General features: G+C 37.1%; 5 protein-coding genes, 3 long non-coding RNA genes and 2 pseudogenes across 9 annotated transcripts; 7 read left to right on the top strand and 3 right to left on the bottom strand.

Annotated features, from left to right (window-relative positions):
- Window positions 1-15,283: 15,283 nt before the first annotated feature.
- On the top strand, window positions 15,284-26,850 carry LOC147485647 (DExH-box ATP-dependent RNA helicase DExH3-like). Its single transcript, XM_086575114.1, is given in 21 exon segments — window positions 15,284-15,561; window positions 15,728-15,882; window positions 15,964-16,051; window positions 16,130-16,366; window positions 17,013-17,108; window positions 18,201-18,389; window positions 18,507-18,666; window positions 18,760-18,799; window positions 18,801-18,821; window positions 18,823-18,886; window positions 19,144-19,314; window positions 19,807-20,079; window positions 20,818-21,012; window positions 21,501-21,704; window positions 22,407-22,476; window positions 22,605-22,753; window positions 23,116-23,424; window positions 23,515-23,574; window positions 24,659-24,811; window positions 24,900-25,010; window positions 25,706-26,850. Coding segments are annotated over 21 exon segments (3,378 nt in total). The 5' UTR covers window positions 15,284-15,339; the 3' UTR covers window positions 26,117-26,850.
- Window positions 26,851-28,059: 1,209 nt separating this feature from the next.
- On the bottom strand, window positions 28,060-29,844 carry LOC147485648 (protein VAPYRIN pseudogene; annotated as a pseudogene). The gene has a single exon (XR_015203226.1). The product of XR_015203226.1 is annotated as a protein VAPYRIN pseudogene (transcript).
- Window positions 29,845-29,889: 45 nt separating this feature from the next.
- On the top strand, window positions 29,890-31,284 carry LOC147485649 (uncharacterized). Its single transcript, XR_015203227.1, has 2 exons — window positions 29,890-30,853; window positions 30,983-31,284. It is a non-coding gene; the product is annotated as an uncharacterized LOC147485649 (long non-coding RNA).
- FIP2 (potassium channel tetramerization domain-containing protein / pentapeptide repeat-containing protein) lies at window positions 31,191-37,169 on the bottom strand. The gene is made up of 11 exons (XM_086575115.1): window positions 37,011-37,169; window positions 36,832-36,941; window positions 36,629-36,763; window positions 35,770-35,934; window positions 35,137-35,220; window positions 34,268-34,314; window positions 33,733-33,806; window positions 32,714-32,772; window positions 32,562-32,621; window positions 32,106-32,186; window positions 31,191-31,447 (listed from the first exon to the last, which is right to left on the bottom strand). The coding sequence occupies exons 1-11, from the start codon at window positions 37,057-37,059 to the stop codon at window positions 31,394-31,396; spliced, it is 918 nt and encodes a 305-aa protein (XP_086431241.1). The 5' UTR covers window positions 37,060-37,169; the 3' UTR covers window positions 31,191-31,393.
- A 7,714-nt stretch (window positions 37,170-44,883) lies between these two features.
- On the top strand, window positions 44,884-48,967 carry LOC147485651 (uncharacterized). Its single transcript, XR_015201660.1, has 2 exons — window positions 44,884-44,940; window positions 47,475-48,967. It is a non-coding gene; the product is annotated as an uncharacterized LOC147485651 (long non-coding RNA).
- Window positions 48,968-61,890: 12,923 nt separating this feature from the next.
- Window positions 61,891-62,798, top strand: LOC147485652 (17.8 kDa class I heat shock protein-like). The gene has a single exon (XM_086573142.1). The coding sequence runs from the start codon at window positions 62,143-62,145 to the stop codon at window positions 62,611-62,613; it is 471 nt and encodes a 156-aa protein (XP_086429268.1). The 5' UTR covers window positions 61,891-62,142; the 3' UTR covers window positions 62,614-62,798.
- A 35,007-nt stretch (window positions 62,799-97,805) lies between these two features.
- Window positions 97,806-99,414, bottom strand: LOC147485653 (uncharacterized; annotated as a pseudogene).
- Window positions 99,415-109,015: 9,601 nt separating this feature from the next.
- LOC147485654 (uncharacterized) lies at window positions 109,016-109,795 on the top strand. The gene is made up of 2 exons (XM_086573571.1): window positions 109,016-109,168; window positions 109,268-109,795. The coding sequence occupies exons 1-2, from the start codon at window positions 109,016-109,018 to the stop codon at window positions 109,793-109,795; spliced, it is 681 nt and encodes a 226-aa protein (XP_086429697.1).
- Window positions 109,796-121,722: 11,927 nt separating this feature from the next.
- LOC147485655 (uncharacterized) lies at window positions 121,723-123,296 on the top strand. Its single transcript, XR_015201005.1, has 2 exons — window positions 121,723-122,224; window positions 123,055-123,296. It is a non-coding gene; the product is annotated as an uncharacterized LOC147485655 (long non-coding RNA).
- Window positions 123,297-130,654: 7,358 nt separating this feature from the next.
- Window positions 130,655-131,562, top strand: LOC147485656 (17.8 kDa class I heat shock protein-like). Its single transcript, XM_086573276.1, has one exon. It carries the CDS (start codon window positions 130,907-130,909, stop codon window positions 131,375-131,377), a length of 471 nt encoding a protein of 156 aa, XP_086429402.1. The 5' UTR covers window positions 130,655-130,906; the 3' UTR covers window positions 131,378-131,562.
- The last annotated feature ends 12,617 nt before the right edge of the window (window positions 131,563-144,179 follow it).

Here is a 144,179-nt window from a genome sequence, read left to right on the forward strand (position 1 = left end):
AGGAATAAGGTGTAAACATAAACACGCCTTATTACATGCTTGTGCGCAACAAGTCTGACCAGTAATAATGTGATCATCAACAAGAGTTTGTTCACATGGCTGGAGCCTATCCTGTGTACCAAATGCCCAACTACTCAATTTTGATTACAGAAACCGTAACTGATATATGTATACTATAAAGACATACTTATTTCAGAACAAATAAGTGGATGGTTATATAATGTACCTCTGAGAAGTGTGGTGGACGTAAGCCTGAGCTTGTCATGGAAAATCGGCGGGAAAGGGGCTTTGGCATTTTGGGCGGTGCTTTTATATTTTACCGGTCAAATGTTTAAAAATATGCCATCCGATTTCTAAACAATTACTGAAATTACCCCCTCTTTAGGCGAGTGTTTGGGTTATATATTATGGGAGGGGTTATGGGACATATCTTATGTTAAGAACTAAACAAACTCAAAATCATTAGGGCATTTATAAGTTTTGGATTAGACTAATTTTTTGTAGATATAATTTCTTAACTATTCTAAACATTGTCACAAATAATTAAAAAATCAAAAAATTCTAAACTTGCCAAATATAGTATCCAAAATGGTGAAAATGAACTGTCTACAATTAGCCAAATTTTATAAATTGTTAACTATATTTGGCAAGTTTATACTTTTTATTTGTGACAATATTTAGAATAGTTAGGAGATCATATCTAAAAAAAAAATTAGCATAATCCAAAACTTATAAATGCCTTAACGATTTTGAGTTTGTTTACGTGTTAAGATAAGATATCACTAGAACCCCTCCCATATATTATACATACTCTGTTATTAGAAAGTCATTGTGATTTGTGGTTGATGGGGTTTCCATGGTAGATTTTCAGCAATCACAGCGATATGCGCTTGAATTGATGTTAAAGACTTCAAAGATAACATCACCAATTTATCAACCAACAACATCCCAACATCATCTCCTTTGACTCAGTGAGCGTTGAAAGTTCCTCCCCCTTATGTATAAAATAGTTTTTCACCCAAAAAAATATTCATTGGTCCAAAAAACATGTTTTATGATAAATAACAAAAATTTGTTTTTCAAGTTAAAAAATATTTTTTCTTCTCACTTTCTCATCCAGCTCTAAAGGCATATTGATTGTCCATATTGATAGTCCATTAGTAAAAAAAAACTGAGATATGCTAAGTATTTTTCTAAAAATATATTTTTTATAAAAATTGTTTAAGATATTTAAAAATTGTTTTTAGAATAAATATTTTTTTATAAAAATACTTTTTGAGAACAACGATTTCACTTGCATTTTATGAAGATGGATCAAACATTCCTCGATTTGGGGGACTCCTTCATCGAATGTGGTCACTTGTCGATGTTGGGCCAACAACACCAGTTTATCCACCAACAACATCTTAGGATCACTTCTTCTGACCCAGTGAGCCTTGAAAGTTTCTCTGCTCTTCTCGATTAGATTCTGAATTTCTTCCAAAGCCTTTCCTAAAGTCTTATCAGTAGTATCTCATTTCCCTTTTTGGATGAAACGCTCAATGCTGGTATTGCTGTCGTTCAAGCCTGTGAAGTCAACGAAACCCAAATCTATGAGAAATTTCCACAGGCCCTCTATTGCCAAAGTTTCTGATAAATTTCCCAAGATCACGTTTTAGTATATTATAGAATGGAGCTTAAAATTTGATTAGCTATGAAGGGAGTACAAGGATGGACACCCAAAATAAACCAACGGCCAGGATTTTAGAAAAATGAAAAATGGACGGGTCGGATGCCAAAAGTAATAAGATCCCAAAATCACAAAATTTTCATTGGGAAAAAAAGGGAACTGGTTTTTTTTTGTGCACAAGTATATGTTGCAAGTTTGCAACTCTTTAAAAGGAGTTGTTTGCTAATAACATCGACGATCCAAGGATATAATCTTATCTTATCTTGTTAAAAGGAGTTGTTTGTTAATAACATCCACAAGTAACATGTTGCAAGATTGGGCTGCTCAGGTTTTTAGCATCTGGATAAAATCTTATCTTATCGTACGGGCCTATTGAAATGAAATACTAGGGGCCAACCATGATAACCAGAGATTTGGTAAACACAATATTAATGTGTGAACACTAATACCTAATCTAACAAACACGTGATTAAATCAATATTTTACTCTACTATCAAGTAATATATGTAGATCTAGTAAAAGTTTGAATTCACTCTTAAACTATCAATTACTATATAATTCAACTAATTAAATCAAGAGGAACAAGGTGAGAGTAATAATATGTTGAGAGATGAATTATACTATGATTACGACATTGGTTAAAACTTAAACTAATTTATCTAAACAATAAAATATGTGAATCAAATAGAGAAAGTTGGAGAGAGCTTAAAATCCACTTTTCGATTCATTACTATGCTAGCATAAATTTGTTGAGAAAACCCTAGTCTTTATATTTTCACATAAGGTGCAAACATAAAACCTAGACCTTTAATGGTCTCGAATCACTAATGGTATCTCTAATCATAACTAATTAGAATGAGAGAAAGTTTGTTTTTCATTCTCATGACAAAACTCACCATTATCTAGTTTAGATCAAACTCTCCTTATTTATAAGTCAAGAAAAACCTAAACTTGAAGTTCTAACCAACAATTATATACTAACAAATCAAGTTCTCTTAAAGCTTCATTCAAACTCCTTCTAATGGGAGTTTAGTTTTGATTCATTGGGCTATCATGAATAAAAGAATAATAACAATTCATAGTGTAAAGAAGAAATTAAATTGAATAATAATAACTTGAAAATATTTTAATGGAGGTTGGAGGCTACAATAAGAAAACCTAAATTATATTAAACTAATGGGGGGAGAGTTATTGTTTTGCCCAAAACCTTTTTACAAAGCAAAGGTTTATGTTATAATTCCGTGCATGGGCTTGAGACCTATGTTTTGGGACACTAAATCAATTCCAAAACCTAAATACTTAAGTCTACAAGGAGTATCACTGCTGAAATTTACTGCAATACCCTTTTGTCCATTTTTAATGCTCTGATTAGATCGAGGCTTAGGCCATTAGAAAGCTCTTTTTGAGCCGGTCGTTTTGACATAAAATAGTCCCAATTATGAAGTCTGAGTCAAGATATGACATGTTGAAGTTTTGTTAACTTTCTATTATTTTTCTGCCCGAGTTGACTTTGGCTTTCCAATTTTGACTAGGCTTTAAAATATTTTTTCTCCTTTAAAATTAGGCTTTAACTATAGAACTTCTCTAGCAATCAATTTGACTAATTTCTCTTGTAAAAGTGATATATTTATTCACATATATTTGGCTCAAAGACCTAAAATACACAAAAGCAAGTAAACAATAATAAATTCCTATTATTATAAACATAATTGGCATAAATGAAATACTATTAATGGTTTTAAACTATAGTTTTGGGCGCTTATCAAGCCACGTGTTTGATTTCTAGAGACCCATTCTCATTGACCCTAACTAGTGCCCCCAAACAGCTACGTGCTTTGTCTTCATTTAACCTGCTTGCAGATGCTGCAATAGATAAGACTACTTGGCGGACCAAACCACGTGAAAGACTGTTGACCTCGTGATGTCCCCACTCTCGAGCCCAATGTCAATGCCACGCGGTCACATGTTATTTTAATTTTAATACAATAAGTTGAGCCAATCTATTCATTCAAACGAATTATGCGTTGAGAATTGAGATTTTGACATGCAAGTAAGTAATTAAACATAAATTGGTGTTCAATGCATATATGTCTCTCTCTCTCTGCTTAGTCATTTCAATTTTTACTACCGTTTATACCCTTAAGTTGAAAGAATGTAAAACACACTCAGAAAGGGCATTTGTGTAAATTCAAGTCGAAACCAAATACACGCAATATATGAATTGTACAACTGTATTAATTACTCATAAATTATGTCTTTGATTACCATAAATACACATAGTTCTTTCTCTTTATCCCTCTCAATCTCCACTCTACGTCTCTCCCACTTTCTTTTTCTAACAGTAAAATATAACACAATTTTCAAAACAATTTTTCGTTCAAATTCAAAATTTTCAAAATACTAAAATGTGAAATGAAATGAATAGAAGATGGTTTTCCTAGGGTCATGTTTTAGTATATTTATAAGACGGAGGTTAAAATTTGATTGGTTTATAATTGGTACCTCGGATTGCCAACCTGGCTCATGACAATGGCCTTACAGACTCGCTAATTGCTTGCTTCGGAACATGTTAACCCACAATTAACAAAAATACCCTTTGAGATGTGATCCAACTGAGTTCATTCGCTTTCTCAGGGAAAAAATGTGTTTTTTTACGTTTATGTGATAGCGTTGAATTGTTTCCTCAAACAATAATATTTGGTCTTTGTAGTACTAAGTAGTAAATAGTAATAAGGGTTAGTTAACTAGTATACACTCCCACTAGAGGAGCCAATTAGGATTTCACCCCCACTAGTTGGGAAATTAGAGTCTCCCACCAAGTACACACACAAAAAAAAGTCACATTGAATTGACCGTGCATTTTTTTTTTCAATTTATTTAGGGGGGACCCTAATTTCCCCATTGGGGGATAAACAAATACTTTTTCTCAGTTATATTTCATTACTAGCCATTTGGCCCGGCCTATGGCCGGGCTTGCTACATAGATAGCTAATGACTCAAAAGTCTAAAGTCCACTTGAATAAATAATATATGTATATTGATAGCTAATGATTCATTGCATACTTTGTTTGAAGGGTTTATGTTTTTCTAATTTTTTTTGAAGGGTTTTGGCTTCTAGGTTTACAAACTCCCTTTCAGTAGGGAGTAGTCTATATACAATAGAGTACGTATTAAGTACTGATAGTTTTAGGCTTCTAGTTTGAAGACGCAAAAGGAAAAATTGTTGGACATCGCTTATACATGGCAAAAACATGATCCTTGAGCACCAACTTGGTCTCACTCAGTTTCCTAGCACATAGCATAAACAATGTGTAAAAAATAAAATTTCCAAGAATAGTATTGATAGTTCAAAATTTTGTAGGAGTACGTTTAATGTTGTGTAGTAGAAAAAGAGACATTAAAGTGATATTCTAATCCCAACCCGATATGTTAATCTATAGTTGATACCAAAGAAAGTGAATAATACTTAAGTAAATTTTGATTCCAAATTAGATGTAAATTGGAGATTAGGATTTTGTTGGTCGGGCCTACTACATCGATAGCTAACAATTCAATAGTCCAAAGTCTACTTGAATATCTAATATATATACATTCTTAGCTACTAAGTCAAAAACCAATAATCAAAAGAAATTGAGCATTTGTATCCCTAAATGCATTTCTCTAAGATCAGTAAGAACTTAAATGTTGTATCCAACAATCAAGTACGGTTATGTTCAATTTATACAGGCGCCTTATTAAGCACCAACTCTAGGACTCCTCATTGATCCTCACCACCACCCCCTCTCGAGGAGAGAGACACTTCCAACTTCTTCAATTGGTAACCCAATCGTTTGTCAGATTAGTGTCTCCAAAATGCATCCTTGAGAGAAATTAATTAAATACTATTGTCTACAATCCAAAATACTTTCAACTAATTTTAAAACTCAATAAAAGCATAGAAGTTCATTTTGTTAAGAATTAAGAAGAAGATTAAGGTCTTTGATTATTGATAGATCCCAAGTAGCTCATATATAATAATACAACCCTAAACTGTGTTAAGGTAATCGATTATAAAAAACATTCCATGGTACTATTGACGCTCCATGATCAACTTCGAAGATATGCCATATAAGCTCTTGTAAGGATAATGCCTACAAACTATACTTATAAAATGTATGAATGGGTTTAGATTTTAGACACATACATCATGATCAATATACACTCTATACTTATAAAACGTATGAACGGGTTTAGATTTTAGACACATACATCAATATACACTTTCTTTCAGCAGCATTGACTTTCTCAACTTCTTGTTTTACTTGTTGAATCAAAGCTTCTGCTTATGTGGTCCTTGTTTCGGCTTCTATAGCTTTCTCAAGTTCTTCTTTCAGGAATTTCACCTCGGTGTTCAGCTCTTTCATCAATTCAGTGCTCTCATTGGACTTTAACTCAACATTGGAATCAAGTAAGGCCTTCAAACGACACAACTCCACAGAAAGCAATTCCACTTTCTCAACATGATTTTCTGCAATCTTGGTCGCATCATCAACATGGTTTAGTGCTTGATTTCTTAACTAATTAGGTGTATCAAATTGAAGTTGTAAAGCATGAAGAAAAAAATCAGTGAAACATACATCTTCATGTGAATCAAAAGATCCCCTTTGTGTGTCTCAAATCTTACATAAAGCTACAGACAAGCAAATTTGCAGTTGCACACACAATTAGTAATCCTAAGTTTTGTGACAGTAACTTTTAATTAAATGGTGCAATACATACCTACTTGCCATATCCTCTATAAAATTTGTAGAACGCACATCTCCTGTATCACAATGTACTTTGGTTGATGTGGATTATGTAAAACTCCTCACAGAAAACATGCAGTCGTTGGTTTCCTTCCCTCCCTATTGCTGCGTTACCCTAATAAACGACTAAAGATCAGCACCATTGTATACTTCAAACCTTGGGAAAGAAAAAAACATTGATCTGTCGCAGTCACAACTTCACGAACAAAGGCATTGAAGCTCTAGTTAGGGATGAAAACATCATGAATACGTTGACCAAAAAAAAAGTCCATAGATCTACATGTTCTTCAATTCTTATACACTATCATGACTCAATGGATGATTGCAACCAAATATATTAGTTGAAAAGAAAAACAACGAAAAAAACTAATATATGTTATAGTATCTAACTGCAAACTTTGGTTGTCACTTCAATAATTGACAATCATACAATCAAAATTCTTTAAAATAGGAAGCCAATCATACAATCAAACTTTTTACATCCAAAAGTTCAGCCTCATTGTACAGCACACACACACAAAATTCACACAATGTCACGATAAGATCATTGGTAAAAAGACACTTGCAATTCCGGCCAATTCACTCACAATTTCGCCAAGAACAAAGTTTCTGCCTAACATGTTTCAGACCTATATACAATGAACAACTTGATTTTGGCTATGCAATGAACTGATTTGCTAGCCAGCATAATTGAATTTTGCATAATATCATTATGCCAATCCTAATCAATTCTCATTGTAAAACACATGATAGTTTTTCTAAGCTTGGCAGATGTTGGAAATTGTAAGAGAACAAAAACTAAAATAATAAAGTTTACCAATGAAACAACAATGCGTCAAACTCAACAGCAAAATTCTTCACTCTCTTTCATGTTTCTATTGAATCAATTAGAGAACTATAAAATACAAATCTCTCTCACACATGTATTTAAAATGAATTTAGGTGTTAAACATGCTAAGCAAAGGCTCTTAATTAGTACTAAATAAAAAAATTGATGGTTATATATATACTTATTGAAGTGAATAAGACTGGAACTTACCTTGCATCGAAGTTTTTGAAGGTCTAAAGGGAGATCCTTGTGTTGGGGATTATACCAATACTAATCGATTCCCCCACTACACAGATAACTTGTATTTGAACACAATTCAACTCTGGACAAAATCTAAATATCAACTACAGCCTATACTAACATGCCCAACTCGCTAAACAACTATCAACAACAAATAATAATGCAAAGCAGTAAAGGCAAACCACAACACAAAGATTTACCGTGGTTCGGCCAATGATGCCTACTTCCACAAAAGCCAGTTCTTTATAAAGTGGGAAGGAAGATTACAATCTCTCCTTTCGGTCTCTCACCTTACTAGATCACTCTTATCTCTTTCTGAGGGGTTGTATCTCGTAAAGGTTATCTCAATCTTGATAGCTTTCAAGATTGGGTTTCTTCTCTTTGTTTTAGTCGGATTCCAATCCTTCCCGACTTGGTTGGTTAGGTTTTCCAAAACCTTGATTTTTGGTTTTATCTCCAAAACCAAATTTCGCGGGTTCTTGTAAGCGAAGCCCACAAAATTAGACACGGCGCTGGTGCCCTTTGGCGCTGCCAATTCGCCCAAACACCGGAGCTATGATGGTCGCACCCAAACACTAGAGCTATGAGCTGGCTGGGTTTCCATCTCGGCGGTCGCGCTTTGAACTGGACTGATTCAAAAAGGCAGCGCAGCGCTCGACATCTCGACACACCGAATCGGCTCCGTTTCTCTCGGCTCTGTTTCTCTCCTCATGTGAGGGATAACACCAACAATCTCCCCTCGAGCGGTGGGGAATACCTCCATGCAATTTCCAAATCAGCGGAGGAGTATGCTACCATTCGGCGGTATACGACAAATATCAAACTTACCTTTCGGTAAGACTTTGGTCATCATATCCGACCCGTTCTTGTCGGTATGGATCTTCTCGATACACAAATGCTTGTCTTCGGTACTTCTCTAATCCAATGATAACGCATGTATGTGCTTGGATCTAGAATGAAAACTTCGGATTCTTGCTCAAGTGGATGGCGCCTCGATCCGTACATAGAACTACAAACTGTTTTACGCTTTAGCCCTAGTTAGATCAAAAAGAACCTCTTCATCCATAACATCTCTTTGCAACTTTCGGTGGCTGCAATATACCTACTTCTATGGTGGAGAGGGCAACACACTTTTGCAACTTAGATTGCCAAGAAACTGCTCCCCGCAAAAGTAACCAAATAACCGGAGGTGGACTTCATCGAAGTCAACATCACCGCCATATGCGCATCGGTGTAACCTTCAAGTAAGGGCTTACTTCCACCAAAGCACAAACACGATTTGGAAGTGCCTTTGAGATATCTCAATATCCACTTAACACCTTCCCAATGCTCGACCGATTTGGATGAAATCGACTTACAACACCAACGGCGAAAAGCAATATCCGATCTAGTACACACCATGGCATACATCAAACCGCCCCCATGCGGATGCATAAGGAATCTTTTCCATCGACTCGCTCATGCTCACCCTTAGGACATATCTCTTTGGTCATACGGGCTGGCCACCAAGCGGACAACCGGATCGCTTCGGCTTGATCCATGTTGAATCTCTTCAACACCTTCTCAATGTAGCTTTCTTGAAAGCCACAACTTCCCACTCTTTCATCACGAGTGATCGCATCCCAAGTATCTGCTTTGCTTGACCCAAATCCTTCATCTCAAAGGACTTACTCAAGTCTTTCTTTAGCTTGGATATCTTGTTGATGTTTGGGCCAACTATCAACATATCATCCACATACAATAATAGCACTATGAAATCCCCATCCGGAAATCTCACGAACAAGCGCGACAATGATCGGAAGCGGACTTCTTGTATCCTTGCTTAGCCATAAAGGAGTCAAACTTTATGTACCACTGTCTCGGTGCTTGCTTCAACCCATACAAGCTCTTTATCAGCTTGCATACTAGGTGCTCCTTGCCTTGCCTTTGACCTCAAACCCCTCTGGCTGGTTGCCTTTGACCTCAAACCCCTCTGGCTGGTCCATGTAGACATCTTCTTCAAGGTCTCCATGAAGAAAAGTTGTCTTAACATCTAGCTGCTCAACCTCTAGGTTCATACTTGCGGCCATACCCAATACCACCCGGATAGAAGTCATCTTCACTCTGGGGAGAAAATCTTATCAAAGTCAATCCCTTTCCTTTGACCGAATCCCTTCACAACAAGGCGAGCTTTATGCCTTGGGTGAGGATTGTTCTCCTCATGCTTGACTTTGTATATCCACTTATTCTTGAGAACTTTTCTCTCCTGTGGGTTTCTCAACTAACTTCATAAGTGTGATTCTTATGCAAAGAATCCATCTCGTCATGCATGGCCTTCAACCACTTTTCTTTGTCGTACCTTCAAGTGTCTCTTGATAGTACATAGGTTCTCCACCATCCGATGGTACGCGTGCATTATATGGTGGATACCAGTTGAAGCTAGTCTCCCCTGTCGGACCTCCTTGCCCCATCTGGCGGTGCCTCGGGAGGATGCACTTCGCTGCTTGCTCACGGTGGTGGTTCATGCATCTCATCTGCATCTTCTATACCAATAGGTTCTATCCCATCATGAGCAATAGGATTCTCATCATGAGCTTCAAACTCATGGTTCTCTGCATTCTCAATGCCTTACGCACGTTCCACGGTAGGAACTTACGGTTACGAATCAACAAGATCATTGGTGAAAGCCTGTAGGCTTCTCACCTCCCTCAAAGTCTGCTATGGTTTGGTCTTCTAAGAACCAACATCTCGACTTCGGATTACCTTCTTGTTAATCGGATCATAGAGTTTGTAACCAAACTTTTCATCTCCATAACCCGGAAAAATGCCTTTGCTTGGCTTTGTCATCAAGCTTGGATCTCTCATCCTTCCGGAATATGCACAAATGCCCTACACCCAAATACCCCAAGTATCCATAATCAACATCTCTGCGACCATACTCTCCGGATAATCACTATTCGGAGGCTTTGCAGGCGACAAGTTGATCACATTACGGCGCAGATGCGCATTGCTTCTACCCGGTAGCTTCTAGGTAGCTTAGAGTGAGATAGCATGCATCTCATCCCTCTATAATGGTGCGGTTCATTCTCTCGCTATTCCATTCATTTGCGGTGTCTTGGGAGCGGTGCGCTCATGGCGAATCCCATGACTCGGCAATACTCTTCAAATGGCCCAATGTACTCACCCCCATTATCGGCGAATACACTTCAACAACTTCCCGGTCTCTTTCCACCATCTTTGTGGAATCTCTCAAAAACACGCCAAGTACTTCATCCTTGGTCTTCGGACTATAGGCCCATATCTTTCTTGATGCATCATTAATGAATGTCAAGAAGTACGAAGCTCCCTGGTGGGACTTTACTCTCATAGGACCACATAAGTTTGTGTGCACTAGTTCAAGGACAGTGTCCTTTCTGTGAGACGGGAATCTTTGGAAAGACACCCTGTGTTGCTTTCCTACCAAACAATGAGTACATGTATTTAAATGTGTACCTTTAATGTCCGCACGACCTTTTGCTTAGCAAGAACTTCCATCCCTTTTATGCCCATGTGACCGCGGTCTCTTACCCATAGTTCACATGAAGCTTCTTCTACGCGCGCGATTCGCTTCGCTTTACACAAACTAGCCGTGTTTTGTAAAGAGAGCAAGTTTTCTTTCCTCGGCGCTTCAATGGAACCTCTCGCTTTCGGTTCCATACCCCGTTACCAAAGCGAGTTTACAAAGCCATCGTCATCTAATTTCCGGCCGAAATTAGGCTTAACCATATGTCGGGGACATGTCTTACATCCTTCGAGTGTCAAGGTGTAGCCGACATTGGTTTCTATATGAACATCTCCAATGCCTATAATCTTGAGGCGCCCCGTTATTTACCCATCCTCACTTCACCATATTCACCCACGGTTTGTAGGTAGTGAAGAATCCCGCGTGCGATGTGGCGTGATAGGATGCTCTGTATCTATCACCCACTCTATATCGACATGAGGTACTAAGACAAAGACACACCACAATCGACACAATTCCCGCTGGGCCGTGCGACTAGTGCGGTAGTATCTCTGCTTTGTGTTTCCGTTCCTCGCACCATGTCTTCATGTACCACGGTTATTCTTCTCATCCCTCTTGATTTTTCGCAGACTCATATCCGAAGTGGCCTTTGGTGGCAAAATAGTAACATTGCCTCTGCGCCTTAGGAGTTCTAGCTTCACCCCTAGATTTACTTATGTCATCACCTCTAGAGCGAGATGGTTTTCTGTTTTCGACCTCTCCCCGTTTCTCGAGTGAGAAGAGCTGCTTCTTGCACTCCTTCTAGTCTCCTCATTCAACAAAGGCGTGGTAGCCATCTCCATGGTAACAATTCCATCCTTGGCTCGCTCCGTGTAGAGAAAGCGCTAATGTCTCCCAACTTTCGGGTAGAGAGCCTAATAGAAACAAAGCCTCCGACCGTCTCCCAAATTGATCTTCATCAAATGCATCGATTGATGATATTACGTACTTCATTAAGATGCTCGGACATTGAAGAACCTTCTTGGTGCCTTCGTATGCGCAAACTTCTTAACGACTAGCACTTTGTTTCCACCCGACTTTCTCTCATATGGTCTTCGAGGTTTCTTCCGCGGTGAAGGTTGTAGTCTCTTTAGGACACATGGTGAAAGACACTATCATCAATCCATTTGTCGAATGCATCAATCGGCTTTTTACGTCAAGCTTTTTTTTCCACTCGGCCTCATCGGTCTTTTCGGTTTTACTCCCTCATTCTCAATAGGAAGTGCCAAGTCCTTGCGGTATAGCAAGTCTTCCATCTTGGCTTTTCGGATGGTGTAGTTCTTCCTATTGGACTCATCATGCGGTGTTCGCGAAATGGTCCATCTCTACAAGTTATTTAACCTCAAATCTTCTCTCGGGAATTTTGTCAAACACCTTCCGACTAAGATTCGGATAACACCCTAGGTTATTCTAACCAAGGCTCGATACCACTTGTTGGGGATTATACCAATACCAATCGATTCCCCACTACACGGATAACTTGTATTTGAACACAATTCAACTCGGGACAAAATCTAAATATCAACTACGACTTTATACTAACATGCCCAACTCATTAAACAACTATCAACAACAAATAATAATGCAAAGCAATAAAGGCAAAACCACAATACAAAGATTTACCGTGGTTCGCCAATGATGCCTACTTCCACAAGAGCGGTTCTTTATAAAGTGGGAAGGAAGATTACAATCTCTCCTTTTCGGTCTCTCACCTTACTAGATCACTCTTATCTCTTTCTGAGGGTTGTATCTCTCGTAAAGGTTATCTCTCAATCTTGATAGCTTTCAAGATTGGGTTTCTTTCTCTTTGTTTTAGTCTGGATTCCAATCCTTCTGACTTGGTTGGTTAGGTTTTCCAAAACCTTAATTTTTGGTTTTTATCTCCAAAAACCAAATTTCGTGGTTCTTGTAATGGAAGCCCCGGAATTAGACTGAGGCGGTAGTCGCTTCCTTTGGCGCTGGGTGGCCAAACATCGGAGCTATGAGCTATGGCGAGTCGCCCATCCGAGCTGGTCGCACTCTGAACTTTGGACTGATTCAAAGGCACGCGGCAGAGTGCGCTACTTACTCGAAGCGGTAGGCCTCGACATCTCAACGCCCGAATCGACTCCGTTTCTCTCCAGCTCTGTTTCTCTCCTCATGTGAGGGATAACACCAACACCTTGGAGAGCCTAGAGTCCAGACCACGTAATAGCAAGAACCAACTTTGTAAAAAATAATAATAATAATAATAATAATAATAATCAATTATGAGCCAATGATGAATGACCATTATGGAATCTGGTGTCAACAACTTCATTATTAATGAGAACATGCAAACTAATCAGACACACTTGTAGGCAAACTTATCAAACACACCTGTAGAAAAATAACAACAATGACTAAATTGAATGGCCTCAATTTTAATATATACAATTAGGAAGCAATGCTTAACCAAATACCAACATAAGCAGAATAATAGTATGTGCAAGCAATTGATTTTGTGTATTTGGTCCACAAAGAAAGCCTAGTCATTCATTTTAGATCAAATTCTATTAGCAATGAAAACAATGAACAAACTTATTTGGTTCAATTAATTCATGTGTCTGACAACTCTTGCCTACATGTTTCAGAACCATACAAACTACATAGAATCATTCCACAGATAAATAATCACTAAATTGAGAAATTAGATAATTGGAGATTAAACGTAATGGAACAGGAGTACAAAGACTTGGAGAGTACAAACCTGGAATAAAGTCATCGCGGTCGAACCCTGCTTTCATGCATCACACCTTTGCTTACTTTTGTTGCTCCTAAAGAAGAAAATTAGCAATCAATGATACCTTTACTGTCATTCTATCACCCTAACTTTATATAATAGGCAAATGGAAAATACCGTCCAAAAGAAATAAAAAAAAAAAAAAAAAAAAACAGAAGAGTTACCAAAACAGCAGAGAAACCCCCTTTTTTTGTTTGTCTTGTGTCTACTAACATTGTCTACAACAAATCCTTTGTTAATTGGATCTAAATGGATTTGAACCATCAAACTCTCAATTAAGAGCGCTATAACCATTTTGAGCTTATGAATCCATTTGTGAAAACACAATGAAGTACAATATGAAATAAGAATTTGAGTACAAAATCCACCACCACTAATGAAGAGCTTTGAATTTAAAGCTAAATTTTAACAAAAACGGATAATTTGATTGAAGCTATTGCAAGACAGAAAGTCCAACATTTGCACTAAAAAAGAATGGATTGGATAATATTTCAACCTGTCATTCACAATGTATATGAAATGACTTCATCTGACTTGCATATGCCTAGAAATAATCTTACTAATCAACGGATATTAAACTACAACGTGAAATAAAATTAACATATATTAAACTATAAAATCAAATGATATTATAGATTCAAAATTAAAGGGCGTCAAGATTCAAGAGATGTTTGCTCTTAATAAGCACATCTACAAATTTAAAATAGAAATACCTCGGTCAACTCCCAATTAAAATATAGTTCAGTAAAATTGTATAAGTTCAAATATATTACAAAGAGACACACCTCGAAGCCGTCCATTTGTAATAAGTGCTAATTATATTTGAGTGAATAGATTGCTGGAAATCAGGCATGTTGAAGTATTTCTCTACATAATTCTTAATACATGTATACCAAAATAAACACGTCTTAGGAACAGTAGAGGAAATTACCACACCTACATATAAAAAAATTGAAGTTAATAGTTTAACAATATAAATTCCAATCAAATAATATACTTCAAAATGGAAAACTTATTTGACCGAGCAGAAAATTCAAATTATTGCCTATGCATACTTTTGAGGGTAAAAATAATGTGCACAATTTCACTCCATTCTTTTTGGTCCAGGAGATCAAAACAAATCACATTGGTTTAGTTTGGTACTGGAAGCAAACTTGGAGTATGCGTCATCTTTAAAGTAAAAATGGCCATGTGACCTCATAACCAATGCGATTCTAAAGCCTCAACAATTCTTTTTTACCTCACTTAGTATCTTCCTCAAGCTTCAAGTCTAAGCTTCAAGTGCACATGAACCTGCCAAACCTATACAATAGTTAATCACTTGCTCACTTAAATCAGTAATGAAAATATAAGATATAATCACTTGCCAAATGTATACAATAATTATAATAAAATTAAGCAAAATGTCAATTTCGAACGATATTTTGAATATGCCAATTTATAAAAACTCGGTAAATATGCTGGCGGCATGATGCTAAAAAAAAACTTGGTTAGGGTTTTAAAGGTGTGAGCCATGACTGTGAAACTTTTGAGACAATGTATTATTCCGGATTAACACTTGTTCTCAAATTCAAAAAATCATTTTCAAACCTCTCAAATCTCACTCTCATTTCACCTTCTTTACTTCGTACTTCAAAATTTCATACCGGAAATATCAGAACAAGGAGTACATCAATTTTTAGTAGAAGAAGCTTTTGTGGATACGCTGTTGAGCAGTTTTCTGATGATGAGTATGAATGTGATTTCGATAACCAAAAGGTTTGTTCTTTTTGACTATGTACTTATATTGTAATACCTGAATTTTATTGGCATTTAGTATAATTAGTTAAATTTGAGCTATGAGAACTTTAGTGTTGTGTTACAATGTGAGAATGTGAGTTTAGTGTAGGCGTTTCTGATACTAGAATTATGATTTTGGTGTCAGGGGTCATCCTCCGTGGCCAACATTGATGAATGGAAATGGAAACTTAGTTTGCTATCACGTAGCGAACAAGACCAAGAGATAATTAGTAGAGATAAAAGAGATAGAAGGGATTATGAGCAGATTTCTAATCTTGCGAAAAGGATGGGACTTTACAGGTTAGGGAAACGATTCGTGACACTTTTTCTTATTTGGTAGTGTTTTTGAACTTGAGTTCTGATGCGCTGTTTATGTTTAAGTGAGCTTTATGGAAAAGTTGTGGTTGCAAGCAAGGTCCCTCTTCCTAACTACAGACCCGATCTTGATGATAAGCGGCCTCAAAGAGAGGTAATAACTTTTTGTATCTTTCTCCCTCTCTCCCTGTAGCTGTAAGGTTGATTAAATTACAAAGCTCCATTTGTACAGGTGGTTCTCCCTCTTAGCTTGCAAAGGAGAGTTGAAGGTCTCGTTCAGGAGCACCTTGATAGAATGCAATTAACTTCTGGAAAAATCAATGACAATTCAGGTGATTCTAGGGTTGTTGATCAGATTGAAGATTTAAACCCAGACGAGAATCCAGACTCATTTCTTGACAGGTCAGTCATGGAAAAGGTTCTTCAACGTCAAAGTTCTCGAATGCGCAATTTCCAGAGATCATGGCAGGTAATAATTACTTTCTCTGTTGCTGATGCAATACGCTGTGCAATTATTGTTGAAATCAATCCCACATTGAGAGTCTAAAGCCTAGCCAATCAATGTATAAATCATGGGGCCACTTCACTCATCACCAATTGGTTTTGAGTTGGATGCCCATCTTTAATTATTATGACTACAATTTGGTCGTTTGCAAACATTTGATCATAGTAACACTTCTATCTGCCCACACGCTATTTGTTGGGGGAGTTTATATTGAAAGAAATTGTATACTTTGATGATTGATCCTTCTGTGGGGATCTCTTGTAAATGTCATAATGTGATCATTTGTCTTTACAAACAAATGTTCAGAGTGCAGGTTTGATGATATACGAGCTATTTGTATATTGTTGTGAGAAAGTTTCACATCAGTTTAACATTCTTTATTCTTCCTCTATAAATGGTCCTGCTTTTCTGATGAATGGAAAAAAGGGTTGGGCACTTAAAAGAATACATATTGTTGGTTCTCACACATAATGTCATTAGGTTGCATGGATTTTCTTGTAGTTTGGTGTGGAGAGCACTTAAAAGAATACATATTGAAATTAGTTAGGGTTTTTCATCTGGGTTATTGATTTTATATAGCGCTAAATTTGATCATTTTTTTAATTCCCAGGAATCGCCCGAGGGAAATAGGATGCTGGACTTTAGGAAATCACTTCCTGCATACTCAGAGAAGGATATGCTACTCTCAGCTATTGCTCGAAATCAGGTTTTACTTTTGTGCTGATATCCTTCCTAGAAGATTTCAGTCGAGTATGATGAGTACTGTTTGGTTGATAATTCCAAGTTGTGTACATGGCGTAGTCACGTGCATAAATGATTTAGATTGTTTTTCTAGTGGTGCTGGAGCATATGCTCTTAAAATATTAAAGGCTAGAGTACTCCATATTATCAAGGGGTACAGGTAATTAGACACAGAAGCCCCTCTTGAGTTAGGGATTTTCCCTTTTGTTGTGTTTTTTTGTTTCGTTTTCTGGAGATTCTTCCTTCATTTTGTACTGTGCTTACGAAAATAAGTTGGGAAAGAACAAAATACATCAACAATAAACAACCACCTCATACTTCGACTTTTTTTTTCTCCTTGTAATGACTGATTGTGACATTATTGGATTAAGAGTTTGACTGGGATTTGTCACTTGAGCTGTAGCTTTTAAGAAAGTTACTTTCTGGCTTGAGCTCATATATGGTTCCTTCTGTATGGTTCCAACTTCCAACTTATGATAAACTTGGTTCCAGTTTATGTATGTATATAAGACAGTCTTTTTCATAGTAAGCTTCAGTTTAGAAAGCTGTGCCTGTAATATTGTTAAATCTTGTAAATGCAAATATGATCCTGGAACTATTTATAAAACAACATTTTGGCTTGTAAATGTAAAAACTATTTTGTTATAAATTTTTATTGCTATTATCTTTTGTGTTAATGTATTTGTAACAAAACCGTTTTGGTAATTTGCAAAGGTAAAATTTTGTCCATCTCACATCCCCCACAGCTCCGGGAACATGTCACAAATTTTTTTGTGTGTTGGTATTGCATTAATAACTTAATAAAAAAAAAAGGAGTAAAGCTCAGATTTAACCTTTAAGTATTCTGCAAATTGGATAAGCATCGACAGATTCTGTCATCTGTCTACCATTTGTATTTTCACATATGCTCATGGAAGTGGAAGCTATTGATATTTCCAAATTCAGTTAGGTAAAAATTTGGACGTATTTCCAACAGACTGTTTTTGCACGCGTTATATCCAGTTTGTGAATTTTATATTGGTGTTACTAATTGTTACTTTTTTTTTTATAATGACAGGTCATTGTGATCTCTGGAGAGACTGGATGTGGCAAAACCACTCAGCTTCCTCAGTATGTATTAGAGTCTGAGATAGAATCTGGTCGTGGAGCATTTTGTAGCATCATCTGTACACAGCCTCGACGAATATCTGCTATGGCTGTTGCAGAAAGAGTTTCTTCAGAAAGAGGAGAGCCTCTTGGTGATTCTGTAAGCTCTCTCTCTCTCTCTAACTTTTCTGATTTTTATAGTACTGCTTTTACTGTAAAGATTTCATTTGAGAATCTCTTTCTTCTTGCTTCCATACATCATTAGCTTCTGTGTTAGGTTGGTTACAAAGTTCGATTAGAGGGAATGAAAGGAAAAAACACCCATCTGCTTTTTTGTACCAGCGGTATTTTGCTAAGAAGGCTGTTGAGTGATCGCAATCTGAATGGGGTAACCCATGTTTTTGTTGATGAAATTCATGAAAGAGGGATGAATGAAGGTCTGTTCCTCATGATTTGATTTCATTTGGAAGTATTTCATTCCAGATATTCACATATTTTTGCCAATATTTTGGTTAAACTTTGTTGTGCAGATTTTTTATTGATTGTGCTGAAGGATCTTCTTCCACGTGTTTGATTTGAGATTGATTTTAATGAGCCACTCTGAATGCGGAGTTGTTTTCTAACTATTTCGGAGGAGCACCAACAATTCACATTCCGGTAAGCCAAATGTAGCTGGACGGATGTGATTATTTTTGGTGGAAAGTGATATGTGTTAGTATAATGCTTGTTTTGCGAATTTGCGACTTAAAAGTTACATCGTTTATTGTGTAATGTCAGTGTCTGAATTTAAGTTTGTATATTTATTATTATTATTATTATTATTATTATTATTATCATTAGTAGTAGTAGTAGTAGTATAGCTGTTATAGTGTTATTGTTATTGTTATTATTATTATTGCACTTCCTTTTTTCAGGGATTTACGTACCCTGTAAGATCACACTTTCTGGAAGATGTTCTGGAAATGACGGGATACAAATTGACTTCATTTAATCAGATTGATGATTATGGCCAAGAGAAGTTGTGGAAAACACAGAAGCAGCTCATGCCACGGAAAAGGAAAAATCAGATCACCACACTCGTTGAGGTAATTGGCTAATGCACTTACATATATCTAGATTTGATCAGTATATCTTTTTAAGGAAAAAAGTAGTAATACTTGTATGTTAAATGATCTTTTCATCTTTTGAGATCATCCACACAAGACACTAGATCTTACTAAACTATTTCAGGCTTAATGATCAACAATTGTTTATCAGTGCTATCCAAAAGCATGAACTACAGTATAGGTGTAAAACAAAGAAGAATACTTCATATAGGTCTAATCATAGCATCCCTGGTCAATGCATGCAAGCTACCATAGATCAGACCATATGTTAGTAGCTTCACTAAATGGTATATCCTAATCATTAAATAGTCCCCGAAGCCCAAGATCTCAAGAAACAGAGCTACTGCTTACACAAAGATCATCAAGTGTAATATTTGTTCTCTTCAAGTGTAATATTTGATATGCTACTTGCATTTACAGTAGTTCAAAGAACATAGATAAAGCCTTATTCATCTTGTTAATCTGCATCAGGATGCTCTCAATAAGTCAAACTTTGAGAACTATAGCTCCCGGGCACGTGATTCTTTGTCATGTTGGACACCTGACAGCATAGGATTCAATCTAATTGAGGCGGTTTTATGCCATATATGTCGAAAAGAGCGACAAGGTGCTGTACTGGTCTTCATGACAGGTTGGGATGACATCAGTAGTTTGAGGGATCAAATTAAGGCTCATCCCCTCTTAGGAGACCCCAACAGGGTTCTGCTACTTACCTGCCATGGCTCAATGGCCACATCTGAACAGGTAACACCAACTCCTTTAATCAATTTTCCTTTACTAGTTAAACTTTATCTTAATATTTGTTATCACAAAATTGTATCTTTGTTTTGTGTGTGTGTCGCGCGTGTGTGTGTGATAGATACATAACTAGTTTTTTGCGAGTTGGGAATCAGCTTGCTTTTCTTTTTGTCATTGTTTTCTTTTCTCTGTTTATTGCCTCAAGCCTGCAATTCTTCGTATCAAAGTTCACATCTACGAGCAGTCACATTGGTGTCTCTGCAACATTCTGGAGCTGAACTGGATTTGTTTGGATGCCACACAGGAATATGGAAATCCATTGGTCCAATCATCTGGAAGCAGATTGAGGACCAGCTATTAGCCTAACATTGATTATGTTGAGACCAGATTGTAGACCGCCTTAAATTACTTTTTTAGACTTGATTAATTATAAGTCACTTCCTGATTGCTACCCTTTTTATGCCACTGCACTCATATTTCAACACTCAATATAAAAAAGCTCTAATGCACTGGGCTAACTACCTATTTCATATCCTTTATCATCTTCTTCGTCCCTTATAGAGCTGCTTTTCTTTAATTAATTTACTCTGTGTTACATACTCGCTACTACACTGGCGTAAGTGGTTAAATATTGATTACCAGTCAGTTGTGATTTTCATTGCTGACTGTATGGCTATATGTTAATTTAGTTTGGAATGCACATTAAAATCCAGTGTTCTTACTTTGAAATGGTTATTTATGCAGAAACTCATATTTGAGAGGGCACCTCCAAATATCCGTAAAATAGTTCTTGCTACAAATATGGCAGAGGCTAGCATTACAATCAATGATGTAGTTTTTGTAGTTGATTGTGGAAAAGCAAAAGAGACCACATATGACGCTCTGAACAACACACCATGTTTGCTACCTTCATGGATATCACAAGCTTCTGCTCGACAAGTAAGTGAGATCATTTCATATTTAGACTTTACTTCCAATTGACCAATTCTAGGCTAGTACTAGTCTAATGCATGTGTTTTCGATAGAGGCATTGTTGGAATCAGCTTTCCACTTATTGGCTGTTGTTAGATGTCAGATGGAGGCACATCACTCAGATCATGTGATTTATCTAAGAAGGCATATAATTTATTTCTTCCTCTTCACTTTGTTGATAGATAGGTGTGGGTGTTTTTTTTTTGTGGGTGGGGGGTGGGTTTGGGTGCAGGGGTATTTGTTTACAAAAAAAATATTTTTCCGTTATCCATTATAGGTTAAATTATAGTTAATAAGATAGTTGTATTGGATGAATTAGTTCCAAAGTGGCTATCTTAGTATGGTGCCCCTTTGTCTTTTACTGTACAGATGGACTTGGTTTTTATGCACACCAAGCTATACCTTTACATGTTTTGTAATTTCTTTTTCCCAATAATGGTTTACTTGGGTTGCAGAGAAGGGGAAGAGCTGGTCGTGTTCAACCTGGAGAGTGCTATCACTTATACCCTAGATGTGTGTATGAGGCTTTTGCTGAATATCAACTACCTGAGCTGTTGAGAACGCCATTGAACTCTCTTTGTCTGCAAATTAAGAGTTTGCAGCTTGGAACTATTGGAGAGTTTTTGTCAGCCGCTTTGCAGCCACCAGAATCACTTGCTGTATGTCTGTCTATCTTCATTTTCATTATCTACTATGACTTGCATGTCTGCTTCCTGCAGTAGAGGATTTGGAATAACACTTCACCTTCCTCTCCCCCCCACCCCAATCCCTCAAGGCATCTGTAGGAAAGAGTGATATTATGGGATTAGTTGTCGCAATTCTAGATTTAAAAAGAGAAGAAGACTGAGAAATTTATCTTACCTTTATGTGTTTTAATATTCACGTCATGATTTCTGAGATTACTGAAGGAGTTCAAAATGCTACTGTGCTCTACAAGCATACATTAATATTGTGACTACTGGGTAAATATCCAACCTTGTTCTCTTAGTTCTCTTTGGAATTTAGTTAACTACAACCAGGAAGATTGGTTTGATTGCTTAAGGATAGAAATGTACCGTTTACATTACTTTTTGTTCATTGAAAGAATGATGACATCACCATGATCTTATAAATTTTCTTTTAATCATATTTTACAACTATAGTACAATACTAATTTCGTGTGGGAACAAGATATTGGCACGAAATCATTTCATCTTGCTTAAACACTGTTTGTGGGTGTAGAAGAGTACTATATAGCTTTCTACTTTTCATATGCTCTTTATTCTTAATGACATATCGGTGATGGAATTTTGTAAGGAGTTCCCCTTCTTGTATTCTTCTCTCTCTCCTTTCCAGAATAATTTATATTTATTTGATCACAGGTCCAAAATGCAGTTGATTTTTTGAAGTTGATTGGAGCTTTGGATGAGAAGGAGAACTTAACAAATCTTGGTTAGTTTTACGATTTTGTTGGACGCCCTTATCCCCATGCATTTTCGTAGAACTTATTATACATATATTTTACCACTTTTCTGTCTCATTCTTGAGTCTTGACCTTTTCTCCTTTTCTCATATTTCAGGAGAATTTCTTTCCATGCTTCCTGTGGATCCCAAGCTAGGCAAAATGCTTGTCATGGGTGCAATCTTTCGATGTTTTGACCCTATTTTGACCATAGTATCAGGACTGAGTGTTAGGGATCCCTTTCTGCTACCTCAAGACAAAAAAGATGTAAGTCCAAAACATTTACTTTTAGTTAGCACAGCAAGAGTTAAGGGTTTGTAATTCATGAAAATGATGCCCCCAACTTAGAGACTTTATAATGAAAAATCAGCTCAGTTTAGTATTTCTAGCGGATTCAAACTCTCCTAACTCGTCACCGAACAAAGGGAACCTTATGAGTGCTCCTGCTTTTAAAGCGTGTTATAACTTGTGTAATGTAATGTAGTTGTGTTTCCGAATTTCAGTGAAATACGTCTGGAAAAATGCATACCACCTGTACATACATTATCTGCATTACGTGTTAGCTTAACATCAGATATATCTATCAAGACAAATTGGTTAAAATTATTGATTTCAGTTCTCTTGTTTAGCTCGCAGGGACAGCAAAGTCGAGATTCTCTGCAAAAGACTATAGTGATCATATGGCTCTTGTTCGTGCTTATGAAGGATGGAAAGATGCAGATAGGGAAGGATCAGCATACGAATACTGCTGGAGGAATTTTCTCTCTGCCCAGACTCTTCAGGCTATCAATTCTCTTCGGAAGCAATTTAATTTCATCTTAAAAGACGCCGGTTTACTAGATGCAGAAACCCGCACAAATAATTGTTTGAGCCACAACCAGTCTCTGGTCCGTGCCATCATCTGTTCTGGTCTCTTTCCTGGTATAGCTTCCGTCGTGGTAAGGATATAATTTATAGATGTAAATACATCATTTTAGTCTAAAACATCTCACTTAGCTGATGGATGTCATATACTCTTCTATGTGCAGCACAGAGAGACATCCATGTCATTCAAAACCATGGACGATGGCCAAGTCCTATTGTATGCTGTAAGTGTTGAGGCTTGAAATCTTCTTTAAATATAGAAATTGGTAGTTTGGTACTTAGGTTGGGGTGAAATTTCTTGGCCATGACTTTTGCAGAATACTTTGAGTAACGTCTGGAAGTGATAGGTGCTTACATATACTTTTTCACATGCCCACCTTGACATATAGGCATATTGGAAATACATTATTTCTTGTCTAAATTGTTTCTGAGTAGATGATTGTCCAGTTTACCTTTTATGCTTATCCTAAATGATGGGATGAAGTTTGACATGATCTGTCATGGCCAATGATGCGGTACCATACTTGTAATTTTGTTGCTTCATGATGTAAATTGTGCTGCTATTGCAGGTTAAAAAAAGATATCTATAAATCAAACAACAAAAAGTTTAAGTATATATCTAAGTCACATTGACACGGATACGCGTGTTGGTGTCCGACACGACAACCTATATGAAGTAGGCAAGGGGACACAACTATTAAAAAAGAATATTATTACTATTCCTTAGTTACACAACTATTGGGCTCAAGACCTTACAAAGTGCCTCCTTAAGTAACTATGAAAGTGGGCATATCATGGAGTTGTAACTATGTATATATATTATTTTATTATTCTTTTAGGGTGGAGAAGAAACCCTAGTTTGAAATTGTATGCACAACATGTTCACGTGTCTGTGTCCGACCTAGATTTTTGTAAGAATATGAAGTGTCCATGTTATTCATGTTTATATTTACTAACATTCCACGTCTGCAGTCTTTTGATTTCTAAGTCCTGTCCTGTTAAAAGTTATTATAAAGCTAAGTGCTTTGCTAGTTCATAATTTTGGTGATGAAGCTTCTAATTCATGTTATTATCACCATTTCATTATTTTCATCTGCTGTCTTGTTGGGTCGGTGGTTTGAGGTGAACAAAGGAGAAAAAGTTATGTAAGAAATACAAATTAGCTGTAGAGGCAAGAGAGTTTTTAAAGCATGAAATTAAAGATTTCTTTTCCTTTCCTTTTCTCTTCTTTGTGATCTTCTATATTGTTATCTTCTTTAATCTTTCTTGGTATTGTTTTGACCGACATTGATCATTGATATGCTTCAGAATTCTGTAAATGCACGTTATCAGACAATTCCATATCCATGGCTTGTTTTTGGTGAAAAAGTTAAAGTCAATACCGTCTTCATACGTGATTCCACTGGTGTCTCTGATTCGATACTGATCCTTTTTGGTGGTACTCTTAGCCGTGGGATTATGGTAAAAGATTTTGCTTGCAGAAATCCACTCTCATAAATTGTACAATCTAATTGCAAACTCATATGCTGACTTTGTTTTCATATATCAGGCTGGGCACCTGAAAATGTTAGATGGGTATGTTGATTTTTTCATGGATCCTAGTTTGGAAGAATGCTATTGGAACCTCAAGGAGGAACTTGATAAGCTTCTCCAAAGGAAGGTTAGATTGGGATTTATTCTCTTTATTTGTATTCTGATTTTTAGAAGAAGTATTGATATGTATATAGAAGATAATTACTGATAAACCAAAGAAGCAAATTAATGTGCAGGGAAGGCCCTCAGTAACTACCACTGGAAAAGAAATTTACTCTCATTCGTAATATTTTCCCCTTTCCTCACAAGTGCATCTCTTTGTAATACTTCAGGAAGGAGGATAATTAGAATGTTAGCCTGGTTATTCAAAGTTTAGTTAAGAATTAACAGACAACCAAACATTTATTTTCAATAATTGGATGTGTATGAAGCTGGTTAGTTTCTGAAGCTTGTCGAATCAGGTTTCTTTTGAATACAACTTAGAATACTCTGAGGTTCCTTTTCGGTTTACAAAAGGTCATGGAACAGTAAAGTGGAATTTCAAGTAGATATTTAAACGGAAAATGAGCTTAATGATTTCAATTTTAAAACCAAATATCTACCTTTATTGGTAGGAGATGCTACTGCTTTTTTGGATGAAGGACTATATCTTTTTGTGGATAAAGGACTATGGTGAAATGGTTAAGACTGAAGGCTTCAAAGATTTGGGATTTTAAAGATTAATTCAGGACCCCGTGTTGTTTATAATTAATAAGTGGTATGACTGGTATCATATTTGGGTTATCTGGGTGGAGCTTAATTCTTACTTTGTTGATGATGCAGCTTCGTGATCCAAAATTGGATATCCACAAGGAAGGGAAATATCTCATGCATGCTGTGCAGGAGTTGGTGTCCTCTGACCAATGTGAAGGAAGGTTTGTTTTTGGCCGTGAAAGCAAGAAAGTCAGGGAAACAAGTGAGAATGGTGGCAATAACAGTTTCATGAAAGATGGGACAAATCCTAAGAGCTTGCTCCAGACCTTGCTTATGAGGGCGGGCCACAGTCCTCCAAAATATAAAACAAAGCATCTCAAGACAAATGAATTTAGAGCATTGGTGGAGTTCAAAGGAATGCAGTTTGTGGGAAAACCAAAAAAGAATAAGCAGCTTGCAGAGCGAGATGCAGCAGTGGAGGCATTGGCCTGGTTGACACATACCTCTGATACTAATCGGGCGAAGATGATACCCCTCTAGATGTCACTGATAACATGCTGAAACTTCTTGGTAAGCGTAGGAGGTCAAAACGGCTCTGGCTGAGTGGCTGATATCGTTAGTGGACAGGCACTGCTATTTGATGCCATCAACTGGCATCTGATAATTGTTGGTGGACTACAGAGATTTTGCTAATGCATGTGGGCGTTTATGGCTGCTGCATTTGTTACTGCAATAACTGCCTTCTCCTTTCTTGGTGGGCGTCCTGACACTGTGGTCTGGTATTGGCCTCCACTGACGGGAATATCTGAAGCATGTTAAGGAGAACAGCTTCAGCCATATTGAAGCGAGGTGGTTCCAAATGGCAATCCAAATCGAGGGGGCATGGAGCTACAAAGTGCAAGCAAGGTTTAAAATAGATGTTAACCTCGGCAATGATTTTAGACAAGGCACTATTTCCAGTCAAAAGGGTTGGAAACAAATAGGACCAAGATGTTTGTATATATGCCTCTGTGGACGGGTTTATATTGCTAGCATAAAGGTAAGCAACTAAGCATCTTTGGTTCCATTTCACATCTCAGAATATCGGGGAAGGGTATGGCAACAACCCCGACTGAAGGATATGAGCTCATTCTTGATGAAAGACCGCTGACGTATAATAGCCCAACAGAACAGCCAAGTGGGTAACTTAAAGAAGAGTGTTACTGTATGTTCTTGTTATTATCCCAATTCACAAACAAAATTAATTAAATATTCATTTTAGGTCTTCGGCCTCATTAAGCTGCCTTCCTTGAGTCTGCTACGGTGTTACGCTAGTTTTTTTGTTGGAAAAGTCTTTAGCAACACACAAAATGAACCGAAAATTGTGAACACAATGACGTGGCACTCATCAGGCAGGGGTGCGTGTGTATTTCTCAAAGAAGTACTGAAAATCAAGGTCTCTCAGTTTGCCACGTCATTGTGTTCACAAATTCGGTTCAAAGTGTGTGTTGCTGTAGAAGCACTCTTTTTTGTTTTACCTAACCATACTTCGGCTATAATATGAACTGCATATTTGAAGCTCACGAGCTTTCTTTTAAAAGCCCATATATAAAGAATTTAATTATCTCACGAGTTACTATACTGCTATGCGGCATTAAAAAGTGACATTTACATCTCACTTGTCAGGCAGTTCTTTTAAATATTCGTAAAATTGTTTTTGGTGTTCAACGTATGATTTAGGTCCAATGTGGTGTAAACCGCATAGTGTAAAGTTTACACCCAAATGTTAAAAAACTCTTTCCATTAAGAGTATATAGTAGTATACCGTAGGTAATAGCCAATTAGTTGATAGAGGGGGTGAGGAATTTAGTTGATGGAGGGGGTGAGGAATTCGGGCGACACTTAAAGCGCTATCTTAGTTTAAATTAAAGAGGGGCTAGCCAATTAGTTGATAGAGGGAGTGAGGAATTTGGGACGACACTTACAATGCTATCTTAGTTGAAATTAAAGAGGGACAAACAATAGAGAGTGGATATTTATGGGATGTACAATAATTTGCAATTAGAATTGTAAAATTCTAATGGCACCATTCATTCGAGATGCCCTTACCCGTATAAGTATTTTTCAAGCATGCACTATGATTTGACTCAATCATCTTGTTTTGTTGGCAATGACGAAGGAAAACTTTAGCTGATGAAATGCAATAACCGGCCAAAAGCTCTCTGAGTTCGAGCTTACACATGAGGGAATGGATTTAGAATGATGGAAAAACGAAACTGCTAATATCTAGAAACAGTGAAATTTTGAAGGATTGTTTTTCCGCATTGTAAGAGAAATCAGTCTTCGTGATTTGTCTGACATCACTAAGTCATTGGTATTATGCTTAGGCTAGATGGCTTAGGTACTACATGAGATAATCCAATTGAACATTAGGCACATTTTGCAGTTAAGTACAAGTAGTTATGATTGAGCTAGACTTTAGTTTTAACTTTTAAGAAGCATCAGAAATTTAACGGTGTTTGATTATATACTCAATTTACATTTCTGAATTCTGAGGTGTGAAGACGGGAACTTATGCTCATCGTTTAGCTAGATTACAGTCAACGGAACGGACCAGTCAATGCTCTGGTGAACTCTATCCCTGCTCGACCTTTTCTTAATAGATCCAGAAACTTGTCTTCCTTCACTGAATGTCATATGTGCATCTGCACCAATGTGGGTGATCCTGTCTTTCAGGATGGAATCATGTACCGATAATATCTGGGTGATCTTAGAATAGTGCAATGAGTTAGCTATCTGTAGAGCAGTGAAGCCCTTATTTGTTTGTGCCTCTACATCAGCTCCGTTCTTGAGAAGAAGTTTAATCACCTCTGCTTGACCTGACTCCGTAGCACAGTGCAATGCTGTATAACCGTCTTTGTCCCTTGCTTCTATGTTGATACCCTTCTCGAGTATTGCTCGGACTGCATTGAGCTGCCCTTTGAATGCTGCTCGGTGCAATGCAGTCCAGCCATGCTGATCTACTCCATTGATCGAAGCACCATTGTCAAGTAGCCAGTTAATAGCACGTTCCTCTCCCTTGCGTGCTGCTTTACATAGTTTGTCCCCAAGTCTAAGCACATCAAACAGAATTGTGTGACCAGATTCAGCTGCAACATCATAAGCTGCCTTACCAAGATGATTACAAATTTCTTTGTTCGCCCCCTTCCGTAGTAATAGCTTCACCATGTCCTTATCGCCTAAGCCGGCCGCTAGATGCAGCGGTGTGTCACCATTAGTATTGCTAATATTGGTTCTTGCACCGCTAGCCAACAACAGCTTTGCACAGTCTAAATGATGCTCTTCTACTGCAATGTGCAGCGCTGTGCACCCATCCTCTGTGAGAGCATCTGGCTCAGCTCCCTTGAACAAGAGTAGACTCATGATCTCAGTGTGTCCACCTCTGGCTGCTAAGTGCATTGGACTCCATTTCAAGAACTCATATCTTATGGTACTAGCCTTATGAGATAACAAGAGCTCGGTAATTAGTAGCTCTCCCGCAGCTACAGCAGCCTCAAGTGCACTTTGCCCATATTGGTTTCGAGCATCTACATCAGCTTGAAATTCAAGAAGCAGCTGTACAAGTTCAGCTCTCCTTTGAGATATAGCCAAATGTAGTAGTGTCTGACCATGAGCGTCTACTAAATCAGCGGCCCGCCATTCTGACTTACTCATTTCAAGTATTTCTCGGATTTCTTCCAGTGATCCATTAGCCACAATCTGAGACAAAATCGCCGTGCCAGTGAACATCACTTTAATACCACTATCATAAAAAACCTGTTTTGTTCTACTCGTAAACCACTCATTTGGTACTGAGTCATATGCCGATGAATGATGTTTAACAACTGCACCAGGGACTACAACACTTTGTAGAATAAATGAGTCATTCGAGTGAGGGAATGAGTCAGGGAGCATTGAACCTGGTGGTAATACATAAATGATCTCTAAGGTGACTGTCGAGAGAGGACCAATAATACCTGATTGCGGTCGAATTTTGTAATTAGTCTTGTTAGCTGGCTGTAACTGAAATGCTACTGGCATCGTGTGCATGACGTTCCGCAAAGTGAGCTTACCATAGCACTTCTGTTCCGGTTCGACTCGGATTGCAATTATGTTTGATGGCTCTAAGCTTATTAGTCTATCCATGTTTCTTCACCCCCTTTTTTTCTTCTTGATCTTACTAGCTAACACTAACTCACTCTAGAAAATGAGACCTTTGAGCTTCTTTGGTGTTGAGACTTTTATGTAAAAGTTTCATTCTCTAAATATGTTTCATTCTCTATATATATATGTATATATAAGTCCTGCTTTTTGTGTTATGTTGTTGTACGTAACTTCACTTAGCTCTAAAAGAAACGACAACCATCTCATAGAAAAAAGAGAGAAACTGATGTTCTAGTTTGGACAAGGTACTGGTGTATCTTTAAGGGATGATATCAAGGTCGGCTCTACTGAGAGTGCCACTTGGTGGTGTTGAGCCCAATGCTGCCTTGTTCTATTCTTCGTCCAGAATTCCAGATTACACTATGTTAAGACAAAAAAGGTGCAATTTGCAAGTTATTATATGAAGTTCTTTCCCTTCTTTGTGCAAGTAAATCTCATTGCCCATTTGCCTTGTATAGTGATTATCATTTCATAGAGTTCATGTACCATACTTTACTATTTAATTTATATCCCATATATATAGCCTTAAAGGGTACTCTAGGACTGATCGATGTACGACTCAACTCTTAAAGTTTTTAAGTGACTTACTCTCATACTCGGCAGTCGGCACCCTTTTGGGGAAAATAAAGAAGAGAGAAGAAAAACGAAGGAAAAATAGAAAAATTCCCTAGTGAAAACTTTGCCTACTAGAATCCTCATGCAACTGCCACTACTAATGAATTTACCAATTTGACTGTGGTCTTCCACCAATTTGACTAACATGTCAGTTTAATCGAGATATATAAATTTTAGCAATTTTTTTTCTTACCGGAAATTTAATTGCTTGTGTCTTGTAGTAGGTAATGTACAGATGATTTCTAGGACAAAAGGAACATAACGAGATTTGGAATTTCATTTTCTTGTTTCATGGAAGTTTATGCTGCTTTTTGATATCCTTATTACAAGCATTGATTTGACACTTTGTAAACCTTTTCAGCCAAAACAAAGGAGGCTCTGAAATCTGTTTGGACTTTGGGTATCTCATTTGTTGAATCAATGTGAACTGTTCCATTGTTTTCTCCACAGAAAAGATTGATTACAGACAATTCAATTCTAGTATGGCGCTCTCCATGTCCTTTTCTAAGTTCTAACAACTCAACAATGTACTTTTCACTTGAAAGTTTAAATAATATGCATTTTTTTAGAAAATAGGCAGAACTTGAGCTTTGTTCTATTCTTTTTCAGGTGGTAATGTGGATTGTGGAATGACGATCAAATAAAAATACAGCAGAAGTGCAGAACCCACCGTGGTCCTTGAGCATTCTTTTTGAATTCATGTATGCACAGAATTATCCTCACAATAGCATGTCAATGACGATCAAATTATGTGGTCAAAACCCAGAATTCTGCTTATATACTCGCACATTTGGTAAGTCCAGACGACAGTATCTGGTTAGATGGTCCAATAGTCTTTTGATGATTCTCATAATTTATATCTTGCCAAGCTTCATTTAGTCAGTCTCTAATTCTCTCCTAATAAAAGAAAATTGCAATTATTACAAAAAATACAAAGAAAATATGTCAATTCAGATTGATTTATAAGTTACAGACATGAGTAAACAACACGACTTCATCCACTAAGAACTTCCTTCACTGTCATCTGATTGCTCCCAGTAGATTTGCACCATCAAGCTTTGCCCCCACCAAGTGCTGAAAAAACATGGCATAAATTCAGGAAATGCTCCTAAATGAATCTTTCCTTTTCAGCAGAGAGACAAATTTGAGAGGATTTATCAAGAAAATGAAGGCATGCTACTAAGTTTAAAAGCAAAACATCAACATATCATATTTCAGATAACTGAATGATTCCATTTAGTGACAGTAACTAAAACAAAGATTTGCATTAAAAAAAACTAAAACAAAGATAATTTCCCTGGAAGTTATAGAAATAAACATCATAAAAGCTCAATATACGATCTTTTTGGTGGGTACTTGGGATACATTTGGTGCATAAATATTAAAACTTCTTGCTACTAAAAGAACTGCCCAGTCCGAGTAAGTTCAAGTCTAGCATGTTCAATGTATACATATAGTTGTCTTTCTAAAAGGGTACAGTCCTAACAATGAGCGGCAAACATATGAGCTGCAAACATGTACAATTTTTTAAATCTGGAAGGGGAAGAAGATCTGTTCATGTGTTCCCAAAACAATCTGTATGTCAGCCAATTATGCAGTAAAATGATACGCTGAAATTTGCTTCATGAACATACTCTGTTTGAATCATCATAGTAATTTATTTGTTAAACTGTAAGTGTACCGTCCTAATCTGAAAGCATATTCCAGACCAAAACCCTTCTGATTTACTTACTGTATCACGCAAATCAACTTGACGTAGATAAGCTCGTTGAAGATTTGCACCCTGCAGATTAGCACCACTCAGCTTTGCACCCTGCAATAACAGAAAGACAAACTATGAGTCCAATAAAAAAACATTAAATTGGTATAACATTAAATCAGATGAAATCATTGCTTCTCATTCATTTAAGATCAGATATAAGTGCACTGGCATCCACATCTTGCATGAACTTTTGCAAATATAGCAGTTAGTAAAAGTGGAGGAAATCCAAAGGGAAGAGAAGTTAAATGGGATCGGTGTAAAGCCAAGTTGATTAATTTCTCTATTTAAACTATATCTGCAAATTCACACATTTTTTTTTTTAATTTCTAAAACTATTTGGCGAGTTCCTTAGGAACCTTATCTGTGAACGAATTACTGTATAGTAAAGATGCTTAAAGTGATGCTCATGTAATTATATATTTCTACCTTCAGATTGGCTCCTTCAAGGTTTGCTCCTTCTAAGTTAGCATTCGTAAGATCAGCAGTCTAAAAAACAAGATATAAAACAAAGAAAACATTATGTATGTAGATATTCGATATTCTACAAAACAAAAATAATTACACAAAATAAGCTCAACCTGCAAATGTGCTGATCGAAGGTCTGCCAAACAGAAGCTACAATCTATCAAGCACGCATCTGCTTATTCCAACACGAACATTCAGTAATTATCAATTTGCCACGCTTTCTGTGCTTAGAGGGAGCTCCACACATAGTTAATAGAATGTAATGCAAACACTTCGTGTCATATGATGAATAGGACAAATATATTGACCTACAAACATAACAGTAGATTGTAAATGCTTAAAGCATCTTCAATTGCCCAGTAATCTATAAGCCAACTTTTCTTCTAGAGTAAAATGGTGCAGGGTGAAACTTCAATTGTGAAGCTAATGATCAACATACTGGCCCCACTGAACAGCTTGATACAAACTTACAAAGCCCACGGGTTAAGTGAAACCACAAGAGAAATAGTTGTCCCATGACTCCCATCAGTGGATTCGTCTAAACCACAAGTGTTTTTAATTAAACCTTACACACCCTTCCTATTATGAAGGAAGTGAAAAAGTGTTTGAGTGGTTCTCTTCAAACTACCTATATCAAGCCACTGATCAACAAACCAGTCAGTAGGTTTGATGAGAAGTTTGTTGATAAGTAAAGTTAGAGATGTCGATATTCTGCTTCGCGATTGAAGATGGGTTTTGGACCAAAACTGACAAAATTTGTTGATTGATCATTTGCAGGAATTCTATTATCCAAGTCAAGTATATGAGGGAAGTTCTTAAATTTTATTTTCTTCCCCTTCTGTTGAAGTCTGGATAGCCCGATAGGGGAGAGTTTGTGATAATGAAGAGCATGTCATAATATAGATAAAAGAAGTTGAGTTGAAAAGGCTCAAGGAGTTTGAGAGGCAACTCCGATTATCAGGATAAGAGAATGATTCATCATTCCTTCCAGCTAAATAAAATTGGTGGATAATTTGTATCAAAAATATATTTTGTTGTAGTCTATCTCAAAGTGGGTTTAACAAAACTAGAGTAGAAAAGAAAAAGGCATTGGGGTAGAACAAAATTGTTAAGAAAAATGACAGAAGATAACCTTGTAAAGTGGCACTCTGAAGGTTAGCTCCAGATAACAATGCTCCACGAAGATTTGCACCAATAAATTCGCATCTACCCTGGGCAAGACAGAAATTTCATTATGGATGATAAACCAAACTTTTTAAGGATGAATTGTTCCCATTTGACGGCATCTACTCAAAAATTCAGATTAATCAATTAATGAATCCTAGTCCAAATATTAGGGTTCCCGGAAGAATCCAAATACAATCTTCCCATGACGAAAGTATTCATCAAAAAGAAACTGCAAATATACTATTCCAAAAATAATGATAACCTCAACAAAACCTTAAGGTTTTCAATAAAATATGCATATCTGCTAAATTTTCTCAGGATAAGATGAAGAAAGAGATTATCCATCAATCTTGCATTCACCAGAGAACCATTTTGTTACATACCCATATTGAAATGAATGAGGGTAGAACTCTTCAGACTCGACCATATATTGCATTAGTGCATTAATGTGTTATGCATGGAATAACCCATTGAACTTGTATCTCTCTAGAGCAACTTACTCACGCAGATTTGCATTGTGAAAATTAGAACCGCTGCCATCCACATCCTGACATAAGAACAGAAGTTTTTTTATTACTATAGGAGTAAAAACCATGCTGGCGTACAAAAGAGAGCTACAAAACTAAGAACAATAAGAAGATTTTCATGGGATTGAAGAAGAAAAGTTGATTTCATCACTTTTTTATAGATCATGGTCAAGAAACTTAAAACCTGATGTTGGAAAACATGGGTTAGATTCGATAGAGATTGAAACTTGAAAGAATAGAAGAAGAGAATTTGGAGAGAATGATGGGGGGAGACATGGCGTCTCTTGCTGGCCCCATCTTCTCCTCTATTTGCTAAAGAGTCTTCTTGTAGTACATCACTCTAGTTTAGGTCAGTCTTGAGTTTAGTCACTACATTTCAGTTTATTTGAGTTTAGTCACATTCCATCACCAAGTCAACATATTAGTCTATTAAACCTCGTTAATCAACATATTTGAGCGTACATTGACCATATGAAACCTCTATTTTCTTCTTCTTCTTTTATTTTTTATTTATTTATGATGGTCAACTATAGTTTAGTCACTACATTTCAGCTTATTTTATTTAGACCCTGTTAGTCAACTCATTTGTTTTTTATTTCATACAGTCAAATACGTTGACGAACAGGGTCTAACAGACCTGGTGACGGAGTATGACGAAACTCAAATAAACTGAAATGTAGTGACTAAACTCAAAACCGGCTTAAAATAGACTGATGTACTACAAAAATACTCTTTTCTAACTAAATTGTTGAAATATCAGGAATGCTTATGGTTAGTTCAGAATTACATTCTGGTCAGAAAGTAATTAAGACGAAAAAAAAAATCACTTCTGCAAAGCGTACCCGAAATTTAGCTGAATAAAGGTTTGCACCTGCGAAAAAAACCCCTTTAATACATGCATTACTGAAGTCAACAAGTGATAGGTCCTGCAAAATAGCAACATAACATGCATCTTAGCAGACATACTTAACAGCAGATTTCCTTGATGTCATAGTGTTCACAATGAATTAAATTTTAACACGCTTAGGACCACCAACTTTCGTAATTGGGATAGAGGACAAAAAAACAAAACTTAATTGTCAGCCTTTTATAGTTACAGAGATTATAAAGAGGGAAAAAACAAAAACACGGGAAGATACACCTGTGACAAGTGTAGCCGACTAAAACATCAAAAGAATATCAACATTTGCACCCCAGAAGACACCAGAACTCCTCTGTATTGTTCTTCGTCTGGATGAACTTATTTTTATTAGTATAGTTTCTCCTCATTTTTCATTTCTTCTTTTTCTTTTAATAAGAAGTCGCCCACTTTCCAGAAATATGTTCTGAGGGTCAAATTTAATTTATTATATACGAAACAAAACAACTAAGCCATGGCGCTATTTATAATGCCACCACATAAGATCACAAAATTAGAGAATGCACATATATGCAGCTATCAATCGATATTTCGTCAAGTAACCAATAAGTCTTACCAATTTAGACAGGTTAAGCCCAGAAAGATTCACTCCTCGAAGTCTGACTCTGTTGAATTGTATACATTTGATGACATCAGCACGTGTCAATTCAGCTCTGGAATCATCTTTTGAGTCATTTTCATATCTTCTGCTTAAAGCTGCATTGATTCCCTCGCTCAATCCCTGAATCAAATCGTAAAATCAACCGTAAGTAGAGGAAAGATAGACAAGCAACACAATGGACAAGAAGTGGAGTACCCCATCTTCAATGTGAGTTATATTACAAGCCCACAAGCACATAATAAGCCAACCAAAATAGTGAAGCAACACCTAGATGACTATATCCTTCAAACCACTAATACACAAATACAAAGCAACACACGCACAACCAAGAGAGATGGGAAGAATCTATTTCACAACCTCTTATAGCAAGTGTTGGGTGGCTGAAGAAGAGACAAACTATGCATAAAGATAGGTGAGGCTTACCCGTTGAGGGTGTGCACAGGCAAACACCCTGAAATGGCCATCGAAATTTGTAAAAAGGAGCAAAAACTTACGATCAATAACATTCCATGCTGACTACTGGCTACTGGCGATTGAAAAGTGACAAGTGTTTCGGGCATACTTCCTTTATTAGATTAACTACATGTGCATGTCTAATTGGTAAGAATAACGATAAGAAAATTTCGGTTTCCCCTAGACCTTGCTTCTATTTTTGATCCATAAAATTTGTATTTCATTCTTAAACATTATAACTTAGCATCTAAACAGTATCATCTAATGAATCTAGATGGACCCAAATCGTTACAAGTAAACCTACGAAGACGATTAAATAACTAATGTTATATGCATACAAGAGAAAAAAAAAAAATATTACAAGTAGCTGATAGTATTCCGCTTCCCGCAAAAGCTCCTGATATTCAGAGTCTTCAAGTGTAGGTACAACACCATCCCGCAACCAATTTAAAACATGGCGAAAATGTTTTCCATCCCTATCAACAAAGACAATCCCCTGCAAGAATAAACTTATAAAAATGTAATTGGGAAACAGTAAAAATAATAATAATAATAATAATATACCTTGTCAGAGTCCTGGTGCATATTATAACGGCCACTAAACATTGCTGCAAGCATAGAATCAGGCTCCCGTTGAGTTAACGTGTCTCTAGTTGTACAGAACTTCTTCCCCCCTAATAATAATAATAAACACATCACTAATCATAATAATAATAATAAATGGAAATGGAAATTATTCTTACCTATGTTGAGACGAACTAGAGAAGGAAGATCTGATAATGAGGTTGACATTTTAAAATGATGGGCAAAGTATCAGTGAACTACTTTCAGTTATATTGAACCCTTAGGCCACATGGTGAACAGAGACACAGGCCCATAGGACAGAATTGGGATTAATTTAGCTTCTAGTTTTAGTTTGAGTCGGCAGATACTTATGGGTGAAGGACAAACCGACATATTACCCTCATTTAAGTTTTTATCAGTTAAATCAAAATCCCCCACGTGATTTTTCAATTTTGTTTTTGACTCTCAACACACTCACATTTTATGTTATGACTAACATGATAAATTTCATTTATTTCATGTTGTACACATGTATAGTGGTGTTTATATGTTTGTTGGACACATGCATACTGGTGTGTGCATGTGTAGTAGTAGTGTTTGCATGTTTATTGTACATATATATAATGGTGTGTGCATGTGTGGTATACACATGCATAATATTTGTATGTGTGTTATACACATGTATAGTAGTGTTTGCATATGTGTTATACACATGTACTAGTTTGTAGGCACGTGCATATGCACCTGCTCTTTTGAAAACATTTATATTTTTTTTTAGAAAATTGGGACTACCATTTTAGTCGTTAACCTGTTTTAATTTTCTAATAAATTGTTTTAAATTAAGTTTTAAAAACCTGTTTTTTCAATTGGAAGAGAGATTCTGTTTTAATAGGAGAATGATTCCCATTTTAATTAGATACGCTAGATTTTCGCTTAATTTTCAATAGGGGAGGAATTCTCATTTTAATAGGAGAATGATTCCCGCTTTAATTAAAAGTGTTATAATTTGTTTTAATAGAAGAAGAATTCAATCTCGTTATAATAGAAGAGAAATTCCCGTTTTTCAAATATGAGAGAAATTCTCGTTTTAATAGGAGATGACGTGGAATTTTAATAGAGCTCGAAAAATACCCCTTGTGGGAGCTTTAATATTAAGACTAGCTTGTATGCCCGTGCATACACACTGGCTCTTTTGAAATTATTTAGATTTTTTTTAGAAAATTGGGACTTCGGTTTTAGTCGCTAACCTGTTTTAATTTTCCAACAAATTGTTTTAATTAAGTTTTAAAAACCGTTTTTTTTTCAATTGGGAGAGATCTTTGTTTTAATAAAAAATAATTCACATTTTAATTAGATATGCTAGATTTTCCCTTTTCAATGGTGGAGGAATTCCCATTTTAATAGGAGAATGATTCCGGTTTAATTAGAAGTGCTAGAATTTGTTTAATAGAAAAAAATTCTCGTTATAATAGGAAAATAATTTCCGTTATAAAAAAGATTATCGCTTTTTCAAATAGGAGAGAAATTCTCGTTTTAATAGGAGATGGCGTGGAATTTTAATAGAGCTCGAAAAATACCCCTTGTGGAATCTTTTGAAAACATTTATATTTTTTAAAAAAATTGGGACTACCGTTTTTAGTCGCTAACTATTTTTAATTTTATAACAAATTGTTTTAAATTACGTTTTAAAAACCTGTTTTTTCAATTGGGAGAGAGATTATGTTTTAATAGGAGGATGATTCCCGTTTTAATTAGATACGCTAGATTTTCGCTTAATTTTCAATAGGGGAGGAATTCTTATTTTAATAGGAGAAGGATTCCCGCTTTAATTAAAAGTGTTAGAATTTGTTTTAATATGAGAAGAATTCTCGTTATAATAGAAGAGAAATTCTCGGTTTAATAGGAGATGACGTGGAATTTTAATAGAGCTCGAAAAATACCCCTTGCGGGAGCTTTAATATTAAGATATAGATATAGATTAGCTTGTAGGCCCGTGCATACGCACAGACTCTTTTGACTACCATTTTAGTCGCTAACCCATTTTAATTTTTCTAACAAATTGTTTTAAATAAAGTTTTAATTAAGTTTTTAAACCCCGTTTTTTCAATTGGGAGAGAGATCTTGTTTTAATAGGAGAATAATTCTCATTTTAATTAGATATGCTAGATTTTCCCTTTTCAATAGGGAAGGAATCCACATTTTAATAGGAGAATGATTCCCGCTTTAATTAGAAGTGCTAGAATTTGTTTTAATGGGAGAGAAATTCTCATTATAATAGAATTCCCATTTTTCAAATAGGAGAAAAATTCCCGTTTTAATAGGAGATAACATGGAATTTTAATAGAGCTCGAAAAATACCCCTTGTGGGAGCTTTAATATTAAGATATAAATAATGGTGTTTGCATATGCAGTATACACATGCATAATAGTGTTTGCCCGTGTGTTATGCACATGTATACACATGCATAATGATGTTTGCATGTGTGTTATACACATGCATAATGATGTGTGCATGTTGGTATACACATGCAATTTATATCATACATGAATAGTGGTGTTTGCATGTATATCAAATAATTTAAGGTCATAATTGGTATTAAAAAAAAAATTTGCTACGTCAGCCTGAAAATGTTCTTATAGCGAAATTATTAATGATATATGCTGATGTTAGTCCGTTTTTGTCTTAAAACCGTAATTATTGGTCAACCATGCCTAAAACCCAAATTATTGGTCAATTTAAGTATTTGGGCCTAAATCTTTGCACCACAATTCGTCGTACTTATATCTTGAGTGCATTGAGCAAGTCCAAAAAATTTATTAGAGCTTGTGAAATAAATTTCACCAACCGCAAACAAACTGGATGAATTAGAAATAGCTCGTGCCACTATGCCTTCCATCAACTCTTTCAGTCTCGGAGTGAACTGATCCACGGTGCTAATACGTCTTTTACTAGGCAAACACTACTACATAAATTAAGATATAACACAATTGTAAGAATAATTGGGATCACATTTTACTAGCTTAAAATGGTGATCTATGTAGTAAGTATATTGTTATCACCTTGAAATTGGATTTAAATTAAATTTAACATAAAAACCACACCACTTCTAGAAAGTGTGTTCCTTTTAACAGAAAAACCACACCACTTCTGAAAAATGTGGTCCATTAAAATAGAAATAAGTGCTATACATCCGGCCCGGTTTTTCTGGAAACAAATAGAGCACAATTCATATTTGAAACTGTGACTCATCTAATAAGATCGACTAAAATGTCCCATGTTCGAACCTCTTGGACGTCCCTTATTTTCTTTTGATTTTTGTTTGCTTGTTTGCTTGTTTTTTTCATGCGACAAACTTCATTATATTTCAAACTCGCAACTCATTTTTCTTTTTTTCAATCTCATTTCACTGATCGATCATGGAGCGAGTCGAGATTAGGGATTCAAGTGTTTCTAGCTAGGGTTTCACGTTTTTGCATTTCTCTCTATATATTATAATATGTCATATATGTAAAGCCCACGTTTCTATAAGTGTGGACATTCATATCTAGTAGTTTCTATTCTCATATTTTAGGTTACTTTACACCCAAGGTAGGTTAGTATAAATATGTAACTCTGGTACAATCGTGCGACTTGAGACCATGCAATTTTAGGTCTTGAATTGCATTGAAACAAGTGGCTTAAAATTTGAAGAGTATCCTTTTGGGACTTTCAACTCGTGTAATGTTTTGCACAATCTCACTTTCTCGGCTCTAGATAATGTGTAGCGTGGTTAGAACATCTTCTTCTTCAATTCCCAATCTTTGGAGTCAATTCCTTCTCTAAACCCATCTCCTCCATATCAAGAGGACTATTAAGATTGTCTTTTGTTTTATTTGGTACGTTTAGTAAAGTGCTAATGATGATATCACAAATATTTTTCTCGATGTGCATGACATCTGCAAGTTATGGAATAAAAGCAAATACGGCCAATAATCAAGATAAAAAAGAAATTGACTTTTTATTCCAACATTTGGTGGCATTGCTTTCATCATCTTCTTCCAATGACTTCTTTGATGTTCCTAATGTTTTTTTTGTTTTTTTTTGTTTGTTTGTTTGTTTGTTTGTTTTTTTTCCCCATGTGTGAAATTGATCCCTTCACCTTTGCTTTTAATTTCCTCACCAGATAATATTTTAGGTTCCATTCAAAGCTCTTTCTCACCGTTGAAGGCCTTTTGCTGTCTATGTTAAGGATGATACCGCGGAAGAAATCTTCTAGTGGCTGGGTATATATTTTTCCTTGAGTGTTTCAGCCTATAAGAAGATGTGCATTCGCCGCACCTTGGACATGCATAATAGCCTTTAGTAGTGCACCCTGAAATATTGCCAAGTACTGGAAAATTGCTAATTGTCCATAGCAATACAACTTTCAACAAAAAGAGTTCTCGCTTGTAAGCATCATAAAGCATAACTCCTTCCCTCCACAAGGTAACTAATTCCTCAATCAAGGGTGCCAAGTATACATCGATATCTTTCCTAGGTTGTTTTGGACCATGAATCAACATTGTCAACATTATAAACTTTCGCTTCATGCACAACCAAGGTGGGAGGTTGTATGTGACTAACATTACTGGCCACAAACTATATCTACTGCTAAGAGAGTTGAATGGGTTGACCCCATCAGCTGAAAGTGCTAAACAAAGGTTTCTTGACTCACTTGCAAACTCTGGCCACCTATTATCGACCTCTTTCCATGCTTTAGAGTCAGTTGGGTGATGTAATTTATCATCGATTACTCTTTCATTGGCATGCCATGTTAGTGACTTTGCTGTCTCCTCAGACTTAAACATTCTTTCAAATCTTGCAATTGGTGGAAAGTACCACATAACTTTTGCCGGTACACCACTACACTGGTCTATCTTAATTTTGTTTTCCTTGTATCTTGACACTCAACAAGTAGGGCACTCATTTAGGTTCTTGAAATCATCACTTCTGTAAAGTATACAATCGTTGGGACACACATGTATTTTATGGTATTTCATACCATAAACTGACAATGTCTTCCTAACTTCATGCATGTTTGAAGGCAACACATTATCTTTCAAAGGAAACATCTCCCGTAACACATTCAACAAATTCGTAAAACTTGTGTCGGACCTTTGCTTTTAGATTAAATAATGTAAGCACTGCTGATAGCTTTCTAAACTTTGGGCTGCCTTCGTACAGAGGTGTCTTTGCGTCTTCAAGCAACTTTTTAAACTTCTCAGGATTAGCCTCGAATTGTTCTTCTGTAGTATATACCATCCATTTCATGGGTACCACATCATCTGGAGTCTCCATCTCATGATATTGGTTGTCATTGCCATATGCAGGAACATTGGGCTCAGCAAAATTAGAAGATCTTTCCCCGTGAAATCTCCATGTCGTATAAGTTGTGTCAATACCATGATGGACAAGATGAGATTTGCCTTCTCTCTTTGTTAACTCGCGGAGATTTCTACAACATTTGCATGGGCAGCGTAAGAAACTATCCTCATCCTTTGCAATACTAATCAAAGTTAATTTCTACCCCATTATTGTATTCCCTAGTGAGCCTATCCTTTGACATCCAAAACTTATCCATTTTGAAAGGCAATAATTAATTTCACGAAACAATGGAAAAATAACACTCTACTGCAACAATTAAAACTTAAAATAAACATATGATCCAAGGGATGAACTACAATCAGGTGAAAAAAAATAAACAACAAAGCAGACAATATATATTAATTACTTGCATGTTGTCATCGAGTGTTTAATTCTTAAAAAAGCATAAATCTTTGTCCCAAACTAATTTAACACAGACCAAACACAACTCGCAGATATGATTCCAAATCACCAAGTTTTTCCCTATTAAGTAACACCCTAACATATGCCAGAATTACTAGTTGGGGTTTGGATATCAATCATCGTTTTCAGGAAACTAGAAAGGCAAAAACAACAAAACCATACCAATCACTAATTTAATAAATTGAAAAAAATGGATTCGATCATACTGTACAGATTGCAAGAAAAACACGGAAGTAGTAATGGATCATTCAGCAGGGCACTAGTACTGGATGCATTTGCAAATGAATCAGGTGATAATGATCCTAACGGTGTGGGTGGACCAAGTAATCTGTTATTAAGTGATGGTGGTTTATCTACTGTTATTTATAAATATATATGGTTCTAATCACATGATTGTTTGTTTTCTTCTTCACGTAATCATTGACAAAATTGTGGCTATAATCCTACTCGGAGTTTGATAAACCAGAGGGATGTCAATGAACTAAGGCTACTTAACATGCCCAATCTAGAACTTAATTTCCCAAAACAAAATAAACCATCAATCAAGTTAAACAAAAAAATGAGGTTATTTAGGAAAAAAAAATGAGGGCAGATCATGTTAGGGACATTTTGTGTGATGCATTTTGGAGGGCTAGGGTATAAGTAAATAAAGAAGTTCCTATTATCTTTCTCACTGATCCGAATGAGGGAAGAGCGACACATTGGCCTACGGATATCTTGATTTACAGTTGGTATGAGGGAAAACATGCATGTGTTAATGTAATTGAAGTATCTCTGTTGGTAAGGTTGGGGAATGATGACTTTGAGGTGCGAGAAGCAGCTAAGAGAGTAGCGATAGGGAAGATGGAGAAGCATAAGGAAGCTTGTAGTGCTAACCAGCATTGTTTCATTATGTTCAGTTTTGACACTTTCGGTTTCTTGGAACAACAGTCTGTTGAGCTCCTCAAGAGACTTCAGAAAGTTATAGACAGTAATGTTATGATAGCTGGTTCTAATGAGTTTGTTTTTAGAATGATAGGATTTGCTATTCAGAAATGACTGGCAGCACAGCTTGTTGCATACTTGTCATAATTATTTGTAAAATTCGTTATCATTATCAATAAAATTTCCACCTGAAAAAAAAAAACATGTACTTTAACAGCAAGGCCGAGAGTCTGGAAGATGAAAGCTTGATTTTTTGGCGAAGAGCTTGAGAGATGTCGAAGACGAAAAGATAGAATGAAGGAGTAGCAGGAAGAAATGCGAGAAGAGGGAGATGAAAGCTTGAGTTTTTTTTTTTGGTGAAAGAAACTACATAAACAGTAGTGCTGAGATTACCATTGAAATTTCTTTGAATGTAAGGGTGAGCCTTTTAAGAGAAATACTTGAAGATTGTGTGAAATATTTCCACAGTTGAATTCATGGGGCCATAAGTTGAAGAAGAAATAGTGGCTGCAAAAAGAAAATACATAACATGAATTTGCATTTGTAATAAAACTGCATCAATCTATGAAATTTAAAAAAAGGTTCACTGAGTGCTTGTGTTTAATCAGAATAAAAATATAGTTACATACGCAAAGAGATTGATATTCATAAAGAGGATGAGTTGCAAAATTACAACAAATTATGCTTTTTTAAGACTATTCACATTTTAAACACTAAATTAATGTTAATTGTGTACTCTGGTGGAGCACAATCATCATTTTTGTTTTGAAACACTATATTAATGTTAAATAAATAAATAAATACTAAAAGTCAGTGTAGCATACAAATTTAACATAGGAAAAAACATAAAATAAATAGAAATTGAAGACTGTTGTTTGTATTAAATATGAAGGAAAAGAACAATAATCATAAGACCCAACTCAGCATCTACTTACAAAGTTCATCCCTCAAACTTCAGTAAGATTGATATGGATTGCGAAATAAGAAATAGAAAAGGCTAACGTCTATATTTTGAAATTATATGTTCAGACTCTGCCACGTTACTACTTAGTTTATACAACACCTTCACAAGGAGATTCACATTTGATTAGATTAAATTAACCACAAATTTAGTTAGTAGGGAAAAGAAAGAACAATAGACTGTCCAGTCGAAAATAAAATACCTGATGAGATGAATATCCAAAAGTGAAGTTAGTGAAGAAGAAATTGTATATGATATCATGAGGGAAAGACTTTCGCGCGAGAAAAAGTATGCAAAATATCAAAATTCATGACGTGGAACGCTTTAGTATAGTTAGAATAGATAGGTCACAATATCAACCGAGATTCATGATTTAAAATATCGACATTTCGTCAAACATACACTGGAATCTTGACAAGTATGTGTTAGTAGTATACTAAAAAGCAATGCTTTGAGTATAAGTGGAAGATTGATAGGGTTATATACTAAAAACATTACTTTTGTATTAACTCTTATTATTTATATTTTGAATGAGAATCATATAGGCAAATGTTATGCATATTATATATGTTATTAGTTATATGCATGTGTCTAATATTTTATGTTGTAGATAATATGGTGTGTGGTGACACACAGAATATCATATAATCAGTACCTTATAAAGTATAAGTAAACGTTCACAACCTAGATAGATTTGGACAAACCATTGGTACGGTTGTAGTATAGTCTGGTATTACCGTATTAGTCTATCTTGACTACAGAATTACACTAGTACACTTTGTGTGTATTGAACAGGACCAAGTGATGTTGTTTCTGTTTATACTGACTATATAAGAGAATAAACACCTATGTTATTATGGATGTTTATCCTCTTAATCCGGATAAAATAACGGGCACTTACGTGAATTGTACATTGCTTTAAATCATCAATGAGTGAGATTCATTTGTGAATCAACAAACTCGATGGATTGGGTAATTACATTGTATGTAAAGTGTGTTGTTGATTATAGAAGGAATCCGTGACCCGCAATAAGTCGGGCTGATGATGTCCCCTTGAGGAGCTCATAAAGATTGTCATGTATATCCTACAAGTGGATTTAATCCGACATGACAATGAGGTTGAGTGGTACTACTCAAGGACATAAGAAGTTGATTAATGTAGTTGTCAGTAGTTTGACTTAATCAACGAGCATTTGATATCTTAAATACGGGGAGATCAACGAGTATATAATATGGAGCCCATAAACGTAACACGTAATTTGGGATTAGGGCGGTAGTGCAACAATGACCTTTAGTGGAATAAACCATTTGTTGATGGACTTGGGCCATATGTTATGGGCGAACATTGGAAGCCCAAGCCCGTCAGGAGACCTAATCCTGATTTCTCCTCATGGCCCCTGTGTTGTAGCCTATAAATAGAATCCTCTTTCTTTGGCCGTTTTTCTCAAGGTTTTGCTCAAGAAAAAGGTAGATCCAAATTCGGTTCCAACTTTGTGAGTGAGAGAGGCCAAGAGAGAAAGAAGAGTCTGGAAGATCGTTGCCCACACAACGTCCATTCTAAGGATATGAATACAATAGAAAATCAAGAGATTGCTGATTTCGTAGATCTTGGATTCTCAGAAAAATCACAACCGATCTAAAGGTTTGAATTTCTAACCAAACTGTGAACACCCTTTATTCCGCCGCGCATAGATTTTCGTGGTTCGTAAATCATTCGATAAAACCATAACGGTTGTTAGAGTTTGCGATGGAAGAACTCTGAAGTCTGAACCAAGTCCATCTTCTTTTGGCTAAATCTATGGTGCCCGAGATGTATCGCGATTAGGGGTGACTTCGGATCGGATCGGATCGGATTAACCTCTTTCGGAATTTTTCCAATTTTTTTTCGGAACCTAATATGCTAGCCAAATCTGATCCAATTTTTTTTTGGATTCAAAATATATTTCCAATTTCGGAGAACTTTTCGGAAATTTGAATAACTTCGGAAATTCGGAATACTTGGTAAATTTTCAAAGATCTCTTTACTTTCAATTATTTTTGGAATATCATCGCCAATGTTCATTGTAGGAGAGAAAACCATGTCCACAACACCAATATACCAATAACAATACGCGACTTATTTACCGAGAAAACCCATTTTCATTTAAACAAGTGATCCAAGAAAAAGCGAGAAAAAGAACCCGCGACCACCAATAGCAAGCATTGCATTCATTTGAGATCCGGGTATTTGTAATGTTTCAATCTTTTTTCGTGTGTGTGGAAATTGAAGCGTGAAGTGTCCGCGATAAATAATGGATTATGGTCTTGGACTCAAAGTAGCTTTTACATAATATTCTATCTATTGGAATTTGGCTTTTGGATTGGTCGGAAGTCATTGTATGACTTTCAATGACATTTTTTCATATCATTGTTATTATGGCGACGGTGTAATGACAAAGTAGAGTGGTCCAATTCAAGTGGGGAAGTAAGCGGCTAGGTTTATGTTTTGTTTTAATTTTGGAAGTAAAAACTAAAAATGAATGAACGGTCGAGATCTAATCAAGTGGATAGTGAGAGAAGTATATATTTTCGGAATAAATTGGCAATAATATCGGAAATTTCGGAATTTTCGGATCGGATCGGATTTTAGAATTATATCCAAATCCGATCCAATTTTTTTTCGGAATTTTCGGAAATCGGAAAATCGGAAAATAGGCCCATGAAAACTACACCCAGAGCCAGACCAATTTCGGGTCGGATTTCGAAAAAATCGGAAATTCGGCAAAAAGAGACACCCCTAATCGCGATACGCAAGATTCTTGTCCACTAATTCTGCAAACTGGCAACAGGTAGAATAAATGTACAAAAAAAAAGGGTAAAAAAGATATATCACTTTCAATAAAGGCTAAATCTGTGGTGCGCCAGATGTATCGGATATATTTATTTCTTGTCCCCTCATTCTGCGCACTGAAGAAGCACTCGTCTTTTAGATCTATACTCGGAAACCCCTCCCTTCAAACTTGACACTGGTTTTAGACGAAACCTCAAAACAAGAATGTTTACTTCCATTTCTCGTCTCAGCCGTGTCTTTCCCAAAACACCCGAATAACAATAACAGCAACACCTCAAATTCTCACAAAACCCAAACACCCAAACAAGAAGAAAAAACCCGAAGAAATTAACAAACTTTCCAAACAAAAAACCTTACCACCCTTGTCGAAAACGAAATAGGTCGGTTTCGTTCTCCACATTTAGCATATGAAAAACTATTGCTCGTCAACAACAAGTGTTGGAACATCATCAGAACAAGAACAAGTTTGATGATATTACTAAACAAGGTTTTGCTATGAGACTTATTTCTTTATATGGGAAACCGGGTATGTTTGATCATGCTTTAAAACTGTTTGATGAATTGCCTGAACGTACTGTTAAGACGTATAATGCACTTTTAAATGCTAATGCTAGTGTTGTGTCTAACAAGTTTGATGAGACTCACAAGTTGTTTAGAGAACCCTCTTTGAAGAAGTTGTCGGATTTTCCTTCTGGTAATGATCTAATTACAAAAAGAAAGAATATCCTTCGCCCGTTATCTCCTCATCTTCCTATTTATAAGCCACAGCTCACTTCGACGATTTCAATTTTCTGTAGAATATCCGCGGTATTCCTAACCACTCTAGTTTTGTTTAGTTATATGCTGTATTTAAAAATAGGTTTGATTTGCTTCACCTATGAGATTTTCTACAAATTCTTGTTTTATTCAGGCTTTTATTGAAATGGGGAAGTGGGAGAATGCTCGTTTGATGTTGAAAAATGGGGTGGAGCCGAGTTTGATTACTTTTAATACACTGCTGAATGGGTTTTAAAGGGATGGTAAGTTTGAGGATTTGGGCTAGGATGGAAGAGAGTGGGATTGTCCCGGATATAATAAGTTATAATGCTAAGTTGCAGGGTTTCGTTAATTAGTTGAACAGCTTGGGAATAACGTAGAGAACCCTAATCTTTTTACGTATAATGTTTTGATAAAATGGTATGGCAATAATGGGAATCTGGATGAAGCTAAAAGCGTATATGATAATATGTTGAAGAGTGGTATTGTTCCGGATTGGTTCACTTTTGAGGCACTCATTCCCTGTGTTTGTGAGAAAGGGGAGTTTGGTCTTGCTCTTAAGCTTTGTGAAAAGAGTATTGGCTCTAATTGTCATGTTTCCGCGGGCGTAGTGCAGGTTGTGGTTGATGGGTTGGTGAAAGGGTCCAAGGTTGAGGAAGCGAAGGGCCTTATGGAAATTGCACAGTCAAAAAAGTGTTATCGTTCAAAATTGAGTGATGTTATTCTTCCTTTAGTGATATGATCGATGTAATGTTTCTTTGTTTTCCCTGTTTGCTTTTGCAAATTGATTTGCTTTTTGATACACTACTTAATTCGTTACCGTTTATTACTGAATGTGGGAAGAACTGGATTTCCTTATACCTCTTTTAATGTTGCTGACTTGCATCTTATCAACTTGCTTATAAGGGTTGCTTCTTTTGATATATTACTTTTTTTTTTTTTGCTGGTTAAGTGTAAATTCTATTAAAAGGAGAAAAAAAGTAGACTGCACCACCTAATGCATACGGCAGGAAATGAATGCTCATCACCCAGTAAAAAAGTATTCTCATTATACAACTCTCATGAAACACTCGTATGGTGCTTTCCATTTCTGTAGCCAGGGAGGTTTTCCGTCAAGTACAAAGACTTGAAAAGTTGGCCTCCCTCCAAATTGATGTGATATTAAAGGTGTGTAGCTTCCTCTGGCAATTCTACCAGCGAGCCTGCATTGCCCAAGGTATTTCACCAATCTCAAAAGCAATCTTTGCTGCTTTGGAATCAGTTTCAACCCATACCTTGAGCCAACCTTTGGTTTAGCACATTGGACTCCTATGACAGCCACAAATTCTTCCCTGTAGTTGGACCACTACTGATGTTTTTCCACATGGAGAAGATAAACTCTCCCATTCTGTCTCGACCCACAACGCCTATACCTGAAGTACTCGGGTTCCCGATTGCTGCACCATTGGTATTGAGCTTAAGGATGTCGGGTCTGATGGAATCCATGCACATTGTTTGAGTTAAGGTGCTTTCTTTGGCCTGGGGTTTACATTCCAGAAAGAAAGGATTTTTAATTCTTGCTATGATCATTTGAAGGTCTCGCAGTAATCTTGAGTTGCAATCGAACATAATACTTGCATCCCGATTTGGGTTCTTATCTTCAAATAAAACAAGATTTCTCTGCTTCCAGAGGCTCACCAAGTATTATGTTTGATTGCAACTCAAGAGCCATCACCAAGCCAGAGGTGATGGCTGAAATCCACAATTGTTTCAATCTTGGGCTCCAATCTTTTTTCACGTTCAAGAGTATCTTGGAGATTTCTTATTGGCAGTGTGCTTATTGGAGTAGATTGGCCGAAAGAATGGGAGATCCAAGCCCAAAGTTTCTGAGAAAATGGGCATTGCCAGAAGATATGTTTACGAGTTTCACAACTTACCTTGCACAAGTTATATCGAGATGCCAGGTACACATGCTGTAATTGAACCCGGTCATCAGTAGGTATACCTTTCTGGATGATTTTGGTCTCTTCTTTCTGATTGTCTCATGAGCTGATTTCGTGGAGAACTTACCCTCCGTATCCGGACACCATACCATGTAGTCCTCATACAGTGAGTCACATTTCACAACCGAATTCACATGTAATCTAACACTATAGATAACTTCTTCTACTTGAATCAAAAAAAAAAAATATAACTTCTTCTACTGCAGTAGGGATACACCACTTATCCTCCTGTATCAAGTCACAAACTTTGGATGTACATCCTTTGAGGGCATGTGTGCTGATGTTTAGAGTATCTTTGAGAGATTTTGGCCCCAACCAATTGCTTCGCCACAAGTCCGCCTTCTCCCCATTAGCAATAACCCACTGAGTGTTCGGTCTAATATCCTCGCTTTCTTCAGCCCCGACCAGCTGGTAGTAGGCTTGTAGAAGTTAATTATTTCTCCATCAAGATTGTAATATTTTGAACTAAGCGAAGTCAGACGAGCCATTAAGAACCTCCCATGCTAATTTCATCAGCATAGAAGTTTTGATATCTTTGAGCCTTCTGATGCCCAGGCCCCCTTCATCATATGGTTTACAAGTTCTTGCCCAGCTCACTGTCACACCTTTCCAGATGGTCGGATCACCAGTCCATAAAAAAATTCTCATAACTGCTTCCATCTCTTTTTTATCAACGACTGAGGCCATTAGTAAATGGCCATGTTGTAGATCGGAATACTTGTAGGCACATACTTGATGAGAAAACAATCTTTTGCCTTTCCAACTCGACAGTCTTTTTTATGCATGCTCTTGTGACACTCCCTTGGTGTAAGGGAATGCCTTGTTGGAGTTATCCCTCACATGAGGAGAGAAAAACAGAGCCGAATCGGCATCGAGAATGTCGAGGCATCAGAATGTCGAGATAGAAGCTGGCCAACTTCGTATTTAACTCGAGTTCCGAAGAGACTAGGGCTTAACCAGGCCATAGGGGCGACTTCGGCTTCGGCTTCAGTCTTTAAGCTTCAGAGTGAAGCTAGCGCCCGCCAGTCTAATTTCGTGGGCCCTTTCTGATACGCGAATTTGGTTTTGGAGAATAAAACCAAAATCAAGGTTTTGGAAAACCTAACCTAACAAGTCGAAGGATTGGAATCCGGACTAAAACAAAAGAGAGAACCTTCTGAGAGATCTGACCACAGAAAGAGATAAGAGTGATCTAGTAAGGTGAGAGATCGTAAGGAGAGATTGTAATCTTCCTTCCTACTTTATTAAGAACGGGCTCTTGTGGAAGTAGGCATCATTGGCGAACCACGGTAAATCTTTGTGTTGTGGTTTGCTTTTTCTTCGCTTTTACATTATTATCCATTGTTAACGGTTGTTTAAATGAGTTGGGCATGTTAGTATAGGTAGTTTGTGGTATTTAGATTTTATCCGAGTTGAAGTGTGTTCAAATACAAGTTATCCGTGTAGTGGGGAACCGATTGGTATTGGTGTAATCCCCAATAAGTGGTATCGAGCCTTGGTTAGAATAGCCTAGGTGTTATCCGAATCTTGGTCGGAAGGTGTTTGACGAAATTCGAGAGAAGATTTGAGGTTAAATAACTTGTAGAGATGGACCATTCCGTGAACACTCGTATGATGAGTCCGAATAGGAAGAACTACACCATCCGGAAAGCCAAGATGGAAGACTTGCTATATCGCAAGGACTTGGCACTTCCCATTGAGAATGAGGGAGTAAAACCGGAAAAATCGATGAGGCCGAGTGGAAAAAAGCTTGACGTAAAGCCGATTGGATACATTCGACAAATGGATTGACGGCGGTGTCTTTCACCATGTGCCCAAGAGAGACTGACGCCCCGTCCTATGGAAGAAACTCAAGACCTTTATGAGAGGAAGTCGGGTGGAAACAAAGTGCTAGTCGTTAAGAAGTTTGCGCACCACGAAGTACCAAGAAGGTTCTTCAATGTCCGAAAGCATCTTAATGAAGTACGAGAATATCATCAATCGATGCATTTGATGAAGATCAATTTGGGAGACGAAGTTGAGGCTTTGTTTCTATTAGGCTCTCTACCCGAAAGTTGGGAGACATTAGCGGTTTCTACATGGAGCGACCTAAGGATGGAATTGTTACCATGGAGATGGCTACCACGTCTTTGTTGAATGAGGAGACTAGAAGGAGTGCAAGAAGCAGCTCTTCTCACTCGGAGATCCTTTTCACGCAGAAACGGGGAGAGGTCGAAACGTAAAACCATCTCGTTCTAGAGGTGATGACGAAATAAATCTAGGGGTGAAGCTAGAACTCCTAAAGGCAAGAGAGAGGCAATGTTACTATTGTGCCACAAAAGGCCACTTCGGATATGAGTCGCGAGTAACAATCGAAGAGGGATGAGAAGAATAACCGCGGTACATGAAGACATGGTGCGAGGAACGGAAACACTGTGCAGAGAATACTACCGCGACTAGTCGGCGACCTAGTGGGAATCAGGTCGATTGTGGTGTGTGTCCGTCTTAGTACCTCATGTCGATACGAGTGGGTGATAGATCTGAGGAGCATCCTATCACGCCACAATCGCGACGGGGATTCTTCACTACCTACCGTGGTGAATATGGTGAAGTAAGGATGGGTAATGATGGAGTCTCAAGATTATAGGCATTGGAGATGTTCATATAGAAACCAATGTCGGCTACACCTTGACACTCAAGGATGTAAGACATGTCCCCGACATACGGTTAAGCCTAATTTAATTTGGGAAATTAGATGACGATGGCTTTGTAAACTCGTTTGGTAACGGGGTATGGAACCCGAAAGCAGAGGTTCCATCAGTAGCCGGAGGAAAGAAAACTTGCTCTCTTTACAAAAACACAGGCTAGTTTGTGTAAAAGCGAGAGTTTAACGCTGTAAGAAGAAGCTTCATCCGAAGCGTGGCACAAGAGACCGCGGTCACATGGGCATAAAAGGGATGGAAGTTCTTGCTAAGCAAAAGGCCATGCCGGACATTAAAGGTACACATTTAAATACATGTACTCATCGTTTGGTAGGAAAGCAAACACGGTGTCTTTCCAAAGATTCCCGTCTCACGGAAAGCGACAATCGTCCTTGAGCTAGTGCAACACGCAGGACTTATGTGGTCCTATGAGAGTGAAGTCCCACCGGGGAGTTTTCAGACTTTGACATTCATTGATGATCGCCAAGAAAGATATGGGCTTATAGTCGAAGACCAAGGATGAAGTACTTGGGCGTGTTTGAGAAATTCCACAAAGATGGTGGAAAGAGATGGGAAGTTGTTGAAGTGTATTCGCCGGATAATGGGGGTGAGTACATTGGGCCATTTGAAGAGTATTGCCGAGTCATGGGATTCGTCATGAGGCGTCGTTCCCAAGACACCCAGAAAGAATGGAATAGCAGAGAGAATGAACCGCACCATTGTAGAGAGGATGAGATGCATGCTATCTCACTCTAAGCTACCTAGAAGCTCTTGGGTAGAAGAACAATGCGTCTGGCCGTGCATGTGATCAACTTGTCGCCGCTAAGAAAGCCTCCGAATAGTGATTATCCGGAGAGAGTATGGTCAGCAGAGAGATGTTGATTATGGATACTTGAGGGTATTTGGGTGTAGGGCATTTGTGCATATTCCGGAAGGATGAGAGATCCAAGCTTGATGACAAAGCCAAGCGGTGCATTTTACGGGTTATGGAGATGAAAAGTTTGGTTACAAACTCTATGATCCGATTAACAAGAAGGTAATCGAAGTCGAGATGTTGGTTCTTAGAAGACCAAACCATAGCAGACTTTGAGGAGGGGTGAGAAGCTGAGGCTTTCACCAATGATCTTGTTGATTGAGAACCGAAGTTCCTACCGTGGAACGTGCGAAAGCATTGAGAATGCAGAGAACCATGAGTTTGAAGCTCATGATGAGAATCCTATTGCTTTCATAATGGGATAGAACCTATTGGTATAGAAGATGCGGATGAGATGCATGAACCACCACCGAGCAGCGGAAGTGCAACCTCCCGAGGCACCCGGCCAGATGGGGCAAGGAGGTCCGACGAGGAGGAGAATAGCTTCAACCGGTATCCACCACATACGCACGTGCTACTATCGGATGGTGGAGAACCTATGTACTATCAAGAGGCACTTGAAGCGTACGCACAAAGAAAAGTGGTTGAAGGCCATGCATGACGAGATGGATTCTTTGCATAAGAATCACACTTATGAAGTTAGTCGAGAAACCCAGCGGGGAGAAAAGTTCTCAAGAATAAGTGGATATACAAAGTCAAGCATGAGGGAGAACAATCCTCACCCAAGGCACAAAGCTTCGCCTTGTTGTGAAGCGGATTCGGCCAAAGGAAAGGGATTGACTTTGATGAGATTTTTCTCTCCGTAGTAAAGATGACTTCTATCCGGGTGGTATTGGGTATGGCCGCAAGTATGAACCTAGAGGTTGAAAGGCTAGATGTTAAGGCGGCTTTTCTTCATGGAGACCTTGAAGAAGATGTCTACATGGACCAACCGAGGGTTTGAGGTCAAAGGCAAAGGAGCACCTAGTATGCAAGTCGATAAAGAGCTTGTATGGGTTGAAGCAAGCACCGAGACGGTGGTACATAAAGTTTGATTCCTTTATGGCGAAGCAAGGATACAAGAAGTCCGCTTCCGATCATTGTGTGTTTGTTCGAGATTTCGGATGGGGATTTCATTGTGCTTTATTGCCAGTATGTGGATGATATGTTGATAGTTGGCCCAAACATCAACAAGATATCCAAGCTAAAGAAAGACTTGAGTAAGTCCTTTGAGATGAAGGATTTGGGTCAAGCAAAGCGGATACTTGGGATCGCGGATCACTTCGTGATGAAAGAGTGGGAAGTTGTGGCTTTTCAAGAAAGCTACATCGGAAAAGGTGTTGAAGAGATTCAACATGGATCAAAGCGCGGTCGGTTGTCCGCTTGGTGGCCGTTCGCATGACCAAAGAGATGTGTCCTAAGGGTGAGCATGAGCGAGTCGATGGAAAAGATTCCTTATGCATCCATGATGGGCGGTTTTGATGTATGCCATGGTGTGTACTAGACGGATATCGCCGCCGTTGGGGTTGTAAGCGATTTGTCAAACCGGTAAAGAACATTGGGAAGGTGTTAAGTGGATATTGAGATATCTCAAAGGCACTTCCAAATCATGTTTGTGCTTTGGTGGAAGTAAGCCCTTACTTGAAAGCTACATCGATGCGCATACATGGCGGTGATGTCGACTCGATGAAGTCCACCTCCGGTTATCCGGGTTACTTTTGCGGGGAGCAGTTTCTTGGCAATCTAAGTTGCAAAAGTGTGTTGCCCTCTCCACTACTGAAGCCGAAAGTACATTGCAACCACCGAAAGTGTTGCAAAGAGTTGCTATGGATGAAGAGGTTCTTCGACCTAACTAGGGCTAAAAAACGTTTGTAGTTAGTTCTACGTGACCGAAATCGAGGCGCCATTCACTTGAGGAAGAATCCGAAGTTTTCATTCTAGATCCAAGCACATACACGTGCGTTATCATTGGATTAGAGAAGTACTTTCGAAGACAAGCATTTGTGTATCGAGAAGATCCATACCGACAAGAACGGGTCGGATATGATGACCAAAGTCTTACCGAAAGGTAAGTTTGATGTTTGTTGTACTATTGCGAATGGAATGGCGCGACACTCCTCCCCGCTGATTTGGAAATTGCATGGAGGAAGCCCCTCACCGCTCGGGGGGAGATTGTCGAGTTATCCCCACATGAGGAGAGAAAACAGAGCCGACGTAAACGCTTAATTCGCATCGAGAATGTCGAGGCCGCCAGGCCAGATAAGCGACTTCGCCGAGTTCCAAGAGAACTAGGGCGAAGGCCGCCATAGAGGGGCTTACTCAAGGCTCGGCTTCCAGTCTTTAGCCGAATTTCCAGCCAGAGCGCTACCAGGCCAAAGTTCGTGGGCCCTTGCTACACGGTACCGCGAATTTGGTTTTGGAGAATAAAACCAAAATCAAGGTTTTGGAAAACCTAACCTAACAAGTCGGAAGGATTGGAATCCGGACTAAAAAAAAAGAGAGAACCTTCTGAGAGATACAACCCCCGAAAAGAGATAAGAGTGATCTAGTAAGGTGAGAGACCTGTAGGAGAGATTGTAATCTTTCTTCCTACTTTATTAAGAACTGGCTCTTGTGGAAGTAGGCATCATTGGCGAACCACGGTAAATCTTTGTGTTGTGGTTTTGCTTTTCTTTGCTTTACATTATTATCGTTGTTAACAGTTGTTTTTAGCGAAGTTGGGCATGTTAGTATAGGTAGTTTGTGGTATTTAGATTTTATCTGGAGTTGAAGTGTGTTCAAATACAAGTTATCTGTGTAGTGGGGAACCGATTGGTATTGGTGTAATCCCCAACATGCCTAAGTCCCCTTCCTTCATATTCAGTTCTTGTATAGTGTTGTCCTTCCTTTCCTGTGTAAACCCCCAAAGAAGATTCTACTTTTAGTTTTGTTGATAAACCGACCCAAGGCTTTTGGTATCCCTCCACAATGGAGTTAAACTTTCTCGCAAAGATTGGAATGGTTTTCCCCGCTTGATTTATGGATTAGGGGTACCAAAGACAAATGAATGCTAACCTGGATTAGGGAAAGCAAAAATAAAATATTGTCTTAAATTAACTCAAATAGTGGATTCAGGTTGGCAATTATCAGCTCACGGTGAAAACCGGTCCGGCCATTGGGCTTGCTCCCCAATGGTCACCCTCTCAATTCCCTTCATGGCCAAAAAATAAATAAAACTTTTATTTTGTCGGGTTTTGTTGGTATTTGTTATTTTGAACAGGCCCGGCAACTAGTTCATGAGCCCTTAAAGTTACTGATGAAACTATATTCAAGCACCTTAAAACTACTAACATTGAAAAGTTCCAAGGAAATGACAAATGAACTCGACTTTACTGAGATATTTGCTTGAAAATGCCAACATCTTGGAGGAAATGAAGATCGGATGCTCAAACCAAGATCATGAATATTTCGAGAGTCAATTGTAGATTATGGCTAAGTTGTTGTAAACAACCCGAGTTTCTCCCCGAGCAAGAATTTTCCTCTCCTAAATTGATACCGGTTATTTGATAAGTGTGTGCTATGTCTTTATCATTGACCAAGCATATACGGCCGCCTTTTAATTTTATGCTCAAGTTTGTACTAAGAGTATACATTGTCTCTAAATAAGTTATTGCTCTTTCTGCATTTCAATTACACCGACCCAAAGAAGGTTTAGGTTAAAGTTGTGGCCTTTACTTTGTTAGGCATTCCTTAGGGCATCTCCAATGGGGGTGTAAAATTACACCTCCACCTAGGCTCCACGTAGGTGCTATTAGGATTTTACACCTCTAATTGTATAGTATTGTATAGCTCATAAATATCCACACTCTATACTCTCCAATGGAAGAGTGTAAAAAAATAGATTTTAAACTTCGGACGCCACCCAAGTGACGTCCCTCTTTAATTTAAACTGGGACGTCACTTGGAGTGTCGTCCGAGTTAAAAAATAAAGCTTCAAACGTGTGTTGAAGTGACGTCCGAGCTTTTTATTAACTAATAGCGAGAGGGAAAATTCCCCACCCTCTCTATTAGCTAATACACTATTACCTACGGTTTAGCACCCCATTGGAGAGGTTTTTTTTATATTTGGGGTGTAAAATTTCTACTCTATACGGTTTACACCCCCCATTGGAGATGCCCTTACTCTCTGAATTTCCGCCTCAAAATTTACCCCGAACACTCCTAGTAACTGGTGTTGCGTGTCCGAAAGCAGCCTGGACATTTTTAAGTGGGAAGGTCCCATCGTTCTATTTCTGCTGATTTGATGAAATAAATCTAACTTTCTCTGGGTAATGTTTTCCTGCTTTGTAGGTTGTAATCCTAGTATATTGTTAGGAAATACCATAGGAGCAAGGAATTAAATTTCGTTTTCAGTAATTGTTTCGGTCACCACAAAAAATGAATTTTTTTTGTGAAAAGTAAGAGAAAATATCACGAATACATCAACCAATATTAAAAAAATATGGTAACAACTATTCTTTCAAATTTAAACGTCTAAACACAAAAATGACCAAAATAAGCAACTCTCTCAAAATTAACAATCCTCTCACGTAAACATGTATGCTATATCTCAATAATCACATGTTTCCCATAAAAAAAAAAAAAAGAAGAATGGCACAACACCCCAATAGCTATATTCCTCCTCAAAAGGCCAAAAACACTAGTTGTATTCCTCTCAAAAGGCCAAACCACGATTTAATGAACAATTAACACCGGGCGAGAGAATGAACAATTTGGATGTCGGGCAAGACAAGAGCCATGACCTTGAGTTTCCAAAAGAGTAAGACCAACCCGACCTTGAGTTTCCAAAAGAGTAGTGAAAGGACGAAGGGCAACCTAACCTTGAGTTTCCATATTGTCACCACCATCAAATGTTGCACCATCAACACCTTCACTAGAAAAGTCACTTGAACTATCATCATCCAAAATTTTATAAGCTTGTGTTTGAGTCTGTGAAGGTGGAACATTAAGGTCCTCAATGTCTTCATCATTATAATGACATTGGATTTCTTTACAAGTAGGCAATAGTTGTAAGCTTGAGGGGGATAGTATTGTTATTTCCTTTTTGTTAATCATGTAATTATCTTATTGCCCTTCTAGGGTTCCTCTTATATTTGAATAAATAGAAAGTGATGTGAAGAAACTCACACACTTGATTTTTCTCCTAAATTAGCTTCTACATGGTATCAGAGCCAAATTTAATAGCTCCACAACCTCGCTTTCTCTGATTTTTTTATATTAGACACATTGTCAGTATCTTTTTTTATTTGATTCACGCCGCTGTTGCTTTCTCTGGTTTCGTAATGTTGTTCTGATCGCAACCAAAGCTTCCACACTTTCTTTTTTGTTTGTTTCTTGTTTTCCAGTCCCGAGATGTGGTAGATGTTAATCTGATTCTCAGATCTATTTATTATTGTTGAGGTAATTTAATTTTTTTGAGATGGCTACTGATGATGTGTCTAGTATCTCGACTATTTCTTCGATTGGAACGTGTGAAGATGTCCAGCCCTTCCACTCTGTTCATGATAATCCGAATCTCAAAATTACCTCACAGCTACTAGATGGCTTGAACTATGTTCGATAGGCTGATCTATATAAAACTGTTTGTTGGAGGTCATGGAAAGATAGGCTTTCTTCTAGCTGGGCACAGAGAAAGCACCTATAGAAATTGATTCGAAGTATGCTAAGTGGTTCTCAGACGATTCTATGGTGCGGACTTGGTTGATTAATTCAATATAACCAACGATTTTTGCTGGCTATTTATTTACAAACACTGCACATCTTATTCTATTCTTAAATTACTATCATTTGTTTAAAAAAAAAACCTTTAGACTGATCCGCATTTGTTTAATTCTCCTTATTCTATTCTTAAATTACTATCATTACCTCCCCATATTGGCATATTCCAATGTTATGATTTATGATTTTATCAAAAAAAAAACCCCCAAATAATATATTTAAAAAAAAATAGAAAAGAAAAACCCCCACTAAGGGCATCTCCAATGGAGAGTGTATATATACACCTCCACATAAGTGCCACTAGGATTTTATGGCCCCTCTTACACATTAGTAGTTTCCACATCCAAAATGGTATCCAATGCAACAAAGTTTAAAAATTTGTAAAATTAAAAAACTGAGAAAAACCGACGATCAAAGTCTGTCGCAAGGGTTTAACCAAAAAAAAAAAAAAAAACGCACATCACTTTGAGTAACATCCGTAGTTTATTAAAACTGGGCCAACTAATAAATGACGGTCTTTACCCGTCACAAACATTACAATTCTAAAAAAAATTAAACAGACGTGAGTTCAAGTGACGCCCGAGATGTTTATTAACTAATAGCTGGATGAGGAATTCTCCACCCCCTCTATTAACTATTACCTTATCACCTGGGATTTACACCCCCATTGGAAACATGTTTTTGACATTTAGAGTGTAAATTTTATACTTTAAACAATTTACACCCTTTAAGGGCATCTCCAATGGAGAGTGTAAAAATTCACCTCCACATAAGCTCCACATAGGTGCCATTAGGATTATACACTCTATCTACCTCCCATGTAAATAAGGTCTATATTTATATCTTGTGGCTCTTCGAATGGTAGGTGGAAAAAAATGTGTAAAAACAGATAGCAACTGACTTAAATTGTCGTTTATTTAAAAATAAAGAAGAGTAACAGACTTGGCCCGTCGCAATGATATTAAATAAATGTTGAAACGTGTGTTGAAGTGACGTCCGTGACTTCTATTTTCCCTTAAACCATAGCGACGGACCGGATCCGTGGCAAAGCCATTAAATAAGCTTGAGACGTGATTTCAAGTGACGTCTGATTTTTCTTCTTCTTTGGGACGTGTGTTGAAGTGTTGCCCGGGCTATTTTATCAACTAATAGCGGGATGGGGAATTCCCCACCCCATCTATCAACTGATAAGATAATTACCTACGATTTAGCACCCCATTGGATAGAGTTTTTTTGACACTTGGAGTGTAAAATTTTCCACTCTATACGGTTTACACCTCTCATTGGAGATGCTCTAAATCCCTACGAAAGAGCGAAAAAAAGGAGGAGCACTTACACTGGCCTCTTTTGAGCCAACACTAAATCAAGAGACCTCAAAGAATTCACCACTTAACAAAACTCTTAAAACAAAATCCTTTTAATGTCACCATTAAAACCTTAATTGCTCCCTCCCTCTCGATCTATCTCTCTCAATCAATTTCACTGTGTCATCAGCTTTGTTCACCTATTAAATAGAGTTTGCCAAGTTGGTAACTGACAACATTGTGGATCTAGAGTTCCTTTAGGATAATCTTACTCACCGCAAAATCGATTGATTAATTCTGATCTCTCCGCCGCCGACTCTCAAATTTTTTATTGGCTTATCATATTGACCGACAAAGATTGCAAAGATGATATCAAGCTAGACTAACACATGTTTACAATTCTTTCTGAGGACTTTTGTCCAGTCATTTAGTTTTCATTTTTTTTTTTCATTTTTTATTTTTATTAATGGTGACTTGGTTTGTTTCTAGGAAGAAGAAGACGTATCTTGTACTGTGGTGGTTTTTATTATTTTTATTTTCGTTTTTTTTTGAAACCGGTAGAGAAAATATGGGGAGATTCCACAAATTTGGGAAGGGCTACTGTTTAATATAGAAGATTTATAAATAATTTAATTTGCAAACAACCCCTTATTTGCTTGTTTCTCATTGGTTGATATCCGAGAGATCGAAGTTTACTGACTCAAAACCGAAGTTTTACCATTTGGGGCAAGGTTCAAAATATCGATATCGATGAATATATCGGTGTACCCAAAAAATTGATATATATCGGATATATCCATTTTTTTGGTGATCAGTCCAAACTATTTAAAATATCAGAAATATCGGAAATATAATATCAGAAATATCGGAAATATATTGAAAATATCGGATTTATATTAAAAAATGGTCAAAAAGTCAAACGATATATATCGTAAATATCGATTATATCGGCGATATAAACTTTATATCGGAAATTCCAATATATATCGGAAAAAAGAGTACTATATTCGGTGGATATATGTCGGAAATATCGATATCGGTGTACCAAAATATCGATATATATCGGCAATATATTGGATATATAGTCGATATTTTGGTCCATGATTTGGGGTAAGTTTGCTTATTTCCCGCACTTTTACATTCCAATTAAGTTTAGCATCCTATGTGGCACCACTCAAATTAGAGATGCTGTGGAAGTGTGAAGAACGCAGTAGAAGCCAGTAGAATGAGACCACACCAACCGGGGCCCTAGACCCTTCTATATCTTCCAGAAAAATCAAAATTGTCCCGACCAATCTAGAAACAATCTTTGCTGGAATTCCTACTTTTCCCTCTGCTATAAATGCCTCTCCACACTTAAACCCAAAATCAACAACTTAAAAAACGCTACACTTCGTACATCTTCTTATTCTTTCAAATCATCCAATCTTTCAATTTCTTTCAACCAAAAACACAAAATGTCGATCATTCCAAGCATCTTCGGTGGCCAGAGAAGCAACATTTTCGACCCAATCTCTCTTGACATATGGGATCCATTCCAAGACTTCCCACTTTCTCCATTCCGTTCTGAGTTCTCAAATGAAACAACCCAATTCGCGAACACTCGTATTGACTGGAAAGAAACACCAGAGGCTCATGTGTTCAAAGCTGATCTTCCAGGACTTAAAAAGGAAGAAGTGAAGGTCGAAGTTGAAGAAGGGAGAGTTCTTAAGGTAAGTGGAGAAAGAAGCAAAGAGAAGGAAGAAAAGAATGAGAAGTGGCATCGAGTGGAACGCAGCAGTGGACAGTTCTTGAGGCGATTTAGACTTCCAGAGAATGCTAAGGTTGATGAAGTGAAAGCTGCAATGGAGAATGGAGTGCTTACTGTTACTGTTCCTAAGGCTGAAGTTAAGAAGCCTGATGTCAAGGCTATTGATATCTCTGGCTGAGATAGGTGGCTGTTTAGAGTGGAAAGCGAAGGGAACATATGGTTGCTTACTGTTCTCTCTGAATAAAATTGTATTGTGAATGTCCTAATTGTTGCTCGGGCTTGTGTTTTAATATGGTGTGTTAAAGTATGTGCGTGTTATTTAACATTAATTAAGAGAACAAATTGCAAGTATCAATTACCATACGGATCTTTCTCTTGTCATTGTTAGTTTGTGATGATGTTAACATTTGTTTGTTTATATTGGAATAAAGGAACAAAAAAAAATGTGAACATTTGTTTGTTGTTTGTGAGATGTGATCAGAATGACTTACGAAAATGACATACGCATTCCAAAAGCGGAGGGGACTTGCACATTGAACTAATTAAGGGCTTATTTTTTGTAGATTGAGATGACTTTGCACATTTAAGCAAAAATATGCTTAAAGGTTTACAAACAAAACCTTTAGACGGAAGGAGCAGGGCCTCGAATTGGAAATAGACTCCTCTCCCGTAGATAATACACAATTAGAACTAAAATCTACAGATTCTATTTATCGAAGTAGTGATGATAATGGGGATTTGAGTGGAAGGTCAGATGTGACTGATGAAGAGGCTAAGGAAGATGGTGACCGTTCTTATGTTTTTGTCGATGGAGGAATTCTCTTGATGGGATTGTTTCGGATTTTTTGGGATTTTTTTTTTGGTGTATTTTCAATTGTGTGAGGGTAGATGATATTAATGATGTTCAGTACTTCTACTACTTCGTCAAGTCTGAGAACAAGCCAACTGAGAATCCTTTTCTTCTTTGGATCACAGGAGGTCCTGGTTGCTCTGTTTGAACTATGGGGAGTTTTAGATGCTTTGTTACATATGTACCTTATATATCTTAAGGTGTTTGTTACTGCCGGACCATATTGTCCAAAGTGCACTCCAAAAAACAATTATTACAAATGTGCTATTGGCCCCAAAAGCTGTTTTGTGTTGGGCACCTCCCAAACAAGTTCAAACTGAAGAAAATAGAGGAATGGATGATGATGCATTTAATAAGAATAAGGTAATTATGCATGTAGTAATTATTCATGTGTAAAGATAGAGAAAATTCGAAGGCTTAAACGACTTGGCTAGGTCGTTCGTATTGCACACCAAACAGTCTGGCCACACCGTTTGGACTGAGTCCCAAACGATGTGGCCATGTCGTTTGGGATTTGGACTTTGAAAAAAAAAACTTACTGGTGTGGCCACACCGTTTGGGACTCAATCCAAACGGTGTGTCCATGTCGTTTGGGATATGAAGTTCTGTTTTATAATTTGAACATAAAAAAACACAAACAGTGGTAAACTGTGTGTTTGTGGCATTTGGTACTTAAGCCAAACATCAATTAACAACTGTTCTTTATTTAGGATCCGATTGTGTTTCGAGAACTCGAAACTCGAATGACGTGGATGATGTTCAACCGCTTTCAATGGATACAATGTAAATATTTACTACGAAAAGAGGTACATAGTAGACATTGTTTTCACTTGTTTTTATTTTCTAAATGAAATTATATTAGTTTATTGATTGTTGTTTTCTTTCATATCTTTAGGTATTTCATACACGAATGACGAATTGGTTGGGCAACCGCCGGGAAAACAATGTAATGTGGTTGTGGTAATTGGGAAGTCGCACGCGCTAACGGAGAACCAAGTACCAAGGCTGGATTTAGCTTTATGTAGAGTTCGGGTGTATCGTTCACACAAAAAGCAGAGAAGGCTAATAATAAGAGAAATACGGGAACCAAGAAATGTGGATGTCCATTTAAGTTAAGATGTATTTTCCACGCGCGAATCGCCGATAGTTGGAAAATTGCCGTTCTTAATGGTGTTCATAACCATCCATTGGCGAAGACCCTTGAAGGACATGCATTTGCTACTCGACTGACCGTTCCACAATTCGAGTTCTTGTCAGAGATGACTCAAAATGGAGTTAAGCCTAAAGACGTTTTGAAGTCCATCAGACATAGGTTTCCTGATAACCTATCTAGCATATGTCAAGTCTACAATGCCAGGCACAAGGTGAGGACATTGGATATGAACGATCGCTCGCAAATGCAGAGATTGCGTGAGTTGTTAGCAGAAAACCATTATTTCGAGGAGGTGAGAGAGGATACGAATACGGATGAGATAACGGGATTGTTATGGGCCCATCCGGACGGTGTTAAAATGGTTCAGACTTTTCCAAAAGTTTCATCATAGACGTAACCTACAAAACCAATAAGTATCGGTGGCCTTTTGTACAGTTTGTGGGGGTGACTTCAACCTGGAAGTCTTTTACGGTCTGTCAAGTGTTGCTTCAGTCCGAAACAACGATAGACTATGAGTGGGCTTTGTGTCAGTTTAACGGCTTGCTGGGTGAAGAAAGGCCATCTGTGATCGTGTCTGACAGGGACTTGGCCTTGATGAGTGCCGCTGATATTATGTTTCCTGACGCTCACAAGCATCTCTGTAGATGCCATATCTCTATGTGCGTCCTTCAGAAATGCAATGATTTTTTTCCCACCACAGAATTTGTAGACAAAGGCCAGTTCTAGTGGAACACTGTAGTGAAATCGAGGACTGAGGATATCTTCAACCGTAAAATTGCTGCTTTGGAAAAACAGTATAGGGTTGAGTACTCAATTTTGTTAGTTATCCGCGAGACTTGGTTGCCTTTACAAGGATCGATTCGTGTATGTTGTCGACGATCAACACATTCACTTTGGGAGTACAATGACCAATAGAGTCGGGCGGTCTCATGCTCGGGTGAAACGTGTTCTAGGAAACACAAACGGACATGATTTTCTAAGTATGTTTTACTTGATCTACCCGATTTTAGAGATCCAAATTCGAGATTAGAGGCACGTTTGAGAAGAGTCCGATTGTAACCCAAAGACCACCACCGGATTCCTTTATTTCGCGGAACTCGAAACTTGGTCTCAAGAAAATGTTTGGACTTGCTTTATGAAGAACTAGATACTCGTAAGCCGCGGCCGCTAAGGACTCTCGAAGTTCATTTGTAGGTGTTATTTTGCGCACTACCATGGATTGCCATGTGCTCACGAAATCATTGAACTTCAAAAGCAAGAACGTTCCATATCTTTGAGTGCTATCAATCCCTTTTGGAAAACTCTCGCCTATTTTTCCAAGTGTGTCGGTGGGTGTTGGTCCCGATTGTAGACCTTCAATGGATATGTTTATGAAAAGGTATGAAATGGCTTCACGAAGAAAAGAGAGAGGTTATGGTTAGGAAACTTATGGAGATTGCCGTGCCGAAAAAGTACATGGCTAGAACCACCTCATGAGGAGGCTTAAAACTAAAGGTCGGCTTTAAGGGTAGCTGCAAAGAGAAAGCTTAACCGAGGATGAGAACTCTTCAAAGCGAGATTCATCTGGTTTTGAACATTCCCAACGTGAGCAGAAGAAGAGTGGGTCTCGTCGCAACAATCGGAATGTACGCCAAATTCCAAGCCTTCTTATAAAACACCCACACCATCGAAATACGCTTACTCCAAACCCACCGCAGAGAAGTCTTCTCCAAAACCACCTTTTTGCCACAAAAAAACCACACCACGGAAGAACTCTTCTAAAAAATCACCTTTACCACCTAAAACAACTACACCACGGAATAACTCTTCTAAAAAATCACCTCAAAAGTTAGACATTGGCATCCTGAGGGGGCCGAAACATTACGGTTTGGATATTCTAGAAGAACTGCACAAATATATTATTAAAGTGGATGACCCTGTGGGTGATGGCAATTGCGGGTATAGAGCAATGTGCATTGCACTGGGAAGAAGTCAGGAAGAGTGGCCGTGGATGAGAAATGAGTTGTTACAAGAACTTAATGACAACCTCCACCTATACTGTACATTGTACACTCACAATGAGGTTAGTTTTGTGAAACCTACAATTTTTCATGCATGTGGTTGGGCACCCTATAATAAGTGGATGACTATGCCCTTTGTTGGATATCTATTTGCTTCGAGATTTAATGTCGTCCTCGTATGTACTGCCATCTTATCTTGCCATTGAGAACCCAAGCAAATCCTGAGAGAGTAAAGGAAGTGCTGGGTACCGCTTACGTACAAAGATGTCATTTTGTCCATGTTGAACTTGTTGATGATTGTCCGGTTCCAAAACCGATGCGAAGATGGAGTAGAGCTCGACACTTAATTGCAGATAGTTGGGATACTGCATTACAAGCAAGACAAGCGCAATTTACGGCATTGAACATTCCCAATTTAGTATTGGAAGACGAGCACACTAATGATGGGTCCGAAATACCAATAATAGATGTTGACTAGGAATAAGTCTATGTAATTAATGTTCATGTGGTCGGAATTGTAATTTGGTTTTTGATAATATTTTCTTAAATTTGATGGTATTCTTTGGTCGAATTTGATGTATGGATGTATGTTTGTTTGATTTGGATGGTTTGGATTTTTGGGATTTGAACTTGGAAAAAAATATAAAGTTCTATTTTTTGACCTCTTGACCGGTGTGGCCACACCGTTTGGACTAAGTCCCAAACGACTTGGCCACACCGGTCAAGAGGCCAAAAAACAGAACTCTATGTTTTTCCAAGTTCAAATCCCAAACGACTTGGCCACACCGGTCAAGAGGCAAAAAAACAAAACTAAGTTTTTTCCAAGTTCAAGTCCCAAACGACGTGGCCACACCGGTCAAGAGGCGAAAAAAAACAGAACTAAGTTTTTTCAAAGTTCAAATCCCAAACGACATGGCCACACCGTTTGGACTAAGTCCCCAACGGTGTGGCCATGTCGTTTGGGATTTGAACTTCGAAAAATCACAAACTTTTGTTTTTTTGCCTCTTGACCGGTGTGGCCACACCGTTTGGACTAAGTCCCAAACGGCGTGGCCATGTCATTTGGGACTGAAATTTGCCGAACCTCGATTTCTTTTTTTCTTAACTTCCATATTCAACTTCCAACAATTCTAACACTTCCAAATTCAAAACCAAACACATAAAATGGAATCGCAACATCAAATTCAAGTATTTTGAAATAAAATGGAATCACAAACACATAAAATGGAATCGCATAACATCAAAACCAAATTCACATAACATCAAATAATATTTTGAAATAACATACGACAAAAACAAGTATTTGGGTACAAATATCACAACGTCACTCTTTACAACAAAAACAATCTAAACTAGAACTCCAGAGTTGAGATCAATGCTCAAGCTGCTTTTTCACCTATGCTCCTTCACGATATCGTCTGCCAATGAACTTGCACCGAGTCAAATTGTATGCCTCCATGAACTCGTTCCATGCATCATCTGGAATCGCAGTCCCACCCAATTGCAGGCCTTGATTGAGCAAAGAGAAACTTCATCGACCATAGGGTGCTATCAAAATTAAAACGAAAAACTACATTAGTATATACATTTATAAAATACAAAAAAAAAAAACAAAACTAACGTTGTAAGGTATTAACTCACCGGGTTATGATATGGAAGACTCAGTAGGGAGTAGTGATTATGATGATCACGGTTTATCATTCGAATATGACTATTGTTTTCGTATTCAACTCATGTATCTACTAACACACTCCCATGGATAAGACGGAATGGGTCCTCGATGTTCAAGTTGTATCAAGTGATTCCGCCATTTACTCCAAAGAAGAAGACGAATATTAAATTTCACATCATACCCGGCGTCCGAAATAGTTCGCGCCGAGGTCTTTTGGTCTTGGGGATCTAAGGGTACAAACTGCATATGACCTAACCGACGACAACCTCGAAACATTGTAATCGCTTCGACATTATAAAGAAAGCATATAAATCCCTCGAAAAATGCTATTTCATCCATCGGCCAGATAGCTCGGACTTCAAAGATAGGGATACCATTCAACTGTCAAATAGCATATGATCGAGAAAAATTAATTATTAACCACATACTAATAATATAAATTAATAAATAAAACTATTTACATACAAAAATGCTTACATCGGTACAAGTTATATTATCAATCATTGCTCGGTATGCTTCAATGCAAATTTGTTGTGCTAGCATAAAAAGACTGAGTAACTGAGTACTTATGAGTATGCGACATGCTCAACTGATAGTCCTTGTTTGGGAATGGCCTGAACACCGGAAAGTACTCATAAATCCATGCCTAGATTAATATAGACACCCAGTTAATATTGTAATAGATAGATAAAATTGACATTGAAAAGAGAAAAAAAAAAACTAATACCTGTAGGAGAGTGAAATAGCCTGAAACACCTTTCACCTTGGCACTTGTGGCAGTCCCAAGACCCTGTACAAGTAAGCCAGTAAGGCTGCACCCCACCCGTAGTCTCTAATCTCGACAAATTTCAAAAGCAGTCTCAGATAACAAACAGGAACTGCAGTTCCAGACGTGTCGGTGAAGGCGGTACATCCCAAGAAAAATAATAGATAAGCTCTCATAGCAAACTACAACTCTTTTTGGGTTGACGCCTTCTTCACAACAACCCCATTTCATCCCGTAAATCTTCATCCGTTACCTTCCCAGCAAACCGCTTCAGCAAGAAATCCATCCTAACTTTGGAAGTGAACTTATTGGATTTCATCTCCGCATCTATCTTGTCCATGGGTATGCCAAGACCTTTGTGGAGGAGTCTTTTTGTCTGTTCCAGGGTCAAATCAGTGTCCCCAGTCACTGCTTTGCCTCTGATCGGAACTCCTAAAAGTTGGGAAACATCGTCCAATGTGATTGTCATCTCACCCCACGACATATGAAACGTGTTGGTCTCTGGATGTCACCTCTCCACAAACGCAGAGACCAACACAGGATCCTGATGCCTGTATACACCTAAGACCAGAGCATATAAGTCGGTCTTTTGAAGCTCCACGTGAAAATTAGAACAGTCTGAACACTCTCCGACGATTTCCCATTGTACGTACCAACTTGTTTAGGTGCCCATGGCACTTCAACACCCCTCGCTCCGCCTAAAACAACAAAAACTCAGTATTAATGTATGCATAAGGTTTCGTAATACAAAATTTAAATACTAATAGACAATATATGATAATATTACCCGTCCTTCCCAAATATCACGAGCCATATGTACCGCATAGTCATACAATATATGTGACACACGAGGGCCACCTCCATAAACCCCTCTCTGGAACTCCAAGTCATTGCTGGACTTTCTCACAATATTCACTGGAGGTATGGTATATAGTGGACTTCGTGGACTTCCTCGTCATCCTCCCTCCTCCTCCTCATCCCCCCGCCCCTCCTCCTCTTCGTCTATTCTCCTCTTCTGCGCGATCATGAACACCCTCTTCTTCATCTTCTTCACTATCAGCATGACTTACAACTACACTCTTCCCACGATCCATATTTATGTCATCGTCATCTACATCTACATCTACATCACTCAGAACTGTCTCCTTTCTTCTCTTTTGAGTTCCTAACTCTACACCACTTACAACATTACTGGGATCATCCGCTTTCCGATCCCCTCTATGAACTGATGCCGAGGTGGTTGTTCCCCTTCCTCTCTTTTTCTCAGGCGGGTCATCGCGACCTGAAGTACTACTACCCCCACCTAACAACTTCTTAGCACCAGTGAAAACACTTTTTGCTACATTCTTCACATTCACATTCTTTGTTCGAGGCATTGCTACAAAATAAATAGGAGTTAAAAATATGACATTCAACAAATTCAAATTGTTTATTAACAAGCAAATGCACAACTTCTAATACTAACAAGCAAATGCACAACTTCTAATACTAAGTCATTCAACTTGTAAGTGTTTATTAACTTTGAAGTTCACTAACTAAAGTCTAAAACATGCATATCCATAACACATTCAACTAATTCAAATTGAAAACAATCAGAACATATAGTAAGCTCAGGGACCTTAGAAAAAGCTGAGACGTCCAACTATAAAGCTTTCGAGAAAAAATATGGGCCCTTACAAAAATATGAGATCCTAATGTGTAAATTGATTGATTCTGTGTGCCAGACTATATTCTTGTTATATCAAAAACCACAGATGCACAAATTTGTAAGATTCAAATACACACAACAAGAAACAAATCCATAGAAGAAACAAAACAAGATGTTTTCATTCATTTCAACTCCACATCACCTAAGTCCTAAACAACAACACTGCCACTACTACTTACTATATTAAACTCTTCTTTCACATTCAGAAATCTAAAAACATAAAAACAACCCCAACATTACATAAAAACTAAACTTCCACCATCACAACAAGAAAACCCCAACATCAGGCTTTCTTGGGTGACCTAATTCCTTTGCCAGGAGACTTAGGAGCCTTTTCAACCTTGTCAGCCTTCTCATTCTTCTTTGGTAACAAAATAAGATTAATATTAGGCAAAACACCACCATGTGCAATAGTTACACCAGCAAGTAACTTCCCCAATTCCTTATCATTCCTTATTGCCAACAAAACATGCCTTGGTATAACGTCTCGAGATAAAGAACTTAGTATAACGTCTTGAGATAAAAGAACAATAACTCAACTTAACTCTCAAAATTAGTACAAGGTCATTTCTCAACATATATACCAAAATAAGCGAAAGCAATGCCAAGACTATTCAAAATTCAAACTCAACTCTTAAATGGAAGCATTACACATAATCTAGTACTTAATAATACACATTCAATTAACGTCAATGGGAAACCACAAGAAAAACTTCCACCTAATATATCATCAATTAATGATTAACCCGATACAAATATTAACTCGATTCAATTAACGCCCAACAATGCCGCACAAAGATATTAATAGAAACACAATCTATAACGTCAAATTAGTCTAGCAAATTACAAGCAACAATGTCGCACAAAGATCACAACACTTCATACAAACTTAATACAATTTACGTACACTTCATACAAACTTAGCATTTTAAAATTGGTGTTAAAGCGTGTTTACGTGTATTTGGTTGGTCGATGCATGAACAAACTCACTTTGAAACTAAGGCATAAAAAACTACGACATTGTTTTTAACCAAATACAATGTACAATGTATGAACAAACACCTTGAACACTCAAACTACAATGTATGAACAAACTACAATGCATAAAAAAACTCACTTTGAAAGCAAAAAACTCACTTTGAAATTGGTGTTGATAGAAGAGCTTGAGGTGGTTTCAGATACTCACCGAACTCACTAATGGTGGTTTTAGTAAAACACTGTTTAGTTGATCGATGAATTGGGATCGAGATCGAGATCGAGCAGTAATTGGGTGGGTTTGATCGAGATCGAGATAAAGAATCGAGAGTTTGATGGAAACAAAGAATTGAAACAGAAATTGCGAGTTTGATTTTGTGGGTTTTTGGTCGAGAGAAATCGCGAAATCGAGGGTTTGAAGGACGAAGGGTGGTAGCCGGTTTTCCAGTTTCTTATGTATTTGGTTGGGGGTGTATGATTCAAGTTGAGCCAAACACAATGGGCGTAAGACCCAGCCCAACTTGGGGTCCGCCTAACACAATATGGGGTCCGCATCAGAATGAGGACTCTATCTTAAAGGAGGTTCAATTAGGAGTTTGCCATCAAGTAGTTGTTGTTGTTTTTTATCCAGATAATACTGAATTTTGTAATGGGTTTGTGTTGAAATTTCAAGGGTACCAATTAAGGCAGTTACCAAGTTGGTGTTTTCAGATACTTTTCAAGAGGATTTTACGTAATTAGAGAGAAATCTATAAACTTCTCTCGTTGATTTTTTCTTTATATTTTGGAATCTTTTCTATTATGATACATTTGTGCTTTATGGAATTAATAAGGACTTAAGAAGAGGAATAAGTTTATCATGTATGGTCAAATCACATAATAATAACTAAGAAAAGAAATTGGACCTATTACATGGTTTACCATCGTTATAATTTATAAGATAAGAAAATATGTTATGTGAGTGTATCGCTTCATTTACTTAGCTTTCAGATTGTAGAATGTCGGGGTTGAAGGGTTTATAATCGGGTGTTGAAGGAAGAGATGGTTCAGACTTATAATAAGTTGTTAAGGAGATAGGGAGTGGTGAATAAAGATAGTCGAGACTCAAGAGTTGGAGTCCGACAGAGTTGGGCATGTGCGATCAAATAGTAATAATAGCTAAGAAGAAGAGTTGGACCTGTCACATGGTTCACTGTTAACTTCAGCTCTATAAAATGTCAGGAGGAAAGGGTCTGGGACTCATGGAAGGAAGAGGTTGTTAATAAAGTTTTTGAGTTGTTAAGGAGATGGACAGTGGTGCACATAGATAGTTGAGATTCTGGCTTTGAAGTGGGACATTTACATTAGAAAGACAGAGCGGTCTACCTACTGAGCCGCTGTTAACCCAAATTGTGTCAACCTCAAGAATTTTATTATGTAGACCTCACTTTGTGTTATGATCTCAAGTCATATTAGTTGCAAAAATAAATTCAAACGCAATCACAAAAATTACAAAATAATAAATAATAAAAAACACCCAACCAACTAACCAAAGAAACAAGAAGCACACAAAAAGTATAAGCAACAAAGATTGAAAGCTAAACAAATTCGAGTTTTCTGTACCTTATTGTTTTCAGGAGAGGTATGCCAACAACATCAGGAACATCCACAGGGAAGTAACACCTATTCACTATTGGCCACTTTCACCCATATTTAGTATCCTCCCACAGAGCCTGCAAACAGTCAAAGAGTCTTAAATAAAACAAAGCCTAAAATAGTACATGTTCTAAAATTAGCAAATTACTATAAGCCCTGACATAGGTCGAATGTCGAAGAACCTACTAAATTGAAAATTAAGAAAAAACAAGTTCAACTTTGTGCAAGTCGATAAATGGTGAGATTGGATATTTCTGGATAATAACAAATTCTCTGTATTGATAAAAATGGCTTGCCTTGAGCTTTGAAGATGTCAAATTGCCATTATTAGTGTAAAATAAACCTAAGTTGTTGACAAATGACTAGGGCTATTAATGTTACCTTCTTCATTAAACCAAAACACTTTGTCACCAATTGGTTGACAATTTGTAATTGTTCCCGCTCAAACTACAAAACATTTTGTTGTCGTTACTATCACATTCAATTCCAAATCATTAACTAATGTAATTTTTAAAATGCAGCTCATGGAGTATGAAACCAAACATAATATTTCACTCAAGACAGCGTTGAAGGAAATTCTCATCAAGGAAAAAATTAAGGGAGAACCAGTTTACATATCAAAGATTGAAAACAACCAATACAGAGCAGATGTCATAATAGATCAATTTGTCGATAATGAGAGAAATCTTCAAAAATCCTAATTATCTTATAAGCCACCATTCGAACGATCAAGCTAAGAAAGTGGATTAAGAAAATGCGGTGCAGGAAACGCTTATCCGCTTTCTACATCGATATACAAATTTGAGATTTTAGAAGTCAACCACAAAGAAGTCATTACAAAAACGTGAAGAGCTACATGAAGCAAAGACTAGAGAAAACAACTTCATCAATATATTGAAAAATTGAGAAACGAAAATGCCTATTTGAAGTCAAGAAATGAAGCATTGCTTATAGGAGGACCAAATTGGGAAATGAACTACCTAAGCATCCCAAATAATTCAACAGAATTAAATGAGGCGTAGCATAGTGTTAGATCAATCAATTTTTTTTTTTTAGTTGTTTTCGAGCTGAATTCTATATTGGATGAGGATTAGCACAGTGTTAGATCTATCAAATTTATGTTTTGTTTTTTCGATTTGAATTATCTATAGTTCATCATAACTTAATGAAATATTTATTTTTCTCTACATTTGCATTTACTTTTACAAAAAAATTAAGTTTTATATTTGTTATACAGATGGAGGCAAACAACCGACTACCAATAATCATCACGCAGCATATGTACACAAGTTTAGATGATACTCATCGACAACTCAATGGTTAGAGAAAAAAAAAATCAGCTTATCACAGTCCCACAAACCCCCGAAATAGTAATGGATTTCAATGTCGATGAAGAAATTGCAAAATGTATTGAAAAAATATGGAATTGCCTCAAGGAATGAAGGATTTGTCAACCGAAAGTATTCAAGATCAAACTCGAGAAATTTATGATGAATTTATTTAATAACCAATATTTTGAAAAAGGTAAATCAATACGCTTTTACATTTACCGATTGTTAAAAATTAACAAATCAATGTTAGAGAGAAAAAATGATAATTTTTTTTTTTACAGCCTATCTACGTGGATAAATTTTCAACCTAGAAGATTTCCAAGAGCAAATATTTATTTATTTTACAGTAAGATCATTGTTTCGACCCCTACCTAAATGGCAAACGCCCATTAGTAGGGTCTCTATTTTATTCATTTAATCAACAGGGATAAAGCCCAATTCGCATTAATATCATGGATCAAAACATTAACTCATGTGTCTAAGGTGAACCTTAGCCACATGGCTTGCCACTAATGTACATTGATTTATGTCCAGATTCATTTCTCATCAAAGAGATAATTATCACTTGAATTATATTCTATCACAATTACTCAAGCAACAAGATTACTTGAGCTACAAGGACTCTCTACTCTACATATATAAATACCACATTATTTTTCATAAGGAACTACGTGGAAACTTGATCCCTAGAGAACAGATCTTGGGGCAAGGGCAGCCATTATTTGGTTCAGTTTCATCTCCCCAACATCAAACGTTTCTTAGTGTGTTCTTTACCAAAGGCGGTTTATCACTAAACATAATTGGCCTCTGTGGGGACCTTAGAATTCATTAATGAAACAATCAAGATGGTAAGCGCAAGAAGCGCACTCAAATAGTCAACATATTCCTCCCCGCTAATAGGAATTGCAAACCCTCGAAATTCAAATCGACCAATGCAAGAACCGCTGAACAATCAAGTTGCTCCTGAAGTGGTAAGATCAATTCTTTCACCGCCACCACCACCACGCCTCGCCATAAATTCCTAATACGGTTGAGATTTAAACAGTCATGACCAGTGCACACTCTAAGAGTAATGACCCTATTACCCATACTTACGGGGAGAATCGATTGGCAGGGATAACTACTACCCTAGACATGTCCGATCTCAAATGGAAGATTTACCTCCCAAAAAGCAATTTCAGTGGAAAGACCGCCATCCGAGATATGTCCGACATGATTGGGAAGGCGGCATCCCGCATAAGAGCAACAAAACATGGAGAAGTGGTATACTATACCGATAATGGTGACTACCGCCTAGACAGCCGGGTTACGTGGATAGATAAAGGCAATCACCGGTCGAATGATCGTAAATCGCCAAAGATCTCTAACTCCAATAAGAGATAATGGAAGGTATCCTTCTCCACATGGGCACGAACCGGGCCCAAGTTGTTTGATCCAATACTTTAACTCAAACGTAACAAAGCTTGAAAGAGTTGATTGCAAAAGAACTTAACGATAGAGAGTCAAGGGATGTAAAATGAAAACTTGATACCAATGATGGCGTGTTTGATAAGTTTTCGCCGACATTCAAGAAGCTTACCACCAACTTCAAACAACCAGATTTTTGAACTTTATGATGAAGCCGGAAGGAGATCCCGCTTGCATGTTCTATCGCTCAAAAATAAGTTGGTATTATGGGGTGGAGATGATCCGCTTCATATGTAAGCTCTTTCCATCAACTCTAAAAGGAGAAGCATTACCGGGTTTAATGAGTTGCCTTCAAGATCAATTCACCAATTCAATGAACTAGAAAATCAGTTTGTTAATCGTTTCCGCCACAATTGCAAGACGCCAAAGAAACTCACTTCTAAACATCAAGCAATAACGCGGATTTAAAAGTTACGTGACTTTTGTTACTAGGTTCTTCAAACGATACAAATGCCTCCAAAAGAAAGCGCCACGGAAGAAAGTATAAGAAAAAACTTCATCCCAGATTGGACCGACTGGATGGAAGGCCGACTCGCAGATTTATGAAAATCGCCAAAAAAGTCCGTCCGTGACAGGAAAAAGGCCACACGGAAGAAAGTATAATGAATACCTTCATCCTAGACCGGACCGACCGATGGAAGGCCAACTCGCAGATTTGAGAAAAGCCAAATTGCAGTGGATGGAAGGTGTCATTGAATAAACCAGAGGGAAGACCACAATCCCGCATAAACTACCGACCTAGATAGGTTGGTTACACGCAAAAAAAGACAATCTCCACCGGACCGAACGTGTGTACCGCTTTAAAATCTCTAACTCTTTGTAAGAGGTAATGGCAGGTGTCATTTTCCACAAACCCGGGTCATTCTGTACGTTTAAATCTTCCGATAAAATGGATTTCACCCCATCCGCTGCCGATTTTCCGACCGGTGAATTAACTTCCGGCTTCCAACGCCTATCTTTCATGGATGCTTCTTCGTGGTACTACCGTGATATCTTTGAATGTGGATGACCAAGAAAATGGCCAAGCATTTTTGCTACACTATTATGCCTTTTGGTCCGAAAATGGCAACCTACTAAAAGCTTGTCAATACAATTTTTCCGATCGGCTGGGAAAATAATGAAGGCTTATATTGATGATATAGTCGTTAAATCAAAACATACCGGTGATCATCTTTTGTTCTTCAACTTGTTTTGATGGGCTTAACAAGTATAAAACTCAATCCGCCAAATATTCTTTTTTCTCTTCCGAAAATTTCGGGATTCCTCATGACTTAGAGGTATTGAGGCTAATCCCCGACGATATACCGCTATTGATATGCCATCACCAAAAAAAGAAGAAGGAAATTCAACGACTTTATCGGTCGGCTTGCCGCTTCTTCATAGATTTATTTCTAAATATTCGATCGTTGTCATCCCTTCTTAGACTTTAAAGTGGGGCTTTACAATTTGGAACGTTGATTGTGAGATGACATTGCAACAACTAGATCGAGAAATACTTGGTCACCCTCCTATATTGACAAGTCCTTCAACGGGTCAACCTAGTGGCATATAACAACTGATTTAGTGTCGTTTTCATCGATGATGGTAGACCCCGCCTTTTTATCATAATCAAGTTGATTAGCGAATGGGAAAGTTATCTTAGTGCATATAGCATTGTCTTTGATACCATACTATCGAAAAAAAAGGACATGCTTTGGCTTCTTTGATAGTTGATTTTCCGATTAATGATTCTCCTATTGATGATTTCGCGCCAAGAAGAATCTATGGAAGACATTCTCAAGGCCAATAAAAATAATAAGACCAACATGAAAATGCAATTTTAATCCCATTGACTTATGGATTGTTTACCGAGATGGCTCCCATAGTAACTGGGTTTGGAATTGATGCATTTTTGTTAAACCCAGCCAGAGAAAAGATTGGGAAATCTGCGGCGACTTAGTTTCGGGCCGGCTTCAAATAACGGTTTGGTATGAGGCCGCCATTTGTGCCTTTGAGAACAGCTTTTTGATCGGGGGCCAAAGCTCCAGCTTATACACGGATTCTCGCCTTTGTTGCTAATCAGTTTTGGTGGGTCTTTTGAAGCAAGAGATGAGCATTCATTGGCTTATCTTAAGCGGTCAAGACACATCACTTTGGTACCATCTTTTTCCGCTTTAAGTTTAAACGCTTTACTTTAGTTCATTACTATCATTAAGAAAAACCGACGGTTACCACATTTAGCTGTTTTTTTACGCTTGAACGCTTTTTACGCCGCTTAGTTCATTACTATCATTATTTAAAAAATCGACGGTTACCACATTTAAGCCGTCGGTTTACGTTTGAATGTTTTACGCCGCTTAGTTCATATTCTATCATTATTTAAAAAATCTGGACGGTTACCACATTTAGCTTCGCCGCTTTACGTTTGAACGCTTTTTACGCTTTGCTTAGTTCATTACTATCATTATTTGAAAAATCCGGACGGTTACCACATTTAGCTTCGTCGGTTTACGTTTTGAACATTTTTTTAATCATTAATATCGCTACGACAAAATTTGACGGTTACTACCTTTAACATCGCCACCTAAGTTTGAACGCTTTTACGCTTTGCTTAGTTCGTTATTATTGTTCGACAAAAATCGACGAGGTTACCACGTTTAGCTTTGTCGACCCTTAAGTTTGAACGCTTTTATGCTCGCTTTTAGCCTAATTTTGCAAAGTTAAGTATGCATTTTTTTTTCTACATGGGGCATCTCGTTTCTATTTCATTTCAACTATATAAATCAACAACATTGTCGTTTTCCATGTGTATGTTATCTATCACAACAACAACATTCAATAGCAAACGATACTTTATTTTTATTTATTTTTCATCAAAAGCGCTTTTAGCTCTATGGTATTACATTCACACAATTACCTAATCAATTGTCTCACAATTATCTTACGGTCGCTCAATTAAATCTTCATTTTCTTCTTCGAATCTGATTCGCTTCCGCTTTTAGCACTTTCGGTTAATTATCTTCCACATTCATTATTTTTCTAAGGCATTTCATACCGCGCTCTTTCTCAACTTAAACTTTCCGGGCTTCTAAGGCAGGTGGGATATTTGAGAGAGACACTTTTCGTTAATTTAAAAATTTTCTCCGACTTCTTTATTTCTTTTACGGCATCAAGGGTAGCGATCACCCCGAAAGCAAAACCTTTCTTCATCTTCCTTATTTTTTTCTAAGGCCTTGTGCCGATCTTTATGAGTACAACTTTCCGAAGTTAAACTTTTTCCGCGGTTTCATTATTTAATTTCTTCTACTATATTATTTGACATCTTTCTACGCTAAACTTTTTCTCTCATTTGGCTTTTGTAACTATATTTTGCTCGTAATTCGCTTTATTTCAACCTGCGACAAAAATACAAATCTTTTTAAATTCGGGCTTTTTCAGACTTAACCACAATTTTACGATAACCGATAAATAAAAATACTAACATACATGTTTCATGTTGTCAATAATCATTGGCACCGCTTTTAAAGTATTTTTCGAAGTTCATCCACGGTGAACGACACTTTTTCTTTAGCCATTGGTTTTGAATAGTCACCCCGACATTCTCTATCATTCTTTCCTTTACAATCCAGTTCTTTTTATTTTCCGCTTTTTTTGTTTAACTATTTTTCATCGAAATATGCATTCGCTTCGCTTTAGCTTTCGGGTTAACTATTTTTCATAATCATTCTTTTTCTAACGATTGTGCCGCTTCTTTCTTAACTAAACTTCAGCCTTCTTTAATTCTTCTAATTACATTAATTGATGTCTTTTTCAGGCTACACTTTTCACCGCCGACTCTTTATGAATATAATTTGCTCTAATATACCGCTTTCTCCGCGGCGGGCGAATTCGTGATTACGCCACCTTTCTACGAAAACTTTTTCCAGCTTTATTATTTTTATAAGGCATTAAGTCGAACTTTCGAATGAAAACTTTCAGAGTTAAACTTTTTCCGTCCTTTTATTATTTTTCTAAGGCATTGTGTCGATCTTTCTCGAAAAAAATTTTTCCGAAGCGGAAATTTTCGTCGGTTCATTATTTTTTCTATGGTATTGTGCCGATCTTTTTTCTCCTAAAAATTTTCCGGCGAAAAATTTTCGTCATTATCATTATTTTTCTAAGGCATTCTAACCGATATCAAATTTTTGACACTTTCATTATTTTTTTTCTAAGGCATTAAGCCAAACTTTTCGAAATAAACTTTCCGAGGCTCGCATAACCGTTGTTTCTCCCAGACGCAAAAAAATCAGATTACGTTAACTTTCTAAGTTTAAAACTTTATTTAGCTTTTTTATTATGGCATTGTGATCTTTCCGCTCAAAAATTTTCGCCAATATTTTTGCCCGTAAACCGCTTCAACCTACGACAACAAAACAAATATTTTCGCCAATCATTCGGACTTAACCAAAATTTTACGATAATTGATAAAAAAAAAATACTCGACTTGTCGAAGTTTTTGCCTACGCTTTGTCCTATTCTCCGAACTTTTCTCCGCCTTCTTCTCGCAGAATTCCCCAAAATAACTCAATAATTGCGCTAAATTTCTTTGCTTAACGGACTTGCAAGAACTTAATTGTGTGTAAGCCATTACTACTTCATCTTCTTCGACTTTCGCTTCAAATTGTGACACTTCATCTATCTCAAATTTCTCGAAGTCCTAGTATTTTCTCAGATTTCCTTTACCATCGACGCGGTTCCGGATAGTCGCCAGATTCCGTCAAATTTGCACCTCACCAAGTCTCTGCGATCGCCATCGAAGTTTTTTGCCGAGTGTTTTTCGTCCGTGTATTACGGTAGTTTCTACCTGAAAAAAAAGAGAACAGAAATCGGGTCAGATTGCTCGAAAACCGGGTTCACTGAGTCCACAAGGACGAACCAGGCCAACTCAATGGGACACAGGTACGGTGCCCTTCCTGGAGGGCGTTTCACCGTATCATGTTTTTTTCAAAATCTTCCGCATGCACAAGCCAGGTCATTAAGTGCGGTTACCATGCCTGTCCTTAGGAGGCGTTGCACCATAGCCTGTTTATTCATATTGGTTTGGTTCAGCGCCATCATCGTCTTCCCTCTTCAGCCGCTCATGCCGAAGTCGCACTAAGAAACAGTAACTCCACCATGGAACTTGTTTTGTTTTTCACTATCCTACTCTTTCTTTTTCTAGTCATCTTTCTTGTAACTAAAACAAGAAGAAGAAGAACAGACAGATTGTCACCTGGATCGCTAGGACTCCCAATGATAGGTCAAAGTTTGGGACTTCTTCGAGCCATGAAGGCGAACACAGCAGAAAAGTGGCTTGAAGATAGAGTAACCTAACGGAGTATGGTCCAATATCAAAGCTCACTCTCTTTGGACTTCCAACAGTTTTTATTCATGGACAACCTGCAAACAAGTTTGTGTTTACTAGTAACGTACTCGGCAACCAGCAGCCTCAATCCATGAAAAAAAAAAAAAAAAATTGGGACAAAGGAATCTGTTTGAGTTGAGTGGTGACGATCATAAACGTGTGAGGGGTGCAATCATGTCATTTTTGAAGCCGGAAGTGTTGAAACAATATGTTGGCAAGATGGATGGGGAAGTAAGCAAGAACTTTGAGATGTATTGGCAAGGCCAGCAAAAGGTAACGGTACATTGATCCATGGACGTTTGCCACTGAAGGTATGCTGTTTGGTGCTGTGTTAAGGTCGATTCGCCGAGCGTGTGGCACCGTCTTTCGACTGCTGTGCACCCAGCCCAACGCTGTGCCCTCCACTTGCGTTATGAGCCCTCGTTAACAAAGATGAAGATCAAGAGAGACGTACCTGCTAGTCAAAACGAAGGCGGCACAGTGCTGCGATATGAGCCCTCAGCATGGACGCTTCTCTATTCTCTGTTTATATATTCTTTCAGCTGGTCCCGTATTTGAGTCCATGTGTGATTCTATTAGCTAAACCAAACCGACTTCATGTACAAGCCTTGATGATAAGCGTTATCCAATCCGGATTTAATTTAGGAAGTATTTTCACGTGACATCTTCTCGTTATTTCGAGATATATCAATTCCATTTATTTTCGTTCAAACCGATTTATGTCCGTTCCATCGGATAATTCGCGGATTTATCTCCATTTTCAACGGACTAATCCTCGTGATTGCTATTCCGTGGTATGCGCCATCGACCTCCCTTTCGCGCCTTTGTTACGAAATACGCTCGAATAGTTTTCGCACTCAATTTCTTTTTAATACCCGTATTTTCTTTTATGTGCATCTTTTATTCTATCTATGCGTTTTTCGGCCGTTTTTCTTTAACTACGCCATTGCGCCCCGTCTACATTTATTTGACATTATTTCGCTCCCGCTAATTCACGATTTTTTCCCGATTGTACATTTTTCTTATCGTTTACGTTCAACGACACTTTGTTATACACTCCGCTTGCTTTTTTATTAATTCACGTTTTCCGTGATTTTCTTCTCTTCTTTGCCCCCGTGGAACTTTGTTCGCCCGACAAAGAAGGGCGGTTTCGACCCCTACCTGGCAAACGCCCATTAGTAGGGTCTCTATTTTATTCATTTAATCAACAGGATAAAGCCCAATTCGCAATATCATGGATCAATGTACAGCCTATTAACTCATGTGTCTAAGGTTGAACCTTAGCCATATGGTTTGCCACTAATGTACATTGATTTATGTCCCGATTCATTTCTCATCAAAGAGATAATTAAACAGCTTATATTCTATCACAATTACTCAAGCAACAAGATTACTTGAGCTACAAGGACTCTCTACTCTACATATATAAATACCACATTATTTTTCATAAGGAACTATTGGAAACTTGATCCCAGAGAAAAGATTTGGGTAACGAGGCAGCCATTATTTGGTTCAGTTTCATCTCCCCAACATCAAATTCGTTTTTTTAGTGTGTTCTTTTACCACGGTTTATTGCCGAAAAACAAGTACAAAGAAAGAATATGCCAACAACGAGGAAAACAAAAACACACACCCAACTGTAGCAGAAGCAACTTAAAGGGCATTCGAATTAGGAAACGAACAAGTTTTCTATATAAACAACACGTAAACCATCAAAATGTGACAGACATAACACTATTGTCACACCCCGAATTTCGACAGAATTGGAAAAATAATATTTGTTCCCGACTCTTCAATTTTCGAGGTGTGATGCACTCTCAACTTCTAAAAACCCATAATCAGTTTAAATATGCGGATAATTAAAAACCAATAAAAATTTCAAATAAACAAAAGTCCTCGTCATTACAAAAATTCACAAATATGATTAGGTTACAAATCTCCTTTCAATAACTCTTTAATTATAATTACAAACGAAAATTCAAAAACATTGTCTCAACTGAAAATATATTACACTTCAAGGGAAAACAAAACATATCCTGAATGACACGCTAACGCAAAACACAAACAACAACCAACCTTCTTCAACACTAAACCTATCAAGACTTATCAAGTATGTTCATTTAATGAACACACCCGATAAGCAAAAATGCAAATCGGGTCAGCATTATAAACAATGCTGGTGTAAGTAGCCCTAAAATACAAAATATACTTATACACATATATACACAATCCATAAGGCAGTTAGTTCCTCCACCGAGACGCCTTAACTTCCAACGACTAATACAACATTCTTATTTACACTAATTAAGGCAGATAGTTCCTCCATTGAAGCGCCTTAGCTTCTAATTCATTAATAGTAAGGCATTTAGTTCCTCCCTTGAGGCGCCTTAGCTTCAAACCGTACTAAGTCAATTATATCTAATAATAACATAACGAAACTAAAACTTACTCTATACTTATCTTTGGTATAGGCCAAATCACAGAGTGGGTCACACCGCATAACTAATCAATTCAACCCACCGTTTCGCGGAACATTTGGACTGCAACATAACTTACAATAAAACAAACATATCATATACATAATTCCAAACATCTCATTTGAACCAACAAGAACCATCTCAAAGACCAATTTCACAACCACCATAAATTATTTATTATCGATTTAACGTACGCTTCGATATATCGTCACAATTATTGTTTAGAGTTTCTTCAAGTGTCTCTAAAATCACGTCGTCTCTATGTTTTACCTAGTTTCTCTGGCTACTACAATCGCTACCCAACGCCGAACATGTACATCGACATGCCTCCCCTCACATACTGAACCACTCCGTGCATAGTTACCCTAAGCGGGATATCGCATACCAGGTAACCCTCACACGAAAGCCATTATGTGAGTACTGCCACTATTCGGCATAAAATATCGCGCGTCTCGTTCTAATTTTGCGAACGGAATAATCAAGCCACTATTCGGCTACGCCAGAAGGGCCATTCAGATTCACTGAAATGCCAGAAGGGCCAATCATATCACATACGCCCATCATAAAGGCCAAATCATATGAGTTGTGGTAGCTAGATTCTAGGATTTTCGTTACGTAATTTATTCAAGTGTCATACATAAATATCTTATAATCATTTCACTATATCACGTGCATGTCAAATACATTATTGCACTAAGCCAAATATATTTAAAATTATCTCAATACATCTCATAACAACTTTCATTCTTTCACGTGCCAATATATTATTGCACTAAGCCACAATCCCATGGAAAAATATCCACAAATATGATACTACCTCATAGTAGCATCTCACAAAAATAATAATGGAGCGTTTATATCAATTTCTCAAAGATATTGCATTTAATAGATATCCTAACATATGATATCATTTAACATAACAAAAATTTCCACATACCACATAATGTCACCATTTCTCCAAACGTACCGCATAACATTTTTTATAGCGTTTTAGGAATATTATGTCTCCTAAGATGTCTATCTCGTCACGTGTCAAAAATTACACAACATCAACGCCAAATGTTTCTTAGATAATGACTAACCAATTATGCAGGCTTCCGCACCATTTTAGCATTTGATTTGTCCATACAATTTACAACATAAAACGTAGCACAATTAAACAATCAAAAGTCCACAATCAAAGCTCAAAACCAAAACCCAAACCCACAAGTCTAAATATTTAAAGACCCCATTTGGATCTATATTAAGTTATATGGACCGGCCCAAAACCAAATTAGAAACTAGCACAAAGAAAACACTAGCTAGTTTCGGCCCAAGCCAACTAAACAAAATTGAAACTGGCCCAAAACACAAATGGGTTCGGCCCAAAGAAAATAAGAGAAACTAGCCCAAAAACAAATCTGAAAATGGCCCAAACCACTAACTAACTTAGTCGGGCCCAATAACTAAAATCTAAAGCCCAAAACTGAAACCGGCCCAAACCAAACAGATTTCTGTCCAAGGCCCATCCAACCAAACAGTCGTCTCCCTCACCTCACCAGCAGCCACCACCGGATTAGCTACCATCCTCCTCCAAACCTAACTGAAAATACTCACAACCAAAACCCCTACAACTTTAATAAAAGCCCCCACTCGATTCGCTACCTCGATCTCACTCCTTCCAAACTAGATCTGGAAATTTGCGACCTCCATTAATGGCTTCTACAAGCTTCGACAGCCCACACCCAATCCAGCAGTCAATCATACATCAACAACCAACAATTTAACATCACAATATATATATAAAAAAAGAGTTCAAACAAATCCATCAGGACGATTTGTTCCTTTGGATTGCAATGCCATTAACACCCTTCCAAAGCTTCGCCAGCACCCATTCCACTACATAATCCAATCTTCATTCCCCAAACCCAATTCAACAACAACACCCCTTTCCCATACACACCGATAGTTCAACCACCAATCCGAAATCAACCCACACAATAACATAGTATAATAGTTTCAAACAATATACATGACAAAATGTTTGTTTGGGCTCGCGCTGCTATTAACGGGCCCAATCAAGCTTCGACAGTTCAATGTCGATTTTCAAGTTTCAACATAGTTTAACAAGTTTTAACAACGACAGGATGAATAATAATGACTGAAGAATGAACAGAAAACATGAGCGGAAATCTTGAACAGTAAAGTTAGACGTGAAATAGAAAACTAATCTACTCACATTAATTAAAAGCTCCACGAATCCCTCGTAGTCCGAATTGTCGCGCTCCAACTCCCTAGCAAGCGAGCTGCTTCCATTTTATTTTATTTTTATCCCAAAAACCCTATTCTCTGGAAAAATATGAATATATATTCCTGAGTTTGAAACCTAAGCCCAACACAGACTCGGGCCCCGAAATCAGGCCCACATATCCCTAATCCAATCCAACAAATTTTAAATAAAAATAAATAAATAAATACAGATTACAAATACGGGCGTTACAGCTATACACATCTCAAAAGAATCTCGTCCCGAGATTCGGAAGTAAAGCTATACGAACAAATAATGTTGGCTATTAACTTAGAACCTACACAAGAATGTACAGAGATTAAACTTAAACAAGATAACATTGATATTAATTATTTTTAAATAATTCCATAATATATGTCCTCATGCCACTACAAAATCTATTATATTTTAACTGTCTATATTAAAACAAATTATTACTACTTTCACTTAAACACAAGAGAAATATATCGTTTCTCATTAGCATGCAACTTCTTGACACGTAGCAAACTTAACAAAAAAAATAATATTCTACTTAAACTAATCAATAATATGGGGTAATAAGTTCATCCTTGCATAAAATATTATGGAGTTTTTCATTATCATGCACCAAAGAAAAATTAGTGCCTTAATACACTTAAAACAAAAATCACTCATGTTATGAAAACTACAAAAAAATCTCAAACATTTTAATTAAGTGTCTCCCATATCATATGAGTCAAATCGAAAGGAAAACATCTAATTAAAAATACAAACAATAATATGAATCAATAACGATCACTACTCTAAACACCAATGTATCATCATCAATAATGCATTAAAACACTATTATCCAATTTTTTTACATCAATTTCTTCTCATGCATATATCAAAATTTATTTCCTTTTACTAGTAAACCATTTTTTTTCCTTACTAAACAAACAAATCAAGTTTATCTTATTATCATGGACAACAACCTAAGCAACGGACATACTACGTATTTCATAAGAAAAAAATTGAAACGACAAAATGCATAAAATTTGTAGTTTATTTCCTGACTACTCACTATGATAAACCATGGATCTAAAAGTATAAGAAAACTTTGACACACTAACACATTTTAGTCACACAAGAATAAAATTAATAATCAGCAAATGTTATAGATAACGGATGAATTACACTAATTATTATGCATGTGAAATTTATTGAAATGTCACAGGATAGTAACAACTTCAAACAATAAACTTTATATTTACTTTAGTCATGCTCTCATAAACCCTTTTATTCCATTATTTTATTGTAACTACGAATATTATTTCTTTGCATTGTTAAACAAACTATTAAGGAACTCTAACTCAAGCTTATACAATTATAATTCATCAACATGAGAGGAAGATCACTACTACAGAAAAGCTCATATACCACTGTTATTTACAGTGGTAAAAAGCCTTTAGCCACTATTTTCATACCGTGGTAACAACCACCGTGACAAATACTTCTAATAAAACCGTGGGGGAAAGTACCTCTTATATACCACGGTATTAAGTAAAACAGTGGTTTTAGGATTTACAAACCGTGGTTAATAGTCCGAAAAGTTTGCTCTGTTCGATGTGAACCGGGGAAAATAGTGATGATATATACGATGGTTGGATACAAATCGTGGGTTATATAAACTGATTATACCTCGGTTCTTATCAAACCGTGGTGTATAGTCATTACAAACCGTGGGTTATATAAACTGCTTATACCTCGGTTCTTATCAAACCGTGGTTTATAGTTATTTTTTAAAAAAAATAAAAACCCCTAATTATTTGATTCTAATCATATTCATTCAACCTGCAACCTGCCCATTTTCACCATATATATCCACACTGGATTTAAAAACACATTGCTCAAATAAACAATTCATAGTGCAACACAAACAAAAGAAATAAATTTAGATGACATCCAACACAAAGACATTGAATTGCTAAAAGAGTTTTGAACTTTTTTGAGTCATCAATAATGAAAGAAACATCCAAATTTACTTGTTATATCAAAATAATAATGACCTAACTTGTTGCATCAATAAAAAAAACAATCTATTTGTTCTATATATCTAAAATATCAAAAAAAAAAAAAAAAAAAAAAATGGTGAGACCAAGCACCACACCTTAATTGGAATGGGTCAAAACCTAGCTAAGACTCGACGCTTGGCTTGAACGCTCCATTATGTTGGATGAATCTAAGAATTTCAAGTCGAACAACATCAAGTTCCTCTTGTGTGTATGTATCTTTGAGGGATAGATTTGTTATCAGCACGATCAAAGATAAAAAAGTATATAATAACTAAATAATGAAGAGTAACACAAAATAGAGAATGCTAGTGTATGACAAATTATACCTTATTTTCAAAAGAATTATCTGAACAAGCTTCCATTATTTCTCTCATAAACTTCATTACGTAATACCCACACTCTTTACTACCAGGTTGGTACGGGCCCTAAGTACAAATATGGAAAATATTCATAAGCATATATTTTTCCAAACACACAGTATGTATGCATAAGAATTTGTTTATTACCATAATCTTCTCCCACTTCACTGGACCTTTACTTCTTTTCCCTTCAAGTCTTTCTATTTTCATGACCGCACTTCAAAATAAGATCAATGTAAAACCTAATTAGCAAGTAAAAGATATGCACGTAATGATCTAATTATTTCATATACATACACACTCATGACAAACTTGTTAAAATAGATATCCATATCATTAGATGGTAGATTATGCATCGAATCCAACCAATTAAAAGTCATCTGCAATAAATTAATAGCAATCAAAACCCAATGTCCACTACAAAAAGATCAGAGGCATGTGTGGTTAAAAAAGAAAAATTAGACATTAAAACTATAATATACATTCCAATGAAAATGATAAAACATGGATAGTATTAAAAATATAAGACAATATCCTTACCCTAGATTATAAGGGATAAGAACAACTCTTTTTCCACTTGTATTCTGCAAGCTCTACACAATAATTTGAGTTTTCTCATTCCCATTAGCTCTTGTGAAAGATAAAGGGTTTACAAATCCGACGACATCACGACAACTCACAAATTCGTCATAAAGAATCCTAGAGAAAGAAAAATAAAGCAATCATAATTACTAAAACTAAAGATGAATATCTAAGATTTACGATAACACCAACAATGAAATTTTGTAGATATTCTAACCTCATGTATACCACCAAAATAGCAGCATCTAACCAACCCATGTTACATACATCCATTATATCGCTTTTCTCCATAATGAAACTACCCATATTATCTCCAAACAATTCTCCTCCTATTGGAAAATGTATCGAACCTTGGTCCCCTGGAAGCGCCATATTGAGGAATCCCACAAACGAATCTATTGCACCTTGATTATGACTATCACTAATTTGATTTTTACTTCCCTAAATTAAAAATTCAGAACAACCAATTATTAAAAGAGAAGCCAAATTTAGAAATTGATCATATAACTTCATATAAAAGAATCTTGTCATTTACCTCAATGTCGTCTTTATAATAGAAATTGTCCTTTGGCCAAGGAACTTGTGTGCCAAGAGCATCTACGACATATTTAAGCTCCTCATTCACTTGTATAGGAAGAGCAAGACGGCCAGCTTCTTCAGAAACAAGCGATACAACCACAACACGAACATTATTGAGTCCCAAAGGGTAACCGTGAATTTCTTTTCGTTTATTTTCCTCATATACCAAGCCTTCAACAACAATATTTGTTCGGCCAACCACATCCAAATAACATTCTAAATGTCTAAGTATCATAATAAGCACACGACATTATATTTTAATAACATATTACGTGTAAACTACAATTTACCTCCCCTAGACCAAATGTTTGACCCGTGTTTTCTTATTTGCCTTGTTCACATGATCAAATTGAGCCAAATTACATTCTAGGCCATACAATTGAAGTATAAATCTTAGAACCATTTTAAAATTATATATATAACGTGTAAAACACTACTTACCTCTCCTGGACCAGATGTTGGACCCTGAAATGGTGTTTGACCCCGTGTTTTATTCTTATTTACCTTGTTCACACGATCAGATTGAGCCAAATTACACTCTAGACCCTACAATTGAAGTATAAATCTTGGAACCACACAATATTATTAAAATTAGGCCATACATACGACTGAGTTGACTGTTAGTCAACTGAGTTAACTAATGGTGAACAAACAGAACTAGGACTAAAGTCTAATATTCAAGCTTTTATGGACCAAAGTCTAATAAACCAACTATGCGTAGGACCAAAGTCTAAAAAACCCTTAAAATTATATATATCACGTGTAAAATGCTACTTGCCTGTCCTAGACCAGATGTTGGTCTCGAAAATGGTGTTTGACCTTCTTGTGTTTTCTTATTTGCTTTGTTACCATGATCTGCTTTGGGCTTTGATGGAGGTTGGGCTGCCTTCCCATTTTTTTTCAGCTATTAGTCAGAAAAATAAAATTTGTAGTTAGAAGGTCGGAATGCATAAAATGGTTTGGTCAAACTGTTGTTGCACAAACATTAGATGCAACGATGAAGGATGCATAAATAGATGGCAGGTTACCAATAAAAAAAAATAAAAGAAACATTCACAGTAGTAACTTACTTGCTGAGCATTTTTTACTAGTCTACCAGATTGATGTTTGCCAGATGAGTGTATTGTATGATCAATATTGACACTCGTATTGCTGTTTGAAGAGATTTTTTCAGATGGTAAGGAGTTATCTTTGTCCTCCAACCTTTTGACTCTATCCAACAACAACCTAACGTCTTCCTGAAGACGGTAGTTTTGGTCCCGTTGCTCTTGAATTGTTGATTCCAACTTTGTAACATGTTCCTTTGAGCCACGTTTGTTAACGTGGAAATATGTGGTGGGGGTGATCCCCTTTCCAATTGCTCGAGTGCGACCAGGATGCTCGGGTGTGCCCAATGCTAGAGTTAAGATGTCCTTACTTCCTTCGATAACTACCTTTCCCTCCTCTACTTCCTTAGTCAGCACATCCTTCAATTAAGTTTTGAAGTAAACAAGGATTTAACAAATCCAAATCACAACAAGCATTCATGTCTAACATTAAAACATAATAATAAACGATTAGAAAACTTACAATCTTTTTAGCCACTCTTTCCGTAGCTACTTCAATATATTTTCCTTTTTTTGAGTAAGCTCTTTTCCATATTGAAGGCCTTCGATTTTTTCCATTAAAGGATGGTCCTAACTCTTTTTTCTATGGTTACAAAATAATCACACAAACGACAGGGTTAATACGATGCATGTCTTCGAAACTCTTGGTTGAAGGTTTATCATACCCAAACAAATTAACAAAGTGCCTACATGTATAAATGTTGAGACAGACAATGTACTCACCAATTGTTCTCCAATATCAGCAAATCCCGTCTTGCCCGTCCTATGGTTATATACTTTTTTTGCTGCCATTTGTGAATTAAGTTTGCTAATTTCCTGGAAAACATGGAATTAGTTGTCTTTAGGAATAAAAAACAATATATGGGTTTAATGTGATTGGATGTCTTTAATAGTTAAGGAATTAATTATCACAGCACACGTCAAAGACAATTTGGGGAAGTCACATTCCTATTAACAACCTAGGTTGGCACACAATCCTAGACTATCAAAGGGGCTGCCTGAGTCCAGATGTGCGAAAATACTATCAAAGGCAATATGATTGGATGTCCTATGACAGCAGCAATTTGAGGAGGTCACATTCCTATTAACAGACAGGTAAAGAATTTTTAGAGGACCAACTATTTAAAGATGCTTACTGTGGTTCATGGGTTTGTGCGTACAGTGATTGCCATGTTGTTAGGGCCTATATTGACAACATTCATTGTGTTGACTGGAGAACAAAAAAGTGAATGAGACATTTCGAGGCTTAGTCACATGATTTTCATGACTTAATGTTGGCAGCATATGCATTTTCTTTGGTGTAAGCAGTAGTGAAATATGGAGGACACCACTTTTTCGTTTCTGCCTTTTGTTCCGAGTCTATATTTTGCGTGTAACTCTGTTCCCTTCCCCTGTAAGTGTTGTCAGAGGCTGGACACATACATGAACTCTCCTTAGTGGCTTCTTATAAGAGGGGAACTTCCCATTTGGTCAACTTTAGTGTAGTTTCTGATTTGATGTCAATGTTAAGATTTTCTCTCGCGTAAGACCCGGAAAAGACAAGAAAGAAAGAACACATAATCAGACTAAAAGGCAGCAAATTAGCCTATATAGTCTGACCAGTTTGATTAATGGAACTAACCGATGCAGGAAGTCACTACTTAGCGCTAGCAACAGAAGGTTCTATTTACACAGTAGTAGTAGCTGCCCTACAAGGAATGCATATATAAAGATAGCAGTCACTATCCATAGCTCCAACTCTAGTTCGTCACTCAGGCTCTGACAAGACCTCGGCTTTAGCTCTGTTATCCTTGTTCCAAACATTTCACGAAAAGTCGACTACAAGTTATAAATCGAGGGGAAGGCAGGTGAAATCCTTTCCTCCGAACCGGCAATGCCCTAAATTTCATCGGAACTGGAAGGAGAATCATAGGTAAGCCAAAGCTTTCCGCATAACGTCACTACTCGTTCCCTATAAGCCATAGCTCCTCACTCTTCACTGACGCAACTATAACTCCTAACTCTCCTCTGCCTAGCTCCAACTCTCACTCATCATAATAGTTTCGTTTCGTTCCCAACAAAATTTTAGTGAGCTTACGCTTGGGGCCTTGTAGCTAATTAAAGCTTAGAATATAATGGAAGAGTGACTTCAGGGAAAAACATTACTGGAAGCAGTTGTAAACAGATGAGACCTACTAAAGTTCTAATTTTAAGGAAATATTTTGTACAACTTAAATTTAACAACAGTTAACAACACGAGTAATTCATGGTGATTTCGGGATGGAAGAGCGTTTTCGAGGGAAAATAATTTACTAAAAAGTGGTCGTAGACCAAATTAAACCTAAAATGTTCTCTATGAAAGGGAAATACTTACCCATGTAATTTAACAGCTTAACGAGAGAGAGCCCTTAATAGCTAGGCATATCTGCACCTAGAGTTGAGATGATTTGGCCCGCACAGGACCATGAATTATTGAATTCCAATCGGGCAAACATGAAAAGAGAGGTCTTAAAGGGCAATAAAGTTTCCAGTTGGCTATCCAAGGGTAGGATGCACACCGCCACGCAGAGACTTAAGGATACTAAGAAGACTTGATGTTCATAAGCGAAGGGCAGTAATTCCAACTATACGAGGAGGTACATTTGGATCCCTTCTTTGGGTAATGTCATTAAATGCAAAACCGATGGGTTGGCCCCCGGAGTTCTCAGCAGAGGGGTGCTGGTATCATGTGAAAGGAAAGAAATTTGGCGTGGTGGGAATTTTAGTGACTAGACTTGGACAAAGGTTACTTCCTTTCAAGCCAAGTGTATTGCTATTGTTTTGGCGGTGAGAAATCTTGAGATGACTTTGGAATAGAATTTGGATAGAGGTGGATTCACATGCACGGTGATCAAAGCTTTTAATGGGAATGCCATTCCATGGACACTAAGAGCTAGATAGATGCAAGCAACTAGGAACATACAGATTTGGAAGTTATTTACTTTCGGCTTTTCTATAACTTTACCCTGATTCGTTTCTCCATTTTGATTGTCCATAAAATTACGGGCAAATCATTGTCACTTAAGTAGTACCATCCCTTCCACATCAACAAGAGCCTCTACTACCTTTACAAAGACTCTCTTTCTCTTTGGTTCATCTGGCCTGAAAGAGTGAAGGCCATTCTTAACGACTCGAAGGGATCAAGACCGCTTGTCACGAAGGCTAACATCATCAGCTCCGACTCACGAGGCTTAATTGTTCTTCGAACGATAAGTAGCTCTAGACCCTGACCCAAGAAGTTGTAATCAATCCAACTTTTAGCTGATGTCATAGTAGAAGAATTGGAATTTATCCTTCATTCATGACAGTTATATTTTAGAGTTTATTTACCACAAACAAGATTTTCCTAATCTTATATTTTTTTTTTTTGTTGATATTTTCCTTTGGGATTCTTTCAAGTGTTATCAGGAAAATGAAGGATGGCAAGGGTAGATGGATTTCTGTCTTACGTTATTCAATGGCTAGTATTGAAAGTGGCATGGCCACAAATCTCATCACTGCCTAAGCAATACCTAAGCAAGAAATCCACTTTTCAAGGACTGAAGACAGAACAGAAATACCTAAGCAAGAAATCCACTTTTCAAGCCAAGCAAGCTCGGGTAAATGACCTAGAAATAAGAAAAGACCACTGAAAAATAGCGGTACTAAGGGTTGCTTTCCTCTGGGTAGGCTATCTTTGAAAATACTTATCATGAAATAAAATAAGAATGGAATTAGAAATGCCCACTTTGTGCGCCTTGATAAGCTCATAAAGATGATGCAGGCCCCCGACAACAAGGCAGCTAGCTTCAGGGGATCCATGAAATAGAAATCTTCATAGTAGAATAATCCAAAGAGAAATTGAATAATGAGCAGCAAAATAAAGGACAAACAACATTTCTTAGGGGTCGAACTTGACTGTTCTCTTTCCAAAAAGAATGAGAGCGCATAATGGCCGATTTGCTGAAAAGCCAGGTAGAACCCCTACTTAGCTAGCCCTTGATCAAGGAAGTATCCACAAAAGATGCTTAAATGGGCATAATCCAAAGGAAAGAAGAATATTATAATAAGAAATAAAAACATAACTAAAGAAAGGATTTCCGGAATATTCAGTCCCGTATTCTTTCTTGAGTGCGACTCCGGAATAGTAGGTCGGATACGGAATCTATTATATTTGGAACGAAGGGACAGAATATAAAAACTACTAATCATTAGTATGAAAATGAGAATGAAAAAAGCAAAAATGAATACCAAATTACTAAAGAGACTACCAAATTACTATGAATATCTAGCAAGCGTCTAGACTCATGAGACTCACCCCCAGACTATGACTAAAGAGACTACCAAATTACTACCCACACCCACACCCGGTAGAAAATCCGCTGAGGTTTTAGGGAAGAAGGCAGTAGGAAGTATCAGAAAATAGAATGCTTGTTAACCATAAATGAATACAGTTATCCAAAACCAATCAAACTAACAAAAATAAGTTATCCTAACCTGAAATTTTGGTGTCAGTCTTGACTTCACAAATCTTTCCCAATCTTCCTGTCTAATATTTTTCTCGTGTTTTTTAGGCGGCTTCAAAAGCTTTTCAGGTTGGTCTTTGTAGGGAGTGATATAGTATCTAGTCAACCGACTCTTGAATTCTTTCCATTTCTCACCAATATTTGAGACAACATGTCTTCTGCCAAGTTGAATTTGGCCTATAAAAAAAGAATAAGCTATAAAGTTACAATAACCTAAGACTAATTAGACAATTAATAGTACAACTGGAGCTATTTACCTTTATAGTATCCCATAACAAGTCTCTCACTTCATCTCCGACAGCATGCCAATTTTCATAATCAACAATAGAGATTCGGGACTTCGCTAACAAACCTGAGTAGCTTGCCAAATCCTTTCCGCCTTCCCCTATACGTTGACCATCTTCATTGTATTGAACATTCAATAGTTCACCCTCTCTCATTTTTGTTATCCTTTTGCATTGAACTGCTCCTCTTCCTGTCCTTTCTACACTTGAATCTTGTATATTGTTAACTTCCATTGGTGTATCGGAAGTCTCGTCAACTCCCATATCTAAATCGGAATAAGAATTCTCTCCTGGATCCATGCTGATTTCCTATATACCGAGTATAGACATGAATACTTGAACCAATAACAACATATGAAATAAGCTAGGTATCAATAACTTGGACAATATTAATTAAACAATAATAAAACAAATGATCATCCATAACATGAATTAAAGTATTAAGGCAAATATAAATATCAAAGTAGGTATGAATTCACATTTAATAACAATATTCAATAGTCAAATAATAAAGGAACAAACTTGTTCAAACATCCCCATAGAAAGAAAAAAATCATAACATGCTCTAACTTAATCGTTAGAAGTAGGGTCGACATAAGTCCCCTCACAATCTACACGCGCATAAGATGATACTGATGCACCTGAACTAAGGGAGTCGACATCTAGAAATACTTCACCACTTGTATGATCTAGCTCATCCTCATTCCCTTCCTCAAGGTAGTCTCTTTCAAGAGTCCTCAAAGCTATTGACCATTTTGGAAGTCGTCTACTTTGATGCCATTTCTTCCTTATGTCCAACCTAGTGAAACACAAATTAAATACTTTGATGGACTTTGACCTAGTACTTAAATATTTGGGACTTTAGTCGATAGTCGAAAGCAGCCATATCTCAGTTATAACACCGTAGTAACCCATTTTTGAAACAACGGGGTTCTTATCCTTGGCACTAGAAATTTGCACTGTTGTCGCCATTAAACCCACACCACTGTTTTGGTTTACTAGTGAAGTAAGCTTCATGATCCTTTGTATGAAAACGGTATCCACCAATAACATAGCATGAACACTTTAGAACGTCTCGACGAGGTCCTTGAGCTATAACTTTCAAGGTGTTTGAAAGTTTGTTACCGGTAATTGTTGTCTCCTCCTTAACCTGATTATCCAAGTTATCCAAGAATCTTAGTCGAATTTAGCTAAGTTGTATTAGATGTAAAATAATTTCAGATAATCTTACCCTTTGACGAATCCAATAAATGAATGTGCGAGTGTGCTCATCTTGATACCATTTGGCTGACTTACGAGGATAAGTAAGCTTTAGGTGTTCCATATGCTACCTATCAAGTTAAGAAAAAAGCTTGGTCACTATTATATGTCTAGGTGAAATAAGGAAAAACAAAATCCTATACTAACGTACTCGATATAAGGTTGAACGTCATTAGTGTTTGCCAAAACACATTGATGAGCTTGCTCCCAAGTCTTCTCGTCGACTTCAACAACATTCATACCACCAAGAGGCTTTCCCTTAGAAATTGTATTTTCTTTCTCCGTATCATTAGTATCCATGTTTCTAACTGATGGGACTCCCACTGCATTCACTCCAGATAAGTACTTGCTAAGAAACTTAACAGCTTCTTCAAGGATATAATTTTCAGCAATGCATCATTCTGGATGATTTCGATTCCGCACGTAGCCCTTTAGTATTTTCATGAACCTAATATTCAAAAAGTGACAAAAAAAGAGAAAATACAAAAAAACAAACAATCAAATTGATGAAGCTTTACTGAATTATTGAAAGTAGTTAATTCAATTTTCTGTGTACTTGCCTCTCAAATGGATACATCCAATGAAAGATGCACCATGACATCAAAGAACGATGGTGGAAAGTACATTTCCAGTAGACATAAAGTGAGGACCAAATTGTCTTGAATTTCCTTTAATTTGGACACATCCACTACTTTGGTGCAAAGAGAGTTGAAAAAGAAACACAACCGAGTGATGGTATACCTCATGTGCTTTGGCAACACTGATCGTATTGCCACAGGAAGAAGTTGCTGCATCAATATATGACAGTCATGAGACTTGAGACCATACACTTTTAGATCTTGCATTGACACGTGGTGTCTAAAATGTGAAGAATATCCATCTGGCACTTTGAGTTCACACAAAGTGTTGCAAACTGTATTACTTTCTCAGCTCTAGATAGCATTATGACATCTTTGGTGGAAGATAAGTCCTATTTCTCCTTTTATCCGGTGCTAGTTTCCTTCCTCATGTCCATTTCTAAGAGGTCTAGGCTTACTTTTGAGGTCATCTTTTGTCTTGTACTTAATGTAATGTTAAGTAGTGTGCCGATGATGCTATCACAAATATTTTTCTCAATATGCATGACATCCAAGTTGTGTCGCACAAGCAAGAATTCCCAATATTCAAGCTCAAAAAATATAGATCTCTTCTTCCAATATTTACCACTTTCATTCTCATAAGAAGTGCTAGGCTGCTTCTCTCGTGTTTGTGACTCTTCATTGGATGCCTTTGACTTCTTTCTTGATGTTTTTGGCTTTGGAATCACCAGCTTTGGTTTCCCCCATCTAACTTTCATCCCTTTGAGCTTTTCTGAAATCACCTCTCTAGTTAACGGGTCTGGATGTGATCTTAACTCTTGCTGACCATTAAATGCCTTCCCTTGCCTTCGATAACGATGATTTTTTGGAAGGAACTTTCTATGGGACTAATATATGTTTTTATTTAAGTGTTTCAATCTTGTAGAATCAGTTTTCTCACCACATATTGGACAAGCAAGATATCCCTTGACCCTACACCCAGCTAAATTTCCAAGAGCAGGAAAATCATTGATCGTCCACACTAGAACAACCCTTAATGTAAAAGATTCTTGCTTGTAGGCATCATAAACCTCCACACCAGGATTCTAAAGAGCCTGCAAATCTTCAATTAAAGGTCTAAGGTAAACATCAATATCATTACCAGGTTGTTGGGGACCTGATATCAACATTGTCAGCATCAGAAATTTTCTCTTCATACATAACCATGGCAGAAGATTGTAAATGATCAACATAACCTGCCAGCAACTATGCCTAGAGCTGAGATTACTATGTGGATTGGTCCCATCTGTCGAAAGAGCAAGTCGTAGATTTCTTGGATCTTCAGCGAACTCTGGCCACCTTTTATCAACCTATTTCCATGCTGGAGAATCTGCTGGATGACCATCAACTTCTACTCTTCTATCTGCATGCCATACCAAATCGTTTGATGTCTGAGCGGATTGAAACATCTTTGCAAACCTTGGGAGAGGCGGAAAGTACCACAAAACTTTCGCAGGTGCTTTACCCTTCTTTTCCTGATATCTCGACGTTCCACAAGTTGGACAACTAGTTAAATCCTTGTACTCATCTCCTCTGTAAAGTATGCAATCATTGGGACATGCATGTATTTTTTGAACTTCCATTCCAAACGTAGACAAAATATTTCTAGCTTTGGTCATGGATTGTGGCACTTTGTTATTATCCGGCAACATTTTTCCCAACACCTTCAATAGCTTGGTAAAACTCGTGGTTCCGACCACCACGACACCGGGCTTTCAAGTTGAACAATTCCACAAGGGATGATAACTTTGTATAGCTTTTGCAACCTTTGTACAAAGGTTTCTCAGCATCTTCAAGCAATTTACAAAGCTTTTCAGGATTCCCCGTGAAACTCTCATATGCATCATTAACCATTCTAACCGTGTCCCCAAAATCACATGGGGTTTCCATATCAAAGTCTTGACATGGAGGTTCATGCGTGTTGACACTTCGGGACTTTCCACTGTGAGGCTTTTCCCCATGCCATATCCACATTTTGTAACTTTTTTCAAAACCAACATGAAAGCAGATGATCCCTAATATCATCCAAACTCTTATGCAAGTGGTTCCCACAATTAAGGCATGTGCATCTTATGAAATTAAGATTGTCTGGGCCTACATGCTCTCCAGCACATTTTATAAAATACTTGACCCCTTCCTCGTATTCATCAGAAAGTCTATCCATAGTCATCCAAGGCTTATCCATACTCAATGTCAGAAATTCAATACACAAGTACTACATACACATGAAAAAAAAAGGTGATTAAGCAAGATAAAATCACGCAATTCATAGATTTTGGCTCAATCTGGTGGTTGAAGCAAATACAAACATACAATATAACCTTGTACTAATCAACCTAAGGTGCCAAAAGTGTAGCGTGGGAATGGATTTAGGCGTATGAATGGGGAAATTCCTACTTTCCTTACATGTGCCCGGCCAGCCACCTAGATACTTGGTAGACTAAAATGAAATAGTTAAGTGTCGCATTAAGATTGGGGTCTTGATATTAGAAATTCCTAGCAATCATAATATTCAGTACCCTAACTTTACAAAAAAAACACACACACACAATCAACAAATTGAAAGCTAGTAATCTTTGTACTGTTGAGTGTTTATCTATTTGTCAGCTCAAATCACGATCAGCCAGGCGTTCCTGCCCAATATATCAATCAACAATAAGCAAACTTGCAAACTAATAGTAAAACAATAGGCATAAGAGCTTCTAAAATCAGTTTATGTACGAGAACAATCTCCATCTCTTACTCATTCAGTCAAACACCTTAAGCCACTAACAAAAACTGTAAACATGAACTGTCAGGCCACTATACAAGCAACTACATGCCATCACTAGGCCAATATATCAATTAACAATAAGCAAACTTGCAAACTAAAAATAAAACAACAGGCATAAGTTTCTAAAACCAGTTTATGTATGAGAACAATCTCCATATCTTATTCTTTTAGTCAAACACCTTAAGCCACTAAGAAAAATTGTAACTGCCAGGACACTATATAGGCAACTACATGCCATCACCAGGCCATTACAAGTTTTACCAAGCTACTAAAAGGCAAGTATTCGGTGAGAGCTAAAACCTTGCTAAACCTTTCATTGGACCACATTTTGACGCATCAAGACAGTGCTATGGGATTTCATATAATTTTGGGACCTCACATGGAATTCAATGAAAAATATCCCCAAGCAGATCAGTGAATCATAATTTGAGGAATGCAAAAACACTGATCAATGCACCTACTATATTGGGGAAGAAAAGCACTAAAACACACGGCAGAAAGTGTGATACAAAATCTATTCGTGATTCGGCTCAAATCCTTCTGGAGTTCTGACAAACAGTAACGATTTTCTTAAGGTGATTCAATTGAAAGTACTAGCCTACTAGGAATAACTTAGTGATTCTAAAAGCTGAGTATATTTACATTCCCCCCACCCCACCTCTTTCACAAGTTTAGTATCAACCAAAGGATTTTTTGGTTAGCAAGATCCCCTAACTGTACAAGTTTTATCATGCTCTGGTAAGAAGGAAAACAATGTCCGCTTTCATCTATCTGCTCAAGACAGTACATGGGCTGATGCATTGTAGACCGATAATGATTTTGGTAGAACCAAATGAGCACAAAGGTGGAAAATAGACATAAAAAATGGACCAGGCCATCAGTTCATCTACATTATATTCACAAGACTATACGTCCATTTCAAGCCAAGTTACTCCTTCCGTACTTAGGTCTTTGATTGTATTTTGAGTACTTGACCTACTGATGTTGGTAGGCACAACTGTGAACTGTCTGTAGTAATTTGGTGAATATAGGTGGTCGTTACTGAACATTGTCATTGACTACCAAAAGAATCGCTAGTTTATCATCTTCTTTGCATACCAAGTTACCTACATTCTACAAATGCTTTGAAGCCTTCATCTTTTCAACTAGAAAATTGGTGTAGCATACTGCATCCTGCATATAACCTCAAAACCACTGGGTTTATGTTTCACTTTTCAGAGCGTATAGAGACGACACATTACACATCTACTTAGTTAGATCCAGGTAAGTAGGTAACCACCATTGTACTTATTCTGTTGTACTTGCCATGAAAATTTAGAATGAAGCTCAGGAAGGCAAGACATGGGCTTTAGTCCAATAGTTATTGTTAAGGCTTGTTATTTCGGTTTGGGCTGCACATTGGCTTTCAGTGAAATCCGAATGCTGTAAATATTTAGGTTACTTGTATGGATATGGGCTGAGCACTAAACTATGGACCTAGTCGAGTCTGTGAGACTGTGAGTACTGGGTAAGTACTAAGTTGAATTCAGCACCTCTAGAAAGCCAATCCCTCGTAACCCATGTGAAGGGGATCGTGCCATGGCAGAGTGATCCGCACAAGCCCTCTGGGGATCAGCTATTCAAAGCATCAAAAAAGCTAGGACTACCACAAAAATCCTTTTCTTTGTATGTAGGATTCTTGGCCTCCAATAGAAGGGTCGAATATTGTCATAAAAGCACATATATTGGAACCATTAAGACCATTCACTGGAGAAGCATGGGGCTGGTCACTTAATTTTTTCTCAAGTTTTGTACTGTTATCTGCAAGAAGAATTAAAAATTTCCTATAATAAAAGCATTGTCCTTTGAATTTTTGTTTTGATTTTGTGAAGCCTAGAAAACACTAAAAAACTGGGAAAAGGCATTGCCACACAGACATTCCATCTTGGGGAAATCCTGTACAACACTCCTGACAGTGTCCAAGACAAGTCCATATATGCAGATCGCAAAACAATCTGGTATTATGATATTCACGACTCCATCTAGACTAAATCACCCCCTACAACCCTTGTTTGATATCAACATGCATTTGTTGGACGCTAGAAATACCCGTGCAAAAAATATAACTAGGAACTTTAAACACACGTCACACAGAAACGTTAAAGGTTAAATGATTCGATATACACGTAACCATATAAGAAATGAATGTCAAAAAGTATGTATAGGTTCTTATGGACATGATTTTGTTTTTGTTTGTTGTGTTTTTTTTTATAGTACTAGAATTTTGAGACACGATCGAACATACCCTCTCCCCCTACGATCATGCTTCTTCTTTGCAACATAAAGAAAATTAAAAATATAAAATAAACATCAACTAAATAGGTGAAGAACAATAGCGAGGGAAATCTTTTTTTTTTTTTTTTTAAAACATCAAAAGAAAAGATTAAGCCAAGCTAAACCTAAACCACAACAGAACATAATCTATCTGCTCTCCGATTTTTTTCAAGTCCCATAACAAGTCTGCAATGTTTACACTAAAATCCCCAAATTTTAGAGTTCAAATTTTGCAAAGAAAAATTGGAAAGAAATTTTTTTGTAAACCCTATCAACAGCTACCAATGATATAAAGCAAAAACAATTACTTTACAGCCAAAATTGAATTTAAATAGAGCAAAAAACAATTACCTGATAGCCAAAATTGGAGAGAGTTGTAGAATAAAATCACTACTATTCTGCTGCTTTACTGGTGATAGAAGTTGAAGAAGAACCCTAGTGGACGATAGAAGTTAAGGAAAAAAGAGAGACCGATAGAATTTTAGAAAGAGTCTTGGAAGTTAGAAGTTTTGAGAGTCTGGGAAGTTGAAAAGAGTAAGTTTTAGCACCAGATGGTTTTTGGCCCTACTTTCTAAATATTAATTTTTCTTTGGGCGTGGGGTTTTGGTAGACCGACTTTGTCCACGGTATGCTTATATTTTTGCACAACATTAGTCACTTTTTTGTTGAAACGGTGGGGTATATGAACATCAAAATACAAATTAGGCGATATTGGTTTGTTCCGTGGTATATGAGATACTATATACCACTGTTTTACGAGACTAGTGGCATTTGCTTTCATCGAAATTAGAAAAGGTATTCTTACCGTGGCATATGACTATTAGCCACTGTTATTAGGGAAACAATGGTATATACGCTTTGACCTACCGTGGCTAATGAGCATTTATGTAGTAGTGGATAAACAATCAAACATATAATACTCTCATTTAAGCCAGCAAAAATAAATCATTGAAAACTATATAAATCATGAACATGAGAACAACCATCGAATCCTAATTCAGGAATACAACTAGATCAAATATAACACGTATTCAAAAATTATTTCTCATATCCATCCATCAAAATCATATAGACTAAAACAAAACAATTAGGAAGAAATACTCGGCGTTCATTGTTATTATTATTATTACTAATAATTTTAAACAGTGAAAATGTTCAAACATAAATCTCCATATACAATGACAATTAAAATAAGACTTGCTACCGTATAATACGAATTGAAATTTTTTAGGATAATATAAACCCACTTCTAATATATCACCCACAACAAGTTATATTCTCAATATAATATTTATGAACAATAAATCAAGGTATATGTTTAAGAATACTTGAAGATGCAAAAATCAATGTGAGACTAATTTAACAATACCAATCAATCATGTCATAATTTATAGGCACGAAACACACTTATAAGACAAATAAAAATTTCTTGATGTTGAAGTAAGATCATTATTATATTAAGACATTCTCTACATAAATTCCAATATGGTTTACGACTACCAATTATCACAATTATTTTAATTAATCATTAATAACGTGACATTAAGAAAACAACTTTACACATGTCAAGTGGGTGGTACAATATTATCATCATATACACACGGTAATAGTTCATCTACACACAATAATATAAGAAAGCATGTATACGCAAGTATACACATCTCAAAAAGGAATACACGTATATTTTATTTTACTTTTCTTTCTATTTCTAACTAATCACATCTAACAAATTAATCTTTTATACTTTAAAACATTATTCATCCATTAAAGTGTACGAGTGAGGCGAGATATTTCCTCCAACACAGAGGCAATTAGTTCCTTACTTAGTACGTCACAAAGTCATCAGTTAATGCAGCTCATTCAATATAGATTAAAATATCTTTTTGTTTTTTGAATAATAGCATAACACTCAAATACAAAGTTCACAAATATGTTATTGCACTTAATCTATAATCCATGTGAAAATGAACACCAACACTAAAACAACATTATATCAGCACAAATCATTTTGATCAAATCCGTTAATAATTAACATACAACAAATATAACTACTCCTCATATGATAAGTAAAATAAAAACATTTCATATGCACTCCACAAAAGTAACTAATATAGATATACACCTTACACAAAAGCTCTAGGGACCTTGCTGGGTCTGATGTCTTATCTATGATCAATGTTGCAGTTGACAATAGGGAATCTCCATGTCCTGCAAGGACTTCAGCACGACATCAGCATGATCGGCAACCTCCTCTCCCCCTCTTGGAAGCAGTAGTCTCTAGGGAATCTCCTAGTACTGCTACTACAGCTGCTGTAGCTTCAGCCGCTCCAAGCACACAAGTTGTATACAACCGGTGTTACTCTGTCCCAGCTGGTCCTGAAGAAATGTCTTCTACCAATGGACTAGAAGTTACTAGGGGCTCTTCTAGTTCTGATAGGATGTCAGCCCGATCTCCGTCCTCTCTTGTGAGAGCAGTGGTTTCTAGGGAATCTCCTAGCACTGCTATGACGTCAGTTGGAACTCACTCCTCTCCATCTCTTTTGAGGCCAAGTAAACCTCCTACTCGGTATAACAAGGATGGTGCTGGTTCTCTGGGGGCATTTGCTAGCCACTCCTTTTTTTCCTCGTCTTCTTAGTTCTGCCACTGATGGCTCACCTTTGAATAAGCAAACTGGAAGTTCTCCCTTTCCTTTGGGGAATTCAAGTAGTCTTAACTCCTCTCGAGTCTGTGAAAATCCCAGAGGCAAAGAAGTGGTTGTCTATACAACACATGAACTATCCACGGGGAAGTCCTTGAGCAGGAGGTAGGTTTCAGAACGGCGGAGGAGCTTTTCGGTTTAATGTGGACAATAATGCCTACGCAAAGCATTAGTTACTGGAGGAGGAAGGTATAGATGATGACATCTCGGAGGCTTAATGAGGATCCCTTTGATGACCATATTGTGATCTCTCCGCATGACATAAGTTTGAATATGCCGTCACAAGTTGTTACTAGAGGACAGCTACAACAACAACAGCTGCAAAAATCAGGAAATAGAGGTAGAGGCAGAGCCAAAAGCTCCGGGAACAGGGGAAAAAATAAACGATGATCCCATGAAGATCTGTACTCATAATGTTAGGGGTTTAAATGATGTTAATAAAGCGAAGGCTCTAAACGCTTTCAGAATTAAGCATAAACTAGCTTGTTTTTGCCTTTTGGAAACGAAAGTCCGGCAAGAAAAGTTTTTGAGTATCAGCAAGGCCTGCTGCCCGTCTTGGAAGTTTGATAATAACTATTCCAGTGCAGTCGCTGGACGCATTTGGCTCTCATGGGACCCTTCAGTTCTTGGAGTTCAAAAGATTTTGGAGAGCGACCAATTCATACATGCTCAGATCACCATCCTTGCTTCAGCGAAGAAGTTTCATTTTACAGTAGTCTATGCAAGCAACAAAAGAGCGGAAAGGATGACCCTCTGGCAAGATCTCATCAGTCTTCACACAGCCTTCTCGGGTCCTTGGTGTGTGGCCGGAGATTTTAATAATGTACTCTATTCTCACGAGAGGATTGGTACTGACTTGGTCCACCCGAGGGAAACTTACCCCTTTGCATCTTGTCTTAACACTGTTGGTCTATATGATCATATATCCAGTGGGGGATTCTTCACGTGGACTAATAATGGTACTGGCTCTATGCGGAGATGGTCTAAGATAGATAGGTGCCTTATCAATTCCTTGTGGGCTACCCATTTCTCAACTTCTGGAGTGGAAGTTTTGCCGCAAGGTCTTTCTGACCATACGCCTATCGTAATCTCGGTCTCCAACTCCTATACATGCGGGGGCACCTTTCGGGTTCGTAACTCTTTGGGTTGTGAATCCGCCTTTAAGATACTCTTCTAAAGTCTTTGGTCTATCCCTAGACATGGCAATCCATCGTTTATGCTTTGTAAAAGCTAAAGTTGTTCAAGGAAGCTCTCAAAGGCTGGCCTAAGTTTAGTTCCACGGACCTTCAAAAATCAGGTGGTAGCTGCCGGGCCAACCTAGAAGACATCCAAATGCAAATGCAAAAGCCCTCTCGATACTCATCTTGCTCTTCTAGAAAGAAGCCGTAGATCCGAGCTTTGTGATCTAATGTGTATGGAGGAGTATGATCTCTTGCTTGAGAGGACTAACGGTTGGTTATCCTTTGGCGACAAAGGTAACGCTTTCTTCCACAATGCCGTAAAGGAAAAGAAGATAAGGAACAACATTTGGTCTATTCGGATTCTCAAGGAAATCGGCCGGGAGGGACGGGGCTAATGTTGCCAAGTCTTTCATATCCTTCTATAGGGATCTGTTGGGTACCTCCTTCCCGCTCTCTTGTAACTCTTAGATTCGGATCGCCCTTAATCTTCGGGGAGCTACCTATAGCGAGTCGCGAAAGTTTGATCAAGGATTTTGATCTCTTTGGAAATCAAGGAAGCACTCTTTTCTATGGATGATAATAAAACGCTTTGGGCACGATGGGTTCAATGCCTTCTTCTTTAAAAAGGCTTGGGATATAGTTAGGGGAAGACTTCTCTCTTGCAATTCAGCATATATTCAATCGGAGGTCCATTCCAAGAGGTATAAACTCCACCCTTTATCCGCTTGATCCCCAAAAATCTTGCGCCTTCAAAGGTCGATGAATTCAGGCCAATTCTTTGTAACACTATCTACAAGTGTGTGGCCAAGCTTCTAACAAGCGGGATGAAGAATTTTATGCCACTCTTAATCTCTTCGGCTCAGTCAGCCTTCGTTCCAGGCAGGAACATCCAAGATAATATTATTCTCGCGCATGAGCTTATTCGAGGTTACAACAGGAAACACGGCACCAGGAATTGTGCAATCAAGATAGACATAAAGAAGGCCTTTGATTCAGTCAATTGGGAAGCCATGGGTATGATTTTGCAGAGATTTGGGTTTCCTCCTATATTCATAGAATGGCTTTTGATGTGTTTCACCACCCCTTCTTATTCCATTATCATCAATGGAACATCTGAAGGATTCTTCGAAGGTGGACAAGGGCTTCGGCAGGGCGACCCAATCTCACCGTATTTTTTTGTCCTGGTGATGGAGGTGCTCTCTGGCCTTCTAAAGCAAGCTCTCTCTGCTGGCCACATTCACCCGCGACTCTAAATGCCGGAAGCCGAAGTATCTCTCACTTATTTTTTGCAGACAATGCTATGATTTTTTGCAAAGGAGATATGGCATCTATTCTTGCAATAAAGGAAATTCTTGCACAGTTTTCGCTCTTCACAGGTTTGAATATCAACTCCGATAAATCATCTCTGTTGGTTGGGTGTATGTCACATGCAGCAGGACTGGACTTGGCTACTGCTTTGGGTATACCCCTTATATCTCCGCCTCTTATATACCTTGGGCTACCGCTAACCTCTTCAAGGCTAGGTATACGTGATTGTCTACCTTTGGTAGAGCGTTTGACTTCTCGAATCTCTAATTGGAAGAATTTTTCTTTGTCAAGGGCTGGTAGACTTGAACTTATCCAATCAGTTCTCTCATCCTTTCAAGTTTACTGGTCCAAAACCTTTGTTCTACCAAAGAAAGTTCTGGACAATGTCTCAAAGATTTGCAATCATTTCTTATGGTCGGGGCCCAATATGACAAGGAAGATGCATCATGCCAGCCATGAGGTATTAAGGTATTCTAAGGAGCAAGGTGGCCTGGGTATGATAGATGCCAGAACTTGGAACAAGGCGGCTTATTGCGGCCTGATCTTTAGATTAGCTGCGAAGGATGGATCTCTGTGGTCAAACTGGACTTGGAGCCAACATATAAAACATTCCTTCTTCTGGACTATGAAAATACCAGCAAGCTGCTCTTGGGTATGGAGGGGGATTCTGAAGCATCGGAACATTGCTCGGAAGCATGTCCGATATGTTATTGCAGACGGGACTGACACCCTCTTCTGGCACGATCCATGGTGCTCAGGTCAACCGCTTTGGGAATCATCAGTAGCGAGACACTCTTTTGCGCTTCCAAAGGATGCAAAGGTCAGCGATATCTTGTCTCAAGGTAGCGGTCCTCTATGGTGGAATCTATCTCGGACAACTCCTTGAAAAATCGCATCTTGAATACGGAAGTGAATTGCTACCTAGACAAAGATGAGGTTATTTGACAAATAGTAGTACGGGGAATTCTCGATTAAATCAAGCATAACGCATTCTGCGAAAAAGGAGAGACAAAAGGTAAAATGGTACAGGGGTGGTGCGGGGAAGCTCTCTATCCCAAAATACTCTTTTACTTTGTGGCAATTGCTCTCAAATTGTCTTCCCACTCAAGACCGCTTGATGCGGGAAGAAGACCTTGCACTTCTCGAAGTCGCGATCTATGTGGTATATATCTTGAACACTCAAAGCATTTATTCTTCGATTTGTCAATTCTCAAAGCAGGTCCGGGCTTCGTTAAAAATTACCTTGGACTAGGGAGCTGGTCAAAGACTCCTCGTCGAGAATGGTATAGTATTTTCAGGTTATGTCGGCAAAGCACCACCGTGCCGATATCTTTAAAGCCTTTATTGGAGCTACTGTTTCACGAAATCTGGTGCGAAAGGAACAGACGGAAGAGGAAGAACAACTTGTTGACGCCCCAACAGTTAATCTCAAAGATTATGGCCACAATGAAACCGTACATTCAGAAAAATCTAAGCGAGGTCAAAGATTCTTACTCTGCGCGAGCTCTTTGCTGAAAGGTTGGGACTGCATATGATCTTTAAACCTCGGAAAGTACTTTAGTGCAAATTTGGAAGTCACGGAACAAGGTGCTTACATGCTCAACACTGACGGTTCGGTCCAGAAAAATGGAAGTGGGTATGGAGGGGCCATACGAGATAGCTTGGGGAATGTAGTCCGTGCTTACGCAGGATGCTCGTCTAGGAACTCAGTTATATACCAGGAAATCCAAGCCATTGCAGCTGGGCTTAAGCAGGCCCAAGAGATGGGTATAGAAAATCTGGAAGTCAACTCGGACTCACTGGGAGCCATAAACATTTTGAAAGGGAGTGAACGCAGCCCATGGTATTGTGCTAATACGGTTGCCTGTATTAGAAGTATTACTCGCTCCTTTGTTAAATGCTCTTTTAGCCATATCTTTCGAGAAGGAAATCAGGCAGCTGACTATCTCTCAAAATTGTATAGATCGCCAGATGATGGTGATGTAGTTTTCTCTCCTCCTCTAGATGAAAAGCTTCACCGTATTATAGAGGAAGATAGGAAAGGAACTTTGTATCCCCGTTTTTCTTCTAATACAGGTTGAGGTCCGCCATAACCTCTAGATTATTAAAAAAAAAAAAACCTTACACATACAAACAAATTAGGAAAAATATTGACTCACTTTATTTATGTATCATTTTTTTTTTCTTTGTAAAAATAAAACGACTAACGGAAATAGTTTTGAAAATAATACTTCTTAAACACTACCCATAAACCACGATCCGAGAATCACTTAGACTCACCTAAGTCTAAGCTAACCAAATGCTCTGATACTAAACTATCACACCCCAAATTTCGACAGAATTGGAAAAACAATATTTGTTCTCGACTCTTCGATTTTTGAGGTGTGATGCACTCTCAACTTCCCAAAACCCATAATCAGTTTAAATATCGGATAATTAAAAACCAATAAAAATTTCAAATAAACAAAAGTCCTCGTCATTACAAAAATTCACAAATATGATTATGTTACAAATCTCATTTCAATAACTCTTTAATTATAATTACAAACGAAAATATAAAAACATTGTCTCAACTGAAAATATATTACACCTCAAGGGAAAACAAAACATATCCTGAATGCGACGCTAACGCAAACCACAAACAGCAACCAACCTTCTTCAACACTAAACCTGTCAAGACTTATCAACTATGTTAATTTAATGAACACACCCGATAAGCAAATATGCAAATCGGGTCAGCATTATAAACAATGCTGGTGTGAGTAGCCCTAAAATACAAAATATACTTATACATATATATACACAATTTATAAGACAGTTAGTTCCTCCATCGAGGCGCCTTAACTTCCAACGACTAATACAACATTCTTATTTACAATAATTAAGGCAGGTAGTTCCTCTACTGAGGCGTCTTAGCTTCCAATTCATTAGTAGTAAGACATTTAGTTCTTCTACCGAGGCGACTTAGCTTCAAACCGTACTAAGTCAACTGTATCTAATAATAACATAACGAAACTAAAACTTACTTTATACTTACACTAGTATAGGCCAAATCACAGAGTGGGTCACACCTGCATAACTAATCAATTCAACCTACCCTTCTGCAGAACATTGTGACTGCAACATAACTTACAATAAAACAAACATATCATATACATAATTCCAAACATCTCATTTGAACCAACAAGAACCATCTCAAAGACCAATTTCACAACCACCATAAATAATTTATTATCGATTTAACGTATGCTTCGATATATCGTCACAATTATTGTTTAAAGTTTCTTCAAGTGTCTCTAGAATCATGTTGTCTCTATGTTTTACCTAGTTTTCCGGCTATCACAATCGCTACCCAACCGAACATGTATATCCACATACTTTCCCTCACATAATGAACCACTCCGTGTGTAGTTACCCTAAGTGGGATATCGCATACCAGGTAACCCTCACACAAAAGCTATTATGTGAGTATCGCCACTATTTGGCATAAAATATCAGCGTCTTGTTCTAATTTTGCTTAACGGAATAATCAAGCCACTATTATTCGCCCGAAGGGCCATTCAGATTCAACGAAGCGCCCGGAAGGGCCAATCAAATTACTTTCACCCGAAAGGCCATTCAGATTCACTGAAACGCCAGAATGGCCAATCATATCACATACGCCCATCACAAGGGCCAAATCACATGAGTTGTGGTAGCTAGGTTCTAGGATTTTCGTTACATAATTTATTCAAATGTCATACATAAATATCTCATAATCATTTCACTATATCACGTGTATGTCAAATACATTATTGTACTAAGCCAAATATATTTAGAATTATCTCAATACATCTCATAACAACTTTCATTCTTTCACGTGCCAATATATTATTGCACTAAGCCACAATCCCATGGGAAAATATCCACAAATATGTTACTACCTCATAGTAGCATCTCACAAAAATAATAATGGAGTGTTTATATCAATTTCTCAAAGATATTGCATTTAATAGATATCCTAACATATGATATCATTTAACATAACAAAAATTTCCACATACCACATAATGTCACCATTTCTCCAAACGTACCGCATAATATTTTTTATAGCGTTTTAGGAATATTATGTCTCCTAAGATGTCTATCTCGTCACGTGTCAAAACTTACACAACATCAACATCAAATCTTTTTTAGATAATGACTAACCAATTATGCAGGCTTCCGCACCATTTTAGCATTTGATTTGTCCATACAATTTACAACATAAAATGTAGCACAATTAAACAGTCAAAAGTCCACAATCAAAGCTCAAAACCAAAACCCAAAAGTCTAAATATTTAAAGACCCCATTTGGATCTATATTAAGTTATATGGACCGGCCCAAAACCAAATTAGAAACTGGCCCAAAGAAAATACTAGCTAGTTTCGGCCCAAGCCAACTAAACAAAACTGAAACTGAAACTGGCCCAAAACACAAATGGGTTCGGCCCAAAGAAAATAAGAGAAACTAGCCCAAAAACAAATCTAAAAATGGCCCAAACCACTAACTAATTTAGTCCGGCCCAATAACTAAAATCTAAAGCCCAAAATTGAAACCGACCCAAACCAAACAAATTTCGGCCCAAGGCCCATCCAACCAAACAGTCGTCTCCCTCACCTCACTAGCAGCCTCTTCCACCACCAGCCACCATCCTCCTCCAAACCTAACTGAAAATACTCACAACCAAAACCCCTACAACTTTAATAAAAGCCCCACTATTACCTCGATCTCACTCCTCCAAACTAGATCCGGAAATTTGTGACCTCCATTAATGGCTTCTATAAGCTTCGGCAGCCCACACCCAATCCAGCAGTCAATCATACATCAACAACCAACAATTTAACATCACAATATATATAAAAAAAAAGAGTTCAAACAAATCCATCGGGACGATTTGTTCCTTTGGCTTGGCGACGCCATTAACGCCTTTCAAAGCTTTCACACCCATTCCACTACACAATCCAATCTTCATTCTCCAAACCCAATTCAACAACAACACCCCTTTCCCATACACACCGACGGTTCAACCACCAATCGAAATCATCCCACACAACAACCACGGTATAACAATTTCAAACAATATCTGGGACAAAATGTTTGTTTGGGCTCGCAGACCGCCATTAACGGGCCCAATAAAGCTTCGACAATTCAATGTCGATTTTCAAGTTTCAACAGAGTTTAACAAGTTTTAACAACGACAGTTTAACCAGTTTTAACAACGACAGGACGAATAATAATGACTAAAGAATGAACATAAAACATGAGCGGAAATCTTGAACAATAAAGTTAGACGTGAAATAGAAAACTAATCTACTCACATTAATTAAAAGCTCTACGAATCCCTCGTAGTCCGAATTGTCGCGCTCCAACTCTCTAGCAAGCGAGCCGCCTCCATTTTATTTTATTTTTATCCCAAAAACCCTATTCTCTGGAAAAATATGAATATATATTCTTGGGTTTGAAACCTAAGCCCAACACAGACTCGGGCCCCGAAATCAGGCCCACATATCCCAAATCTAATCCAACAAATTTTAAATAAAAATAAATAAATAAATACATATTACAAATACGGGCGTTACAACTATGAATAAAAGCTTATACTATTTATGAACATTAGTCACTATCGAAACTGCTATTTTAAATTTTAGTTTAAATATTAATTAGCCGATAGTTTAATCTTTATCGATTATGCCAATTCTTTTGTTTATATATTGCCAAAGCCCAAACCCAACATATTTCTTTGCTTCAAATTTTAGCTAGCCGCTCCACGCAGCGTTAATTTGGCAAAATGTACTTTGTCCACCATCCACCAATAAAAGGAAAATAAACTTTTCATCCATTCCCCGGTGAAAGCGGGGGCAATCGCATTATGTACTATGGGTATTATTTTGCCAATTGACATAGCCATGTAGTGTGGTTTATGGTCCAAAAAATATCCCAATTACCAATAATGTTTTGCAATTGAACAGTTCCCTATACATTTTGATATATGACAAATTTTTAAGTAGAAATTGAACAAAAAACAGAGAACATATCGCATTTCGTTAAAATGGTACCTGAAATGCATTACATTGCGTTTATAGACCAATAGGGAAAGATCCAGTAGCTTATGTATTGAAATGACAGAGAGAGTGGTACCTTTTGGCCCTGGGAATAGAGGAACAGAAATTGATGGAGAGGGCATGCTGATGGAGCTATTGTTCTTCGACTGTGGATTTGGGGATGAAGCTGGAGGCTGACTCTTGTAACTCATTTGCCACCTCCCCCAATCTCCTTACTTAAGTTAAAGTCTGATCATTTGATTTGGGCTGTGGGAGTGTGCTCTGTAACTTAATTTGAATAGAAGTTGCCGATACAAATACCCGCTTAAAATATATCTTATAAAATTTGTTGGGCCTAGGCCCAATAGTACACGTAGAACTAAAACGAATGTGAGTCCACATGGTTTGTTGCACTCTTAATCTTAGCTTATAAGGATTTTATTTTGACAGCATGTGTTTAAGATGGAGCAAGACGAATATACAAAAGAAGAAATTGATTGGAGTTACATAGAATTTGTCGACAACCAATATGTATTGGATCTTACCGAGAAGGTTATCACTATACCTTAACTGTAGCATTTCCAGACTAGCTTAATGTGTGTGATGCAATATTCAATTACATCGACTAGCTTTATATTTGTGTAGAAACCTGGAGGAATCATTGCGCTTCTGGATGAAGCTTGGTATGGAGGCGCTAATCTCAAGTTCTTGAATTCATAGCCTAGAAGGATTTTTTAATATTCTACGTTCTTCCAAAAAGTATTAGTTGTAATGCATTTTCGATTTGTGGGTACTTTTTGTGCATGCTGTTCAAGTAGTGGGAATGGGGTAACAAGATGTGATTTGGTAGAACACAATTTCAGCATTGTTGCTAAATAAAACCAATATGACGTTCCATATATATTCATTAATTGAAGGAGCTATATTTGAATACTCTTATATGTTTTTGTGTCTAGGATAACCCCTACACTAAAAAGTTACTGAAGCTTGAGTGCAAGGATATGACATCATCAGCCCATGCAGTAAGTATACAACTGAGGTGACCATGGGTTTACCATGATGAAGTCCAACTGAAGTGAAGTAGCAGCTTATATTCAAGAGTAAGTTGGTGAGAGCCTTATAGGTATCATTTAGTCAGTCCAGTGCATATTCAAAAATTAACTCTTAAAATGAAAAGTTGATAATATTAGATTAGGAGAATTACATGTATTCCAAGAAAGAATTTGGAATATGGGAATATTTATATAGATATCAACCATAACTTCTACTCTTGCTTCCATCCAAGATTGTGATACTCGGAGCCTTCATTAAGATTTCAACCCCTAGAATACCATTGAATTGATGTATATCTGTTTATGGTTATTTGAATGATTAGTAGTCATATGTGGTACCCATATATGATATATGATGCAATTATATCATGTTTTGGACTCGCCTTTGCTTGGACTTAAATATCCAACATTCATTTAGTATTCCTGGAAGTTCCAAAGTAGCTCTTGATGGTGGAAACCCAATAGGTTTTGACTTCACTTCTTTCTTTGCGTGTGTCCGTGTTATGCAAAATGTAAGGAGCACAATGGGATGTAGGTGACACAACTTCCATATCTAAACCACCATCCTTGTGATGGTTTATATAAAATGTCAATGTTTGAACATGGGGTATCCTTTGCGGTGACTTTTTAATTTATCAAATGGATGTATGTTGATCTAATTATAGTAGTTACACTAACACTTAGAATCTGTTTTCAGAGTATTTCCAAGGATCGGTATCTAATATATATCCCACGAAGCATAAACGTAAAGCAAGTGCTAAGTCTCTTACTGAGGGGTTATCCCAACCTGCAATCTCTGCACATACGTATACAGGTACCACTATAGCATAACAACTTATTCGTGAGTCGAACACGTGTGCCTATATATAATTATCTAACTCATGAACTGTTGATAGGGACAATATCTGACGCAGAAAGTGCATAACATTGAAGGATATGGGCAACCAAAAGAACTTTCTGATGAAGATATATTGGAGCACCTCACGGAAGTCGAAATGGATATATACAAACAAAGTGAGATTGAACTAGACGTTGTTACATACTTGCTAGAGAATGCAAGCTTTCTGTCGAAAATGAATATCGATTGCAAATGTTGTCGTGGAAGAGATTATGCTATAAAGACCATATGCAATTTAGAAAGAAGTTGATGAGATCCTGTTTTTTAACACCCAGTTGCTTGGGTTGTTCTTTAATTTTCACTAAAGTTAGTTTAGTCAACCAAATAAGGATATGAAGGTCCAAGAGACAGGAATGTTATTTGGGCATAAAATAATATGGATAACTCACAGTTATGTTTTATTAATGAAATTCTACAGTTTTGGACCACCTCAAAGACTCAAAACAGTTGAATCAAATGTCTTCTAGAAAGTGAGCTAACTAAGCCTATTGTGATATTGTTCGACTTCTTTAAGCAATAGGATTCTTGGTTCATGAAGTTCACAGTTTGGGGAGGTGTACAGTTTGGTTGTTCTGCTTCTCAGCTTCTACAGATGGCAGAGATTAAGATTCTTTTGCTTGCTTTATGTGTTCTGCAGGAACAACTTCTATGTTTCAGATGGTGGATGTAACAGATCCTAATGCATGCCAATGGTGTTTGTAATTGACAGTGTCCTAGCTTATGTTGTTGGTGCTAATGAGAAGCTTTAGTATGAACTTAACTTCAACAATTAATTAAATGTAAGGGAATCAATGTTTTGCATCTAGATTGTTGGTTATTTCTTCTAAATATAATTGTAAACTGTGATTGCAGCATTGCAATATGCTTCAATGTTTTTTTTTATTATTATTGGTAAGCCTCTTTTATTACTTAAATTGTTATAACCACTGTTGGAGATAAACGACATGATCGTTTGCCAAATGCCACCGAACATTTGTGCATAAGCGGTGATAGTGGAAGTGGCATATGTGTATGGAGTAAAAAGATTGGCGCTATAGTAGGATTCATGCATTGCCCATCTCTAGAACTGAACATCTCTATACAGGGAGTGGCAATAAGTCAATTAAGGCATCGTCACTGCGGGTAATGCCAATTGATAATGCTTATCAGCATATCATTTGGACTTTCTGGAAACAGGAAACTAAAAATAGCTATATATAAAGAAATAACCAGTAACCATGGATACAGACTCTGACAGGTCTAATACAGTTTAAATGCATAATTTACTCAGAAATCTACTACCAAATCACACAGTCTTTATCATAATGTACTCAAAGAGATAAAACTAACAGTAAACATTACAATGTGATCAACATAAGCTAGAAAATAATTTATCAAACTAAAACACACAATCTTGCAAAGTATCAACACATATTACAATTCAAAACGAAAAAAACCGCCATCCAAACACCAAAAAACTAACACCAACCTTCTAAAACTAACAAAACATCAGTTGGTTTTTCTTAAAAATATCCACAGCTAGCCTTTCACCCTTCGACTTTCCTACCCATTTATGTGCTCGCAACAGCGACACATTTGTCTTCCCAATCCTTACTCTGACATTTTACTCCTAATGCAGGTTAACTACTAAACCTGTCAAATCAAACATAAAATCTTCAATTTAGCCAAAACAAAAATTAGGAGAAAAACAAAAAAAACGACAAGTAGGTGATATAAAGGGAATAACCTCTTCATCAGATTCATCCAAATCAATATACTTCGTAAGAACTTCAACCAAATATTCCATATAGTTCAAGAAACTTAATCCTTCAAAGTTTTCCCTATAATAGTTGCATAAATTATCCGCTTCACTATTTACCCAGAACATCTTTATAGCATACGAACGAACACCAACACTTCACAAAACAGAAAAAAAAAAAAAAAAAAACTAAAATAAAAAAAATTAATAACATTATAAGTAATTAAATTCCAAAAAAAAATAAATAAATAAAACTTACTCATCTAACATGTTCCTCATCTTTATAACCGACTGATGAGTTTCACTCTTCGCATAAACATTAGATTCACCACGATGTATACAACACCTCTTCTGCTTGATTTTTTTAATGAGATATTCAAAAAACCAAAACCGATAATGCACTCATAATTATATTGAGCATATGTTTCTGCTGACCATTTGTCTTTTGGAGAACAAAAAAAATTACAAAATTTACAAGAACAATCTTTACAAAACATAAAAAAAAAAAAAAAAAAAAAGACAAAGAAATTAGTAATTATAACAAAAATAAACATTTAAACATAAAACAAAAATAACTCAACTTACACTTCCATTTTGATAAAATTGCAAGATAACTTGGAAAAAAAAATAGTATATTCAATATATCATGTAGCAACATAAACACACATATTTAGTTTATGATTCGTGAAAATATTTTATGATGTTCATACATAAATATTATGACACACACACACACATCATACCTTCAAATGTACAAGTATTGGCATGTAGTAACAACTTACATATAGTTTTTTGAGAAATAAAACAAAAAATAAAATAAAAAATGACCTTTACCAAAAAAAATAAAAGAAAAACCTAGCTCCATTCAAGAACAGTACCTGAAAGAGATCGAGATAGTGACTAACTAAACCTTCTTTGGTCAAGGATATACTGACGAGAAAGAGAGACTCCCAACAATGATATTTGTATCAGACAACTCAAGCGTATGGTCAACTAAGAAAATAACTCTATCTAATGGGCTTTATTTGGGCTTTTTTAAAAAAAATAAACAATGAGGCCCAAACAATTAAAAAAGTTCAACAAATTAATGGACTATAGGCCAAAATTTGGGCTTTTGTAAAATACATAAGCCCATAATTTGAAGACTTTAGGCTTTTCACATTGTTCATACATTTTTTTGACTGGATACGCTATTCGTTTTTACTATAAACTACTGTGCAAATTTATACATGAACACAAATTTCTTAATACATAATACTCTAACCAAGGACACGACTATGGGCCAAAGTTTGGGTTTTAATAAAAATACATACATAATTAAAAGACTTTGGGATTTTGACTTTCTTTGTACATTTTTTTGACTGGATACGCTGTTCGTTATCACTATAAACTCCAGTGCAAATTTATACATGAACAAAAAGTTCTTAATAAATAATACTCTGACCAACACGACTATGGGCCAAAGTCTGTGATTTTGTAAAATACATACCTAATTAGAAAACTTTGGGCTTTTAACGTTCTTTGTACATTTTATTAACTGGATACACCGTTCATTTTCACTATAAACTACACATGCGTTAATAAATAGTAGCAGATAAATAATAGTTTGGACTTTTAACGTTCTTTGTACATTTTCGGCTTTTGTAAAATACATACCTAATTAGATTAACGTTTCAGTATGTAAGTGCAAGTTTCACTTCAGAAAGCAATAAGATAAGGAATATATGTATACTATTTATCTATTACCTTCCATTAATCTCCACCCATTTGTTTGCATAAAATTCCAGGTAGAAAATTCTTTGAGTTAAGGTATTGCTTGAATGTCCAAGGTTCAACATGTGCAAAAAGTAAGCATCCAACATCAACTATGGCATTTTTATGGGCTTACCCTTGCAAAGATGCAATCACATTTTTTCTTTATGCTTTACAACTTCAATTTGATACACCTAATTAGAAGACTTTGGCCTCTTAAGGTTCTTTGTATATTTTTTTAACTAAATACACCGTTCATTTTCACTATAAACTACACATGCGTTGATAAATAGTAACATATAAATAATAGTTCAATTAATACAAATTTTTTCATTCCAATTCGTTGATTCTTCTTCCATCACAACTTAACGTTTCAATATGTAAGTGCAAGTTTACACATGAACTAAAAGTTCTTAATGGTTTTCATAAAATACATACATATTTAGAAAATTTATTCAAGCATATTGAACTATAAAGGTAGCAGTCCCGACCATAGGTCGGGCTTAATGGGTGGTAGTTAGAATAGGAAGATGGGATAGTGCTAAAAATAAATTTTCAAAATTTGTGCTCATTATGAGTGTAGAAAGATGTGATAGTGCTAAAATATATGGGCCAGGATGATTATAGAATGTTCATATCATGGAGTATGATCCTGCCAAGTATGTTTCACCTCTCTAACTTCATAAATGGGTGTGGATCAGATGCTTATAGAATGTCCATAATCATAGAGTAGGATCTTGCCAATGCAAGTTGCATAATAATATGATGTCCTATATGAGCTACTCTTGGTATTGCATAAGAAAGCTATTATTGAATTTGCATTGTGATGAGTATTTCAAAGCGATGAAATTACAGTTGAACTTGCAATAGCTCAACAACCTTTATTCGATACGCAACAAACTTTGGTTGCAAAAAGAGCCACCTAAACATTTTTTGATTGTAGAAATTTTAATAATTTTGGAGTAAAAAATATGTCGAAAGCTTAAAAAAATTCTTACGAGTGTTCTACTGATAATTGATGGATAGATGATAATTATTTGGTCCAAAAGAGTGAAGAGTGTTTGTTTGAATTATTGTTATACTTATTTTTGTGACACTTTATTGATACAATCAAACTTAACCCTTTTAAAATTAGTACAATATTGAAAGAACTTTGTGGCACTATTTCTTCATCCGAACTTTGTTTTGCAATGTGATTGCAGAAACATTGAGAATATAGCTAAATCTACTATAAGAAATAAGGAAAAAGGTGGAATAAGATGAAATATTTGAACATTTTATTGTAAGTTCAAGGTATGTGTTAGAAGCTTCAAGTTTGGAAAATGAATATTATTTGAAAGACACACTCTTATTTCATCCATTTGATTATTAGATTGTTCAAATCTGAAAATTAATGGTCATTACTCATTTTACCCACCCAATTTTACGTTAACACTTTGACATGTTCATATTGACGAAAGACATAGAACGACATGATCTTCTATGTTATTTATGTTAGAATTGAATAAGTATATTTTGCATGTATACAAACAATCACCTATAAAAAGAGAAAATACTTGGGAGAGTATTATAAGTAGCTAGGTGAACACATTTTCTTGAAAGAGAATCTTTTTTGTATTCATCAATTCATCGTAGAACATGTTCATGTGATAAATCTTTTCAAGTGGGAGTAGTGTATTCATTTGAGGATATTGAAACAATCAATCTATTTTAATGATTTGATAGATATTTTAGTTATTTGTACACATTAGTACATAAGCCGAGCAGTGATGATTTACCGCTAAATCACTATAAATCTAAGAAAATTATTATACAAGCTAGATCGAGTTTAAGATAATTCCATTTGAAAATTACGGATTAATATCCTAAACCTCAAAGTGAAGAGGTTATCTCAATTTGATCCCTTAGTTTCTAAGTACTTATGCACCATAATTGCTGCTCATTAACATATTTCGGTAGATTTTCAATAAAAATATATTCTAATTTGAAAATTTGTGTGAGACATTTTGTAAAGTCTTTTCAGCATACAAAATATTTAATGGATCCCGTGCGTATGCCCGGGTCCAAAATCTAGTATTGGACTATAAAGGTAGCAGGCCCGACGATAGGTCGGGTATGGTCGGGCTTAATAGTGCTGTCAAAACGGCCCTCAAGCCCTCCGCCCGACCCGACCCATAGGCTGAAAAAGCCCTCAAAACAAGGCCTGCATTGATTTGAGCCCCCTCAAACATATGAAGGGAGGGTAAGGGCCTAGAGTTTAAATCTTAAGCCCGACAAACAATCCGACCCTAATTAGGTCCTCATTCAGGCCCACAGTAAGCCCTCATCTATAATTACCTTATTACTATATCAAAGTTTTGTTTTACTTAAAATACCCTTAGGGTTATAGTATCTACCCTTTTAGAAATTGGGTAAAGCCTACAACCATATTTTCATTTCATTTTAATTATATAGATTCGTTCATTTTAATTATATAGCCCGGCCCATTTGACAGCAGTAGGGCTTAATGGCTAGTAGTTAGAATAGATAGGTGACGAGAGATTCATGATTTAAAATATCGACATTTCGTCAAACATACACCGGAATCTTGACAAGGAAGAACTCTGAACCAATTTAGATCTATACTCGGAAACCCCTCCCTTCAAACTTGACACTGGTTTTAGACGAAACCTCAAAACAAGAATGTTTACTTCCATTTCTCGTCTCAGCCGTGTCTTTCCCAAAAACACCCGAATAACAATAACAGCAACACCTCAAATTCTCACAAAAACCCAAACACCCAAACAAGAAGAAAAACCCGAAGAAATTAACAAACTTTCCAAACAAAAAAACCTTACCACCCTTGTCGAAAACGAAATAGGTCGGTTTCGTTCTCCACATTTAGCATATGAAAAAACTATTGCTCGTCAACAACAAGTGTTGGAACATCATCAGAACAAGAACAAGTTTGATGATATTACTAAACAAGGTTTTGCTATGAGACTTATTTCTTTATATGGGAAACCGGGTATGTTTGATCATGCTTTAAAACTGTTTGATGAATTGCCTGAACGTACTGTGAAGACGTATAATGCACTTTTAAATGCTAATGCTAGTGTTGTGTCTAACAAGTTTGATGAGACTCACAAGTTGTTTAGAGAACCCTCTTTGAAGAAGTTGTCGGATTTTCCTTCTGGTAATGATCTAATTACAAAAAGAAAGAATATCCTTCGCCCGTTATCTCCTCATCTTCCTATTTATAAGCCACAGCTCACTTCGACGATTTCAATTTTCTGTAGAATATCCGCGGCATTCCTAGCCACTCTAGTTTTGTTTAGTTATATGCTGTATTTGAAAATAGGTTTGATTTGCTTCACCTATCAGATTTTCTACCAATTCTTGTTTTATTCAGGCTTTTATTGAAATGGGGAAGTGGGAGAATGCTCGTTTGATGTAGAAAAATGGGGTGGAGCCGAGTTTGATTACTTTTAATACACTGCTGAATGGTAAGTTTGAGGATTTGGGCTAGGATGGAAGAGAGTGGGATTGTCCCGGATATAATAAGTTATAATGCTAAGTTGCAGGGTTTCGTTAATTAGTTGAACAGCTTGGGAATAACGTAGAGAACCCTAATCTTTTACATATAATGTTTTGATAAAATGGTATGGCAATAATGGGAATCTGGATGAAGCTAAAAGCATTATATGATAATATGTTGAAGAGTGGTATTGTTCGGATTGGTTCACTTTTTTGAGGCACTCATTCCCTGTGTTTGTGAGAAAGGGGAGTTTGGTCTTGCTCTTAAGCTTTGTGAAAAGAGTATTGGCTCTAATTGTCATGTTTCCTTGGCGAGTGCAGGTTGTGGTTGATGGGTTGGTGAAAGGGTCCAAGGTTGAGGAAGCGAAGGGGCTTATGGAGATTGCACAGTCAAAAAAGTGTTATCGTTCAAAATTGAGTGATGTTATTCTTCCTTTAGTGATATGATCGATGTAATGTTTCTTTGTTTTCCCTGTTTGCTTTTGCAAATTGATTTGCTTCTTTGATACACTACGAATTCGTTACCGTTTATTACTGAATGTGGGAAGAACTGGATTTCCTTATACCTCTTTTAATGTTGCTGACTTGCATCTTATCAACTTGCTTATAAGGGTTGCTTCTTTTGATATATTACTATTTTTTTTTTGCTGGTTAAGTGTAAATTCTATTAAAAGGAGAAAAAAGTAGACTGCACCACCTAATGCATACGGCAGGAAATGAATGCTCATCACCCAAGTAAAAAGTATTCTCATTATACAACTCTCATGAAACACTCGTATGGTGCTTTCCATTTCTGTAGCCAGGGAGGTTTTCCGTCAAGTACAAAGACTTGAAAAGTTGGCCTCCCTCCAAATTGATGTGATATTAAAGGTGTGTAGCTTCCTCTGGCAATTCTACCAGCGAGCCTGCATTGCCCAAGGTATTTCACCAATCTCAAAAGCAATCTTTGCTGCTTTGGAATCAGTTTCAACCCATACCTTGAGCCAACCTTTGGTTATAGCACATTGGACTCCTATGACAGCCACAAATTATTCCCTGTAGTTGGACCACTACTGATGTTTTTCCACATGGAGAAGATAAACTCTCCCATTCTGTCTCGACCCACAACGCCTATACCTGAAGTACTCGGGTTCCCGATTGCTGCACCATTGGTATTGAGCTTAAGGATGTCGGGTCCGATGGAATCCATGCACATTGTTTGAGTTAAGGTGCTTTCTTTGGCCTGGGGTTTACATTCCAGAAAGAAAGGATTTTTAATTCTTGCTATGATCATTTGAAGGTCTCGCAGTAATCTTGAGTTGCAATCGAACATAATACTTGCATCCCGATTTGGGTTCTTATCTTCAAATAAAACAAGATTTCTCTGCTTCCAGAGGCTCACCAAGTATTATGTTTGATTGCAACTCAAGAGCCATCACCAAGCCAGAGGTGATGGCTGAAATCCACAATTGTTTCAATCTTGGGCTCCAATCTTTTTCACGTTCAAGAGTTCTTGGAGATTTCTTATTGGCAGTGTGCTTATTGGAGTAGATTGACCGAAAGAATGGGAGATCCAAGCCCAAAGTTTCTGAGAAAATGGGCATTGCCAGAAGATATGTTTACGAGTTTCACAACTTACCTTGCACAAGTTATATCGAGATGCCAGGTACACATGCTGTAATTGAACCCGGTCATCAGTAGGTATACCTTTCTGGATGATTTTGGTCTCTTCTTTCTGATTGTCTCATGAGCTGATTTCGTGGAGAACTTACCCTCCGTATCCGGACACCATACCATGTAGTCCTCATACAGTGAGTCACATTTCACAACCGAATTCACATGTAATCCAACACTATAGATAACTTCTTCTACTTGAATAAAAAAAAATATATAACTTCTTCTACTGCAGTAGGGATACACCACTTATCCTCCTGTATCAAGTCACAAACTTTGGATGTACATCCTTTGAGGGCATGTGTGCTGATGTTTAGAGTATCTTTGAGAGATTTTGGCCCCAACCAATTGCTTCGCCACAAGTCCGCCTTCTCCCCATTAGCAATAACCCACTGAGTGTTCGGTCTAATATCCTCGCTTTCTTCAGCCCCGACCAGCTGGTAGTAGGCTTGTAGAAGTTAATTATTTCTCCATCAAGATTGTAATATTTTGAACTAAGCGAAGTCAGACGAGCCATTAAGAACCTCCCATGCTAATTTCATCAGCATAGAAGTTTTGATATCTTTGAGCCTTCTGATGCCCAGGCCCCCTTCATCATATGGTTTACAAGTTCTTGCCCAGCTCACTGTCACACCTTTCCAGATGGTCGGATCACCAGTCCATAAAAAAATTCTCATAACTGCTTCCATCTCTTTTATCAACGACTGAGGCCATTAGTAAATGGCCATGTTGTAGATCGGAATACTTGTAGGCACATACTTGATGAGAAAACAATCTTTTGCCTTTCCAACTCGACAGTCTTTTTTTTATGCATGCTCTTGTGACACTCCCTTGGTGTAAGGGAATGCCTAAGTCCCCTTCCTTCATATTCAGTTCCTGTATAGTGTTGTCCTTCCTTTCCTGTGTAAACCCCCCAAAGAAGATTCTACTTTTAGTTTTGTTGATAAACTGACCCAAGGCTTTTTGGTATCCCTCCACAATGGAGTTAAACTTTCTGCAAAGATTGGAATGGTTTTCCTGCTTGATTTATGGATTAGGGGTACCAGCACAAATGAATGCTAACCTGGATTAGGGAAAGCAAAATAAAATATTGTCTTAAATTAACTCAAATAGTGGATTCAGTTGGCAATTATCAGCTCACGGTGAAAACCGGTCCGGCCATTGGGCTTGCTCCCCAATGGTCACCCTCTCAATTCCCTTCATGGCCAAAAAATAAATAAAACTTTTATTATTGTCAGTTTTGTTGGTATTTGTTATTTTGAACAGGCCCGGCAACTAGTTCATGAGCCCTTAAAGTTACTGATGAAACTATATTCAAGCACCTTAAAACTACTAACATTGAAAAGTTCCAAGGAAATGACAGCGAACTCGACTTTACGAGATATTTGCTTGAAAATGCCAACATCTTGGAGGAAATGAAGATCGGATGCTCAAACCAAGATCATGAATATTTCGAGAGTCAATTGTAGATTATGGCTAAGTTGTTGACAGTCGCCCGAGTTTCTCCCTGAGCAAGAATTTTCCTCTCCTAAATTGATACCAGTTATTTGATAAGTGTGTGCTATGTCTTTATCATTGACCAAGCATATACCGGCCACTTTTAATTTTATGCTCAAGTTTGTACTAAGAGTATACATTGTCTCTAAATAAGTTATTGCTCTTTCTGCATTTCAATTACACCGACCCAGTAAGGTTTAGGTTAAAGTTGTGGCCTTTACTTTGTTAGGCATTCCTTAGGGCATCTCCAATGGGGGGTGTAAAATTACACCTCCACCTAGGCTCCACGTAGGTGCCATTAGGATTTTACACCTCTAATTGTATAGTATTGTATAGCTCATAAATATCCACACTCTATACTCTCCAATGGAAGAGTGTAAAAAAAATAGATTTTAAACTCGGACGTCACTCCAAGTGACGTCCCTCTTTAATTTAAACTGGGACGTCACTTGGAGTGTCGTCCGAGTTAAAAAATAAAGCTTCAATCGTGTGTTGAAATGGCGTCCGAAGTTTTTAAATTAACGTTATTTTAAGTGGATAATTAACTAATAGCGAGAGGGAAATTCCCACCCTCTCTATTAGCTAATACAATATTACCTACGGTTTAGCACCCCATTGGAGAGAGTTTTTTTTTATATTTGGGGTGTAAAATTTCTCCCATCGGTTTACACCCCCATTGGAGATGCCCTTACTCTCTGAATTTGATTCAAAATTTGAACACTCCTAGTAGCGGTGTTGCGTGTCGAAAAGCGACTGGACATTTTTTTAAGTGGGAAGGTCCCATCATTCTATTTCTGCTGATTTGATGAAATAAATCTAACTTTCTCTGGGTAATGTTTTCCTGCTTTGTAGGTTGTAATCCTAGTATATTGTTAGGAAATACCATAGGAGCAAGGAATTAAATTTCGTTTTCGGTAATTGTTTCGGTCACCACAAAAAACGAATTTTTTTTGCGAAAAGTAAGAGAAAATATGCGAATACATCAACCAATATTAAAAATATGGTAACAACTATTCTTTCAAATTTAAACGTCTAAACACAAAAAATGACCAAAATAAGCAACTCTCTCAAAATTAACAATCCTCTCACGTAAACATGTATGCTATATCTCAATAATCACATGTTTCCCATAAAAAAAAAGAATGGCACAACACCCCAATAGCTATATTCCTCCTCAAAAGGCCAAAAACACTAGTTGTATTCCTCTCAAAAGGCCAACACGACGAATGAACAATTAACACCGGCGAGAATGAACAATTTGGATGTCGGGCAAGACAAGAGCCATGACCTTGAGTTTCCAAAAGAGTAAGACCAACCTGACCTTGAGTTTCCAAAAGAGTAGTGAAAGGACGAAGGGCAACCTAACCTTGAGTTTCCATATTGTCACCACCATCAAATGTTGCACCATCAACACCTTCACTAGAAAAGTCACTTGAACTATCATCATCCAAAATTTTATAAGCTTGTGTTTGAGTCTGTGAAGGTGGAACATTAAGGTCCTCAATGTCTTCATCATTATAATGACATTGGATTTCTTTACAAGTAGGCAATAGTTGTAAGCAGGGATAGTATTGTTATTTCCTTTTGTTAATCATGTAATTATCTTATTGCCCTTCTAGGGTTCCTCTTATATTTGAATAAATAGAAAGTGATGTGAAGAAACTCACACACTTGATTTTTCTCCTAAATTAGCTTCTACATGGTATCAGAGCCAAATTTAATAGCTCCACAACCTCGCTTTCTCTGATTTTTTTATATTAGACACATTGTCAGTAGCTTTTTTTATTTGATTCACGCCGCTGCTGCTTTCTCTGGTTTCGTAATGTTGTTCTGATCGCAACCAAAGCTTCCACACTTTCTTTTTTGTTTGTTTCTTGTTTTCCAGTCCCGAGATGTGGTAGATGTTAATCTGATTCTCAGATCTATTTATTATTGTTGAGGTAATTTAATTTTTTTGAGATGGCTACTGATGATGTGTCTAGTATCTCGACTATTTCTTCGATTGGAACGTGTGAAGATGTCCAGCCCTTCCACTCTGTTCATGATAATCCGAATCTCAAAATTACCTCACAGCTACTAGATGGCTTGAACTATGTTCGATAGGCACAGTCTATAAAACTGTTTGTTGGAGGTCATGGAAAGATAGGCTTTCTTCTAGCTGGGCACAGAGAAAGCACCTATAGAAATTGATTCGAAGTATGCTAAGTGGTTCTCAGACGATTCTATGGTGCGGACTTGGTTGATTAATTCAATATAACCAACGATTTTTGCTGGCTATTTATTTACAAACACTGCACATCTTATTCTATTCTTAAATTACTATCATTTGTTTTAAAAAAAACCTTTAGACTGATCCGCATTTGTTTAATTCTCCTTATTCTATTCTTAAATTACTATCATTACCTCCCCATATTGGCATATTCCAATGTTATGATTTATGATTTTATCAAAAAAAAAAAAAAAACCCCCAAATAATATATTTAAAAAAAAATAGAGAAGAAAAACCCCACTAAGGGCATCTCCAATGGAGAGTGTATATATACACCTCCACATAAGTGCCACTAGGATTTTATGGCCCCTCTTACACATTAGTAGTTTCCACATCCAAAATGGTATCCAATGCAACAAAGTTTAAAAATTTGTAAAATTAAAAATCGAGAAAACCGACGATCAAAGTCATGCAAGGGTTTAACCAAAAAAAAAAAAAAACACATCACTTTGAGTAACATCCGTAGTTTATTAAAACTGGGCCAACTAATAAATGACGGTCTTTACCCGTCACAAACATTACAATTCTAAAAAAAAATTAAGCGGGGCGTGAGTTCAAGTGGCCTTGAGATGTTTATTAACTAATAATTTGGATGAGGAATTCTCCACCCCTCTATTAACTATTACCTTATCACCTGGGATTTACACCCCCATTGGAAACATGTTTTTGACATTTAGAGTGTAAATTTTATACTTTAAACAATTTACACCCTTTAAGGGCATCTCCAATGGAGAGTGTAAAAATTCACCTCCACATAAGCTCCACATAGGTGCCATTAGGATTATACACTCTATCTACCTCCCATGTAAATAAGGTCTATATTTATATCTTGTGGCTCTTCGAATGGTAGGTGGAAAAAAATGTGTAAAAACAGATAGCAACTGACTTAAATTGTCGTTTATTTAAAAATAAAGAAGAGTAACAGACTTGGCCCGTCGCAATGATATTAAATAAATGTTGAAACGTGTGTTGAAGTGACGTCCGTGACTTCTATTTTCCCTTAAACCATAGCGACGGACCGGATCCGTGGCAAAGCCATTAAATAAGCTTGAGACGTGATTTCAAGTGACGTATGATTTTTCTTCTTCTTTGGGACGTGTGTTGAAGTGTTGCCCGGGCTATTTTATCAACTAATAGCGGGATGGGGAATTCCCCACCCCATCTATCAACTGATAAGATAATTACCTACGATTTAGCACCCCCATTGGATAGAGTTTTTTGACACTTGGAGTGTAAATTTTCCACTCTATACGGTTTACACCTCTCATTGGAGATGCTCTAAATCCCTACGTAAAGAGCCGAAAAACAGGAGCACTTACAGCTGGCCTCTTTTGAGCCAACACTAAATCAAGAGACCTCAAAGAATTCACCACGAACAAAACTCTTAAAACAAAATCCTTTTAATGTCACCATTAAAACCTTAATTGCTCCCTCCCTCTCGATCTATCTCTCTCAATCAATTTCACTGTGTCATCAGCTTTGTTCACCTATTAAATAGAGTTTGCCAAGTTGGTAACTGACAACATTGTGGATCTAGAGTTCCTTTAGGATAATCTTACTCACTGCAAAATCCGATTGATTAATTTACAGTCTCTCCGTCGCCAGCTCTCAAATTTTTTATTGGCTTATCATATTGACCGACAAAGATTGCAAAGATGATATCAAGCTAGACTAACACATGTTTACAATTCTTTCTGAGGACTTTTGTCCAGTCATTTAGTTTTCATTTTTTTTTCATTTTTTTATTTTTATTAATGGTGACTTGGTTTGTTTCTAGGAAGAAGAAGACGTATCTTGTACTGTGGTGGTTTTTATTATTTTTATTTTCGTTTTTTTTGGAAACCGGTAGAGAAAATATGGGGAGATTCCACAAATTTGGGAAGGGCTACTGTTTAATATAGAAGATTTATAAATAATTTAATTTGCAAACAACCCCTTATTTGCTTGTTTCTCATTGGTTGGATATCTGAGAGACTGAGTTTACAGCTCAAAACTGAGTTTTACCATTTGGGGCAAGGTTCAAAATATCGATATCGATGAATATATCGGTGTACCCAAAAAATTGATATATATCGGATATATCCATTTTTTTGGTGATCAGTCCAAACTATTTAAAATATCAGAAATATCAGATATATCGGAAATATAATATCAGAAATATCGGAAATATATTGAAAATATCGGATTTATATTAAAAAATGGTCAAAAAGTCAAACGATATATATATCGTAAATATCGATTATATCGGCGATATAAACTTTATATCGGAAATTCCAATATATATCGGAAAAAAGAGTATTATATTCGGTGGATATATGTCGGAAATATCGATATCGGTGTACCAAAATACCGATATATATCGGCAATATATTGGATATATAGTCGATATTTTGGTCCATGATTTGGGGTAAGTTTGCTTATTTCCCGCACTTTTACATTCCAATTAAGTTTAGCATCCTATGTGGCACCACTCAAATTAGAGATGCTGTGGAAGTGTGAAGAACGCAGTAGAAGCCAGTAGAATGAGACCACACCAACCGGGGCCCTAGACCCTTCTATATCTTCCAGAAAAATCAAAATTGTCCCGACCAATCTAGAAACAATCTTTGCTGGAATTCCTACTTTTCCCTCTGCTATAAATGCCTCTCCACACTTAAACCCAAAATCAACAACTTAAAAAACGCTACACTTCGTACATCTTCTTATTCTTTCAAATCATCCAATCTTTCAATTTCTTTCAACCAAAAACACAAAATGTCGATCATTCCAAGCATCTTCGGTGGCCAGAGAAGCAACATTTTCGACCCAATCTCTCTTGACATATGGGATCCATTCCAAGACTTCCCACTTTCTCCATTCCGTTCTGAGTTCTCAAATGAAACAACCCAATTCGCGAACACTCGTATTGACTGGAAAGAAACACCAGAGGCTCATGTGTTCAAAGCTGATCTTCCAGGACTTAAAAAGGAAGAAGTGAAGGTCGAAGTTGAAGAAGGGAGAGTTCTTAAGGTAAGTGGAGAAAGAAGCAAAGAGAAGGAAGAAAAGAATGAGAAGTGGCATCGAGTGGAACGCAGCAGTGGACAGTTCTTGAGGCGATTTAGACTTCCAGAGAATGCTAAGGTTGATGAAGTGAAAGCTGCAATGGAGAATGGAGTGCTTACTGTTACTGTTCCTAAGGCTGAAGTTAAGAAGCCTGATGTCAAGGCTATTGATATCTCTGGCTGAGATAGGTGGCTGTTTAGAGTGGAAAGCGAAGGGAACATATGGTTGCTTACTGTTCTCTCTGAATAAAATTGTATTGTGAATGTCCTAATTGTTGCTCGGGCTTGTGTTTTAATATGGTGTGTTAAAGTATGTGCGTGTTATTTAACATTAATTAAGAGAACAAATTGCAAGTATCAATTACCATACGGATCTTTCTCTTGTCATTGTTAGTTTGTGATGATGTTAACATTTGTTTGTTTATATTGGAATAAAGGAACAAAAAAAAAATGTGAACATTTGTTTGTTGTTTGTGAGATGTGATCAGAATGACTTACGAAAATGACATACGCATTCCAAAAGCGGAGGGACTTGCACATTGAACTAATTAAGGTTTTATTTTTTGTAGATTGAGATGACTTTGCACATTTAAGCAAAAATATGCTTAAAGGTTTACAAACAAAACCTTTAGACGGCTCCGCAAAGGGGCAGGGCCTCGAATTGGAAATAGACTCCTCTCCTGTAGATAATACACAATTAGAACTAAAATCTACAGATTCTATTTATTGAAGTAGTGATGATAATGGGGATTTGAGTGGAAGGTCAGATGTGACTGATGAAGAGGCTAAGGAAGATGGTGACCGTTCTTATGTTTTTGTCGATGGAGGAATTCTCTTGATGGGATTGTTTCGGATTTTTTGGGATTTTTTTTTTGGTGTATTTTCAATTGTGTGAGGGTAGATGATATTAATGATGTTCAGTACTTCTACTACTTCGTCAAGTCTGAGAACAAGCCAACTGAGAATCCTTTTCTTCTTTGGATCACAGGAGGTCCTGGTTGCTCTGTTTGAACTATGGGGAGTTTTAGATGCTTTGTTACATATGTACCTTATATATCTTAAGGTGTTTGTTACTGCCGGACCCCATATTGTGTTGGGCAGACCCAAAAAAAAAAAACAATTATTACAAATGTGCTATTGGCCCCAAAAGCTGTTTTGTGTTGGGCACCTCCCAAACAAGTTCAAAGTGAAGAAAATAGAGGAATGGATGATGATGCATTTTAATAAGTAAATAAATTAAAGGTAATTATGCATGTAGTAATTATGCATGTAGTAATTACATGTAGTAATTATTCATGTGTAAAGATAGAGAAAATTCGAAGGCTTAAACGACTTGGCTAGGTCGTTCGTATTGCACACCAAACGGTCTGGCCACACCGTTTGGACTGAGTCCCAAACGATGTGGCCATGTCGTTTGGGATTTGGACTTTGAAAAAAAAACTTCTTGGTGTGGGCTTGGTAAGTCCCAAATGGCCACACCGTTTGGGACTCAATCCAAACGGTGTGTCCATGTCGTTTGGGATATGAAGTTCGTTTTATAATTTGAACATAAAAAACAAAAAGCGGTGGTAAAGCGGTGTGTTTGTGGCATTTGGTACTTAAGCCAAACATCAATTAACAACTGTTCTTTATTTAGGATCCTTGGTGTGTTTCGAGAACTCGGAAACTTCGAATGGCGTGGATGATGTTCAACCGCTTTCAATGGATACAATGAAATATTTACTACGAAAGAGGTACATAGTAGACATTGTTTTCACTTGTTTTTATTTTCTAAATGAAATTATATTAGTTTATTGATTGTTGTTTTCTTTCATATCTTTAGGTATTTCATACACGTAATGACGTAATTGGTTGGGCAACTGCTCGGGGAAAACAATGTAATGTGGTTGTGGTAATTGGGAAGTCGCAGAATGCTAACGAGAACCAAGTACCAAGGCTGGATTTAGCTTGCGAGAGTTCGGGCGTGTATCGTTCACACAAAAAAGCAGAGAAGGCTAATAAGAGAAATACGGGAACCAAGAAATGTGGATGTCCATTTAAGTTAAGATGTATTTTCCAATGCGGCACTGTCGATAGTTGGAAAATTGCCATTCTTAATGGTGTTCATAACCATCCATTGGCGAAGACCCTTGAAGGACATGCATTTGCTACTCAACTGACCGTTCCACAATTCGAGTTCTTGTCAGAGATGACTCAAAATGGAGTTAAGCCTAAAGACGTTTTGAAGTCCATCGGACATAGGTTTCGATAACCTATCTAGCATATGTCAAGTCTACAATGCCGGGCACAAGGTGAGGACATTGGATATGAACGATCATTTCGCAAATCACGAGATTGCGTGAGTTGTTAGCAGAAAACCATTATTTCGAGGAGGTGAGAGAGGATCACGAACGGACGGATGAGAACGGATTGTTATGGGCCCATCCGGATGGTGTTAAAATGGTTCGGACTTTTCCAAAAGTTTCATCATAGACGTAACCTACAAAACCAATAAGTATCGGTGGCCTTTTTATGCGGTTTGTGGGGGTGACTTCAACCGGAAGTCTTTTATGGTCCGGTCAAGTGTTGCTTCAATCCAAACAACGATAGACTATGAGTGGGCTTTTGTGTCGGTTTTAACGGCTTCTTTGGGGGAAGAAAGGCCATTTGTGATCGTGGTTCCGGGGACTTGGCCTTGATGAGTGCCGCTGATATTATGTTTCCCGGCGCTCACACAAGCATCTCGTAGTAGATGCCATATCTCTATGTAATGTCGCCCTTCGAAATGCAATGATTTTTTTCCCACCACGAATTTGTAGACAAAGGCCGGTTCTAGTGGAACATCAGTAGTGAAATCGAGGATCCGAGGATATCTTCAACCGTAAAATTCTTTGCTTTGGAAAAACATTATAGGGTTGAGTACTCAATTTTGTTAGTTATCTGCGAGAGACTTGGTTGCCTTACAAGGATCGATTCGGTATGTTGTTGGACGGATCAACACATTCACTTTGGGAGTACAATGACCAATAGAGTCGGCGGTCTCATGCTCGGGTGAAAGCGTGTTCTAGGAAACACAAAACGGACATGATTTTCTAAGTATGTTTTACTTGATCTACCCGATTTTAGAGATCCGGTATGCCCGAGATTAGAGGTGCGTTTGAGAAGAGTCTGATTGTAACCCAGCACCACCACCGGATTCCTTTATTTCGTGAACTCAGAAACTTGGTCTCAAGAAAATGTTTGGACTTGCTTTATGAAGAACTAGATACTCGTGTAAGCCGTGCTGCTAAGGACTCTGAGTTCATTTGTAGGTGTTATTTGCGCACCAGTCATGGATTGCCATGTGCTCACGAAATCATTGAACTTCAAAAGCAAGAACGTTCCATATCTTTGAGTGCTATCAATCCCTTTTGGAAAACTCTGCCTATTTTTCCAAGTGTGTCGGTGGGTGTTGGTCCCGATTGTAGACCTTCAATGGATATGTTTATGAAAAGGTATGAAATGGCTTCTGAAGAAGAGCAGAGGGTTATGGTTAGGAAACTTATGGAGATTGCTGTGCCAGAAAGTACATGGCTAGAACCACCTCATGAGGAGGCGAAAACTAAAAGGTCGGCTTAAGGGTAGCCGCAAAGAGAAAGCTTCAACGAGGATGAGAACTCTTCAAAGCGAGATTCATCCGGTTTTGAACATTCCCAACGTGAGCATGAAGAGTGGGTCTCGTCGCAACAATCGGAATGTACGCCAAATTCCAAGCCTTCTTAATAAAACACCCACACCATCGAAAAATACGCTACTCCAAACCCACTGCGAGAGAAGTCTTCTCGAAACCACCTTTGCCACAAAAAAAACCACACCACGGAAGAACTCTTAAAAAAAAATCACCTTTACCACCTAAAAAACAACTACACCACGGAATAACTCTTCTAAAAATCACCTCAAAAGTTAGACATTGGCATCCCGGGGGGCGAAACATTACGGTTTGGATATTCTAGAAGAACCGCACAAATATATTATTAAAGTGGATGACCACGTGGGTGATGGCAATTCTTGGGGTATAGAGCAATGTGCATTGCTTTGGGAAGAAGTCGGGAAGAGTGGCCGTGGATGAGAAATGAGTTGTTACAAGAACTTAATGACAACCTCCACCTATATCGTACATTGTACACTCACAATGAGGTTAGTTTTGTGAAACCTACAATTTTTTTCATGCATGTGGTTGGGCACCCTATAATAAGTGGATGACTATGCCCTTTGTTGGATATCTATTTGCTTGAGATTTAATGTCGTCCCTCGTATGTACTGCCATCTTATCTTGCCATTGAGAACCCAAGCAAATCCTGAGAGAGTAAAGGAAGTGTTGGGTACCGCTTACGTACAAAGATGTCATTTTGTCCATGTTGAACTTGTTGATGATTGTCCGGTTCCAAAACCGATCGCGAAGATGGAGTAGAGCTCGACACTTAATTGCAGATAGTTGGGATCTTGCATTACAAGCAAGACAAGCACAATTTACGGCATTGAACATTCCCAATTTAGTATTGGAAGACGAGCACACTAATGATGGGTCCGAAATACCAATAATAGATGTTGACTAGGAATAAGTCTATGTAATTAATGTTCATGTGGTCGGAATTGTAATTTGGTTTTTGATAATATTTTCTTAAATTTGATGGTATTCTTTGGTCGAATTTGATGTATGGATGTATGTTTGTTTGATTTGGATGGTTTGGATTTTTGGGATTTGAACTTGGAAAAAAATATAAAGTTCTTTTTTTGACCCTTGACCGGTGTGGCAAAAAACATTTTTGAAAAAATAAACTCTTGTTTTTCTAAGTTCCCAAACGACTTGGCCACACCGGTGAAGAGGCAAAAAAAACAAAACTAAGTTTTTCAAGTTCAAAGGCAAAAACGACATGGCCACACCGGTCAAGAGGCAAAAACAAAACTAAGTTTTTTTTCAAAGTTCAAATCCGGCGTGGCCACGTCAGAGGCAAAAAAAACTTTTTGAAAAAAAAAGTTTTTTCAAAGTTCAAATCCAACATGGCCACACCGTTTGGACTAAGTCCCCAACGGTGTGGCCATGTCGTTTTGGGATTTGAACTTCAAGAAAAAAATCACAAACTTTTTGTTTTTGCCTCTTGACCGGTGTGGTGTAACACCACCACCGTTTGGACTAATTCCCAAACGGCGTGGCCATGTCATTTGGGATTTGAAAATTCCCGAACCTCGATTTCTTTATTTTTTTCCATATTCAACTTCCCATATTCAAATTCCATATTCCAACAATTCTAACACTTCCAAATTCAAAACCAAAACACATAAAATGGAATCGCAACATCAAATTCAAGTATTTTGAAATAAAATGGAATCACAAACACATAAAATGGAATCGCATAACATCAAAACCAAATTCACATAACATCAAATAATATTTTGAAATAACATACGACAAAAACAAGTATTTGGGTACAAATATCACAACGTCACTCTTTACAACAAAAACAATCTAAACTAGAACTCCAGAGTTGAGATCAATGCTCAAGCTGCTTTTTCACCTATGCTCCTTCACGATATCGTCCGCTAATGAACTTGCACCGAGTCAAATTGTATGCCTCCATGAACTCGTTCCGTGCATCATCTGGAATCGCAGTCCCACCCAATTGCAGGCCTTGATTGAGCAAGCGAGAAACTTCATCGACCATAGGGTGCTATCAAAATTAAAACGAAAAACTACATTAGTATATACATTTATAAAATACCAAAACAAAAAAAACAAAAACTAACGTTGTAAGGTATTAACTCACCAGGTTATGATATGGAAGACTCTGTAGGGAGTAGTGATTATGATGATCACGGTTTATCATTCGAATATGACTATTGTTTTCGTACCAACTCATGTATCTACTAACACACTCCCATGGATAAGACGGAATGGGTCCTCGATGTTCAAGTTGTATCAAGTGATTCTGCCATTTACTCCAGTAGGAAGACGCAATATTAAATTTCACATCATACCCGCGTCCGGAAATAGTTCGCGTCGAGGTCTTTGGTCTTGGGGGATCTAAGGGTACAAACTGCATATGACCCAACTGACGCACAACCCTCGAAACATTGTACTGCTCGACATTATAAAGAAAGCATATAAATCCCTCGAAAAATGCTATTTCATCCACTGGCCGTATAGCTCGGACTTCAGCATAGGGATACCATTCAACCTGTCAAATAGCATATGATCGAGAAAATTAATTATTAACCACATACTAATAATATAAATTAATAAATAAAACTATTTACATACAAAAATGCTTACATCGGTACAAGTTATATTATCAATCATTGCTCGGGTATGCTTCAATGCAGCTGTTGTGCTAGCATAAAAAGACTGAGTAACTGAGTACTTATGAGTACGCGACATGCTCAACTGATAGTCCTTGTTTGGGAATGGCCTGAACACCGGAAAGTACTCATAAATCCATGCCTAGATTAATATAGACACCCAGTTAATATTGTAATAGATAGATAAAATTGACATTGAAAAGAGAAACAAAAAAACTAATACATGTAGGAGAGTGAAATAGCCTGAAACACCTTTCACCTTGGCACTTGTGGCAGTCCCAAGGCCCTGTACAAGTAAGCCAGTAAGGCTGCACCCCACCCGTAGTCTCTAATCTCGGCAAATTTCAAAAGCAGTCTCAGATAACAAACAGGAACTGCAGTTCCAGACGTGTCGGTGAAGGCGGTACATCCCAAGAAAAATAACAGATAAGCTCTCATAGCAAACTGCAACTCTTTTTGGGTTGACGCCTTCTTCACAACAACCCCATTTCATCCCGTAAATCTTCATCAGTTACTTTCCCAGCAAACTGCTTCATCAAGAAATCCATCCTAACTTTGGAAGTGAACTTATTGGATTTCATCTCCGCATCTATCTTGTCCATGGGTATGCCAAGACCTTTGTGGAGGAGTCTTTTTGTCTGTTCCAGGGTCAAATCAGTGTCCCCAGTCACTGCTTTGCCTCTGATCGGAACTCCTAAAAGTTGGGAAACATCGTCCAATGTGATTGTCATCTCACCCCACGACATATAAAACGTGTTGGTCTCTGGATGTCACCTCTCCACAAACGCAGAGACCAACACAGGATCCTGATGCCTGTATACACCTAATACCAGAGCATATAAGTCAGTCCTTTGAAGCTCCACATGAAAATTAGAACAGTCTGAACACTCTCCGACGATTTCCCATTGTACGTACCAACTTGTTTAGGTGCCCATGGCACTTCAACACCCCTCGCTCCGCCTAAAACAACAAAAACTCAGTATTAATGTATGCATAAGGTTTCGTAATACAAAATTTAAATACTAATAGACAATATATGATAATATTACCCGTCCTTCCCAAATATCACGAGCCATATGCACCGCATAGTCATACAATATATGTGACACACGAGGGGCACCTCCATATCTAGAACTCCAAGTCATTGCTGGACTTTCTCACAATATTCACTGGAGGTACAGGTATAGGGACTTCAGGGACTTCCTCATCATCCTCCTCCTCCTCCTCATCCCCCGCGTCCTCCTCCTCTTCGTCATTCTCCTCTTCTACATCATGAACACCCTCTTCTTCATCTTCTTCACTATCAGCATGACTTACAACTACACTCTTCCCACGATCCATATTTATGTCATCGTCATCTACATCTACATCTACATCTAAATCTACATATACATCACTCAGAACTGTCTCCTTTCTTCTCTTTTGAGTTCCTAACTCTACACCACTTACAATATTACTGGGATCATCCGCTTTCCGATCCCCTCTATGAACTGATGCAGAGGTGGTTCTTCCCTTTCCTCTCTTTTTCTCAGGTGGGTCATCGCGACCTGAAGTATTACTCCCCCCACCTAACAACTTCTTAGCACCAGTGAAAACACTTTTTGCTACATTCTTCACATTCACATTCTTTGTTCGAGGCATTGCTACAAAATAAATAGGAGTTAAAAATATGACATTCAACTAATTCAAATTGTTTATTAACAAGCAAATGCACAACTTCTAATACTAACAAGCAAATGCACAACTTCTAATACTAAGACATTCAACTTGTAAGTGTTTATTAACTTTGGAGTTCACTAACTAAAGTCTAAAACATGCATATCCATAACACATTCAACTAATTCAAATTGAAAACAATCAGAACATATAGTAAGCTCAGGGACCTTAGAAAAAGCGGAGACGTCCAACTATAAAGCTTTCGAGAAAAAATATGGGCCCTTACAAAAATATGAGATCCTAATGTGTAAATTGATTGATTCTGTGTGCCAGACTATAGTCTTGTTATATCAAAAACCACAGATGCACAAATTTGTAAGATTCAAATACACACAACAAGAAACAATTCCATAGAAGAAACAAAACAAGATGTTTTCATTCATTTCAACTCCACATCACCTAAGTCCTAAACAACAACACGACCACTACTACTTACTATATTAAACTCTTCTTTCACATTCATAAATCTAAAAACATAAAAACAACCCCAACATTACATAAAAACTAAACTTCCACCATCACAACAAGAAAACCCCAACATCAGGCTTTCTTGGGTGACCTAGTTCCTTTGCCAGGAGACTTAGGAGCCTTTTCAACCTTGTCAGCCTTCTCATTCTTCTTTGGTAACAAAATAAGATTAATATTAGGCAAAACACCACCATGTGCAATAGTTACACCAGCAAGTAACTTCCCCAATTCCTTATCATTCCTTATTGCCAACAAAACATGCCTTGGTATAACGTCTCGAGATAAAGAACTTGGTATAACGTCTTGAGATAAAAGAACAATAACTCAACTTAACTCTCAAAATTAGTACAAGGTCATTTCTCAACATATATACCAAAATAAGCGAACAATGCCGCACTATTCAAAATTCAAACTCAACTCTTAAATGGAAGCATTACACATAATCTAGTACTTAATAATACACATTCAATTAATGTCAATGGGAAACCACAAGAAAAACTTCCACCTAATATATCATCAATTAATGATTAACCCGATACAAATATTAACTCGATTCAATTAACGCCCAACAATGCCGCACAAAGATATTAATAGAAACACAATCTATAACGTCAAATTAGTCTAGCAAATTACATACAAGAAACAATGTCGCACAAAGATCACAACACTTCATACAAACTTAATACAATTTACGTACACTTCATACAAACTTAGCATTTTAAAATTGGTGTTAAAGCGTGTTTACGTGTATTTGGTTGGTCGATGCATGAACAAACTCACTTTGAAACTACGGCATAAAAACTACGACATTGTTTTTAACCAAATACAATGTACAATGTATGAACAAACACCTTGAACACTCAAACTACAATGTATGAACAAACTACAATGCATAAAAAAACTCACTTTGAAAGCAAAAAACTCACTTTGAAATTGGTGTTGATAGAAGAGCTTGAGGTGGTTTCAGATACTCACCGAACTCACTAATGGTGGTTTTAGTAAAACACTGTTTAGTTGATCGATGAATTGGGATCGAGATCGAGATCGAGCAGTAATTGGGTGGGTTTGATCGAGATCGAGATAAAGAATCAAGAGTTTGATGGAAACAAAGAATTAAAACAGAAATTGCGAGTTTGATTTTGTGGGTTTTTGGTCGAGAGAAATCGCGAAATCGAGGGTTTGAAGGACGAAGGGTGGTAGCCGGTTTTCCAGTTTCTTATGTATTTGGTTGGGGGGTGTATGATTCGAAGTTGAGCCCAACACAATGGGCAGACCCAGCCCAACTTGGGGTCTGCCCAACACAATATGGGGTCTATCTGTAACAGGACTCTATCTTAAAGGAGGTTCAATTAGGAGTTTGCCATCAAGTAGTTGTTGTTGTTTTTTATCCAGATAATACTGAATTTTGTAATGGGTTTGTGTTGAAATTTCAAGGGTACCAATTAAGGCAGTTACCAAGTTGGTGTTCTTTCAGATACTTTCAGTAGACTGCCTACAGAATTAGAGAGAAATCTATAAACTTCTCTGTTTATTTTTTCTTTATATTTTGGAATCAGCTTCTATTATGATATATTTGTGCTTTATGGAATTAATAAGGACTTAAGAAGAGGAATAAGTTTATCATGTATGGTCAAATCACATAATAATAACTAAGAAAAGAAATTGGACCTATTACATGGTTTACCATCAGTTATAATTTATAAGATAAGAAAATATGTTATGTGAGTGTACTGCTTCATTTAGTTAGCTTTCGTATTGTAGAATGTCAGGGTTGAAGGGTTTGCGACTGGGTGTTGAAGGAAGAGATGGTTCGTACTTATAATAAGTTGTTAAGGAGATAGGGAGTGGTGAATAAAGATAGTCGAGACTCAAGAGTTGGAGTCTGACAGAGAGTTGACATGTGCGATCAAATAGTAATAATAGCTAAGAAGAAGAGTTGGACCTGTCACATGGTTCACTGTTAACTTCAGCTCTATAAAATGTTAGGAGGAAAGGGTTTGGGACTCATGGAAGGAAGAGGTTGTTAATAAAGTTTTTGAGTTGTTAAGGAGATGGACAGTGGTGCACATAGATAGTTGAGATTCTGGCTTTGAAGTGGGACATTTACATTAGAAAGACAGAGCGGTCTACCTACTGAGCCGCTGTTAACCCAAATTGTGTCAACCTCAAGAATTTTATTATGTAGACCTCACTTTGTGTTATGATCTCAAGTCATATTAGTTGCAAAAATAAATTCAAACGCAATCACTAAAATTACAAAATAATAAATAATAAAAAACACACAACCAACTAACCAAAGAAACAAGAAGCACACAAAAAGTATAAGCAACAAAGATTGAAAGCTAAACAAATTCGAGTTTTCTGTACCTTATTGTTTTCAGGAGAGCATGGTATGCCAACAACATCATGAACATCCACAGGGAAGTAACACCTATTCACTATAGGCCACTTTCACCCATATTTAGTATCCTCCCACAGAGCCTGCAAACAGTCAAAGAGTCTTAAATAAAACAAAGCCTAAAATAGTGCATGTTCTAAAATTAGCAAATTACTATAAGCCCTGACATAGGTCGAATGTCGAAGAACCTACTAAATTGAAAATTAAGAAAAAACAAGTTCAACTTTGTGCAAGTCGATAAATGGTGAGATTGGATATTTCTGGATAATAACAAATTCTCTGTATTGATAAAAATGGCTTGCCTTGAGCTTTGAAGATGTCAAATTGCAATTATTAGTGTAAAATAAACCAAAGTTGTTGACAAATGACTAGGGCTATTAATGTTACCTTCTTCATTAATCCAAAACACTTTGTCACCAATTGGTTGACAATTTGTAATTGTTCCCGCTCAAACTACAAAACATTTTGTTGTCGTTACTATCACATTCAATTCCAAATCATTAACTAATGTAATTTTTAAAATGCAGCTCATGGAGTATGAAACCAAACATAATATTTCACTCAAGACAGCGTTGAAGGAAATTCTCATCAAGGAAAAAATTAAGGGAGAACCAGTTTACATATCAAAGATTGAAAACAACCAATACGGAGCAGATGTCATAATAGATCAATTTGCTGATAATGAGAGAAATCTTCAAAAATCCTAATTATCTTATAAGCCAGTCATTTTCGGGAACGTATCAAGCTAAGAAAGTGGATTAAGAAAATGCGGCTGCAGGAAACGCTATCTGCTTTCTACAGCAGATATACAAATTTGAGGTTTTAGAAGTCAACCACAAAGAAGTCATTACTAAACGTGAAGAGCTACATGAAGCAAAGACTAGAGAAAAACAACTTCATCAATATATTGAAAAATTGAGAAACGAAAATGCCTATTTGAAGTCAAGAAATGAAGCATTGCTTATAGGAGGACCAAATTGGGAAATGAACTACCTAAGCATCCCAAATAATTCAACAGAATTAAATGAGGCGTAGCGTAGTGTTAGATCAATCAAATTTATTTTTTTAATTGTTTTCGAGCTGAATTCTATATTGGATGAGGATGAGCACAGTGTTAGATCTATCAAATTTATGTTTTTGTTTTTTTCGATTTGAATTATCTATAGTTCATCATAACTTAATGAAATATTTATTTTTCTCTACATTTGCATTTACTTTTACAAAAAAATTAAGTTTTATATTTGTTATACAGATGAAGGCAAACAACCGACTACCAATAATCACGAGAGACATGTACACAAGTTTAGATGATACTACTAACAACTCAATGGTTAGAGAAAAAAAAAATCAGCGCTATCACAATCACAAAACCCCTGAAATAGTAATGGATTTCAATGCTGATGAAGAAATTGCAAAATGTATTGAAAAAAATGGAATTGCCTCAAGGAATGAAGGATTTGTCAACCGAGTATTCAAGATCAAACTCGAGAAATTTATGATGAATTTACGCAACAACCAATATTTTAAAAAAGGTAAATCAATACGTTTTACATTTACTGATTGTTAAAAATTAACAAATCAATGTTAGAGAGAAAAAATGATAATTTTTTTTTTTTTACAGCTATCTACAGGATAAATTTTCAACCTAGAAGATTTCCAAGAGCAAATATTTATTTATTTTTACAGGCAGTACAAAAGAAAGAATATGCCAACAACGAGGAAAACAAAAACACACACCCAACTGTAGCAGAAGCAACTTAAAGGGCATTCGAATTAGGAAACGAACAAGTTTTCTATATAAACAACACGTAAACCATCAAAACGTGACAGACATAACACTATTGTCACACCCCGAATTTCGACAGAATTGGAAAAATAATATTTGTTCCCGACTCTTCAATTTTCGAGGTGTGATGCACTCTCAACTTCTAAAAACCCATAATCAGTTTAAATATGCGGATAATTAAAAACCAATACAAATTTCAAATAAACAAAAGTCCTCGTCATTACAAAAATTCACAAATATGATTAGGTTACAAATCTCCTTTCAATAACTCTTTAATTATAATTACAAACGAAAATACAAAAA

Source organism: Coptis chinensis, chromosome 7 (genome assembly GCF_015680905.1).
Source record: "Coptis chinensis isolate HL-2020 chromosome 7, ASM1568090v1, whole genome shotgun sequence".
In the NCBI taxonomy this organism is placed as follows: domain Eukaryota; kingdom Viridiplantae; phylum Streptophyta; class Magnoliopsida; order Ranunculales; family Ranunculaceae; genus Coptis; species Coptis chinensis.

What these genes read in the sequence shown, in the direction of transcription:
- FIP2 (XM_086575115.1), bottom strand. Translation starts at nt 37,059, where the DNA reads ATGTCAACCTCATTATCAGATCTTCCTTCTCTAGTTCGTCTCAACATA. An exon ending in GGCTTAACCTGTCTAAATTG is followed by an intron (nt 35,221 to 35,769) that starts GTAAGACTTATT and finishes GCTATTTTGCAG; the next exon opens with GACCTATCACTTGTTGACTT. An exon ending in TTGAAGGAGCCAATCTGAAG is followed by an intron (nt 32,187 to 32,561) that starts GTAGAAATATAT and finishes CTGTTATTGCAG; the next exon opens with GGTGCAAAGCTGAGTGGTGC.
- LOC147485656 (XM_086573276.1), top strand. Translation starts at nt 130,907, where the DNA reads ATGTCGATCATTCCAAGCATCTTCGGTGGCCAGAGAAGCAACATTTTC.
- LOC147485652 (XM_086573142.1), top strand. Translation starts at nt 62,143, where the DNA reads ATGTCGATCATTCCAAGCATCTTCGGTGGCCAGAGAAGCAACATTTTC.
- LOC147485654 (XM_086573571.1), top strand. Translation starts at nt 109,016, where the DNA reads ATGTCGGCAAAGCACCACCGTGCCGATATCTTTAAAGCCTTTATTGGA. An exon ending in ATTATGGCCACAATGAAACC is followed by an intron (nt 109,169 to 109,267) that starts GTACATTCAGAA and finishes AACCTCGGAAAG; the next exon opens with TACTTTAGTGCAAATTTGGA.